The sequence below is a fragment of the Hyaena hyaena genome, unplaced genomic scaffold (assembly GCF_003009895.1).
Source record: "Hyaena hyaena isolate Hyena2069 unplaced genomic scaffold, ASM300989v1 scaffold_38, whole genome shotgun sequence".
NCBI lineage: Eukaryota > Metazoa > Chordata > Mammalia > Carnivora > Hyaenidae > Hyaena > Hyaena hyaena.
In genome coordinates, this window is record NW_024080670.1 from 2,021,909 (window position 1) to 2,163,263 (window position 141,355).

The following is a 141,355-nucleotide window of genomic DNA, read 5'->3' on the forward strand; positions in this document are numbered from 1 at the left end:
AACAAATAAACATTTTTAAAAAAGCAACACTGTAACAGAAATGAAAAATGCCTTTGAGGGGCTCGTCACTAAGCTGGATGTGGCTGGGGGGAAAGATACAGGAAGCTTAAATATGTGTTGACAGAAAGTTACCCAGCTGAAGTGCAAACAGAAAAAAAGAATAAAAAAAACAACAAGGTGGCCAAGAATTGTGGGATAATTAAAAGGTGTAACAGATGTGCAGTTGCAGTATCGGAAGGAGACGAAAGAGCGATGGGGGCAGAAGAGATATTTGAAGTGATAATGACTGAGAGCTTTCAAAAATTAATGACAGGCACCAAGCCACAGATCCAGGAAGCCCAGAGGACATTGAGCAAGATAAGCAATAACAATTTTTTTTAAAAAAGCATCCCCAAGGGGGCGCCTGGGGGGCTCAGTCAGTTAAGTGTCTGACTTTGGCTCAGGTCATGATCTCGCGGTTTGTGGGTTCGAGCCCTGTGTCGGGCTCTGTGCTGACAGCCAGCTCAGAGCCTGGAGCCTGTTTCAGATTCTGTGTCTCCCTCTCTCTCTCTCCCTCCTTGGCTCATGCTGTCTCTCTCTCTCAGAAAAATAAAAATAAAATAAAAAGTAAATAAATAAAAAAATAAAAAGCATCCCCCCAAAATGCACACGCAAAAAGAGATAAATAACAAAATCCCAATACACAGAAAGCACCACACTCCAACATAACATACTCAGACTGCAGAAAACCAGAGAAAACAGAAACATGTGGCATTAAAATAGCAATAGATTGGGGTGCCTGGGTGACTCAGTTGGTTAAGCGTCCAACTCTTGATTTTGGCACAGGTCTTGATCTCACGGTTCATGGGATTGAGCCCCGTATCCGGCTCTGAATTGATTGCATGGAGCCTGTTTGGGATTCTCTCTCTCCCTTGCTCTCTCTGCCACTCCCCCACAAGCTTGTGCACATGTGTGCATTCTCTCTCTCTCTCAAAATAAATAAATACTTTAAAAAAATAGCAATAGATCTATAAGTTAACATTTACCATATGTACTCGTGGGGTGGTCAGATAATCAGTGGCAGCAGTGAGGCTGATGCGAGATTCAAAAGGAGTTAGGGGATGAGGATTTCCCATGCATCTCAGCATCCGTGTTATTTCTGAAATGGTTGCACAGCACGGGCATGCTTCTGATTCAGACAAAAAAAGCAGTTGTTAATAACCACAGTTATTTGAATGGCTTACCTTGTCATCTTAGATGCTCTTTATTATTTCTTTAAAACCTTTTAAAAAATTATTTTTGGTTTTATTTAATTTTGAGACAGAGACAGAGCATGAGTGGGGGAGGGGAAGAGAGAGAGGGAGATGCAGAATCTGAAACAAGCTCCAGGCTCTGAGCTGTCAGCACAGAGCCTGATGCGGGGCTTGAAGTCATGAATTGTGAGGTCATGACCTGAGCCGAAGTCAGACGCTTCACCAACTCAGCCACCCAGGCACCCCTTTAATTTCTTTTTCACTGTTTATTCATTTCTGAGAGAGAGACAGAGAGAGAGAGAGAACAGAAGTAGGGGTAGGGCAGAGAGAGAGGGAGACACAGAATCTGAAGCAGGCTCCAGGCTCTGAGCTGTCAGCAAAGAGCCCAACGTGGGGCTCGAACCCACGAACCGTGGGATCATGACCGGAGCCGAAGTCGGATGCTTAACCAATTGAGCCACTCAGGCGCCTCTTAGATGGTCTTTATTAAAACTGATTCAGAAGATTCAGACAGAAGGTGGAGGAGGAACTTAGCGTCCAAGGTGAATTGCTGAGTGACCAGAGCTAGGGAAAAATAAGCCCCTCCCCTGATGGCAATCTCCCTGAGGGGCAGAGCTGCTTGACCTTACTCTCCCAAGGTGGAGCCCATCGCCTAGAATCTGTGCTCCCGCAGCACTGTTGTGTGTCAGTGTTAAGTGCACAGTGACCCCTGGCCACGGTCAGATGATCTGCCTGCTCGAGCCTTGCCTGGCATCTGAGTTTGGAACTCAGTAATGAACCTCGTGGTCCGATATTGCTGGAGGCGTGTATTCAAAGGCCAGTCCAGAGTTAGAACATTCCTCATCAGGACTGTGACCAGTGACGGCATGCCCAGATGTAAACGAGTAGTATGCTAATAGCACGAGGCAGCCTGTTGCGGGTCTACAATGGATTAAATTATGATTTAAATTATAGATCAGTTGTTCTCATAATATACATGCAAAAACCCTGGACAAAAATATTAGCAACTCAATCCAACTGATATATAAGAAACATTGATAATATAATGTGACCCAGCGAGGTTTATTCTAGGAATGCAAGGCTGGTTGAATATTTAACAATCGATCGATGTAATTCGCTGTATTAATATTAAAAAGGAGATAAATCATGTGATGACTTCTTTATTTTTTAATTTTTTTTTCATGTAATGATTTCTTTAGATGCAGGAAAAGCATTTGAAAAATTTAGTACCCAGTCATGATAAAACTTTTGGCTAACAAGAAACAGAAGGGAACTTCCTTATCTGATAAAAAGTGTGTATAACAAATGAACAACAAACACAATTAATGGTGAGTTATTAAAAGTGTTCCCTCTGAGATTACAGATGAGACCAGCCAGGATTCCCACTGTCACCACTACTTTTGGTGAACTATGTATTGGAGGCCTCGGACAGGGCAGTAAAGCAATCAGTGTTTTAAAAATGGTGTAAAGATTGGAAAGGGAAAAAATTAACACCATTGTTATTCATGAATGACATGATTTGGAACAAAGAAAATCCAAATGAATCTACAAGCTATTAGAATTAATAAGGAATTGGGGCGCCTGGGTGGCTTAGTCGGTTAAGCGTCCGGCTTTCGCTTAGGTCATGATCTCGCGGTTCGTGGGTTCGAGCCCCGCGTCGGGCTCTGTGCTGACTGCCAGCTCAGAACCTGGAGCCTGTTTCAGAGTCTGTGTCTCCCTCTCTCTCTGACCCACCCTTGTTCACACTGTCTATCTCTCTCTCTCCTAGAAATAAATAAAAATTAAAAAAAAAAAAAAAGAATTAATAAGGAATTTAGATAAAGTCATTGGAATCCAGGTCAATACATTAAAAAAAATTTTTTTTAAATGTTTTATCTATTTTTGAGAGAGAGAGAGTGAGTGTGTACAAACAGGAGAGGAGCAGAGAGAGAGGGAGACAGAACTGAAGAAACAGGCCCCAGGTTCTGAGCTGTCAGCATAGAACCCGACGTGGGGCTTGAATGCGTGAACCCAAAGATCATGACCTGAGCCGAAGTTGGATGCTCAACCAACTGAGCCACCCAGTTGAGTCAATAAATTTAAAAATTACATTTTCAAAACCAGTGACAAAGAAATGAAAAACAAGTTTTAAAAAGTATCATTTTCTTATTTACTTATTTATTTTTGAGAGAGAGAGTGCATGAACAGGGGAGGGACAGAGAGAGGGAGAGAGAGAGAATCACAAGCAGTGGCAGAGTCCAGTGTCGGACTTAAACTCATGAACCACGACTTGAGCTGAAACCAAGAGTCAGACACTTAACTGACTGAGCCACCCAGCACCCCAAAAAGTACCATTTTCAATAACAGCAAAACATCAAAAAACCCAGGAGTAAATGGAAGGAAAGGTGTGCAAGGTCTCTCCACTGAAAACTCCTAGAATTGCAGAGAAAAATCAAAGACCTAAAGAAAAGAAGGGATATACCATGTTCATGAAGTAGAAGACGGAATATTGTTGGGTTGTTGATTCTTCCTGGACTGAAGCAGAGATTCAATGGAGTCCTAGTCAAAATCCTGGCAACTAGAAACACATTTTTTTTTTAGGGGGGGAGGGCACAGGGGATTGATAAATGGCTTCTAAAATTTACATGGAAACAGACAGTGCTAAGAATAGTTAAGGCAATCTTGAAGAACAACAGAGTTGAAGGACTCACAATAAAGGCACAGTAACTAAGATAGTATTATATTGGCTCAAAGATAGGCAAGCACACTGAAAAAACAGGAAGGCAGCTATAACATATTTGAGTGCATGGTGTGTTTAAAAAATTGTAATTACCAATGTTTAAATACATTTAATATAAGGGCACTGGGTGGTTCATTTGGTTAAGTGTCCAACTTCGGCTCAGGTCATGATCTTCCGGTCCATGGGTTTGAGCCCCACATCAGGCTCTGTGCTGACAGCTCAGAGCCTGGAGCCTACTTTGGATTCTGTGTCTCCCTCTCTCTCTGACCCTCCCCTGCTCATGCTGTCTCTCTCTTTCTAAAATAAACATTAACAAATTTAAAAAATAAATACATTTAATATATTGTATTGGAATTTGAATAAAGAACAGTTTGATTGGTCCCAGTCCAACGCAGTTTGGAAACCACTGGTGTGATCTAATTCCCATGGAAGGGAAACTGAGGGATGTGACCTGTTCTGGTCAAGAGGAAGTCAGCTGTCCAAGTAGGGAGTGAAAGCCAGGCCGTCTGGACTCACTATGTGACTCCTTGCTCCCCTTGACTGAAGAAAAGGCAGGTTTGGGGAAGAACTTAAAAAGATTTTTTTTTTTTAAATGTTTATATATTTGTGAGAAAGAGAGCGAGCGGCAGAGGGGCAGAGAGAGAGGGGGAGACAGAAGATGCCAAGCAGGCTCTGCTCTGACAGCAGAGAGCCCAAGGTGGGGCTCGAACCCACCAACCATGAGATCATGACCTGAGCCAAAGTCAGACGCTTAACCGACTGAGCCCCCCAGGCGCCCCTGCTGCCATCCTTCTCTTAAACACAGCCGAGAGCACCCGACTCCAACCCGGTGAACTGAAGGGACTCAGCAGACTGGCTATTGTGAGTACAGCTGGGACAGTTTGGGGGCCAGGTCCCTGCTTCCTCAGGGGTCCAGATTAGACAGTCTGATGCGAGAGGGGGAGACACAATTGATCAAACTCCTTCTCAGTGTGCTTGAAATAGGGTTGCCTTAAACATGATGTTGCAGGCCAAACCTGGGCAGCCTTGATCCACCCACGACGTGCTGGCCAGTCATCTCCCACACATCTGGGGCACAAAGCGATGTGTGTGTGTTGGGAAGGGGGGGGGGTCCTGGCTTCTCCCAGGGTTGCCCCACCTGACCTTGAAGGCTCTTCTTTCCAATGGCCTAGCCGTCATGGCTTCAGGGGACCCATGAGCTGGATCTGGGGTCACAGAATCCTGGGGAGACCAGGAGAGCCCAGAAGAAGTTAGAGGGTCAGTAGTGAGGCTGACACTTTTTTCAGATCACACTGTCAGCCCCTGGCAGTCGCCATGCGACAGGAAAAGCCACTGGAGCAGTCAGAAGCCCTAGACTCTATTACTATGAGCCACCATGTTTTGAGTGTTCATTATGAAGCAGATGTCAAGTGCGTTGAATTCTAACTCAGCCCGTGACGGGATAGATAGTTCCTATCCCCACACTGCAGTCGAGGGAGCTGGGGCACGAAGGGTTAAATACTTTGCCTTAGGTCACAGCAGTGAGGGCAGCGCTCAAACCCAAGCTTGAGTGTCCATGCATTTGTACCCTACACTCTGCTGCCCCGGGTGGGCTGAGCCCACTAGGTTCCTCTAGACCCGAGTTAGGTGTCCTGGGCACACAGGTCACTTCTGTTCGCCAATGTGGTGACAGGGGGTGGTGGGACTGAGGCCTGAGCGCTGGGTCTTCCATCTACATTTCCGCAGCGCGACTCTGACTCTGGTAAGAACCCCTTTAAACCTGTTCCCTCGTCTCTAAAACGAGCCCCTCAGGGTGGTGGGGCCTTCGAAGGAGAGTGAGAGGTGGATGATGGTCCTTACCTGTGGCAACTATGTTCTATACAGTCTCTGAGAACCTGAATCCGGGAATGGGGCCCCCCAGCCCCCTGGGGGAAACACAGGGTTAGGTCCCCTTCAGGACTCTGGCCACAATGTCATCAGTTTCATGTGTGTTTCCGTTTAAAGACACCTTATTTGGGGGCACCTGGTTGGCTCAGTTGGTTAAGCGTCTGACTCTTGATCGGGGCTCAGGCCATGATCTCACAGTCCGTGAGTTCGAGGCCCGCGTCGGGCTCTGCGCTGACAGTGTGAAACCTGCTTGGGATTCTCTCTCTCCCTCTCTCTCTGTTTCTCCCCAGCTTGTGCTCTCTCTCTCTCTCTCTCTCTCTCTCTCTCTCATAAAATAAATAAACTTAATACAAAATTAAAGACACCTTATTTGGGGTGCCTGGCTGGCTCTGTCAGAGGAGCACGTGACTCTTGATCTTGGGATCATGAATTCAAGCCCCACGTTGGGGTGGAGAGATTAAATTCAATAAATACAAAAAAATAAAGATACCTCATGTAATGGATATTGTCAATCCATAAACACCGAACTCGTGGCCGACAGGACAGTAACTCATGCCTGAGCAGAGCTTCAGGGACACACGCATTTTCTCCGCAAGGCATGTCACCACCTTCTTCCGGGGCCATTTTAAGTAGCAAAATCACCCACCGAAAGCACACACGTTGCGAAACTGCGGCACTGACCACACGGTGAGACGGACACTGGCTTCCAGCCCCGGAGCTGTGACCAGCAGGCAGTGTGCTGCCTTCGTTTCCCTCAGCGAGAAACCTGCGCGTCGCCCAACTCTGGGTTTTTGTGCTGAGAAGGTCTGCGGAAGTGCAGTGGGTATTCATTTGAAGATTACAGGCAGACTTTAGTGAGCAGGTGAATCCCTAAATGCGGAATCAAAGACGACAGTTGGCTGTCACGCGCTTACGGGGCCTGGCCCAAGGTTGGCCCTCAGCGCTAACTGTTCCGGACGTTCCCCCACCATCTCCGCCCCTGGCTCGGTGGTCCTGGAGTTTCTGGGGGCTCTAGAACACAGACCCAGCGTAGGGCTTGGCCCAGAACCTGCCCCTACCCTTGTCTGACCAAGGACAGGTCACTGAGGTGACCACTCAGGTCACGCTGAGCCCTTCTGGCTACCCTCCAAGATGCGGAGACCCTCATTCACCTCCTCTGGGAAGGGACCAGAACTGCCTTGCTAGATGCTGCTAGAAGTCCCCGGGACAAAGGCCAGCAAGGATCCTCACGGTAACACGGGTTCATCGGCGAGGGGTGTCTTTACTCCCCCTTCGGCCCCACAGCAGGCACGGACCCAGGGCCGCCACCCCCTTCGGAACTGAGTGTCAAGCCATTTTCTGGCCGTTAATCTTTAAGAGTGTGTTAGGACCATTTGCATTAGCCGGTCTAAAACAACCCCAGCTGGGCCCCCCGTGGACCGGAAGCGGGGCTCGGAAAACCGTGGTGTCCGAATGCTTTCGTGGACCGGGTCCTGCATCATGCCGTCCGCGCCCCAGCCAGCCCTACTGTGGGCGCCGCGGGGCACCATGGACGGTCACCCCTTGGGTCGCTCCCTTCCAGAACAGCCCAGTCTGGTCCTTGAACCTGGGGCCGGCGGGCAGAGGCCACGGTCGCGCGTGGGAGGGGCGGGAGCCGGGGGCAGGGTTCCGGAGTCAGACTGGGCACCCGCCCCACCCCCGCCTCCCCAAACACCCCCTTCAGTGATGACCATGCAGCTTTTCTTAATGGAACACAATCGCTGAACTTGGTACATTTCAAGCACTTTGGCCTTCCAGGACACCAGACAGCTGATGAAAACCATCCTCCGCGGGCGCCATGTTAATGTGAGGCCAAATTTCATATGCTTGCAAACTTTCCCCCCGCCTCCTGTTGTACTGCACCCCGCCTCCCCCCCGCCTCAATAAAAGGTTGCATCAGAGAGAGAGAGAGAGAGATTTCCATAATTTATAGTACGGGCATTTCACTGGGGACAAGCGCTAATCTGTACTTACCGATACATTTAAGAAAATGCATCCTCCCACAAGCCTGCACCATTTAGGACTCTTGGCACGAACCGCAATGCTCAGTCTTCAATTAAGGGACACCTTAGGGTTCATTATCACACAATCGCTCCCTGTGAACCATGCCAAATGCTGTTTTGGCACAGAGCTTAGAAGATGAATTAGAAGGAAGTCTTCTCTGTAATGCCCTCTCCCCAATTCCCATTCCATCACCAGCGTCGCTCCCCTCCTCCTGGCCGCCCCTCCTTCTTTCCAAGTGGCTTTTACTATTCAATTTCTCAACGTCAAACTGGATTCTCTAGAGGTGTAGTGAAAGATGCCACATCTTTTTGTCTTCCGGCTCTCAACAGGCCCCCGAATGGCTGCTGCCGGGCTGCTGTCCACACCCCTCTTCGGCCTCAAGGAGCCACAGATGCTTTTTTTCCCCCTCCTCTTAGAGCCTGGGGTGGAGAGAAGAAAAGGGGCCCAACCTGGGAACACACGCACCCCCACCATAAAGAGGGTTTGACACGGGACGCTCGCGGCACCGGCCGTCTACACGAGGCGATGACACGCGGACAGCTAGCGGCGGAGCCTGGGCGTTTTCAGATACTAATTTCGGGAGGCTGTGTTCTGAGCCCATTGCTTTAACCGAGCGGAACAGAAAGTGGGGGGGTGGGGGTGGCGAAAGAGGAGTACAAGGCTCTTCCTTCTTTCCTCAGTTTCCTCTAGAGCAGGGACCGCTTGGTCGCGCCCGGTCCTGAATCCGCAGGACCCTCTGTGATTTGAACCTGTGGGTAAGGACGCCCCCTCCTTGTTTCCCCAGTGGGAACAGAAAGAGAGCGAGCACATGTGCTGGGGCTTTCCAGGCATCCCAGCGGGCCGGGATCCCTCAGAGGGCAGCAGGGCTCGGGGGTGGGGGGATGGGGGCCCACGGTGACAGGCCAGGCCAGACGGAGCGCCGGGGACGAGGAGGGCACGGCCGGGCAGCCTAGGAAAGCGTGGAAGGGCGCGGCAGCCGAGCGCGCCAGGGAGGGGGTGCGGGGAAGCGGGCGGAGGGCGGCGGTGTGCTGACTCGGTTCCGGGAAGTGTGCTGATCAGGCTGCAGGGCTGCGGGCAATCTCCCTTCAATGAATCTTCCAGCCCCACTTAGCTTGACAGCGCCTCGGCGTGGGCAAACCCACTCTTGACTCCTGGGGTCACACCCACGTGCAGAGCTGCTGCGCGGGACAGGTGATCGGGGCCCTCCAGTCAGACCGTCAAGTTACACGAACGAGCTTAAGGAAGCCTAGGCCGGGCACCAGCTATGAACTGCTAAGAATCTTCGCTGCGTTTTATGGCAGGGGGCGGGGGGCGGGGGGCGGGACGAGCGAAAGGAAAGCAAAACAGATTGAAAATACTTTGCCCACAAGACGCCTTGTGGAAATTTTATTATATAGAGTGTAAAATGAATTGTCAGTCAAATAAAAAGAACACTTTTTTTTTTAAACAACATGCATAACATTTCATAACATTTTCCAATTGCCTTTTTTAATAGTTAGACATTTCAAGCATTATAAGGAAAATAAGGAGGAAAAAACCGGAAACTGTAACGTCAGTATATTTCAAACGGAATGTCCCTCGGATCAATGAAAAAATGCAAGGAAAAATAGCTTCGATTCCGTTTTTCTTTCCTTTAAAAATACATGTTATCTGTACAAGATACACTACAGTAAACATCGGAGATCATAGTATCCCTTTTATTAAATCAAAATTATTTAGTTCATATTGTGGTTAATACTAGATTTATTCATTCATCTAGTTAATTTGACAAATATTAAGAAAATATCTCAAAGAAAAAAGGAAGAAAATGCCTTGGAATTAAAAAATAGTTACTACATTTTTATGCGGTTTAATGTTCCACAGTGTTTGTTAAAAGTTATAGCGGATTTCTTTTTTAATATTAAAAATAACAGTATTTATATTTCAGAGAGAAGAGACAAAGGTTTTTTGTTTTTAAAACAAGCCTGGAGGCCTTAGATACACAGTTGTACTCAGCTCCAACGGGTAACGGAGATACGAACAAAAAACGTATGCTAGACACACGGACACAGTTTTATATTACCCCTTTAGCACTCTAGAAATTATACAAACCCTATAAAATGCCCCCTCCCAATCCCTGTTGGACAGCAATACAATTCTCTGTCTCGATTCGGAATTCACATAATTAATTACAATACATAATAGTTCAGTTTTTTTAAAAAATGCAATAAAACCAGACAGCCAAGATAGAAGAAATTAGAAGACATTTAATGAATTTACACATTTAAGAATATTTAAATACTGTTTAAAAATTTTTAAAAGGATTTGTTACATACCACCTAAGACTTCCAAGCCACTTTCTGTCGCAACAGAAACACAAAAACCAAAAAAAACAACTGTGAATAAAAAGACGCGCGACCCAATGAAACGAAACGAAACGAAAACACACCGTGTTGAAATGCCACTGCTCTGAGGCGCGTCCTGGTGCCAGATCGGCAGGAGCTGCTCCAGAACGGCTCCCAGAGCTCACACGTTTGAAATACAAACAAAAATAGTGAAACAGAAATTATCAGCAAATTTTAGTAATGAATTTTCCCGATTTTTAGAAAAGTCCGGTTAATCTAAATATAGTGTTTCACAGAACAAAATGAAGGTTCTTCATCAAAAGGTTTGCAAATCTATAAACCTCTGTTACAAATGGGGATTCGCTTGTGATGATCTCGGGGAGGAAGGCGCGCAGGCGGCTGCCCTACTGCTCCTGTGGAAGGAAGGGGGGAGAAGTCAGCCTGGGGCGTCCTCGTCGCCGTCGGCACGGAGGTGACAGGTCACCCTCCACCCTCTGGCTCCTCAACAGGCGCGGACACACACACACACCCACGTGTGCAAGTGCACGAGCCAACGGCCCCGAGCACAGGACCCGGCCCGGACAACCCCCTCCCGAACAGGGGGCCCCGAGGCTCTCCAAGCGGGGACACTGGGGTGCAGGGCAGGGGAGTGAGCACGAGATAGCCCTCCTGAGCCACCCGGCAGCCCCGAACCCCGTCTCCATGGGGTGCCGGGCACAGAGGGCCCATTTTGGCAGGGAGATGACCAAGGGCTTTGGGTCCGGGGCCTGTGGTGACTGACAGTCACCTGAAAACCGCTGTGTGGGAGGATCTGGCCACTCCCCCCCTGGTAACAAGGAATCTGCTGCGGCTTCTGACTGGACAGAGAACCGAGCGGGTTTCCCGGGTTTCCATGCGGGACGAAGGCGGGACGCCCTCCTGCCGCCTGCCCCCACCGCTGACCAATGGCAAGGGTGTGACCCCCACAGTCCCGACTGCAAGGTCGAGCCTGCCCAGAGTCCCACACGGGCCCTCTCCCTGAGAGCTGGGGACACCGAGTGGCCCTCGGCTCTGCAGTCTCAGGGCCCAGATGTGAGGAGAGATTAGACAACTTCCTTCCAGGGGCCGCCCACCCATCCCTCTCCCCCTCGGCCCAAACTCGATCTCTCTGGGGCGAGGAGGGGCGCAGGATGCACACAGAGGCTGGGGTGGGGGGGTGAGGGCTGGGGCCGTGCTGGCTGCTCGGCGGCGCACCTGGCTGTGGGCCTGAGCCTGCCCTAGCGTCTGCCCATAGAAAGCGACCTGCTGTCTGTAGTACTCGGCCCAGGCCAGCGTGTAGTCCGGCGGGGAGCTGGCTGCAGGAGCGGCACCGGCGGCGTGACCTGATCAATAGGAGAGAACGGGGGTTATTGGGGGCGGGCCCGGGCCGCGGGAGGCGGAAGACACCGCCAGCATGGGGGGGTCCCTTCCCCCAGGCCCAGGGCGGCTCAGGGCAGGCGGGCGCTGCCCCTGCTGCAGGAAGCGCTATGAGCCTCGAGCTCCTGTGCCCGTTCCGCCCCCACCAGCTCCTCATGCCGGGCTTCTCCCGTTCTCTCCGTCTGCCTGCCCCATCGGCTGCCAGAGACAGACACAGAGACAGAGGAAGAGAGAGGGAGGAAGAGAAAAAGTGGTGTAACACCTGACTCAAGGGGGTGGGGGGCTCCTGTGTGGAGGGTCCATCCCACTAGGGCTGGAAACACAGGCCCATGGATGTCTGGGAGTCTGGGTTCAGGAGGTCATCTGGCCTTTCAGCAGGTGCCTGAGGTGACGATGACCTCCCCGACCCGCATCGACATCCCCAGGAGGCCTATCCACCCAGTGAGGGTCCCACACGCCAGGGCGAGGAGCTCTTTGGCAGCCTGTGACCCGGGCTGCTCTGAGCTGCAGGCAACATCCTTCGAAGTCAAGGCCCATGAGCCGTTTCCTCCAACACCACGTGGCTTGGCAGTTCCGGAATAAACAGAGGATCTCGTACTCGTCTTGAACGAGTTGTGTGGGGGCTTTTTTGGTTGCTGTTACTAGATCTCTTGCTTCTCTTGTTAAAAAGACCGGTTTCGTTTCTGGCACAGCTAAGAACACGAGACTCCGCGAGGCGGGCAACCAGCATCCCAACACCCCACCGTGAGGCTCCCGGCCCTCGGTTTTATCCTCTCTCTTCCCCGCCCTGAACGGACCAAAATGAGCCGGTCAGGGAAGAGGACGCCGGCCAAGCAGTCCTCATGGGGCCGGCCCAGGGCGGTCCTCAGGCCCTGTGGCGTCCAGAAGAGGGGGGGGGGGGGGGGGAGTCCCCTGACAGACGCACAGGGACACGGGGAGGCAAAGGCAGGACTGAGACTGCGTCACACAGGGAGAGCGCTGGAGAGAACAGGGGACGCGGGGCCACGGGCAACGAGGCCTACAGGCGAAGGCCGACTCACTCACTCTGTTTTTTGTAATAGTCTTCCCAGGCCTTGCTGTAGTCGGGCTGGCTGCTCTGTGCCTGGCTCTGCTGGCCTGTGCGGAGAACACAGAGGCGATCAGGCACCTGCACCGGCTCTGGGCCCCGCTCCGCGCTCGCTCCGGGCCCCACGGCCCAGAAGGCAGCAGCAGGCTGGCTGTGGGGAGACGCATGGGCACACGGGGGGGGCCAGCACCCAGGCGGCCGGGCAGAGGGGTGTGATGAAGATCCCCGAGAGGAGGGGATGACTGCTCAGAACGGCCTCGACCCTACGGATGGAGAGCTGAGCCGCGGGGAGCCCCAGGGCCATGGCAAAGGTGCCCACGGCTGCCTGAATCGGCCTCCACACAGGCCGGAAGATCCAAGCGGTGCCACCCACACCCTTCGCGCGGCCCTTCTGTTCGAGAACTGGTGGCTTCACTCTGCACGAGCAGGGAGTGCAGGGCAGATGGCCCAGAGGCGGCCCACAGTGAGGGCAGGAAGACGAGGGCCACACAGCAGAGGGGCCGAGGGCCAGGCCATGCACCTCATCCCCATCTGGCCTCCGGCCTTTCCGGGGCAGGAACGGAGCAGGAAAGGAGGCGCGTGGGGCTGTGACCAGCCCTGGGCATAAAGGGAGGACCAGCCTCGAACAGGGCTGGTTTCTGTGTCCCCTAAGATGCCTGCAGCGTCCTGTTTTCTGTCACATCTGCAGTTGGCGGCCCACAGGCAGCACGCACTAGTGCCCACGTTCACGGCGGAGGAAAGATGTGGGGGGGGGGGCTCGGGAAATGAGGTGGGGGCACGGAGGGTAGAAGACCATCCCCCTCCTCCCAGGAGGGCAGGGAGGGAGCCAGGACGCCGCTAGGATCAGAGCACGGTGGCTTCGGACAAGCTGGGAGAGCGGCACGTGGGCGCAAGGGCTCGGCCGTGAGACACAGAGGCCTCGGGGTGTTTCCTCCCAACCAGACTTGACTGACTGCGACCAGCTGTCCCCGCCCCCACAGAGCCCAGCCTGAGGGGTCTTCTCCAACTTAAGCCCTCCTGGCCCGCCAGGGGCTCAGCGGCACCATGGCCCCAGGGTCAGCCCCCGGCTGGCGGGACGCCATGGCCCGTCGCTTCCCAAGTCTAAGCCTTTCTCAGAGTCTCTAGCGCCAACAATGGGGCAAGTGTGCACCGACCCGGGTCGCCTTCCAACCAGCACGGAAGGAAAGCGAAGGGGGACGGGTTCTGGGACAAAGTGAGCACCGTGACACATGGCTGGACAGACACCAGGCGGCGGCACGTGTTCGTGGTGCGAATCTCTAGCCGGTGCGTTCGAGACGCTTCAACAAGTATCGAGGAAGAAGAGTAACAACAAACACACGTGTGTCATTTTGGAGCTCGCGGGGACTTTGGAAATCAAATCTAAACCCTCCACGTCACGGACAGAGAAGGGGACCGGCGGCGCCAAAGGCCGCTCTGCGTCGGCTTCCACGTTCAACTCCACTGGGTGACCGTCCAACTAGAACCTGGGGCGGGTGTCCCCGGACCGGGTGGCATAGAGGCCCCTGCTCGGGGTGGGGGTGGGGAGCCCCAAATGCCGGCTCGATCCCTCAGTCCCTCGGGAGCAGCGCGGCCAGGACCACGTGCACACTCGCTACAGAGCGCTTTCCAAACACAGGTGGGCGGCCACTTCTGAGGGCCCGAAACTCTGAGGCTAAAGTTTCTGCTTCGCTCTTGTTTCCAAGGGCTGTGCCAGCAACAAAACCCGAGTGTGACTCATGAGGCTCGTGTGGGGACTGGGGGACAGGGTGCGGGCGTCTGATTCCAAGAGGGCACCTTCCCTGTCGATCAGCTGTCAGGAGAGGCGTCACCCAGCAGAGCTAATTCTCTGAAGAGCCCAGGAAGTAGAAAGAATGGCCTTTCTAAGAGCGTGCTGGAGACAAGAGGGGGTGACAGTCGCCATGAGCCCAGGGCCGGGGAGTGGGGGGCGCCTGGCAAGCGGGCACAGCCAGGGGGAGAAGGGAGGGCGGGGCCAGGCACAACAACCCCTCCCCCCAGGGCCCCCCTGCTCCAGGTCTGGGAGCAAAGCCGCTGGCCCCGAGAAGAACGGAGCAGACGGGAGAGAAAGAACTGAGAGGAGGGCAGGAGGCAGCCAGCGGCCCGGCTGGAGAGCCACTAAGGTGCACACACCCCGTCCCCACAGGGCCTGCCGGTGGCTCCCAGCAGACACACCAGCCCCTCGGCCTCGGCGCACGGTCCCACCTCCTCCCGCCCGAGTCACTTACTTGGGACCTGCTGGGCGGGCTGCTGCCACGCCGGGTAGGTGCTGCCCCATCCCTGGGTCAGAAAGGCCGGAGGACCACTGGGAAGACAGAGAGTCGTTCGCTCCAGAGCCTGACACGTCCCCTCCTCCTCCTCACTGTGGACCCCCCCTCCCGCCACGCCGACCTCGCCCGTGCCCTTCGCTGGACCCCCGCCCCCACTGCCCCCTATCCCGACAGAGTGAGAAGTCACCCACCTCACAGGGGTGCTGGGGGGGTTTCCGTTCACCTTAGCAGCGATGCTGGGGAAGCAGCCCGAGCTCCGCGGAGGAAAAGCGCTGCAAGACAGTGAGGAACAAATGAACACAGCGCCCAAGGGCCCGGCGGGGAGGGCCCCTCGAGGAGGTGACCTCAAGGTCCTCTGCCTCCGGGAGGGCTCTCACCCCAGGCCAGGCTGTGAGCAGGCTAGACAGAGAGGGCCCGGCAGGCAAGGGCAAAAGCATGGGTCGTGGCCACCCCCACAGCATCAGGCTGCTGGCCGCATTCCCTGGACGTGGCTGAAGAGGGGGCCTCTTGGGGCGGAGTGAACTCTCCCTGCAGAGACCACGCAAGGGACTCACTGTTGCGGAGGCGCCGTGGGCGGCTGGCTGAACGGGCTATGTCCGAAGGCTCCGGGTGCTCCGAGGCCGGTCCCCTGTCGTGGGCACAGAGGGGGCTCTCACTGCCTGCAGGCCGCGCCTCTGCCCGCTGCCCAGGCCCAGCCCGAGGCAAACTGCCGCTTGCGGGGGGACGGAGCCGGAGAGGGGGGAAGGGGGGGTGCCCTAGGACGCTCACTAGCCTCGCTTCCCCACAGTGGGCTTGGCGCGCACAAGTGGCCTCTGCCCCCTCGAGTGACCGATACCACCACGCAGCCAATACCGGCACCACCGCAACTGCCCTACGTGTCACCCTGGGGATCGGGACCAACCTGCTTGACTCTCCCGTCAATTTAGGCTGGCCCACGGCTCTCTCTGCCATTCTACGTCCCCTTTGAGGTGAGCAGTGGCCAATCTGTCCTCCATCAACACTCCCTTTCTTTATCTGCTTTGAGGCGCCTGAAACTAAAGCCAGAGTCAATGAACGCTGCCTGCAGGGCCGGCCGCCAGGGCCAGGCCCGCGGGAGTCAGGGCCGCGCCAGGGGGAGGCCGCCACCCCGGCTGCTCATCTAGGCCTGCGGGGAGCACGGCTCTGGGCCTGAGCTGCTGAGCTTAGGGAGACCTGCCAGAGGGCTTCCTTCATCGCCTGGCACCCCCCCCACCCCCACCCTCCCCAGGCCCCGACCTTCCCCCTTGGCGAAGCGGAAGGGGTCTCCCTCACGTGCTGTGAGGGCCGAAAAGCACAGGAAGTACGAGCACGTGGGGGAGGACAGGTACCTGGGACATCCAAAAGGGAACCCAGCTATCGTTACGCCAGGTGGGGGGAGGACCTTGTACGTACGCCAACTTTCTCATCTATGAGATGCCTGGCCACCTCGATCTGCTGAGGGACGCCCCTGATGGTGAATATTCGCAGGTTGGGGTCAGTGTTGGGAGGGGGGTTCCGCTGGAGCTCCACGTGCGCCCCCGACTGCTGGTTTATGCTTTTGATGTTCTCACCCCCTGCAGGTAGGCGGACACAAGACACAAGGGTAAGCGGCAGTTGAGGCAGAGCCAGACGTTCTAGAGTGTTCAGCCGTGAAGAGGAGCCCTCAGTTTACTCTGAACCGGTTCTGACGGACATCGGGGCTCTCACGTCCGCAGAATCAGACTCATGCGTGAAGCTGGTCCTTCCCTCCCAGCCAGGCTGAGGCCAGGCACCACGGGGTGCCCCGCACAAAAGCCCAGGGTCCCTGGATCCACATGAAGGAGCTCGGCCCACACAGGCCCAGGGAGGGCACCCCATCCAACTCGTACAATGGGGGCCCCCTCAGCCCTGGCGTGGGCCACCTCATGGCAGCTCTCTCTCCCTCCACAGGGCAAACAGCCGGCCCCTGGCTCCAACAATGCCCGGAGCCCACTCGGGCCTCCAATGTCCCACCCTGTCACTTCTCAGGTCCCTGCCTCCTCCACTGAGGGTGGGGGGGGTCGGGGGGGAGAGCAGGTCTAGACAGAGGCAGCCAAGGACGGGGGTCACAGAGGCCTGGGTGGAGTGGGGTAATGAAAATTTAGTTGGACTCTTTGAAAAACCCGTGAGAGTTCCAGTCTCTTAATGAGATTTGCGTAACAAAGGGCCCAGCAGTGTCACAATGGTTTGATTCTTCTTTAGAAATTTCACAGAACTTACAGATCAGTTCTGCTCCATTGGGGGGGGCGGCAGGCAGAGTAAGAGGAAAACTTGGGAGCAGAGTTTTACGAATATTAGAGAAAGACGGTCTCTGGGATGTCTGGTGCAGGAGAGCAGAGAGCCCCAGACGATCAAAAGCAAAGACTGAAGGCCAGTCTCCGAGTCCCTCTGCCCAGCCCGGAGTCAAAACCAACCTCCGATGACATCTGTCGTTTGCGGCCCAGCCCACTGCTGGAGCACCTACCAGGCACGCAGACAGGAAGGGGCTCCCAAGAGCAAGCCCAGCCCTCGACGGGGTCCCGCCAGCCCCCCTGAAGGTAGGCGCCACAGGAAGGACACCAGGAGGCTGATGGCCTTGGGAGAGAGAGCCTGGTGCAAATCGCTGTGCTGTGGGTCAGTTTAGTTGAGGGCGGCTTTCAATTTAAAAGCAAACGAAAAAGCACTCAGCCGACCAAAGGGTTGTGCGCACAAAGCTGTGCCTCTCCCCCTTGAGCAAACAGCAGGGGCCAATGCGGTCCCAGAAAGCCTGCGGCAGCCTCCCCAGCCCCAGGTGGGAGCAAGGCCCCCCCCGGCCCTGGATCTCCCACCATCCACTCGGGGGCCGTGACTTCATTTTCTTTGCACCAGGAAACATGAGGAGTTTTGCCAGCCCTGGGCACGGCGTTTCTGGGGTGCCACGGAGAGCAAAAAGGATGGGCCTTCCTACCGCACGCCCGGCGCCCGAAGGCACCCTCATGTCCCCACCCTGGGCGCCGTGGGGGTCTGGAGGCGAGAGCGCCACACAGCCCAGGCTGGCCGCCTCCGCCGGGTGCCGGAGCAGCCGCCCCGCAGGCCCCGACCGCCGAGGCCGAGCAGCACGCCAGTGCGGCAAAGAGGCGCCACGAAACCGCAGGGGCCGGAAGGAGTTAATTTAAGTTCATCTTCCTTCAAAATGAGGTCACCAGCCTGGCACATGGTGGCTGTCTACAGACGCATTCAGCAGCCTGTCCATTCTTCCACCTGATGGGGGGCAGAAGCGACCCACCAGCGGCCCCCCAGCTGGACGTGAAATCGTAAAGCAATTAATCAAACCTGCTAAAAGGCCAGGCTGACAAGAGCGGGGCGGCCTGTATTTATCATGGAAATCCAGCAGGGGCCCCAGGGGGCGCAGCGTCTGTCCCGGGGCTGCAGCCGGGGGGAGCCCGCCTGGCTGCCTGTGGCCCCCTGTCCCGTCTTCCTCCCTCACCCTCACCATGCGCCTCCCACCCGACCCTGTGTGTGTGTGCGTGTGGGTGCACACGCATGGCGGGGAGAAGAGTCCTGCTCACTGAGCTCTGCGTTACCAAGCTTGTCGGAGCCCTGGACAGGAGATGGGTCACCACTTTGTGCTGTTACTCTCCTGTGTGAGTCACTCAGGGGGACTGTCGAGGACACGCTAAGAGGGGCTTAGCCAGCACCCCGGCTCCCGGACTACGGGGCGCGGTCATAGTAACATCGGTGAGGCCCAGCCTGGCCAGGGGAGACGTGTGGTCAAACTGCGCTGATAAAATGCTTCTCAAAAGGCACAGAAACCTGGATCTGATTCTCCACCGACAGACACCGACCGGCTTTCATGTCGCAGCAGCCGGGCTGAACGGCTGGGTGGTGGGTCTGACTGAGCGCAGCACCTGGGCGGTGGGCACCAACCACTAACTGCTCACCTGCACGCACCCCCCGCCCCGCCCTGGCCAGGAAATGAAAAGGATCCCACGTCGTTCCCACCGCCTCCAGAAGGCAGACAATCCACGCGACGCCAGGAGGTACACCTTTGGAAGGAACACACGAGTGCGTGCACACCGTTCGCGGGCAGGGCCAGAGGCAGGCTCTAGCAGGGGACTGAGAACGTCAGGAGGGCACGTGAGCTCAGGCGACCCCTGTGCACTCAGGGGTGTGTGGTGGCCACAGAAACCGGAGAAATTCTGGGGAGAAGGCTGCATCCACCTCCTCCACAGGCTGGCAGACGCAGTGCTGCGGGCGGGAGGCTCCCTGCGGGCCTGCGGACGACACCCTCCCCGAGGCACCTTCAGCGCCGCAGAGAAGGAACTGCCTGCTCTTCCCCTGCTTGTGGTGACGCAGGGGCCGCATCGGCCGCTAACAAGGGCTTCTTGCTAACGTTCTCGACAAAGCCTGGAAACAACGGGCCCGTCCATTTTTATTTCCTTCCATGGGGCATCTGGGACACACGGGAGATATGCTGACAACATAAAAGCCACCTTCACGTGTGTCAACAGAGACCAGATGCCCACATCCACTAAGGACCAGAAGGGAGACCCCTGGCGGGCAGCGATCTTCGCATGAGGAATTCTCTCAACCTTGGAGGCATATTAATCGCTGATCAGCCGATCGACCAACACTCAAGAGGCCCCTCACCGGGTGCAGGGCACCTTTTCCACGACCGAGCTGCCTCACCAGGCAGTGGGCCTTCGTCGTGGTCGGGAACAAACGACCCGCTCTACCCGTGTTTGTGGTCGGGTTCCCACAGACCTGGTATGCTGGCTCAGGTGCAGTGCATAGACCCGGGCGTGTGCTCTGGGGGCACCGTGTGGGACCTGCCCGCCGTCGGACACCCCGGCGCCCTTACCTTTGCCGATGACGAGGCCGCACTTATCTGCCGGCACGGTGTATGTTATCTCCTGGACGCCGCCGGGGGTTCCCACGCTCCAGTCGCCCCGGCCCCGGCCTCGTCCCCTGGCCACCGCGAGGCCACCGAAGCCATCTCTTTCCTGGGAGGGAAGAAAAGCTCGAGTGACAATTCTGCCACTGCCAGCGGGACCACGTTTCGTCTCCAAGGAGGAGGTGAAGTGACAGGATATAATCAATGCCACACATGAGGACTTGAGAACCTTTTCCACATTTCAGAGTCTGCAGTGCTCTTTTAAACCCAGAATTAACACAAGTCACAGGCATGTTCAGGGGGACGTGTGCGGGCCACCACGGGCGGTTACATAAATAGCCCTGATGTACCCAACTAAACCAGGCAGTCCGACATCAAGTCCTATGACGGGGGCCCAGCGCCCCACCGCGAGGCAGTCCTTAGGACTGGGCCCTAATGTCCAGGTGTCAGGGGCCGGTTTTCTCCTCCACCTGAGGCCGCCCTGGCCTGTGGCGGACACCTGCTGGGCCTACCGGAAAGCTGCCATTAGATGCTGACGAGCTGTGGGCATTTCAAGTGGGCACCTGAGGGACAAGTATGCCTCCGCCCTTCCCCACCCCGGCACTGCTGTAGGCTCAGGCCACCTCACACCCCAACCGCCAGAAAGGATGAAAGGCTCTTGAAAGAGAGCCTGGTTGTGCCATTCCCCCCAGAATGAAGGAACAAACCACGCGGTTGGGCCCGTGGGTTGGGGGTGGAGCGGCCTCTCATTCTCACACGGCGCCACCAGCAGAGAGCACAACCCTCGGCCAGCACCTAACATCTAGCAGGAGGAGGCTCCTTTCCCTAAGGGGCAGCCGATCTCATTGGAGGTCTTTGTCCCGAGTCACTCTGGAGCTGCGGCATTTAAAATCTTCTTTCTCTGTTTGCTTTTTTAATGTTGGTTTATTTTTGAAAGAGAGAGAGACACAGAATCCGTAGCAGGCTCCAGGCTCTGAGCTGTCAGCACGGAGCCCGACATGGGGCTTGAACTCATGAACCATGAAATTATAACCTGAGCCGAAGTTGGATACTCAACCTACTGAGCCCCCCAAGCGCTCCTTATCTTCTTTATCTGTTGAGGGCAGACCGGGTCTGGCTGAGAGCCCCTTCACGGAAGGGTACGCGGGACAGACTCAGCACAGGACAACTGTCTGGCACGAGCTGCCTCTGCTGATGAAAAGTAAGCATTTACCCAGGATCTAAATAAACCAGCAGCAAGTGGAAATGATTGGAGAGTCTTTTTCCCTGCACTTGGCTTTTATAAGACACAAACGGTGAGTAAACAAAGCAATTTTAGGGACGGGCGTTAAAAAGCATGCACACTTGCCCACACACACGTGCACACACATGCACACACAGAGCCAACCTCCCGGCCTGTATCAGGTTCTCGGGGGTGAGGCTGTCCCCCACCGCTCACGCCTCCGCAGCTCTGGGTCTGAGACCCCTCTCTGCCAGAAAGGATGCTGGGCTCCCGCAGGGATTCTCTCCTGGGCCTGTCTCATCCCAAGGTGTGCCTGTAACTCCACAGGAAGCCCACGCCCCTCTGGGACGTGCTAACTCGGGAAGTCTGGAGAGGGGGCTATGAACCTGTAAGTCTGGCACGGACGCTTGCTGACTGGGGGGACCCTGGGGGCGGCATGCGCCGCTGACAGCAGAGCTGGGGCTGCGGTTTCCAAGCCACGTGTCTCTCTTCGGCTCCAGGTAATTTCAAGCTCTCCCTCAGTTGGGCATGCGGCGGCGGCAGCGGCAGCGGCGGTGTGTGTGTGCGTGTGTGTGTGACAATGATCTGGCGCGGCCGCAGCGAGTGGAGACGCTAACAGCGGCACACAGCTTGCTCACGTCCTGACAGCAGTGGGACGGAATCAGGGCAGGAAGGCGGCCCAAAGGCTCTGCGGGACCCCGAAGTGTGTTCTGGAGAAGCTAAGACTAGAGTCCATCTAATAGTCCTGCGCAAAGTATATCCTGCGGCTTGAAAGCCGGTGACCCGCGCTGTACTTCTCCAGGCGGTTTCCACGGGCAGGACTTACCGTATAAACAAAAGCTAGATCCCGGGACAGGAAAGGCAGGAGTGTGAGAAGTGAGCAACAGAACAACGGGAAGCCAGGAAAGGGCAGACGCAGAGGGGCCGCCGGCGGTGCCCCCAGAGGCAGGCAACCGACGGGAGCCCCGGGTTCCAGAAGGGTGACCGAGAGGGCGTGACTGCTCTGTGGTGCTGTCCCCAGGTCCTGTGTGGCACTTCGGCTTTTGCGGAGGCCATATCTGAACTCTAGAGAAGCGGACCCACCTGGGCTGTAAGAATAAGCTCGTTGATGACATGCGCCGCATGCTGACACCGATCTGGGGGCCCCATGACTTGTGCGGCTCGCTCCGGACTAATACCATCATCTGCCAACAAAGCAAGAGACGAGGTTAGGAAAAGCCCCACTTTAGCTCGGAAACAAAGGTCAATCTGACTTGCAATCCATATTCCTACTGGAGGCACAGAGAAGCACATACGACTATCTCTCTTTATACGGCTCGTGCCAACACTCACTGCCCACGCAGCTATAGCCGTTTTATTATTTTTTAATGGTTTTATTTTTGAGAGAGAGAGAGAGAGAGGACGTGGGGCAGAGAGGGAGGGAGATGGACAATCTGAAGCAGGCTCTGTGCTGTCAGTGCAGAGCCCAATATGGGGCTCAAACCCACAAATTGTGAGATCATGACCTGAGCTAAAGTCAGACACTCAACTGACTGAGCCACCCAGGCACCCCGAGTTATAGCCATTTTAAAAAGATACCATTACAGGGGCGCCTGGATGGCTCAGTTGGGTTAAGTGTCCGACTTTGGTTCAGGTCATGATCTCGCAGTTTGTGGGTTTGAGCCCTGCATCGGGCTCTGTGCTGACAGCTCGGAGCCTGGAACCTGCTTTGGATTCTGTGTCTCCCTCTCTCTCTGCCCCTAATCCACTTGCGTGCTCCTCCTCTCTCTCTCTCTCTCTCAAAAATAAACATTACAAAAATTAAAATAAAAAAAAAGATACCTTTATAGAAACAAAAAGCAATAATGTGAAAGACAGCAGAGCTGAGCTATGGCGATGTTTCCAGAAATAAGTGTACTGCAATGTTTTCCCACCTTTAGGAAAATTAAGACAACGTAAACAATTTTGCTCATGAAGGCAAATCTACAACATTTAGGGAACTGTCCTTTATTCTAAGACGTTAGTCCTTTTTCAAATGGTTTTATCTTTAAATAACCAAGTCAAAATAATGGATTTCTTTTTTGAAGTCTTTACTTGACAAAATGAAAAGCTGGAAACGCCATGAGGGCCCCGAGGAGAAAGCTGGATGGTAATCGGATAACAGAATGGGGGAGGAGGGCGGGAGAAGAAAAAACATGAGTGCTAAGTACAGAGTCCTTGTCTTGTTAAGTGCTCTTATAATTCTTCACAGCGCTAGGGATTTTTGAGAGTCAGCAGAACCAACCTGGCTTGAACTGAATCCTCACCCCGGCATCATTCTGAATCTTCTTGATCATTTCCCCGTTTCTTCCTATTACAATCCCGACAGCAAACCTTGGCACAGACACCTGAGAGCACAGGGAAGCAACCTGATCAGAGCTGTCTGCAAATCAGTTGTTTCTTAAAGGATACAGAAAAGAAAAGAAAAGAAAAGAAAAGAAAAGAAAAGAAAAGAAAAGAAAAGAAAAGAAGAAAAGGGAAAAGAAAAGAAAGAAGAAAGTTNAGAAAAGAAAAGAAAAGAAAAGAAAAGAAAAGAAAAGAAAAGAAAAGAAAAGAAAAGAAAAGAAAAGAAAAGAAAAGAAAAGAAGAAAAGGGAAAAGAAAAGAGAAAAGAAAAGAGAAAAGAAAAGGGAAAAGAAAAGAGAAAAGAAAAGAAAAGGGAAAAAGAAAAGAAAAGAAAAGAAAAGAAAAGAAAAGAAAAGAAAAGAAAAGAAAAGAAAAGAAAAAAGAAAAGAAAACAACTTGATTCTGATTGCAGCGTCTTCCTAGAAATGATATAATTCAGCATGTTTCTCCCTCTTAGGAAAAATATCGTGGTTGATGGTGGCATTCCTGCCTGTTAAGTACATTCGATCGGAATAATTACAAACATGAAGTAAAGCAAGATAAACTTTATAAATAAAAGGTTAAAAATGGCAAGCTTATCTTCCCAATTCTATGAAATAAGCATAAATGCACCACGCACATGGATTACACTGAAGGTCCGTTAAAATGCTCCCCACCCCACCTCATTCTTTTATTGGGAGAAATATACAGAACAGTCTTTATATCATTTTAACTGCTCGTTAAGTATACAGCTCAGCAGCATTACACACACTCGCGACGTTAGGTAGCCATCACCAGCCTCTATATCCCCCCAAACCTTTTTATCACCTCCCACCCAGGACTCCATATTCTATTGAGTGGAGACTCCTTCCGGCGCCCCCGATCCCCTCTCCTCCACCTTCTGTCTCTATGAACTACTCCAGGCACCTCGAGTACGTGGAATCACACGGGATTTGTCCTTCTCTATCTGCCTTATCTTACTAAGCACGTTTGTAAGGTGTGCCTGCGGTGGTGCCGCGAATCTCAAGATTTCATTCAAAAGGAAAGCTTTTCATCCATCCCTCCTTGTCAGGGAGCCGGGCTTCCAAGTCGGATGCATCACAATGCAGGGCACTGAAGAAACCTGGACTCGGGTCCCCACCTGGGAACCAGGAGGAATGACCCCGTTCCCTACAAAGCAGGCCAGCTGGCTCCGCTCCCCATGGCCACCACCTAGGTCCTTCCTCACACCCACCCTGGCGGCAGAGATGAGATGGGAGTGCAGCCTGCAATCTGAAAGCTCGGCTCGCGTGCCTGGGAACTGAGCTGGGAACTCACCGGCAGGCTGGGCCTACCTCTATGCTGCCTCCTCCCACGCGGGCATTGAAGTCGCCGCGGATGCCTCGGAAGTCGGCTTGCTCTTTTTCTCGAATGATCTCCAACACCATTTCTCTTGCTTGCTGTGTGAACACAGAGGAAAGGCATTATGCAAAACAAAATGCTAAGACATGAAATTTCAAGACCAGACCCTGTTCAGCTGGGCATAAAGATCCAAAGGCGCTTAGCAGTGGGCCAGCTCGCTCCCTGCGTTACAGCGTGGGACAGGGAGGGCTGCTGGTGAGGGTCACACAGGCCCAGTTGTGGGCGATGCAAGGACTACACCCACACGGACTGGGGCCCAGCCTCTTTCAAGCCACAGTCAGATCAGCACATCTGTGCTGGGGCAGAGCCTGGTTGCACGGCCCTGTGGCATCTCTGGGCAAACTGTTTCTTCTAGAGAGCTCTGTGGGCAGGTTCCACAGAAAAGACATTACATCTTCTACACTGCTTCCACTGCAGAGCGGCAGCGAGACAAAGGGAAAAGGCCAGCCCAGGGAGCCTGGAAACACCTTCCTGTAGCCAGAGGTCAAATCCCCCAATTACCGACCAGCAAGACTGCCTCGCGGGCCCGGCGACCTTGGCAGCACCCTCGGCATCCTCTCCCCGCAAAAGCACTGAAGCCCGGCCGGCCGGCCTGCACCTGCCCCACAGGAATCTGCACTGAGCACGAGCCGTACGTAACAACCCAAGGTCATGTGAGAACCCACATGGCACCCGGGTTCTGGAAAAACCAAACCAAACCAAAAAGTCCCAAGATAACAATTAAAATCTTGACATTTGGAGAAATCAGGAGTGTGGGCAGACTGACAGAGGATGTTAGGGGCCTGTTATTATTTTCTTAGGCGTGGTTTTATGGATGTTAGTTCTTAGGACAGACACGCTGCAGGATCTAGGGACAGACAATCGTGACGCCTGCCCCAAACTTACAACCGGTGAGGTAGACGTAAGCAACTAAATCACACATACACACACACACACACTCTCTCTCTCTCTCTCTCTCTCACACCAGTGCGGCAAACTGACAGCCAGGATGAAGCTACACAGGTGCTCATGGTTCTCTCTTTTCAGCGTGTGTATACACTTGAAGTTTTGCATAATAAAAAGTTGGAGAGAGAGAACAAATGAACAATAATTTATACTTAATATAGCAAGCAGCTTTTCCAAATAAAAAATGTGGAATACACAGTTTAAAAAAAAACAAACACTAAAAACCCATTGTAATAATTTTCCAGCAAATTCCTGAAGTATTAACAAAATAAGCTCTTTGGTATTCTTTTCATAAAAGAGCCAAAAAGTTCCAACAGAGAAGGCAAGCAGGGAGCCCACCTGCGAGCACCTGAAGAGTCTAGAAGCCTGGGGAAGAAGTCCCCTGGGGGCCGGGGTCCACCAGAAGGGCATAGACGGCTGGGTCACTGACTGGAGCCTAAGGATAGAGGCCATTTTAATCACTGGCCCTCAATCCTGTTTTAAAACCATTTTTTTACAGGGTCTCAGTCAGGTAAGCAACCGACTTCAGCTCAGGTCATGATCTGTGGTATCGGGGTTCAAGCCCCACATCAGTCTCGCTGCTGTCAGCGCAGAGCCCGCTTCAGATCCTGTCTCCCTCGGTCTCTGCCCCTCCCCTGCTGGCGCACGCACTCACGCGCTCTCAAAAATAAACAAAAAAAACCTGGGAGAAATAAATAGGTGAAGGGGATTAAGAGTTATAAAATAAATAACTCCTGGAGTTGAGAAGTAGAACAGAGGAGTAAAGTTGATTATACTTTAATATAGTAACTGCACTGTGACGGACGCTATGATGAACCACTTCGTGTTGTCTATGATTTCACAATGTATCAAGTCACTATGCTGTACCCCTGAAACTGACATGGTATCGTATGCCAACTACAACACACACGCACACAGACAATGCTGGGGGAGCGAAGGATTGGGGGAAGGATCTCGCTGGAGACTGGTAGGTAACAGGAGACTGGTAGGTAACATCCACTGGATCGAAGCCCCAGGACTCCCACAGAGATAGCACGGTTGCTGACAGACCAGCTCACAAAGCGCGTCAGCCTGGAGCTCCTCCAAGTGCAGCAAAGGCCAGGCAGCGGGCAGAAAGGGAACATTCGGATTTCGCGGGAACGGACACATCCCCGTGCCCGCAGCCCACTCGCATCCCTGCCGACAGCAAGAGGTGGAGGATGGAGCCACCCACATGGTTTCCAGCTAAGCCCCAGGCTGCTTTCAGAAGTGGGCTGTCCTCTGTGGCTGGGGCGCTCAGGGCACAGGTCCCCTGCTCGGGGACACACACATGCCTTGGTGGGGGGGCGGGGGGATGCTCACCTCCCACCTGAGCTGGAGGCCTTCCAAAAACGGGCATAGAGAGAACAATCGAGTAAGAGCCAAATGGAGCCCACACCCGAGGTGACTGCAGGCCACCACATAGGAAACTGCATCCAATCCGTGTGACGAAACCATCTCTGTTTATGGGTAAGTGTCCCTTTAGGTGCCCTGTCCGTGACCACAGCCACCATCCTCATGGGGCCTCAGGTTCTCCAAATACAGCCAGCGTCAATGAGGAACTCGATTTTTATTTAATTTGAGTTCATTTAAAGGCCCCCTGTTGCCAGGGGCAGCATAGCCCTTAATCCCTTCCAGCATCACAGCTAGCTGGGGACGACCGCTTACCGTAAATAAGGAACATCAGTTCTAGAACTTCCTGAACGACACAGAAGCGCTACACGTTCCTACAGCCTGACACCCCCACACCCAGGGTCGGCCCCGACGCACAGTGTGTCCCACCTGTACTTTGAATGGGTCTCCGGTGATGCGCAGGGGCTTATCTGCTCCCGTAGGCAACGGGCCATCCTGGATCATGACCATTTTCACACCGGTCCGCTCCTGTGGGGACGGCACGCAGTACGGGCCTCAGCGCCGCGAGCGGGAACGCAGCGCGGCCCAGGAGGCTGGTGGGGCCACATCCCGCCCGCCCCATGCACTGTGCCCTGAGAATGCGGGAACACAGGCCATGCCAGAGAGCCTCGAGGCGGGGACAGAAAGCCACTTCCCCAACCCCTCTCCTCTTCTGGTCCCCAGAATACCCCAGTCTAACCAACTATCGTTAGGAAGTGCGGAGCGCGGACACCATCGTGTGAGGGCCCGTGTGCCACTCAGCTGAGAAGCAGGTGCGACCGTCTCCCCCGTTCACTGCGGGGCGGGCTCGGACAGCGAGCCACCCCAGCCTCTGGAGTGGAGGGTTGGGGAGCAAGAGGTGGCTTCTGGCCTCTAGGGCTCTAAAGCCCATGCACGAGAGCGCCTGCCAGTCTGAGGACTGGGCCAAGCGAGGGCACCCCGGTGGACCCTGACCCCTGACCCACAACTTCGAAAGCCCAGAAGTTGAAATAAAAGTTTGCTCATAATTCATTTGGCAGCAAAACCAACCTGAAGTCCCGAAAACCTATTTCTGGACCATTCCCTCACTGAGTGTGACTGTCCTCACGCTTAGCTATAGAAACGGGGATCAGATTATGGGGTGCGGCCCCGGAATTTGCCAGGCGTGTTCAATTCTGAAACGCGCTTGGCTCCCCAGGTCTCCCTCCGATGGAGGATTCTGGAACAGAAGCAGCTAATGTCCACGGAGCACCTGCTCAGTCGCTGGCTGTGTGCTGGGGTCAGGTACGAATATGCAACCACGAGGGTTATTGCAGCTGCTTCACAGCAGTGAGGCGGGCACGTCCCTGCCTTTACAGACAAGGACTCTGAGCCCTCGAAACACAGGGAAACATATTCAAGATCACACGGCTGACGAGGGTGCGTGCGGCTGGCCATGAGCCCCAGCTCTGGATACAGTACTTGCATCTGAGGTGTGGCCACGGGTTGGTAAAATCCTAGCAGCATCACTGCCCCCAAAGTCGCGACAAGTTCACAGGTGCTGCGGGGCTCGGCATCACAGCGGGCCTCGGGCTGGCCACGGTATGTGTTCAGGACGCATGTGTCCAGCAGAGGGTCTGTGGGACCCCCGAGTGGAAGTCCACCCTGAGCCGCGTGTGTACAGCCAGCCCCGCGGTGGGGGGAGGGGAGGCCTGAGTTATCACCGGACCCCCTACCCCCCAGCTCTGGGAAGGCCTCACCTACCTGCAGCTGCTTTATTGTTTCCCCTCCTTTGCCGATGACCAGGCCCACTTTAGACGCAGGGATGAGAATCTCCTGGATCGTGCTATTGCCATCTACGTCATTATGAAAGCCGGGTCCGTTCCGACAGCGATCTACAATCTGCCCCAGGAGCCGTTTGGCTTGTCTTTGGGAGGGAAAGGAATCACAAGAGAAGGAGCATTAAGTGAGTGTGCGAGGCATCCATGAAAGGGAAACGGCACCAGGGGGCTGGGGTTGGGGGGGAGCCACGAAGGAGTCAAGGCAGCCCTCCGTCCAGCTCCAGCTCCTGCCCCCACAGCCCGGGGGGTGTCTGCCATCCGCCTCGCTACCGGGCTGGAACGTAAGAGCGACACGCGCCGCACGCCAGCGCCCCGCCACAGCCCCCTTCCGGCCTGCACTCCGCTTGTGATGCTGCCGGGTCTTCCCTTCCCACACGGTCTCGTCTCCAGCAGAAAGGTCAGCTGCTGCCTTGGCCCCCCTGCACCCCTCTCTCGGTCCCCTGTCCAGCACGGCGCTTCCCCCAGAGGAGACCCTCAGTACGACGCTGGTTAAGTACGGGCAGGAGAGAGCGCGAGACGGGAAGGAAGAAAGCAAGGGTTAGCAGTCACCGTCGGAATTCCCAGACTCCAAAGGTCCTCTCCCTGACCAGCCGGCTCTACAACTTTTGAGCAAAGGCCGTGAATCGCCAGTTGGGTCTCGAGGGGCGGGAAAGGGAGGAGGCTGGACGCTGGTGTGGCCGCACAGTCACCGACGCCTGCTCTGAGCTTTCCCAGCCGGATTCTCGGGACCCCGCTTTCCCCACGCGACACTGTCGGGTGCTGGTTTGGAGGCGGGGGCGGGAAGCCGCGGCGTTGAAACAGCACCCCCGACCCACCGAGGCCACCCGTGGGGCCATTGCCTTCTCTGCACCAGAATCTCCCCTGGCTGGCTTTTTTGGGTTTTGTTTCTGTTTTTCACTTATGTACTCTCTAAACCACCATGTACAACTCATTTTTTTGGTTCCGCCAATGGGGAAGAATTGAGCTACTACACAGGCTGGCTGTACTGTCTCCTCGCCTCCTGAAGCTACGGTCCGTGACCCCGAACGCCTGGGGACAAGAGGAAGAGGAACAGTTAGAGGAGCAGAGGGAAGAAGAGCGATGTAGGAAACAGATGCTGCCTTTGGTAGTCCTGAGCCCCCGTGGGCAGTATCGGCCTGCGGGTCTTCTCAGCTCAGCAGCTTTTTAGTATTTTGCTTGAGTGCTAAATTAACCTGCACTGGAAGAAAACTGCCGCGACTCCAGCAAAACCATCCCGCGTGCCCTAGAATGCACACCTGCCGGCAATCCTTCTTCTGGGTCACTGCTTGCAATGTTGCGGCAGAACAAGAGAATTTAAAACTCATCTGGACTCCCAGAGAAATGGAAACAATGAAACAGCCCTGCCTATTGAGCCAGACGTAATCTCGGCACCCCTGTCCCCAAACGCAGTTCAGCAGATTGAAAGAGGAAAGCGAGCAGGCCTGAAGTTAGTACGTCCCCGTCCCCTAGGAGGCTGTTGGGTTTACGGGGCCTGCATCTGCGGCAAGGCTCTGAGCGCGGGCGGCCCAGGGTCGGAAAGCAACGCTCATCACTGGGTGGGTTGCAAGGGCCCCAAAAGTCAAGACGCCCTCTGACCGGTCCATACGGCCCGCAGAGGGGAGCGATGGACACAGAGAGTCAATCCGTTTGGTTCACAAGTTTCAGAAGGGCAGGGCGGTGGGCCCAGGCAGAAGGCCTGGTACCGGGATTTTCCCAAAGCGCCAGGCTCACGAATGCAGACCTGCTCAGGTAAAGGAGGGAGGGGGCGCTGGGGAAGGAGGAGGTTGCCTAGAGTGTTCGGGCTCTTAAGGAAACCTGGTGTGTAGGACGATGTCAGGGCCACCGCCAGAGATTCTATAGAATTTGACCGAAGGGTGGTACCATGCGTGTGCCACAGAAAACTCCCCTGGCGTGGCAGCCTCCCAGGCCCTTTTCCACAGAAGCGTCTGCCGTCGAGGCCAGGCCACGGCACACCTCCACAGTGTCTGGTCAGTTTTGCCCTTCCGTGTCTCCCCATGTGGGGAAGGAAGAAGAAGAGTAAAAGGAAAAAGTAAATAAAATAAACTTACTCAATACTTTCTGGGGTTCCGGTAAGTACACAGGGCCTCTCTGGAATCCCAGAACTCTCTATAAGAAGAACCGAGAAGAGGAGGTGTGTTGGTGGGCGCCGGGCGGCCGTGCGCCTCTGCCCCCGGGTGCAGGCTGCCTCCCTGGGCTGGCTCCGAGGCCGGCCCCACAGAAGCCCGGGCCCCAGAAAAAGACGATGTGCTTCCACTCGTGGACAGGGCGGGAAGCTGGTGCCGCCACCCTGGGTTCTCAGAGCAGAAACAGGTTCTGCCGGGGTGGGGGTGGGGGGGTGGACAGGACACGCGGCAGGGGTGTCTGAGGGGGTCCTAACGACCAGCCTCGCCTCATTTAGGACCCATGTGTGTGCTGAGGAGGGCCTGAGCCGCGTGGCCCGCTTTTCCTCAGTTTCTCCGCTTGCACAGCAGTTTCTGGTTGCCTGTGGGCAAGCGGCCCGGCGGTGGGCTGAGGAAATTAACAGGCTGCCCCCCACCACCCCGCCCTGATGAGCACCGTTACTGCATGGCCACCCAAGACACCAGTGGCAGCTCCGTGGAACTCGGTCTGGGCCATCTGACAAGAGAGGAGCTTGCTTTCCAACACCACACAGTGCTTTACTTTGATCCGAAAAACATGGCCTCTCCAAATTCTCACTCAAAAAAAAAAAAAAAAAAAGACAACTAACGGCAGTTACTGCCTTCAGGACACTGTAGTGTGTGTCTTGTAAGCGGATGACACCTTCTCTAGTGCAATGTCCTCCCCCAAACCCGCTCCTCCACTACAGAAAGAGAGCAAATGCAAACTTGTTAGAACTATTAATAAAAATGCTTCTTCTGCAATCTGTCTCTCTCCATGTCGCATGGCCGAAACGGACCCAGCTGGGGAGGGTCCTGGGCCGTGTGGAACACGTGCTCGTTTAGCCAGAACCCCAGCTGGCCTCCTTCCACAGAGCAGAGCCGGCCAGCAGCCCCTCGAGTGACGGCACGGCCGCAGCACTCTCCCGGGCCCCACTGCCTGGCATCGCGCCCTGGGGCAGAAAACAAACACCTAGAGCAGCAGGCGTCTGGCCGGGGCCACGGGGAGCCACGGAACCGCCGAGGGCCTCGTGTCTGGGCCGGCTTCTGCCCCGGTTGTTCTGGTTCTCATCTGGGAGTCCGGCTCCAAAAATGCAAGGAAAACAGCACTCGATATACTTACCCACGCCCCGCGAACTTCTAAGTTAACGAGCAAAGGTAATGAAATCTGGAAAACTTGGCAAAACACCGATTTCTACCAAACTGAGATCTATGAAGAGAGGAGCCTTACCTGAAGCAATCTGAATTTTGCAACCAGATTCTGCTTGAATCCGTGAAATCTGCTCACCTCCCCTGCCGATAACTGAAACAAATTGAACAGGGTCAGATCGTGGCCCCCCCAATTCCATCTACAGCCATGCACGAAGGGCTTAATTAACTCCACAAACATTTACACTTGGCTCGCAGCACTATCAATCAGGGTGGCCTTGGTGAGCCCACGAGAAAAAAATCATACATGAAACAAAGCAGACAGACACAGGGTACCCCAGCCCAACTGTGGAGAGGAGGGGGTAGGGCGGGAAGGAGGACAGGGGAGGGGGCCCCCGCGGATCTCTCTCTCAGCCTGGAGCGAGACCCATGGCACATCAGGGCTCTGGGGGACACAGTGTGCAAAGCATTCCACCACAGTGACAGTCACACTGCAAGACTAAGCAGGGGCAAGTAGATACTGTGGATACTTACTAAATCCAACCATTTTATCAGGCACTTTGAATTCTTCTGTTATTACTGCCCTAAAAACAAAGAACATTTTGGAAAAACATATAAAGAAATCCACAGCCATTTTAGGTTTCCCCCCAAATTTCCCATGGTGGCAGTGCTGGACGATAGAGGCTTCAGATGCGCATCGTGCCCATGGGGCTACCAAGGCCATAGCCCTCGAGAAACAGCGTCATCCGATGGACCTCTGGTCAATCCCTTCTCAAAAGGACTCAACCTTCTGCTCTCCCTGTGTCAGAGGAAGAAGCCTCTGCCTTTTCATGAAACCATCAACTCTACTAACAGCGGCCTGTCTTCTCAGTCCTGCCTAACACCTAAACGTTGTCTAGGGCTTACGGAGTGAGTCTGGATTTCCTTTCCTGGTCTCCTTTGCAGATACAGATATTCCATTCTCTCTTCAACATTCCCTGTTTCCCAATTTTTCTCTTGTTTCTGGCCTCTGTCTAATCTAGCTGTTGTTTAGAGTGCGATGCTCCAAATGGAACTAATCTAGCTGTTGTTTAGGGTGCGATGCTCCAAATGGAACCAGTAGCCAACAGAGGCCTAATCAGTGCTGACCAGGACGGAATAATTAGGCACTTGTGTTAAATGCTCTCCCGTCCATTACGGGTTGGGTTGGGTTGGGTGTGTGTGTGTGTGTGTGTGTGTGTGTGTGTGTGACAACTACTGGTTCTTTCGAGTAAATCTGCGAAGTTGCCAGTGAGTGTATTGTGGACAATATCCAATTTGCCCGACGCCCCAGAAAGCAATTAAATCTAAACATTTACCTTAGGAGGAAGCTAAATGCAAGTACTTGAAAAAGAATGAAGGGTGATGAGCATTTGTAAGCCTCTCTCACACAGCTGGAATTGTGCCTATCACGGAAAGGATCGAATCTAGCGCACGTTTTTAGGGAGCGCGTGGCACACAGAAGAAACAGTGGAAGTCGCACTTGCCACTGTGCTGGCGGGACGAGTGCACACAGCCTTCCCCGTGCAGAGCCACCTGCTCCGCTCACATGTGTGCAGGGAACCTCCCTAGCGCCCGGGGGACGGGAGCTCACCCCAAGAGCAGGCAATTCCGGCCGCCCGAATCAGGAGCACTGCGGACAAAGACTCCAAGCCTCGCTGGCCCAACACAGCCCGGAGGGGGCGCGGGGTTCCCATGGGAGGGGCTTCCTGGCCGTGGTGGAGGGTGACAGTGACCCTGTGCCTGCAACCACGAGACACGGCTCACGTGCGTGGCACCGGGGGTCTCAGCGAGGGGTCCTGGGGAGCTTACTGAAGGGGGCAACGCCTCCTAATACAAACCTTCACAGAACTCAGGCAGCTCCTCCGCCCTCAGGGACAGTGGGGGCGGACTCTCTTTGAGGAGGAAACGTATGAAGAGGAGCTGCTCTGGGCTCCCCGGTGACAGAGCTCCATCTAACTGTGAGGCTGAAGCTGGTCTGATCACAAAGTATGCACATCTTGGGAAGCAAAATTCTGACTAATTACGGCTTTACAGGAAAGCTACGTTTGATACTAACAACAACATTGTTTAGATAATTTTAGTTCATTAAAAACCAGAGCAAACCAGGAACGCGGCAAAGACAAAACCCAGGTTCAATCTTTTGGCCAACGGGTGCCTAAGGATTTCTAGAAATTGCCCAACATTTGTGCAGTACACAAGGGGCCAGAATTGTATCGTTGCTGGCGGGGCTGAAGGATGCTATGTTGTAGTGACGGATGCACCAGACAGAATGTCATCCACGAGGAGAGAAACTGTCGGCAGGCTTTCCTGTATGTTTCATTCTTTTTGAAGGATGAGGTTGGAACTGCAGACACTGCATCTTAGAGACTGGTCTGTTTGAAACTGAAAGGTCTCTGTATCTCTCTAAATCCTCAGTTTGTTAGGGAAGAAGGCTATGGAGGTAAACTGAGGCAGGGAGTCACGATGACATTTCTCCCAAGGTTCTGTGGCAAGTCCCTGCCACGAGGGCATGGGGTGGGCCCTGGGCTTCTGGCCTCCCAGGGCCACAACTCCTTGTGAATCACAAGCTTTATCTCGTGAAAGCCCAGGGGCTCATGATTCTTCGGGACACATTTGCTCAAATGAAGACATTAAGGATTCTTAAAACACGGGGAAAGCCATCAAATCGGAATGGAAAATTTCATAGCCTCTCCTTTTAAATTAGATGCATGTGGACAGATAAAAAGCAGCCCCCACATTCTAGAGGTCCACTAAGTTTACATACAATCATGGCTGATTTTTAATACCCCCTGTTCATTTATCCCTTGAGATTACCCTGTCTGCGAAAGGACTATAAAAAACAAAACAAAACCAAAAAAACCTTGAGTCTTAAAGAAATCCAGCCCCTGGTTTTTCACACTCTCAACCTCTGACTTGCTAACACTCCAGTACAGATGGTGGATCAATAAACAATTAGAAATGATCAATAAATAATAAAACATAACCCACTGCTTACCTTTGATGTACCAAGGCCCCTAACTGGTTACCTACTGTGGCAAAGAGAAAGAGAAAAGAAAAATCAAAGCATTAGCACGGATAAACTAACTCCATCCTTACACGAGTTCTTACCATGTCAGGGAGGGGGGGAGAGAAAAGAAAGGCAGAGAGAAAGCAAACAGTAATTTAGGCTCAGTGGCTGCAATGAATGCGTTACATGATATGAAACAGGAGGGGACGCCTCGATCAACGCAGTGTCTAACCCAGTGTCCAGCTGAAAGCCGGATAAGAAATTGATCTGTGTGTCCACCCCGCTGAGAGGCCTGGGAGAAACTCTCGCTTGCCTAAATCCCTCTCCCTTCCCACCTCCCTCCTGCTCTGGATCCAAACTCAATGTACAGATAGCAAGGGTTCCCTCTTTTTCAAACAAATGAGAAGATTTAGCCTCCGAGCCCGGGAGCATTGTTAAGGACAGCCCCACGGCAGCTGTGGGCCCTAAGAAGGTGCACATATGTTCCTGCCGGCCACGGGGCATCCCCCCCCTGATTCTGCCTGCCCTCCCAGGAACAGACATATCTCAGGGAGAGGATCTGGCACTTTCCCTCCTTGGGCCTCCTCACCAACCCACCAGTCCGTCCATCGTGGACCGCTAAGAACGAGCGCGGCCTTTCAAGCCCACTTCAGACAGCAGCGCCCAACAGCCTCTGATTACGAAAACCCACTCTGCAATCACATCCCCACAAAACCGCCTTAGCTACACTTTTTGTTCCAGTTTCCCCTCTTCTAGCAATTGATGAGCATCTCCCTCGCCAGCCAGCAGCAAAAAGGAATTTGTGGGGTTTCTCTTTTGGAGAATGCAGCCTGGGAAACTCAGTCAGCAGACACTGAAAGAGCATAAATCCTAAACATATTCCAAGGAACTGAATGGATCTTATGACGTGCTGCCGGGAGTATTCAAAACTCGGTCTTGGGGGGCGGGGGGGTGGACAGATAGCAGAGAAGTGGGGAAGGTCAATCACATCAACTTTAGAACAAAGAGTGAAATGGGCTGACAGCTGAAGTCTAGGGCTCCCAACTGCTCTTTCTGCCTGAACTTAACCCTGTCCTTCTGACTGGACAGGAGCTGGTCGTAATGGAGACAGAGGACAAGAAACCAGGTAATGGCATTTTTTTTTTTATGTTTGTTTATGTGAGAGTGCAAACAGGGGAGGGGCAGAGAGAGGGGGGAACAGAGGATACGAAGCAGGCTCTGCACTGACAGTGGTGAGCCCGATGTGGGGCTCGAACTCCCGAACCGTGAGATCATGACCTGAGCCTAGGTCAGACACTCAACTGACTGAGCCCCCAGGACCCCCCCCGGTCATATTTTAGAAGAAGAAAAAGCATTCTTGCAAAAAGTAAATGAGTCAATACCATATCTCCTCTGGATCAATAGCAAGATAATGGTTTGCAGCCAAAATATTGACATTATATACTATTAATCTGCTTATCTCAGGGATAAGAGAATTGTTTTTCATTGAATCTTAACCTTTTTGTGTTTCCAGTTTGAAGATGATGAATGCTCTCACATGGGGCTGGGCTGTGCTCACGATTCCCAGCCAACGTGAAGACTGGGGCGATTCCAACTTTGGGCAAGGAACCCCCATCACACACTCAGCCCCAGGGTGTCGCCAGAGAGGAGCGTCCACTACTGGAAGGCAGTGGGTCTGAGCAAAACAGGCTGAAGGAGAATGCCCACAAAAGAGCACCCTTGAGTTTTGCTACCTGTCCCCTGTCCATACACAAGGGTCCCACCAAGCCTCTCTGCTTACTGCCAGAATGCCTCTCAGGGGTGAAGAATACATTGAAGACAGAGAGACTAAAGACTAAGATGCTTGAAATGCCAAGAACACAGAGAGGTGTCTGGTCCCCAATCAGGGCAACACAGCCGGACCTTGGCTCCTGGCCTGCTGTGCTATTTGCTAAGAGATGTTCAAAGGGCTGATGATCTTCAGAGATTTTGGCCCGAAAAGCCACAGAAACAGGGTAAAGGGCAACGCTACCTTAGAGAACTTTATGAGGTTCACAAGAACATTCAGGAGGCGGTTTGGTCAAAAGCCATTTAAAATGTTGTGCTCGTCACAAATAAAGGAAATTCCTTTTTGTCAGTAAGGTTATGCTTCACAGGTGTCGCATGTGCACACACACACACAAGTCAAGTGCCTTGCTGACCAAGGGGAGGCGCTCGCAAAGATCAAAACAGAAGCACGCACACCATCATCCCAGAGAGCTAACTACCGAGACACACACCGAAGAATGAAATCAGGAGCACCCCGGGGGCTGAGCCAGTTGAGCTTCCGACTTCCGCTCAGGTCATGATCTCCAGGTTCGTGAGTTCAAACCCTGCATCGGGCTCTGGGCTGACGGCTCGGAGTCTGGAGCCTGCTTCGGATTCTGTGTCTCCCTCCCTCTCTGCTCCTCCCCCACTCACATTCTGTCTCTCTCAAAAGTAAACATTGAAAAAATTTTTTAAAGAAAAAAGAATGAAATCAAATTCCAATTTGGACTCAACTCTTGAGTTGGACCCTTACTTAGGAAGGGCACACAACCCCCTTTCTCCACGCAAATGCCGCAGCCCCAGGGTAAAACACGCTATTTAAAGTTTCACTTCCTGTGGAAACATTCCCACTTGAAGCCTCAAAATGAACCTCAGCAGTCAGATCAGGGACTCCGGGCACTCGCACAATGGACTGATAACATCTGACTCCACGAACAGGGGGCCTCCCCTTGGTCTTCATGATGAAAGGGGGGCGTCAAGTGAAGGAGGCTGGTGGGAATGCCTATCAAGTTCAATTCAATAGTAACTACAGTCATTTTACTGTAAAAAAGGCAAAATGCTGCATACTATCAGTCCTATTTCCTGTTAATGGTGCATGCTGGCCAACAATGCCTCGTCTCCCCTCCCAAGTTCAGCTGAGTTCCATTCCAGCACATGGGCGCACACGCGCGCGCACACACACACACACACGTGGCTCTCATCTATCCTGGCACACCGCATAATGGGAAGCCACCCGGGCTAGGGGAAAATGAGCTTCCCCACAGAAAAGATTCATGCCACAATATAAGAAATTCTTTCTAAAGAGTAATAATACACTGTCAATTTCAATAACGATCTTTGAAAAAGAATAAAATAAAATAAGGCACCGGACACATTTTCCCCCTCGCTACTGAGGAGGAAAATTTCTTCCTTTTTCTTCCACTAAAGAAATGCTACAAAACATCACTGGGGACACACTCGACCTTACAACATGCGTCCATTTTAACAGCTGACCCCCATTTCCGAGAAGCAACGGCACCCTCGTCTTCCGTGCGGGCACAGAGCAGGTGGGGGACGGGTCAGCCAGGACAGAGAACATCAGCCTTTTTACATAACTGAGCAAACAGATAAATAAGCCAACCCCTCCTCTGTGGAGCTAGGAAAGGACCCTGCGCCCGCCCCTGGGTCCCCGGGGCCCCTGTGGCTCTGCCAGTGATGCCTGCGGGCACTGCAGGGGTTTCTCCCATTTTCAAAGCATTTTAAAAATGCTTTTCTCCCAAGGACAGCACAGAGGCTTCCTGTGTTCTAAGGAGGCAAACCCCCCCCCCCCCCCCGCGGCAAAACACAGATGATCTGAGTTCAGCTGACCGGGCTGCCCAAGAACAAAGGAAAGGAAAGAAAACAAATGGTTAACTGATAGAGATCACAGTGGACCCAAGCTCCTCTCAATAAAGGCGCCCTCACTTGCAGGCTAAGGTGCTTTGGGGAGCCAGCTCTTGCATGTGCCTCACCTGCTGAGCCCANGCGGGCACTGCAGGGGTTTCTCCCATTTTCAAAGCATTTTAAAAATGCTTTTCTCCCAAGGACAGCACAGAGGCTTCCTGTGTTCTAAGGAGGCACCCCCCCCCCCCCCCCCCCCCCCCCCGCCACAAAACACAGATGGGCTGAGTTCAGCTGACCGTCCCTAGGCAAGTAATCCCTCAGGACTTTTTGCAAATCGTCATTTGTAAAAGGTGAGAGTGGACCCAAGCTCCTCTCAATAAAGGCGCCCTCACTTGCAGGCTAAGGTGCTTTGGGGAGCCAGCTCTTGCATGTGCCTCACCTGCTGAGCCCACACAGGCCTGCAAGAGCCCAGGACAAGGTCGGTGCTCCCAAAGCTGTGCTCCGGTCGGGCACTGGGCCAGCCCCGGGGTAACTTGGTGCAGCAGACCACCCTGGCCCTTGAGAAACAAAGTCTGAGGAGAGCAGGGGGAAGCTCCAGGTGAGGAGTGACCTGACCTCGTCTCCAAGCCTGGGGGTGCTGGGAATCCCACCTGCACCCCTCCGCAGTCCGAGCCCCTGCCCACTGCCTGACCTGCAGGAATGGCATTAAGAGGAGAAACAAGTCTGCGATATGTGTTTATAGCACTAAGCCAGTGGCCATGAAGTCAATTTGGGGGTCATGACAAGCTTTATTAAAAAACTAAGCCTGGGGCGCCTGGGTGGCTCAGTCAGTTGAGCATCCGACTTCGGCTCAGGTCACGATCTCATGGCTCATAGGTTCAAGCCCCGTGTTGGGCTCTGTGCTGACAGCTGGCTCAGAGCCTGGAGACTGTTTCAGATTCTGTATCTCCCTCTCTCTGTGACCTTCCCCTGCTCCCGCTGTCTGTCTCTCTCAGAAATAAACAAAACATTTAAAAAAATTAAAAAAAAAAAAACTAAGCTAAAAAGCAGTGTATATACAGTAAGAGTATTCCATAAAGCCTTTTATTTCAGCTACATGTGTTTTAATGTGCGTGTACCAACTGGTTCTGATGGAAATATTGTGAGTGGTGTTTTAAAAGTTTGAAAATAACTTGTTATCATCCTTAGGATAATCTCACGAGGTGGGTAGATCTCCATGTCACAGGTGAGGAAACAGAGGCTCAGCGAGGTTAAGCAACCTGCCCAAAGCCACACAGTTAACAAATGGCAGAAATGGGACTCAATCCCTACCTACTCTACCACTTTGGAGCCCCCATTTTCAAGCACACGCCATCACGGCACATGAGACAGAGATCCAGGTTCAAGTCCTCCCTGTGGCACTTCTCGGGCATCTGCCCTGGGTCTAACCACTTCTCCAGACCTCAGTTTCCTTATCTACATGAAAGGGAATTCAGGCCTCAGGACTCCTTTCTTATTCTATCCGGGGGCCCCACCTCCATCTCTAAACTCTGGCAATCGTTCAACTATTCTCCATTCCAAAAATGTTATATAAATGGGATCACACAGTATGTAACCTTTTGGGATTGGCTTCCTTCACTCGGCTGAATTACCTTCAGGTTCATCCATGCTGTTGAGTGTACGTATGAGCAGTTTATTCCTCTTACTGCTGAGGAACGTTCTGCGGTACCGATGTGCCATTTTGTTAATCATTCACCTGCTGAAGGACATCTGAGCTGTTTCCAGCTTGGAGCTGTTACAAATAAAGCTATGACAGGGCCACCTGGGTGGCTCAGTCGGTTCAGCATCTGACTTCAGCTCAGGTCATGATCTCACAGTCTGTGAGTTCGAGCCCCACGTCAGGCTCTGTGCCCACAGCTTGGAGCCTGGAGCCTGTTTTAGATTCTGTGTCTCCCTCTCTCTGCCCCTCCCCTACTCATCCTCTGTCTCTCTCTCTCTCTGTCTCAAAAATAAACTATAAAAGAATTTAAAAAAAAAAAAAAAAAAAAGGAACTTCCTTGGGTGGTTCTCACACCCAGTCAGGGTAGAGAGCCAGTCAGCGGCACACGGTTCTTAGGAGGTTGTTGAAAAGCTGTAAATCCCCTTATAATTTGAGCTTATATGTGAGCTTCGGCTGTATCTCTGCTGCAGCATGGATGCTACAGGTTTAGCTCATTCATTTCTGCAGACAATGCTGTCCTACTGTGCGCGTATCTAGCTAGCTGAGCAATCTGTCCGACCGGTCAGATCGTACTTTGCCGGGGGGGGGGGGGACCTCACTTCCTTTTTCCAACTCACACATACATGTTATTATGTACCCATATATATGACTAGCACTCACTTCTCAATTCTAATCCTAAAATGGGCGGATGAATGGAGGGGAGGGGAGACTCCATGAGTCTCTGCTGTAAGTTGTGACCTGAAGAGAATCACAATCAGATTCTTCCCTGTCAGTTTTCTCACCAGGATTCTGATGCATTGCTGCCAGTGGATCCCTGCCCAGAAGTCCGGAGTCCTGCCTCCTGAGGCACCCGAGGTGATGTGCCACCGTAGACCAAGGGGAAATGTGAGCGGGGACATGGAAAGGAGGAGGGCATGGTGTTTCTTCTAGCGCAGACACAGTTCTCAGAGAGGTCCGCTTCAGTGCACGGGGTGTACACCGCGGGGGAGCTGGAAAGGGCTCCCTGAAAGCCTCCCCCCACCAGCCCACCTGACCCCGGGAAGTCTCCACCCTCTCTGCCTGAAGACCACTGCTGGACACTCTTGACCCCCACCCCGCCCCAGGCCTCGGGCACTAAGGGGGAATGCTGGCCTTGGGGAGAATACCAGCATGTCTGAGATTCTGTTTCTCTCTTTCCAAAATAGACACCCCGGTCCCTGGGGGCCCCAGGCAGAGGCAGTGCGGGCCACGGGCAGTGGTCCCCACGTCCAGGCAGCCCGGCAGCAGGAACCTGGGGCTTCCCCGCGCCCCAGCACTGACTGGCACCCCTAACTGTCTTCCTCCTCGCAAAGCCTGCATTTAAACAAATCTTCCCTCCTCTTTCTTGTTTCTTCCTCCTCTTTGTCCTGGGCCACGCACGCGGACACAAAACTCAGCCACCAGGGCCATAGAGATACTCTGTCGCCATCTTCCTGGAAGCGGTTTGTGTGAGAGCGCACTCAGGAATTCTGCATTCACACCGAGAATGCCAGCTTAACATGAGGAAGTACAGCACTGGGGGCGCCTGGGGGGCTCAGCCAGTTAAGCATCTGACTCTCCATTTCGGCTCAGGTCACCGTGGTTCACGAGTTCGAGCCCCATGTCAGTGCAGAGCCTGCTTGGGATTCTCTCCCTCCCTCTCTCTGCCCCTTGCCCACTCTCACACACACTCTCTCTAAATAAATCTTTAAAGAGAAAAAGAAAAAGAAAGTCCAGTACTATCAGGGCGATGGCACATAAACCTCAAAGACACTGAGGTCCTGGGGGCCAGCTGCACAGTCATGCTCCTGGACACCTGGATGGCCTGTGGCTGCTTATAAGCTCTGATGACAGAGCTGAGTAGGTGGGACAGAGCCCATGTGGCCTGAAAGTCTAAAACAATTTACTGGATGGTCCTTCTTTAAAATTTTTAAATGTCTTTATTTATTTCTGAGAGACAGAGAGAGACAGCGTTGAGCAGGGGAGGGTCAGAGAGAGAGGGAGATACAGAATCCGAAGCAGGCTCCAGGCTCTGAGCTGTCAACAGACCCCGATGCAGGGCTTGAACCCACGAACCGTGAGATCAAGACCTGAGCCAAAGTCGGGTGCTCAACCGACTGAGCCACCCAGGTGCCCCAGGATGGTCATTTTTTAAAAAATAATGTTTATTTTGAAAGAAAGAGAGCACACATGTGTAAGAGGGGCACAGAGAGAGAGAGAGAGAGAGGGAGGGAGAAGAGAATCCCAAGCAGGCTCTGTGCTCCATCTCACAAACCGTGAGATCATGACCAGAGCCGAAATCAAGAGTCAGATGCTTAACCGACTGAGCCACACAGGCGCCCCTCTCCGTGTGGTCCTTTAAGAAAAGTCATGCCAACCACCGATTCTGATTAAATTCGCACTTCTCCAACCTTTTAGCTAACAGTACTCTCTTCGATCTGGAGCTTGCTTTCCATAAAATTTTCTCAACGCTAATCATAGCCCCTGAGAAGGTAGAGCTGAAGCATCACGTGTTTTGCGCTCCTCCTGCACAAGGGAGGTGAGGGGGGCGCCCGAGGGCAGGTCACAGCCTGCAGAGCTGCGGTGTCTGCAGAAAAGGAGATGTGTGTCCTAGGAAGGGGACAAAGGAACAGCTTCAGGAGTTCAGAGCAGTGTCGTCTGGTGTGTGGAAAGGGGGCAGGTGGGGAGAGGGGAGGGAGGAGGGGAACAGGAGGCAAGAGAAGATAAAGAGGCGAGGCGCTGAAGGGAGGCAGAAGAGGAGGGCGAGGAGCCCTAAGTCCTAGGTAGGGGAGGTTAGGCGCTGGGAGGGGGGCTGGGCAGGGGAGCAGGCGGGGGGAGTGGGCAGGGGGAGTGGGGAAGGGCAGGCTGGGAAGGGCAGGACCCGCTGGTTACCGGAAGCTGCCCCAGGCCTGAGGACTGGAGCCGGTCGGACTGGCTCCAGCAAGCGGCCTCCGCGGGAGCAGGGAGGGCGCACCGAGGGCAAAGCTGCCGCAAGGGGGCCAGGAGGAAGAGGCCGCCCCCCGGGGACCAGGAGCTGTGGGTGCTGAGTGAGGATGCGGAGGGCAGCCCGGCCCCGGCCCCCTGCCGCGCTCCGCAGGCACCGCCCTGAACACCAGGCAGCCGGTCCCTTCCCACCACAGGAGCAGGTCTTGTGCCGTATTTTACTCTCCTATCCATACACCTGTTTGCAAATCTCCAAGTCCTGCCGAAACCCTATGCTGAGCTCCTCGGGCTCACTTCCGACTTGAAGCACTTTTAAACAGATCCAAGTAACACCTCCAAAGGCTCAGGGGACTGAGCTTTAACCCCCAAAGGTGAAAGAACCCGGCTTCCCCAGGAAAGTCAGAAAGGTCATGTTGCCAAAGACCTGATCTGGTGAACTTCCGTCCAAAAAATCAAGACAAACCAAACAAATGAAAACCTGCAAGCCCTTTGGACATCTTTGCTGCCCAAGGGGGGATGCAGAATTCCTCCTTGTTGTCTGTTTTCCTAAACTCTCATCTCACAAACAGCACAACTGTGACCCCGTGAAAGCTATCTGGGCACCATGAACCTCACTTTCCTTGCTGGGTCCCGTTCATTTACATATTTATTTATCCAAGAGAAGAGAACCACCCAGTGACCTTCTCTCTCTTTCTCTCTCTCTCTCTCACACACACACCAGTCAGAAGACAACCTCTGTGTGCCTCAAACTCCAAGAGCTCGCTCTCAACGCGACAGCAAATGCCACAGGTGGAGACGGAGTTGGAGGAAAAAACAATCTGTATAATTCTGCTGTTTGGAAGGTGCTCAGCAGAAGAGGATTAACTCTCAAAACTTCCTGCCCAACGTAAAAAGCCTCAGGGAAGTTTCTCGTTCTTCGCACATTCTGTTATGTAAGATGGACAGCTGGGCCCACACAGGAAGGTTCTTCCTCGGTTCTTCCCTACTGTTACTAGGCCTCATACTTGGAAGAAGAGAAACCGTGTTCGTTTTCGGATTCCAAGGACTCAGTCTCACACAGGCAGACATGGAAAAGCATACAGTCCTCCAAACAGGTGAAAATACGCAACACGTGTAATCAGCTGGACTTCCGAGCGCGATTCTGGACTTCCTGGCACCTCCCTAGCTACACCTGCCTGCTCTTTATCAACAAACTCAGAGGCTCTTGTGAATTTCTTTTTTTTGTTTTAACAGTTTTGTGCTTTTTTTCTTAATGTTTATTTTTGAGAGAGTGAGAGACAGTGTGAGCAGGGGAGGAGCAGAAAGAGAGGAAGACACAGAATCTGAAGCTGGCCCTAGGCTCTGAGCTGTCAGCACAGAGCCCGATGCGGGGCTTGAACCCACAAGCCGTGAGATCATGACCTGAGCCGAAGCTGGACGCTTAACCTACTGAGCCCCCTAGGCACCCCTTACAAATTTCTTTAAATGGGCGTCCAGAGGATTCATGGAAGAAAAAAGTCTGCCAGGGGACAGTGGTTTCATCTGCAAATATCTAGGTGCTCTTTATGCAAAGGACACGGGGACCGCCTGTCCTGTGTGCAGAGAGTTTACGCTTCCCCGCCACATGGGGGGTGCAGGCAAGGCGGAGAGTGTTGAAAGGTATTGATCGTGATTTCTGGAAACAGTGGGCCAGGGAGATGGTCCATTACTGGGGCGTGTGCTCAGAGCCAGACGGCTTAGTTTCATTTTTATATTGATGTCCTGTAAGGAGAACGGAAGCAGGACTGCCCTGGAAGGTAAAACGGTTACTCTGCATCACAGCTTTTCACAAAGGCAAAAATGCAGATAATGCAGTCAGTCACATGTGGGCTAAAAACTGCTAACACCAGTCAAACAAAAGGATCACAGGGGACCATTCTGGAGCAGCCATTTAAAATGGCCACTGGGTGCCTGGGTGGCTCAGTCGGTTGAGCGTCTGACTTCGGCTCAGGTCGTCCGACTTCGGCTCAGGTCGTCCGACTTCGGCTCAGGTCGTGATCTCATGGTTCGGGGGGTCAAGCCCCACATGGGGCTCTGTGCTGACAGCCAGCTCAGAGCCTGAAGCCTGCTTTGGATTCTGTGTGTCCAGCTGTCTCTGCCCCCACTCCGCCCACACACACTTGCTCGCTTGCTTGTTCTCTCTCTCCGAAAAAAACGTTAAGAAAATATTGTACTATTTTGTCACCTGGTTCCAATGGCCCTGGGGTGGACCTCGCGCGTATGTGTGTACTCATTAACAGTTTCCTGGGGCTTCTGGGTGGCTCAGTCCGTCAAGCATCTGGCTCTTCATCTCAGGTCGTGATCTCATGGTTTGTGGGTTCAAGCCCCGCACTGGGCTCTGGCAGTGCGGGGGGTTGCATGGGATTCTTGCTCTCTCCCTCTTTCTCTGCCTCTCCCCAACTCACTCTTTCTCTCTCAAAATAAATAAACCTAAAACAACAAAAACACGGGGTGCTTGGGTGGCTCAGTCGGTTGAGTGTCCGACTTCAGCTCAAGTCATGATCTCACAGTTTGTGAGATTGAGCCCCACACTGGGCTCTGTGCTGAGGTGCAGAGCCTGCTTGGGATTCTCTCTCTCTCTCTCTCTCTCTCTCTGTTCCTCCCCGACTTGGGTTTTCCCTCTCAAATAAACTTAAGAAACAAAAAAACCCACAAAACACAAAAAACAATGTAGGCAGAAAAGAACGTTTACACCAAAATGAGCACAGCCCCCTTAGAATGCTCACAGTGTGAAGCAGTCCAGTTATTCCAACGAGGCAACCACACTTAAAAACAATGGCAATCTCCTCCGTTTAGAACCTTTCAAGACACTGGAGAAATCAGTCTCACCAAATGACTTTCTCTACATACACCAAAACACACGCTTTTGTTTTGTTTTGTTTTGTGGAAAAGGAAATTACGCCATATATCCTGCCGTACACCTTGATTTTTTCCCATTTAATGATGTATCACAGAAATACGTGCACACACGTGGCTGACAGGAGGACGGAGAAGGCACTGGCTGGCCTACTGCGTGCATCTTCGTGTACAGCCTGGTGAGCTTCAGGCACCCTCTTACAGTCATACTTTGCAGGACACCAAATGTGAGCAAGGAAGTCCAAGTTCTCTGTACAAGCACATCGGACAGATATGCTTTGCTAGGGTGCTGGTGTCAGGCACGTGGATTCCAAGCGGTCTCAAACTCTTTCGGGGCTGAAGTAGGGTACAGAAACCACCGCCAAACAACACATGCATGAATGAAAGGCGGGCGCTTCTAGAGAGAGCCTGCCGTAAAATGGGAACAGTGAAAAAGTCAGCCGACTGAAGCAAGGTCACTCCCCCCGCCCCCCACTTCTCTCTCTTTAAGGTCAGGGTGTAGCCACAGGCTTCCTTAGAGCCATGCATCAAATCTTAGCTTCTCTCTGGAGAAGAGTGGGAACTGCAAGTCCCACATGCGTGTCTGAAGAATGGAGGGTTAAATCAAACAAAATTCTCGAATCGGTCAAATCACTTCCAAACTGATGCACAAAGGCCACGTCTTCACCTCCGAGCCCAGCTGAAAACGTTCCCGTATTATCAAGGCAAATAAGAACTCAAATGCTGGAGAACTGCAGGGAAGCATCGACCCCAATCGGTCCCCTCAACCATGCGTCTTCGGAGGGACGCCGGGGGCAGCTGGCATGCAAACGGCTGACACGCGGCTCCGGCTTCACCGGCAGGTTCACTACCATCTGAAAGGCAGAGACGTTCCCGCAACTTACCTCCGTCATCCAAGGGCCGTGTCTGTACTCCGTATCCATACACTGAGGGGTCCACTAGAGGTGTGGAATTATTCAAGTGAGGAATTGAATCAATTTTAGCAGCAATCTACAGAGAGAATCAGATTTAAAGACTCAGTAACAAATCCGGGCTCCTTCTGAGGGAGACAGCCGAGAGCTCTCTAACCCGCTTCTCCCCTGCCCTACGTTAAAGGCAGTGTCCCCGAGAGGACACTTTTCACTGCCAATTGAGTCTTCTTTCAGCCTCAGTAACAATGTGTCTTTAGAAATAAAATACTTTGCAACACGTGTCTTCTACAAATCAGTATTTCTAAGCCAACGCTTGAAAGACAGGTACAGTGCATTCTAAGAAAAAAGGCAGGCCATCAACACGAAGAACTTCGTTCAAAAGGTTTTGGCACATGACGCGCCTGGGTGGCTCTGTCGGATGAGCGTCTGACTTCGGCTCAGGTCATGATCTCACAGCTCGTGAGTTCAAGCCCTGCGTTGGGCTGACAGCTCAGTGCCTGGAGCCTGCTTTGGATTCTATGTCTCCTTCTCTCTTCTCTCCCCCTCCCCCGCTCACACTCTGTCTCTCAAAAATGAATAAACGTTAAAAATTTTTTTAAAAAAATAAAGGTTTCAGCACAGGATTCCCTTAAGAAACCAATTCCCAGTACTACTTCAAAGGCTGCATTTGCTTAAACGTGACCGCTCGTTAGGAAAACATCCATCCCGTAACTTTGATGCCTATTAAGTGATGATGTCATCTCTGCAGACACACAAACAACAGCGAGCGGCTCCCCAATGGGGGTGTCCGAGCAGCGGGGGGGAGGGCTGTCTGTCCAGGCTACCGCAGAAGGATTCCTGCGCCGGAGAAAGCAAGAGACCTCTCAGAGTGACTTCAATTTTCAATATTATTGGCTTAAAAAAAAAAAAAATCATCCAGCTACTGAAGTGTTTCTCCCCAGAAACAAATGCTGTGAGGAACATTTTTATCTACTTTGTTCACAGGAGAAAGTTAAATGGAATCTTTCTGATGAATCAGCTCTTTATCACTTAATCGAAGGAACATTTACAGCAACTGCTCTTGATCTCAGTCCCTAAGTCAAGCCTAAGAAGTCGGGGTGGACTAAGGGGCAGACAGAAGGGCTGTCCCCCAGAGTGGGGCCTTCAGGGTAGTTCTGGGCTCGTCCAAATGCACCCAGAAGTCTGAAAGCTTCGGGGACCAACATGAATGCCTTAAAACAAATTAAAAAACCCCAAGATGACCATGACACTGCAAACCCAAGGCAGGACTCAAGCGTCAGGGACCCAGGGGTCAGGTGTCTCCCTCCGGCCACTAGTCGTGTGGGCAAGCCCCTCCCCCCTCTGCAGCAGCTGCTCTGGACGCACCAGCACTGGCCGCACAGTTTGGGCTAAGCTAACAACATACTCTTGGGGCACCTGGGGGGCTCAGTCGGTTAAGCGTCCGACTTTAGCTCAGGTCATGATCTCACGGTTCGTGGGTTCGAGCCCTGCATCAGGCTCTGTGCTGACAGCTCAGAGCCTGGAGCCTGCTTCAGATTCTGTGTCTCCTCTCTCTCTGCCCCTCCCCTGCTCATGTTGTCTCTCTCTCTCTCTCTCAGAAATAAATAAAACATTAAAAAAAAGATTTTAACATACTCTCAACACAAAGGAGCTCTGGATACTAGAAAGCCCTTCACAGACAGCATGACTGAAAATGAGGCAACTCGTCCAACAAATGCCGAGTGCCTACTGTGTGCCGGGCTCTCTTCCACGCCCCGGGCTCCTGTGGTGAACGAGAATAACCAGGCCACTGCTCTCTGCGTCAGCAGTTGGTGGAGAGTGACAGGTCGTCATGCTGGGCAAGAGGCGATCATTTCAGCTGGTGACAGGCATTATACTAATAAGAGAAGATAACGAATTATGCTAATAAGAGAAGGTAAGTGGGTAGGAGAGCTACTTGACACCTGGTGATCAGGGAAGGCCACTCTGATGTCTTTAGATCATGGGAGCTAATGCCTAGCAAATGAGGAAGAGCATTCCAGACAGAGGAAACAGCCCGTACAAAGGCCCTGAGGCAGAAGCCAGCCTGGTAGGTATGAACACAGAAGAGAGAGGTCAATGTCACTAGAGAAGAAAGAACTAGATGACACAAGCAAGGGCTGGTTGGCCAGGGCTCCAGGCCATGGTAAGGGGCCTGGACTTTATAGGAAGGGTGACAGGAAGCAGCTGCAAGGCTTAGTAGGGAAGTGACATGGGTACTGATTTACTTTTCCAAAAGATCGCCTTGACAAGGAAAATAGATTCTAAGGAGACAGGAGTAGGAAGATCATTTAGGAGCTATTCTAGGTCAGGGGTCAGCAAAGTATGGCTGGTGAACCTCCGGCTTTTGTAAAGAACGTTCTACTGGAACACAGCCACATGCATTTGTCGAACTGCACGGAGACCATATGGGGTCCAGGGCCCACATATATCACCTACTGTTTGCGCCTTTACAGGGAAAGTCTGCCGACGCCTGTCGAGGTAGAGATGATGGTACCCTCAATGGGGGCTTGTTTAAAAATATTATTATAAGTAACCTACAGTAACAAGACTGCTGCCAGAAACCCAACCTCCTATATCCAAGGGGCCATTTGCTATAAAACAAAATACGGTACAAACCCTGCCCAGTAGCATTCTACCGCTGACTTGCAATCTCACTTTCCCTATTTGTTTTGGATAAGCTCGGGGAGGTTGGCTACTTAAAATCCAAAAGTATACTTTTAACGACGCAGCTGGCCAAACAGGTGGATTAAGAGGTGAGAATATGGCAGTGGCCCCTGCCCCCGGAGACCCTCGCATCGGCCGTAATAGACTAAGTGGTAACTGACCGACGTGGGGGTCTTCAGGATTACTGGCCCAGAGAGGGCCCAGACTGCTCCCAATTTAGTCAATCACGACGACCCCAAAACATAAAGAAAGGGGGACAAGGGATCACGATTATCAAGAGTCCCCCAACAGAGTGCATGTCAAATCACCCCCAAACACAGACCCCCAAGACATAAACTGGCACATTCCCTGCTCCCTTCTGATGACACCTCTTAGCTTCCGGATCTTTTCACTTCCTTCCAAAGTAGCTAGAATGTGTTCCTGAGTCTTGGGCCCTCCTTATAATCTCTACAGTTAGGTTTCACATGTTGCTGGAATGTCATTTTTTCCCCCAAAGCCGATATGCTAAAAATGTTACAATAGTTTCCTGTTCCTAGATTTGATTAAAGGCTGAGGCTCTCAGATTTGTTCTTAAGTCATGTTTACCTCAGTTATCTATAATTTGGGAAATTTCCACTAAGAGAAAAGCAGTGCAGAATACCAGTTAAGAGGTGTAGCCCTGAAGTCAATGGGCTGCACTTGAACTCTGGTTAAACAAATGTTAAATACGAGTTTGACAATACAAGATACAATTATATCACTGACAATACATTGTATGTACGACAACATTCTGTATAGAGACAGTGTACTCTTTTCTTCATACAAATGTACCCTTGTTTCAAGAAATGCTTTTATGAGGGGCGCCTGGGTGGCTTAGTTGGTTAAGCGTCTGACTTTCACTTAGGTCATGATCTCACGGTTCGTGGGTTCGAGCCCCGCGTCGGGCTCTGTGCTGACTGCCAGCTCGGAGCCTGGAGCCTGTTTCAGTCTGTGACTCCCTCTCTCTCTGACCCTCCCCTGCTCATGCTGTCTCTCTCTCTCTCTCCTAGAAATAAATAAAAAAAAAAACATAAAAAAAAAAAAAAAAAAAGAAATGCTTTTATGAGTCCACTAAAGGAGTTAAAATTTTGTGAGTGTTTACTATGTGCTGGGTACTCTGCAAAGGGCATTTTAAATACGCTCTCACTTGTTCCTCACCGTGATTCTCTAGGAGGCTGGTATTATTTCCATTTTAAAACAAGGAAAAGTGAGGCTCAGAGAGGTTTAATGCTCTGCCCAAAGTCACACATGTCACAAGCGGAGGCACCGTACTTAAACCCGGCCCACCCAGCTCTAGTCTGTGCTATTAACCACAGCACTGGGCACCTCCCTTCTTCTGCCTAAAACTTTCTTAAATGCATCTCTCTTCCCAAAGACCTAAGACCCAGTGATTTCCAGGGCACAGAGCTCAAGCAAGTCCTCACATCGTAACTGATCGTTCTGGCGGGAGGTGAGGTACGGTGTAGGCCAGGAAACCCCAGAGCACTGAAGCCAGGATAATCCAACAAAACCAAGGCCAGCGCAGAGCTTATCAGAGAGCATGACCTTGAGCGGAGTTTGCTACTGATTTTTTACCACTTGATCCCCTTTCCCACTCTTTTGGAGGGAGGCAAGGAGGAAAATCAGTTCTCTTGCTACACGTGCTGTTTTAGGCGCCGTAATATGATGAGATACTAACTAATGTCATACTCACTTCACCCCGACTCCGAATAGTTAGCAGAAATGGGAAGGGGAGCACTGCACTAGGAGTCAGTCGGTCAAGAGCCCTGGTTTTCCAACCAGCTCTTCCAGGGTTAGGTGAGACCTTCAGTGGCCTTGCTCCTTGGGGCACTTGCCTGTGAAGTGCAGAGACAGACTAAACCAGTGTTTTCCAGGGGGAAGTACGCAGGCATTTTCGGGAGATGCAAGGATAAATGTTTTTAAACTTCTGTATACACGTATTTCTTAGTTACCTTCCACGCGTGGCAAAGTTTTTCACTTATGATAGGGATTAGACTTCCTTTCAAAAATATTTTAAATGAACCTGAATTTTAATAAGATCAAAAAATACTAAGTAAGTACACATTGAGGGTCAGATCGTGAAGGCGGATATGCACATCATTCAATTTAGGAAACAGCGATGAATTATTCCCTGGGGCACAACTCTGCTACTAAAATGCTCTGACAAGGTTCATAATCCGAGTAGTTCGCCTCGTAAATCCAAACAGGAAGCTGTAACTATCTCCGCAGCCTCACGCGTATTAAAACACTATGCCGGGGGCACTATGCTGGGGGGCTCAGTCGGTGAAGCGCCCGGCTTCGGCTCAGGTCATGATCTCACGGTTCGTGGGTCCGAGCCCCGCGTCGGGCTCTGTGCTGACAGCTCGGAGACTGGGGCCTGTTTCAGATTCTGTGTCTCCTTCTCACTCTGACCCTCCCCTGCTCACGCTGTCTCTCTCTCTCAGAAATAAATAAAAACATTTTTTAAAAATTAAAAATAAATAAATAAGACACTACGCCAACCAGGAACAGGCAGAGCCACCTGAATGCCGGGGCAGCCACACCCTGCATCCGTGGTAGGGCCGCCGTTGGTGGTCGCGGGCCCCGTGAGCGCAGGCTGAGGGCTCCCCCCACCTGCCAGGGAGCAGGAACCCAGCTTGCCCCCCGGGGGCCTCTGCTGCATCCCCATCCCGAGTGGCCCCCGCCGAGGCACCGAGAATACAGGGGCTGGACCTTACGTGCCCGCTCCGCACGGCAGGAAGAAACAGGAGGTCACCCACGCAGTGGAGCCCAACGGCCGGGACCACGTCCCGGATGGAGGGCCTGGGGTCAGGGTGCGCAGGAACCAGTCCCGCGCCCCAAGAGGCCCCCAGGGGAGCAGCGGCGTATCAGGCTTACTGCCCCCCCCGACGGAGTGCCTGCCTGGTGCCCTCATCTCGTCCCCACGGGGACCTTACACGGTCGCTACTCTTCTCATTGCCGTGGGGCCGGGAGCGTCCCCCTGGAACTGGAGCCACAGGGAGAGGGACGGACAATGTAAAGCACCCGGAACAACATCAGGCACGAAGTATGAGATAAGAAGTGTTTATTTTGATATTTTATTCAATAATAATAATAATAATAATACAGAAAAGGGCACAGATCATAAGTTTACAGATCGTTGAATGTCCACTTACTAAAATGCCTGTGCGACTCGGGTCAAGACCAACAAACAGAACATTACGGGTACCATTACCCCTTCAGTCACTACCTACCCCCAACTCCCAAGGGGGGCCTCCTAACTTCTAATACTAGCTATTAAAAAAAATTACTACAACCACCAATGACCTCCATTTTCCAGATGACGAAACTAAGGCTTAAAGAAGTTCCTTTAACTAACTGCCTGTCCTCTCACCCAGCCAGCACATGGCAGAGCCAGAGCCTGAATCCAAGTCTCTTAACAGGCACTTCAGTGCACGACAGCACTCCCACACCCACGGGGACACAGCCCGACTCCGGACGCCTGACCACAGACGGTACCGAACCCCCCAGGGCTTGTTTCTTCCCATATGTATACTCCTCGATAATAAAGTTTAACTTCCACGTTACGTACAGTAAGAGATGAACAATAATTAAAAATAAGAGAATTGTCTAACAACACACTGTGAAACAAGGTTATGTGAATGTGGTGTAGCTTGCACTGTGCCCACTCTTCTTGCGGTGACGGGAGGTGAAGGGCAGAGGTAAGAGACAGAGGCGTCACGCAGGAGCATTAGGCTACTACTGACCTGACCACACGTCAAGAAGATCTTTTGCTTCTGGACTGTGATGAACCAGGAGTAAATGAAACCCCATAAAGCAAAACCACAGATGAGGGGAGGGGGCTACTGAACTCTCCCCTGGGATTTCGTGACCATCCCACGAGAAAACACACATGAAGTCCTTGCCTGGCATCTAGCACAACAGGGGCTCGATGAATGCTGGCTATTGTCGTGAGAGACGGGGCCCTGGCCGATCCCGCCCTATTTATTGGCATGAACCAAAACGAGGAATTCTACAGGCCAAATAAGACTCAGCTCTTCATGGTAGCTTCTCTGACAACTCCATGGCACCCACATTTGGGCAGAAATAAGTACTCCCTTCTCTATGTTTGCAACGCATGTTATAAACGACCTTTGCAAAACGTAATTCACTGACACCGTTATTGGTTATACTGTGTCCCCGCCACAGGGAGCTCTTTGAACAGGAGCTTTGTCTCAATCCTCTTAGTACCGCTAGGCCCAAGGATTTTTTTAACTGAGAACTCTAAGGCCCAGCTGTAAGAGAATTCACGAACCTCCTGAAATGACATGGCGGTGGTGAGGTTCAAAGTTGTCAAGAATCTTAAAAAGGTCCATGTTCCCGAAAGTTAAAGCACAACTTCCCTAACGCACAGCAAAGTGCTTGACACGCGGAAGGTACCCCTCAAAGGTCTGCTAAATGTAAAGCGGGTCTGGAGAAGCCCGTCGGGAGGCAAAATGCTAAGATGCTCTAAGGCGAAATAACGCACCCGCTGGGACCTCCAGCAGAGGCCCTAAAGAGGGCACGTCCATTCCCCACCTACCCTACGTCCCAGCGAATTCCACCTGCGTCCTTTGATGCTCTGTTCAGATTCTGACATGTGTCAGAGATGGAAGATTAGGCAGCCACCTCTGTGAAGGAATGGAATTTCCTTAGAATGCGGAAAACATGGTCCAAGAATGACTGCGGGTATGAACCCTTTGTGTGCCTTTGAGAAAACTGCTTTATTTCCTTTTGGCTCATTATGTTCAAATATACGCTAGATGAGGATTAGAACCCAACTACTTCCCTTGCGGGCTGTAAGGACTAAGCCCGCAAGAAGAGGAAGCCAGCCCCAGCCTGTCTTATCTTTGTGCCGGCCCACCACCCAGGCACCAGGCCCATGGAGTCAGAGATCCTCAAAATACGGCAGGCAATTCAAATCCCGTCGCTACTTCTATTAACACTACTCAGTCTTGCAAGTGATTTGTTACCATCCGGTGTGAGGATAAAAGTATAGTTTCTGTCTCCAAAAGAAGTTCTGACTATTCTTTCCCAAGTATCTTTACAAAAGAACACCAGAGGCAACACGTTCTCAAGAGAGGGGATTCTTAACAGAATAAAAGGGGTGCACCGAAAAGGCTGGGGGGAGGGGGAGTCTGAACAGATGCCCAAGATAACATAACGCAAAGCAAAGAACCAGAACGGTACGGTCAATTTTTTTTTTTCCAGCTCCAACTAGATGTCAGCTCTGAAGGTTTGCAGGCTTGAAGGAACTACTGGCATTATCTAGCTTAACGTTTCCGGAAATGCAATTGGAGAATATGACTTGGTTTTATGAAAAGGGAGTATGAAATGACATAACCTCAGGGTACTTACAATGCACACCTCAAACTCTCGTAGGACTTAACACACACAAGCATGTTAAAGGTTCCGAAAAGTCCTGCATTTAAAGAAGTCAATTCACCATTACTTAGCCCCGTATTCCCCAAACGTATCTGTCCATGACCGCACTCCCACGGAAGATCTATGAACAGCCTGTTGATCGAGTGTTGGGAACGGCTGGCCCAGCCTCAGGTCATACAGCCACCTGTAGGAGACCCAGGTCTCCTAAATCTCCACAAACACTTCTTTCCATTAAAAATTTCAAATAAAGGGGCACCTGGTGGTTCAGTCGGTTAAGCGTCCGACTTTGGCGCAGGTCAGGATCCCGCGGGTTTGTGGGTTTGAGCCCCACGACGAGCCCTGGGCTGACAGTTAGCTCAGAGCCTGGAGCCTGTTTCAGAGTCTGTGCCTGCCTCTCTCTCTCTGCACCTCCCCTGCTCACGCTGCCTCTCTCTCAAAAATATATCAAAAAAAAAAAAAATCTTTCCTTTAAAAAAAAAAAAAAATAAGAAATTTCAAATAAAAACCAGAAATGGACTCACAATTTGGAAAAGGCTGAGGGGGGAAACTTTCTGACTAGGCATCCCAGTGGCAACCCAGACAGCCAACGCCCTGTGTAAAGAGGTGGCTGCTCCTAGGCTCCCGCTGAGTACCGCCATTCTAGAATGTGGGAGCCGTGTGGCCAGACTTCTTCTAGAAATCTCAAGTTTTACGGGACGTCATTCTAGTTTCTAAGCATTGGCATCGTGTGGGTCCCACAAAGCATGCCCGCAGCGTCCCCCCCTCCCCCCCATGAGCCTTCTCCAGCCCGTGGGCCACCAGCTTGAGGGCTCTGGTCTAGGCAAATCTGTACTTACAGAATAAATGGGACGTCAGAAGAAACCACAGTCGGATGATACATTTGGGCTACCAGATTTTAAAAGAAAGATAAAGAAGTCTCTACTGAAAAGGAGAAAAACCTTAGAAATGTCCAGGAGTACGTATTGCGCCTTTACTATTTACCTTCCAATACCAAATAAGAATTTTGGGGCTTCGGGGAAAGTGGTGACCTGAATGAGCTGTCACATCACCAAAACCCTTGAACAAGGACTCGCTCTTTACCGGGTACTCTATGGGGTCCTACCAAAGACAGAACAGCCCAGTGATTTCCCGCAGACACTGGTTTCTTCAAGCGTCTGATGGGGCAAAAATGCATGTACATTCAGGAGTGGGTCCCTCGTGAAATGAAGACCTGAGTTACTCAGCCTGGGTGTGTGTGAGGCAGTCTCAGCGGAGCACAGCTTAAGTCGATGGGAGCACTCCACACACTGGCCATGAGTCAGAAACATCATACACTAAGGAAGCGAAGGCAGTCTCTTTGTGGGAGTGACCAAGAGCCAACGAACAAAGGCTTTTTCGTTTAATGGTGGACGTATACCGTCGTAAAGGCAATTTAGTGCGTGCACACAGCACGCAAGCCAAACCATCCACTGCTCAGGCTCAAAGTGGGCGACGGCAGCACGGGCTGGCATTTTCCGGAGGACCAAGGAAATTCTGAGGCCCCAAACTGATGAACACTTCCAAAAAAAAAAGTATGGTAAAGAACAGCTTCCAGGCCTACCAGACTGTCAAAAGGCCACTTACGTACCGGCTCTGCAGTGGCCCGGTCACAATCATGAGGGTGCAGGACCATCGTGACGCTCAACTCCGACAGGCACCAGTCACACTGTACTTATGCGAACAGAACATCCCCACAGTGTGCCACACAGAGGCACTGACCACGTCTAGGTCGACCCAGGAGCTTCAAGTCCCGAAAGGCATCAGCAGTGAGGCAAGAGAACTTCTATTTAGGGGCTGACTGACAGGCAGGGGGCTCAACCCGGGGAAGGCGCTGGGAATCCGCAGTACACCACGGCGCCACGTAGTCCCATTAACACGCAAATGTGCGCACTAGATGATGGACGCTACTCAACCCCTGGCAGTGGGCTTTGGGGGGTAATTTTTGTTTTTAGAAGAACAAACCCGACAGAAGTGATCTGTACGTACGCGTCCATCATGTCCACGAGGACGTCTGGTAGCCCAGGCAGTCAGGGCAGAAACGCAGCGTGGCTGGAGAAGGGGATGGCCGAGGCCAGTCTGACTTGGAGTCCACCTCTCACCCTTACTAGGACCCTCCTGCTCGCTCTAAACGAGGTTAACACTTTCTTTGTGCTGACCTGCCACTGAGTTGGGAGGACTGAGCACGCTTTCTCAATACCCAGCAGTGTTAGATCTTCATCCCTAGGGCCGAATCAGACCACACTTGGATGTTCGGATGCTTCCCTTCAGAGCGGCCATACAACTCGCTCATGCCAAACACTCTTAACTCTCTGCTGGGAAAAAAATTTAAATTTTACACAACCTCGGGGACCCCGTTTCGATCATCAGAGGGAACTAAGTAACAAGTGGTTACTTGTTACTGGTCCCCTTTGTTGGTAAGGGTCCGAAGGATGCGCAGGGGGCTTCGAGATGCCAGGCAGGAGGCCGAGTGGATTAGGTACTGGGCTCCACACACCAGACTTAATAGAAACGGCAGGTTCGAATCCCAGCAGGGTCAGTTTGGACTTTACTGTGATCTTCTGGATAAAGCGAGCACATGACAGCTTACTGCTCCCTGACAAACTAGTGAGGGCTTTAGAGGCCACCGCTGGGGTTGATGAGGACACGTGGGGGCGGGGGGGGTGTGTGTGGAGGGAGGGAAGCTGTGCGACCATTTAAATAAAGAAATACACTTTTATTTCCAGTTACTGGAGAGGAAAAAGGCACATCTCTGCAATACGCTGTGTATACAATGAAGCTGAACCATCACCGTCTGGATGCCCAAATAATTTGAGCCCCTTTGAGGTAAGCTTGTCTATAAAGCATACAACAGTTGCAATTTCTAACATTCCATTCTTGCTCAGTGCGAATCTATAAATAAACCTAAAATTACCCACCAACCTGTTTCTTTTTCTTTAGATTTTTAAAGGCCATCAAATCCTTGGAGATAGTATCGACCTCCAGCTGTTAATATTCGGAAGTAACACACTTACAGCACTGTCTCCCGTGGGCTTATTACTATTCCAGTCAATGGTGCATTTCAGAGCTGGGAACATTTCCAGTGAAGTTTTCTTTGCTAGTAGTAAACACCACTGCTTCAACAATCCACATTAGGTCAGCATTTAACAGAGGGTCTCCCTCTCTCTTGAGCAGGCTGTCCAAGAATACGAGTTCAACCACTGGCCCAAGAGAAGCAGCAAGTCTTCTCAATGGTTCAAAATTCATTTTATGTTCAACTACAGGCCTTCTGCAAACTGAGGATCTGAGCTCTTTAGGGCAGTGACTATAATTCTTCCTGGACACAGAAGGCCAACAGGTGCTTGTCACATATCAGCACAAAGCGAAAGCCATTACTTATTAGTAGCCAGTGAGAAACAAAGTTCAGGACCCTGTACTGTAGAGGAGAGCAGTGGAACACGCCGCCGGCAAGCAGAGTGGTGGAAGGGGAGCTGGATGGCCAGTTCATCCATTACAGCCACTGGTTGGCTCTGAAGTCTAAGTAAGATGGATACTCACTACCGGACTGGTTGACGCCTAGGCAGTAAGTGACAAGTCATCAGATAAAATTTGAGGTGGAACCACAGGTTTGGAAAGTTCTGGGATCCAACAGAATGTCTATAGGAGCATCAGTATTAAAATGAAAAGTCAGTATCTGGGAAACAGGTAGGGTTCCCTCCCCTGGAATACTGGAAAGAGATGTAAAGACCACATCTTCAAGCGACCAAGTGCAGAGACCTTCTTCTAACACAATGAGTCCTGTGGCTTTCTGTTAGGAATCAAGCAGTAATTAGTTATAGCCCAACTTTTAAAACTGTCAGTTAGTATGCCTACAATTAAATAGGAAGAGATGCTGCATCTACGACACTCAGCAGAAAAGGTTTAAGTGTCAGAGCTGACTTGTACGATTTACACACAATACAAGGACATTTTGTTTGCTCTAAGCACCCTGCCAGAGGCCAGAAGATTCCTGGCAGGTCCCATATTCATTCTCCTGGGAAGCTGGCAACCTCTTAAAACCCAGTTTATTTAACTCTGACAAAATGCAGGACATTGTCAGATGGTAAAGTTTCACCGTTGAGATGAGTCCGTATCACATTCTCCCCGAGGGAGGAAAAACTATTGCCCGTATGGGATTTCTACGTTTTGTGGAGCCCCCGCACCTAGTTAACATCTTCCTCTCCCCCCTGTCCAAGAGCAACTTCAAGAGTAAAATACCCTCGAACTCCTTCCACTCCCCCCTTGGAATACAGGAAGTCCGAAGACGATGTTTTCCAAGTTTTAAGAAGCTACAGGGCCCGAGACGGCCGCTCTCTGTCTATACCCGGGTCCTCACCGTCAGCTCCCCAGCCCCCTTCCCCTCGCGAACCCCAGAAGCCCACGCTGGATGCCCTGTAGGTCCAGCCCGGGCGCGGGGGCGCGATGGGGCCAAGTGACCCCGGCAAACCGTCTCCCAGCAGCTGCACCTAGGAGAGCCGCCCGACAGGCTGGGCCTGGGCGTCGCGGCGGCGCTTCATCCCTCGGCTTCCCCGGCTGCAGGAGCCCCAAGAAAAGGCCGAGCGCGGCCGAGACGTCAGCCCGGGCCGCCTCCCGCCCCCCAGGCCCGACCCCCTCCTCCCAATCGGGCCCGGCCCGGCCCCGCCTCGGGCTCCCGTGCTCCCGCGCTCCCGCCAGCCCGCCCCGCCCGTACCTGCCGGACCCGGTGCAGGGCGTCCACGAAGCCCTCGGCTTTCATCCCCACCGGAGCGCTCTGCCCCTGCACCAGCTCCGCCATTACCGCCCCCGCCGCCGCCGCCGCCGCTCAGCTCCCCTGTCCGGCCTCCAGCTCCGCTCGGGGACCCGTAGCCGGAAAGGGAAAGTCGCCCCACTTCCGGCGGAAGGGAAGCCGGGACGCTCGAAGCAAGGGGAGCCGTGTCTATGCGAGGGGCGGGGCCAGGGCACGTGACGCCGGCCCGGCCGGAAGTGGGGGCGGGGCCGCGGGCGCGAGGGCGTGTCCAGCGCAGGCGGCCGCTGACTGGCTTCGAGGAACAGGTAGCTGTTCCCAGACGAGCTTTGGGCCCGGCCCGTCGGTGGTGTCGCGACAGGCCCTTGAGGCTCGGATGTGGCCCGAGGTGTCCAGCTGTCGGCTGTTTGGAAACCCAGGGAGGAATGACGTGGTTTTCCCAAGACAGCACCCGAGCAGCCCTGGTTCCCTAAAAGCCTGACCCTGGCAGTCTCTCCCAGGAATGGCCATTGGTTTGGAATATTGTGACTTGAGCTCTTTGAAATGGCACCACGAGGACCCAGAGGGAGGCTGGAAGGCAGAGGGGGCAGCACCACAAATGTCCGTTCCCCAACATTTGCAAAGAGCACCCGGCCTGAGTTCAGATTGCAGGAGGACCTTACCTGATGACCCCGCTCAGGAAGGACGCTCTTGCTGGAAAGCCAGCGTGGTGTGCTCTTCCACACTCCTTCACCAACTCTGGGACCCTGGGGAAAGAAGAGATAGAACAGGACCATCACTGATTCCATGCCTGCTGACTCAGCAGGAGGGCTTCTCGGAATGCTTAAGTAGCTTTCTCTTAACGGTACTAGCTATAGATACTTCAAAGCAAGAAAGAATCTTCTTCGCGCTGGGACACACGGAGCCTTTGAGGTGGATCTTACAAAGGAGCAAACAAACCTCCCAGAAAAGAAACAAGGCTTAGAGGCTTTGACACATCGTGTTAGTGGCATGTCCAAGTAGGGGCCTTTTGGTTAACAAGATTAACATCTTTTGATGAACGGGATTCCCCTTAGGATTAATATTTTCCAAGTCCTGTGGTGCCAAAGGAGTTGGATTTTACAGGAGAATCATGTCAAGCATTTTATGTCCCTCTTGAAGTTACGAAGCACCAGAAAGGAAATCCAGAAGTAAAATACAGTGTGAGTTTCCTTTGATGATCCTTTCTGTCCATGTGCTAAGAGAGCTTTGGGTTTTAGGAAGAATTATGAAGAGTAACTGGCCAATCAAAGAGCAGTTCTTCATTTGTTACTGACTTCGCTACCAGACTGTGAGTTCCTTTAGGGCAGAGACTGAGTCTTATTTTCCCCTCTATCCCTAGAATTTGGCACACAGTAGTTTTCTACAAAGAAAACGTACTTTGAGTTGAATGATGCCAAATTGGCATCCTTTCTAGATTATGGCAAAATAAAAGAACGTGGCAAAACTGGAATGTGGAAGATTATCACTTTCAGACAAAATGTTTCAACCCGTGTAGGAAAGCACACAGTTGGCCGTGTTGCTGTTGCCGGTGAAGGGCTATCGCAAGGCAGGACCGACACATGCTAACACACCTATTTGTGGCCCATCCTGGGTTGCTGAGCGTTTTAATGTTGCTATATCTGTGAACCTCAAGGATATGGTGGCATCAACCTTCAAGACTGGGGATGGTTCTACTGACCCAATATCATAACGCTTGTGTTTTGAATATTTTTAAAAATCTGAGGCGAGGATGTTAATCCAAATTCCAGCTGGCTCTCCCTATGAGTGTAAGTAGTGAAAACAGGGTTTTTGGCCCAAACTTAAGGCATGTTCCAAAGACTACATACTGTCTAAGTAGGAAGAAAAGGCTCTGATTCTTCCTCTTTTACTGATTCAGTAACTTTGGGCAACTGACTTATTTCTGAGGGCAAAGAAGAGGAAGACGACCCAGACCCGATCAAGTCCACTGTTGTGGCATGTCCTAGCCACACTGGGTTTCATCATCTTAACATTTAACATAACTGATTTTATTTTATTTGAATTTAATTGTTTAATATTTATTTGAGAGCAAGAGAGAGAAGAGTGTGACAGGAGAGGAGCAGAAAGAGAGAGGGAGACACAGAGTCTGAAACAGGCTCAGGGTCTGAGCTGTCAGCACAGAGCCCAACGTGGGGCTCAAACCCACCAACCATGAGATCATGACCTGAGCCGAAGTCAGACCCTTACCTGACTGAGCCACCCAGGTGTCCCCATCACAACGGATTTTAAATCACTGTGTAATTATCTGTTTATTATTTGTATCTTCTACTATAATAAAATGAACAGTTTAGCTAGTTACAGAACTCTGGATTGTAAATAAGTTTTCTTTAAAATATTGGAGGCATCACTCTCTGTCTCGAGCATCCAGTATTTTAAAACTGCTTTATTGATAAAAATTTGATATACAATAAACTGCACATATGTAAGGTGCACACTTTGGTATTGTTTCACATATATATATACACAACTGTGAAGCCATCACTGCTATCAAGGTCATGAACGTATACACCACCAGCGAAAGTTTCCTCAAGCCACTTTGTGATTCCCCCATCCTACCTTTCGGCACTTCTTCAGCCTCCACTCCACTGGCCTCCCCATATGCAAACAACCACCAATCGGTTTTCTGTCACTCTAGATTAGTTTGTGTTTTCTAGAATTTTATATAAGTGAAGGCAGACAGCATGTACTCTCCTGCCTGAGGTCTTTCACACAGCATAATTATTTTGAGACTCATTCATATTGTGCTGTGTATCAAAAGTTCATTCCTCGTCATTGTCTAATAGTATTCTATGGAATGTATATACCACAGTTTACTAACTTGTTAGTGAATATTTGGACAGTTTCTGATTTGGGGGATATTATAGTTAAATTTGACCATCAGTCTTTATAGGGACATACACTATTATTTCTCTTGGGCAAATATCCAGGAGTAAAATAGCTGGATCAGGGGCACCTGGGTTGCTGAGTAGGTTAAATGTCTGACTCTTGATTTTAGCTCATTGTTTGTGAGATCAAGTCCCAAGTCAGCCTCTGCACGGAGAGCGCAGTGCTGTCTCTCTCAAAATAAATACATAAACATGAAAAAACTTTCAATAGCTGGGTCATATAGTAAGTGAACATTTTCAGTGAGTTATTGCTTAATGGGTACAGAGTTTTTATTTGGGAAGGTGAGAAAGTTCTAGAGATGGATGGTGGGGATGGTTGTACACCCACGTGAACATTCCTGATGTCACAGAATCATACACTTAATGGTTAGAATAGTAAATGTTTATGTTGTATATATTTTGCCAAAATAAAAAAAATTTGATCACCTAGGAAATAAAATTTTGAGGAATCCAGAAAAGATGGGGTATCTGTTAGACTGAGGCATGGCCTTAAAGGAATGGGGTTGGCAATGGAGCAGGCTGGTAGGTCAGGAATGCTCTCTCGCTCTCTCTCCCTCTCTCGCCTTGGTAACTGTCTTGTGTCTTTTTTGGCTTCATCCTTTCTGGTGGCCAACCTGCTACTTCTGCTTCTCAGGCTGGATGATGGAATGTTGAAGCAGACAGCACTGGGGTTCAACAACATCATTTCCAGCCACCTGAAGAGAAACTCACTCACATATCTTGGCTCCAGGTTTAGAATTCCAGGGCACCATTCTGATTGGCTCAGAAAGGCCAAGTGCCCACCCCTAAACCAATCAACTGTGGCCAGGAGTGGGGTTCACCATCACCCCTGAAATTGGAATGGAAGTTGGAATGGAATGGAATGTTTGTTGGGCAGACAAAAGTCGGTGACGATGATAATTACACGAAGAAAGAATTGGCTTCATAATTGTTTGTCATCTTCCTTTTGAGGAGCTGAAATTACTGAAATTACTCTTATCTCTTACCTTCCTGTCCTTTCCATCATCTTTGTGAGACACCATAGGTTAGCCTCAGGTTAGCACTCGTTTTATAGGTGGACCAAGTAAGGCACAGCGAAGCCAAATGACATATCCAGATCCTGAATAGAAATCACTGTATGTCTGTATTCCTAACACCAAGTATCTTGTCTGTAAGTGACACTGAAGTACAATGGATGGATAAATCCCAATGTATCGAATCCTTGAGTATTATCACTTACTTGGGCCGAGTTCCCCCAGATGCTCTGCCTGAATTGAAGTGGTATCATTGGTTCTATCCAATGTGGACAATAAGACATTTTCTCTAGCTCATTATTAAGCCCTCACCCTTGATGGATAGATTGGCTGGATATAGAATTTTAGATTGGGATAATAATTTACGAGGCAAGGCGTTCTTTTATTATCGTCAAGGAAGCATCATTGCTGTTGAGAAGCCTGATGCTATTCTGATATATCATCCTTTTGACATTTTCTCCCTTCTCTCTGGAAATCTTTCCCCCTCAGTGTTCTAAAATTCTATGGTGATGGGCTTGGAATGAGTCTTTTTCCATCCTTTATGCTGGCCCTTTTTAGTTGCCCTTTTGATGTGAAGATTTATGTCCTTCGGTTCTGAGAAATTGTCTTGAATTATTTAATTGAGGATTTTCCCCAGAGCTTTCCCTATTCATCTTACTAGAGTTTCTATTATCTGGATATTGGATCTCCCATAGTGGCCCTCCAATTGTCCTCTATTTTCTACTTTCTGTCTTTCTTTTTGCTCTTCTTTCTGGCCTATTCTCTCAATTTCATCTTTCAGTCTTTCTGTAGGGTTTTTCATTTGTGCTGTCGTGTTTTTAACTCACAAGAGCTCTTCTTTACTCTCCTAACAATTCTTTCTTTGAAAAATCACATCCGCTTCCCCACAAATATATGGCCAACTAATCTTCAACAAAGCAGAGAAGAGCATTTAACGGAGTAAAGACAGTCTTTTTAGCAAATGGTGCTGGGAGAACTGGACAGCAACATGCAGAAGAATGAAACTGGACACTTTCTTACACCAGACACAAAAATAAATTCAAAATGGATGAAAGATCTAAATGTGAAACAGGAAACCATCAAAATCCTACAGGAGAAAACAGGCAGCACTCTTTGACCTTGGCTGCAGCAAGGTCTTACTTGACACCTCTGAGGCAAGGGGGAAAAAAAGCAAAAATGAACTATTGGGACCTCATCAAGATAAAAAGCTTCTACACAGCCAAGGAAAAAACAAAAATAAAAAAAACAACTGACAGAATGGAAGAAGATATTTGCAAATAACATCTCAGATAAAGGGTTAGTGTCCAAAACCTATAAAGAACTTACCAAACTCAGGGGCACCTGGGTGACTCAATCAGTTAAGCTTTCGACCGGCTCAGGTCATGATCTCAGGGTTTGTGAGTTCGAGCCCCACGTTGGACTCTGTGCTGACAGCTTGGAGCCTGGAGCCTGCTTCAGATTCTGTATCTCTCTCTCTATGCCTCTCCCCCATTCATACTCTGTCTCTCTCTGAAAAATAAATAAACATTAAAAATTTTAAAAAAAGAACTTATCAAACTCAACACCCAAAAAACAAATAATCCAGTGAAGAAATGGCAGAAGACATGAAGAGACATTTTTCCAAAGACAACATCCAGATGGCAAACAGACACAAGAAAAGATGCTCAACATTGCTCATCATCAGGGAAATACAAATCAAAACCACACAGAGATACCACATCACGCCGGTCAGAGTGGCCAAAATTAACAACTCAGGAAACAACAGATGTTGGTGAGGTTGCAGAGAAAGGAGAACTCTCTTGCACTGCTGGTGGGAATGCAAACTGGTACAGCCCCCCTGGAAAACAGTATGGAGGTTCCTCAAAAAAATTACAAATAGAATGACCTTATGACCCAGCAACTGCACCACAGGAATTTATCCAAAGGAAATGAAAATGCTGATTCGAAGGGGCACATGCACCCCAATGTTTACAGCAGCACTGTCAACAGTAGCCAAATTATGGAAACAGCTCAACTGTCCATCAACTAATAAATGGATAAAGAAGATGTGGTGTGTGTGTGCACATATACATATATATGTATATGTACACATACATATATACACACGTATATATGTACACACACACACACACACACACACACACACACAATGGGATACTACTCAGCTTTGAAATCTTGCCATTTGCCACAATGTGGTTGGAACTGGAGAGGGGTATTATGCTAAGTGAAATAAGTCAGCCAGAGAAAGCAGATATCATACGATTTCACTCATATGAGGAATCTGAGAAACTCAACAGAGGAACACAAACTAGATGTGGGGGTTGGAGGATGGGTTAAATGGGTGCTGGGCACGAAGAAGGGCACTTTTGGGGAGGAGCACTGTCATACGTAGGAGATGAAATCACTGAGTTCTACTCCTGAAGCCAAGATTATGCTGTATGTTAACTAACTGGAACATTAAACAAACAAACAATAACACTCCTTTCCTATTTTGGGGATGGAATACCTTTCCTTATCTCTCTGGGGATTATAGTACTTCTTTTGAGGTTATAGTACTTTTTAAGAAGTTTATTCTTTCTGCATCCGGTATCTTCCTTGTAGATCACTGTTCCCATTTATTTTATGTATCTATGAATGCATGTAAGTGGCTGTTATGGTCCCTATCCTTCCTGTAATAGCTTTTTCTCAGATGCTTGGGAATCCACGGTGGTCTTGGCTCATGCCTTTGGGTAGGTGAGGATGGTTGACTCTGAACTTCACTGTAGGAAGGTCCGCTGCGGTGGTTTTGGGCATCCCCCAATGTCAGCTTCTCTAAGCTGGTCCTCTTGGCCAAACTAGATTCCCTACAGATAATTATCCCAGGCTCCTTCCTGGAAACCAGAGCACCTATTTTAGTGAAAGTTATATCTTCATTCACCTGATTATTTGACTAATACTTGTCTCCCTCACATGACCGTGAACTTTGGAGATGGCGACCCTGGGTCCATATTGTTTGCTATGTTTCTCCAGCAACGAGCACATGAGATGTGTTCAACAAACAATTATTTCTATAAATTAATGAATGGACTCCATTGGCAATGTCCCACCATATTCTTTTAATCCCTGCTTTATTATTTTGTATGATGAAATAATACAGGCATACAAAAATGTATATAGACTAACATAAAGGACAGCCATTTATTTACCCCATACCAACATAAGAAATCAGCACTGCCGTTACTCGCGAAAAGCCCTGTGCAAGGCGCCTGGGCAGCTCAGTCAGTTAAGCATTCGACTTCAGCTCAGGTCATGATCTTGCAGTTCATGAGTTCAAGCCCCATGTCAGGTTCTGTGCTGACAGCTCAGAGCCTGGAGCCTGTTTTGGATTCTGTGTCTCCCTCTCTTTCTGCCCCTCCCCTGCTTGCACTCTGTCTCTCAAAACTAAATAAACATTAAAAAATATTTGAAAAACCCTGTGTAAACCTCTATGATCCTATTTGATTCCTTCCTTCCTTCTCCAGTGGTAACTGTCTCCCTGAATTTGGGGATCCGCATGTTAATGGATGTTGTATTCTTGTGTGTATGTATAGTGAATGCTTTTAAACATATAAATGGTATCAAGCTCTATGATCCTTCTGTAATGTGAGTCCTTTTTTTTTTTGGCCTCACATGTATTTTTGAGCTTTATCCAAGTTCTCATACATAGCTGGTATCTCAGTTATTTTCGCTCCATTCCATTGTATGAATAAATAGATATTCTGTATTCTTTCTCCTGTGGATAACCGTATCGTATCCTTTTCTCTGTTACAATGTTGCAACAAGTCTTCTCCAATTTGTCTCTCTGCATATGTATTTGAGAGCTTCTGTAGGCTATATATCCAAAGGGGAAGTTGCTGAGGGGGCTGGGCGAGTGGAGAAAATGCCCCTAAACTTTGCTCGATAAAGCCAAGATATCCCCATTGTGGACACACATCCCATCAGCGAAAGATGAGCTCTTGTTACTTCTCATTCTTGCTGACGCTCCGTATTATCACAATTTGTATGTTTTGCAAGCTAATGAGTTAAAATTTTTTAAATGAATATTTCAAATGTAATATTTATACCATGATAAAATATACATGAGAATTTACTTTAATTATAGCCCCTTGTGAGTGTACAGTTTAATGAGGTTAAGTACCACATTCACACTGCTGTACAACCACACCACCCTCACTCATCTCTACAACATCTTCGTGTTTCTAAACTGAAACTCTGTGCCCATCAAACACTAAATCCTCATTTTCACATCTCCCGGGGCCTGGCAACCACAACTTTACTATCTGGCCCTATGAATTTGACTATCCTAGGGGTGCCTGGGTGGCTCCATCAGTTAGGTGTCTGACCCTCGATTTCAGCCCAGGTCGTGATCTCACAGACCATGAGTTCAAGCCCCGCGTCAGGCTCCACACCAGAAGTGTATGATTCTCTCTTTTCCTCTCTCTCTGCCCCTTCAGCACTCTCTCTCTCTCCCCCCACCTCTCAGAATAAATAAATAAACTTAAAAAAATTTTTTGACTACTCTAGGGGCGCCTGGGTGGCTCCGTCAGTTAAGCCGACATTGGCTCAGGTCATGATCTTGCGGTTCACGAGTTTGAGCCCCACGTCAGGCTCTGTGGTGACAACTCAGAGCCTGGAACCTGCCTCAGATTCTGTGTCCCTCTCTCTCTGCCCCTCCCCCATTCATACTTTGACTCTCTCTCTCTTTCTCAAAATAAATAAAACATTAAAACATTTTTTAATAAAAAAAAGAATTTGACTATTCTCGGTACTTCATGTAAGTGAGATCATATAACATTTGTCCATTTGTGATGGGCTTATTTTACTTACCATAATGTCTTCCAGTTTCATCCGTGTTATAGAAGGTGTCAAAAGTTCCTTCCTTTTTAGGGCTGAATGACAGTGCATGGCATGTATACAGTACACTTAATGCATTCATCTGTGTACAAATATCTGTTTGTACAAATGTCTGTTTGAGTCCTTGCTTCCAAAAAAACTGAATTTTAGTTTACGTTCTTTTCATGGGATGAGCACATACTAGCTCTCTAGGACAATACGTCCCTTTGGGGCTTACCTCTCTCCCCCTCAGCACTTAGCATACAGTGAGTGCCTAGAAAAATAATGGTTGGCTAATTGATAGAAAGAAAAGGTTGTATTTCACCCTTAGCCGGTCATGGTTATGATGTCCGATGTACAGGCCACCCCGTAATTATTCTTGAGGAGGTCCTGAGCCAGAGTCTCACCAAATGTCATATCTCAGGAATTGCTCTGTGGGCCACACTCTCCAAGCCAGGGCCAACTCTTCGGAGATTGGTTCTTACTCCAGCAAAATAGTTGCCAGTTGTGATAAGAGGAACCTTACTCATCAAAAGAAGAGAGTCAAGGCATAGCACACCCAAATACAGACCTCTGACCTTCGCTGCTCAAGTTTTACAGATGCTCAACTAACAGCCAGGGGAGACAGGATCCGACCTGTTTGATTGGGGGGTGGGGGATGGATGTCCAAGAAGTATGTGCAGAGGTCCTCTCTTGCCTCCCTCCTCTCCCGTTCACTGAGTGCTTGCCCATTCTGAACACCTGATAAACATCTGAACACCTGATCCACATCGCCTCATTTAATGCTTGTAACACTCCTAGGAGGTGAGCGCTGGCCTTTCCATTCCCCAGATAAGGACACCAAGCCTCAGACAAGTCAAGACACCGGCCACAACCACTTAGCTTTCTGCCCTAATAAGATTATATTAGTTTTCTAGTCTCGTGCAACAAATGACCGCAAACTTAGCAACTTAATGTATTATCTCACGGTGCCCCAGGGTCGGAAGTTGTGTCACAGCACAGCTTGGCTCTTTTCCTGGGGCCCCACGAGGCTGAAATCAAGGTATTCCTGTGGCCGAAGTCTTATGGGAGGCTTGGTGTCCAAGCTCGTGGGGTTTTCGAATTAATTTCTTTGCATTTGTAGAATCACGGAGGCTGGGTGTTCACGACTATAAAAACATAATCTGACACCTCATCTGCTCTTTTTTTCTTTCATAGTTAATTGTCACATTGGTTTCCATCTAACATCCAGTGCTCATCCCAATGAGTGCCCTCCTCCATGCCCACCACCCCCCTGCCCCTTTCCCCCACCCCCATCAGCCCTCAGTTTGTTCTCAGCATTCAAGAGTCTCTCATGGTTTGTCTCCCTCCCTCTCCCCAGCTATTTTTTCCCCTTCCCCTCCCCCATGGTCCTCCGTTAAGTTTCTCCTGTTCCACCTATAAAAACATACGGTATCTCGCCTTCTCTGCCTGACTTATTTCACTCAGCATAACACCCTCAAGGTCCATCCACGTTGCTACACATGGCTGGATTTCATTCTTTCTCATTGCCATGTAGTATTCCATCGTATAGATAAACCACATCTTCTTGATCCATTCATCAGTTTTCATCTGCTTTTGAAGGCTCAATTGATTGGGTCAGGCACACCCAGGATAACTTCCCTTTTGATTAACATAAAGTCAACCGATTAGTGACCTGATCACAAGAATGATATTCCGTCATATTCCTACATCTCCCCTGCTCTCAAGGCAAGGGGAGGGTACAGCATTTCTACATCAGGGGAGAGTTTTGCACGCCACCTTCAAATTCTGCCTCCCTCAGAAATCAATGAAAGTGTCTCTTCCAGGTAAGAAACTAGTGGGTGTGGGGGACTAAGGAGGTCAATCAACCATTCGGCTTCATCTGGGAAGGAAGGGTTTCCAGGATGTGGGACTTTGGGTACAAAAACCAGGAAGGTTGAGGGAAAATTGGAGTGAGCTGGTCCCTCAGGATGTAGGAAGAACAGACCCAGGAAGCCTCACCCTCCTTAGACTCCAGTCTTGCTACCTGGAACATCCCTGATTGTTGCTTAGGACTTTCAGGAGGGGAGAAGAATTGACAGGGGAAGAAAGCAAAGTAAGAAGATGGGGAGGGGGGCCTGGGTGGCTCGGTCGGTTGAGCCTCTGACTCTTGATTTCAGCTCAGATCATGATCCCAGCACGGAGCCTACTTGAGATTTTCGCTTTCTCTCTTCCTGTCTCCCCTGCTTGTGCTCTCTCTCTCTCTCTAAAATAAAAAAAATAAAAGGGAGGGGAGCCAGTGGCCAGGAAATCAAAAAAGGAATATAGCCTTGATTGTGTCCCTGTACAACTCTGGGGGCAGAGGGGCGCCTGGGTGGCTCAGTCAGTCAAGTGTCCAACTTCAGCTCAGGTCATGATCTCCCAGTCTGTGGGTTCGAACCCATGTTGGGCTCTGTGCTGACAGCTCAGAGCCTGGGGCCTGCTTCAGATTCTGTGTCTCCATCTCTCTCTGCCCCTCTCCCACTCATGCTCTGTTTCTCCCTGTCTCAATAATAAACAAAATTTTAAAAAAGCATTTTTCCCTAAATATAAGAGCAAAACTTGCTTTTATAGGTCCAGTGTCTCAAGAATGCCTCATGTAGAAAATCAAGTTCCCCACGCTCCTACTTCCAGAAATCTCTACCAAAACAGTTTTGTAAAATGATAATAATGATGATGACGTCATTATAAAAAAAAATATATGTTAAGAGATCACAATACCATTCACTATCCAGAGAGGAGGAAGTCACTTCGTGATGGGCACAGAAACAACGAGAGAGATTAAGAAAAAATGTGATGGAGAAGGTGGCGTTTCAGATGGGCCACATGGACATTTGGAGATGTGGCAGAAGGACATTCCTGGTAAAGGGAACAGCATGAGCCAAGGTATAAAGTCAAGAGGATGTGGGATCTGTGTGGACAATAGTTTGAGCTCTTGAGGCAGGGGCTCAGAAGGCGCCACTGGGACCTGGTTTCTCTGCCACTGGGCTCGGCTTCCCTATCTCGAATCCATTCTCAGATTCGGCACAGATAGGGCGTCTAGGCTCCTGTCCAGCCAAAAGGAGTGTCTGGTTTTCTCTCAGCATTCCTAGAAAATGATTCATCGACTTGACTGGGTCCCATACTCACGCCGGAAATAATCTTGTGACCATGGCAATAAGATTTACTAATTAGTGTAGATCCTGATTACATGTCCATGAAACACACCATTATGAAAACAGAAAGCAGGAGCACTCCTCACCACTTTCAGCTTGGCCCTGCCCGACTGGAGTCAATATTTGCTCAAATAAACTCTCAAAAAAAAAAAAGAAAGAAAAGAAAAGAAAGAGAGAAAGAAAATCAAGCCACAGACTGAAAGTATTTGCAAACCATACATCTGACAAAGGACTATGTATTTACGATATATAAAAATTTCCACAACTGAATTTTTTTAAAAAGGGAGGGGCACCTGGGTGGCTCAGTCAGATGAGTGGCCGACTTTGACTCAGGTCATGATCTCATGTTCCTGGGTTCGAGCCCCCCATCCGGCTCTGTTCTGACAGCTCAGAGCCTGGAGCCTGCTTCCGATTCTGGGTCTCCCTCTCTCTCTGCCCCTCCCCCTGCTCACATTCTGTCTGTCCCTCTCTCTCTCTCTCAAAAATAAATAAATATTAAAAAAAATTTTTTACGGTTTTTTTGGACACATCACAAAGGAAGATAAGTGAATGGTCAACGAGAACAAGAAAATGTGCTCAACATTATTAGCCAATAAACAAATGCAAATTAGAACGACTACCCACCCACCTGAATGGTTAAAACTAAAAAGACTGATAAGACCAAATGTTGACAAGATTATGGAGAAGCTGGAATTTTCGGATTGTTCTCAGGAATGAAAAATGGTACAACCACTTAGAAAAAAGGAGTGGCAGCTTCTTTCCTTTTTTCTTTTCAAATTTTTAAAAGTTTATTTATTTTTGAGAGCAGAGACAGAGCACTAGCTGGGGAAGGGCAGAGAGAGAGAGGGAGACATAGAATCGGAAGCAGGTCCAGGCTCTGAGCTGTCAGCACAGAGCCCAATGTGGGGGCTCAAACCCACGAACCGTAAGATCATGGCCTGAGCTGAAGTTGGACACTTAACCGACCGAGCCCCTGCCCCAACTCATTCAGTCAGGATCATTCATTTTCTGCTCCTGTGGTTGGCTCAGCTCTGGTCCTGGAGGCCAGGGTGAGAAACGAGCACTTCACTTAGAACGAGTATCTCACTTAGAACAAGGCTTCCTTCGAACAGGAAAAATGTGAAGCTTCCAAAGAAAATTCCATCCTGTGTGGCACCAGGGAGTTACCTGGCTACAGTTTCACCAAAATGTCCCTCCTGGGTGAGGGTGTTTTATCTCTAAGAAAAAATCAGGGGCTGGAATTGTCCCTGAGGTCAAAAAATATGAAAGGTCAGGTTGTGGGCGTATCAGCTAAAGCCCAAGTGCCTGGGGCAGGGTGTGATTCCGGGCTAAATCACTGGTGGCTTTTAAGATACCTGGGCGTGTAGTCCATGCTCATGTGACACCCGTGCCTTTCTGTTTCTTTGGGCTGATTATCTCAGCTTCCAAAGACTTGTGGCTCCAGAAAAGACACTTTGACAACAGGCCTGGGCCTCAAAGCCGTCAGGAAATAAAAAGCAGGGCAGCTCAGTCGGTTGAGCGTCTGACTCTTGATTCGGCTCAGGTCAGAATCCCAGGGTCCTGGGTTTGAGTCGTACGTCTCCCTAAGCACGGAGCTTGCTTAAGTTTCTCTCTCCCCCCTCTGCCATCTCCCCCACTCACACATGCTCTCTCTGTAAAGTAAAATTTTATTTATTAAAAAAAATGTTTACTGTTTTATATATTTCTGAGAGAGAGAGACAGCGTGAGCAGGGGAGGGTCAGAGAGAGAGGGAGACAGAATCTGCAGCAGCTCCAGGCTCTGAGCTGTCAGCACAGAGCCTGACACAGGGATTGAACCCACGCACCGTGAGATCATGACCTGAGCCGAAGTCGGATGTTTAACCTACTGAGCCACCCAGGCACCCCTAAGGTAAAATTTTACAAGAGAAGAAGAAACAAACAGCTCACAGAGAGAGCCACCGTTGACAGTCTGGCCCAGCTGAGTGGAGAAAGGATTGTTTTCATGATTTAGAACCTCAGGCTGGATTCCGAAGGACAATTGTGGTTTGTTGGCAAAGATAAAATAGATAAGCCCACTGAGAGAGCAAAGGTGAGCTCATTCAGAGTCAAGTGCCTGGTGGACTAACGAGTAGTTTGGGGGTCGCTTACTTTCCAGAACTTTTGCCCAGCTTCCAGACAGGATCCCCTCCTTCCTTGCTGACAGTGAATCCAAAGAGGTGCTACTGAGTTAAGGAGGGCAAGTGGTACAATGATTCACCCAGTCTTTCCCCTTTTCTTAAAAACAAATCAAATGTGTAGCCACTCAGTTTATTTCAAAAGATAAGTAGGGGTGCCCAGGTGGCTCGGTCGGTTGGGCATCTGACTTTGGCTCGGGTCACGTCTCAAGGTTCATGGGTTCGAGCCCCGCGTTGGGCTGTGTGCTGACAGCTCGGAGCCTGGAGCCTGCTTCAGATTCTGTCTCCCTCTCTCTGCCCTTCCCCCAATTGTGCACTGTCTGTCTCTGTCTCTCAAAAATGAATACATGTAGGGGCGCCTTGGGTGGCTCAGTCGGTTAAGCATCTGACTTCAGCTCAGGGCATGATCTCACGGTTTGTGGGTTCGAGCCCCGTGTCGGGCTCTGTGCTGATAGCCAGCTCAGAGCCTGGAGCCTGTCTTCAGATTCTGTAACTCCCTCTCTCTCTGACCCTCCCCTGCTCACGCTGTCTCTATCTCTCTCTCAAAAATAAATAAAACATTAAAAAAAATAAATACATGTAAAAAAATTTTTAATCAATTTTTAAGAAGATATTATGTTTCAGTGCCTATTATACTGGGTGGAAAATGTTTTATAGGTCAGATAAAGGAAGGACGGCAATTAACATTTGCCTATTATTTGCCCCTCATCACAAGTAATAATGGGGGAGGGGCACCTGGGTGGCTTAGTTGGTTAAGTGTCTGACTCTTGACTTCAGCTCAGGTCATGATCTCACGGTCCGTGGGTTCGAGCCCGTGTCAGGCTTCATGCTGATCATGTGGACCCTGCTTGGGATTCTTTCCCTCCTCTCTCTGCCCCCCACCCCTCAAAATAAATAAACTTTACAAAACAAAAAAAAACAATGGTGAATGTGGTGATGATAGGCTGTCGACTAATATTAACTATTCTTATTTTATAGATGAGGCGCCTGAGCTCAGGGAGGAAAAGGGATTTGCCCAAGAATTAGTATGTTGCAGAGTTGGATTTCAAGGCCATGTCTGTTGGGCGTCAGAGCTTCAGCCTTCACCTTCAACATTATGCCATCTCCTTCTGATTCAGACTCCCTTACCCACCAAGAATATCAGGAAGGCAGGGGTGTTGGGGAGGAGGGAGGAAGAAGAAGAAAGGGAGGCAGGGCGGAGCTAAGAGGTGCTGGGATCCCGGAGGGTTGGACCCCAGAGGGGCCTCAGGGGGGCTGGGAAGCTTGGCCAGGTGCTCTGACTAGGCTGTGTCGGGATTGCCCAGTGGCCTGGAGCACAGACTTTGGAGTCCAACCGGGCCCCCATCTCAGCTCTGCGACGAAGTAACCAAGCCACCTGGAGGAAGTCCCTAAGTCTGACTGAGCTCAGTGTCCTCCTCTGGAAAACGGGGATGTCAAGGGGGCTACTGTATGGGGTGCGTGTAGGATGTGTCCTGAGCACTAGCAAACGGCAGGAAGATTCTCAGAACCGCCTGTTACTGGGGGCGCCTGGGGGACTCAGTCGGTTAAGCGTCCGACTCTTGACTTTAGCTCAGGTTATGATCTCCCAGTTCATGATTTCGAGCCCTGCATCAGGCTCTGGGCTGACAGTGCGGAGCCTGCTTGGGATTCTGTCTGCCTCTCCCCTGCTTGCTCTCTCTCTCTCTCTCTCTCTCTCTCTCTCAAAATTATAAAAACAAACAACAAAATAGTAACCACTACAGATGGTTTCCTATCTACCGGACACGCGTCTGCGCACATGTTCCGCTCACTATCTCACCGAATCCCTTTAGGAGGAGGGATCGTTATCCACATTTTACAGTTGAGGAGAGGCCTAGAGAGGCTAGGACTTACACCGTGAGAGGTGGCCAAGTCCCCCCAGAAATGGGCCCTGAGACAAGGATCCGGGTGCAAGTGGCGTGGGGAGGGCCCCGAGAATCAGGGCTGGAGGGGAGTCCGTAGGGAATCGCCCAGCAGCTGGGTTGGGTGATTTGAAAAATGGCCACAAACAGGTGAAGTCTATGCCCCCGTCCCTTGAATCTAGATGGGCTTGTGACTCGGGCAGCCAGTCTATGAAGCAGAAGCGACACCGTGTGACTTCCGAGGTGAGGTTATAAAAGGCAATGGCACTTCCTGCCCCGTCCACTGAGATACTTGCTTTCGGAGCCCTGAGTGGCCGAGTAAGGAGTTTCACTGCCCCCGAGGCCGCCATGCAGGGAGGAAGCCTGAGAAAGCCACTTTTTCTAAGGGGATCCTCTGAGCAACTATGGGGGGCACCCCTCAGAATTGCCCCACCTCCTGCCCATTGTTGGTTTCGGGTTTACCTCTCCTGCGGGCCAAGCATGCTGCCCCGGGCAGAGAGGAAGGAAGCCCACTGACCCGCCTGGGAGCCGTGGATTCCCCATGGAGGCGGCTGCATGGGTCAGGGTTGGCCAGACAGCGGCAGCCCGGTGGCGGAGTCGGGATTCGAACCCTCAACTCTCTGCCTCCACGGAGCGCCGTTCTGTTCTCAGACTCCTCTGGGGGCAACAAGAGGCCCCGACACAGGCTGCAGTTGCTTTGTGCCGTCTGCCCGTTGCACGTGTGGGGCCGCACATTAGTGCACAGGGACCCGCCTGTCCACCGACGCATCCTGGAGCTTTTCCCTTCCCGTCCCTGACAATCTGCGACTGTTCCAATCCCTGCCCAGGGTCAGGAAGGCAGGAGGCACACAGAGTGACCTTGCAAGCTGTGCTTTGCACGTCCGCCCCCACGTCTGTCTCCCTAACCAACCAGAGTCTCCGGGAGGGCTAGGAGTGGGGGCTGCGGCCCCTGGGGACCCTCCTGGTGCCTGGCCGGGAGCTCTGTGAGGACGGGGGTGGGGGGGAGCCTTCCTGTCTTGCTCACACTGTAGCCTGGTACACAGTCGGCGCTCAGCAGTTGTTTTCATCAGAGAAGAATGGGTGCTCCGTTACGTTTCCTGTGGGAGTAACTAAATGTATGCATACATTTGGCTTCTGCACTACAGCCGGGTCCACACGATGTCCCCTTTCCCTCTGGAGGCCTTGGCCTTTGACGCCTGCAAAAAGGCCAGGGTGTAAGTCTATTTGCTGGTTTCTCTCGGGCAGCTGTGGCTTTATCTCTGAGAGGCCACCTCCCCAGAGCCACTTGTTTCCATGCGAATAATTTCCTTATAAATTCCACTTTATAATTTCTTGGAAATTGTATTTAAAAAATTTTTATTTTAGAAAGAGAGAGAGAGAGAGAGCACACAAATGGGGGAGAGGGATAGAAGGAGGGAGAGGAAGGGAGACAGAGAGAGAATGAGAATGGGAGAGAGAATCTCATGCAGGCTCCACACTCAGCATGGAGCCTCATGCAGGGCTCGATCCCACGACCCTGGGATCATGACCTGAGCTGAAATCAAGAGTCAGATGTTCAACCAATGGAGCCGCCCAGGCACCCCTAGATTTTTGAAAGTATTAGCTTTGATCTGTACATGGAATCTGCCGCTAACTTTTGTGTATGTGTGTTTATTTTTATTTATTTTATTTTTTACAAATAGTTTATTGTCAAGTTGGTTTCCATATAACACCCAGTGCTCATCCCCACAAGTGCCCTCCTCCATGCCCATCTCCCCCTCCCCTCCCACACCCATCAGTCTTCAGTTCGTTCTCAGCATCCAAGAGTCTCTCATGGTTTGCCTCTCTCCCTCTCCCCCACTATTTTCTTCCTTCTTCTCCCCCATGGTCCTCCGTTAAGTTCCTCTTAATCCTCCTATATGTGCAAACATATGGTATTTGTCCTCTGCCTGACTTATTTCGCTCAGCATAACACCCTAAGGTCCATCCATGTTGCTACACGTGGCCAGATTTCATTGTTTCTCATTGCCATGGAGTATTCCATCGTATAGATAAACCACATCTTCTTGATCCATTCGTCCGTTGATGGACACTTAGGCTCTTTCCATGTGATGCCGCTAACTTTTGAAATTCCTCCTGGGTGTATCCCCTTCTCCATTCCTAATGGTATATATTTGCTGTTATTCTCTTTTCTTTCTGATATTGATTTTTATTATTTAAAAATAATTTTTTAAGTTTATTTATTTTGAGAGAGAGAGATAGATCACAAGTGGGGGAGGAACAGAGAAAGAGGGAGAGAGAGAGAATCCCAAGCTGGCTCCACGCTGTCAGCACAGAGCCCGATGTGGGACTTGAACCCACGAACCGTGAGATCACGCCCTGAGCCAAAATCAGGAGTTGGACGCTCAGCCGACTGAGCCACCAAGGCGCCCCTCTTTTTAGATTGTTTTTTTTTTTTAATTTTTTTTATATATATATTTTTTATTTATTTCTAGGAGAGAGAGAGACAGCGTGAGCAGGGGAGGGTCAGAGAGAGAGGGAGTCACAGACTGAAACAGGCTCCAGGCTCTGAGCTGGCAGTCAGCACAGAGCCCGACGCGGGGCTCGAACCCACGAACCGCGAGATCATGACCTAAGCGAACGTCGGACGCTTAACCGACTAAGCCACCCAGGTGACCCTAGATTGGTTTTTAGAAGCCGACTTTTTAGTGTACAAAATTTTAAAACATATATAACATCAAATTGATTTTTTAACCATTTTAAGTGTCCAGTTCCGTGACATTAAGTATGTTCACATTGCTGGCCAATCATTCCCACCGTCCGTCTCCAGAACTTTTTTCATCTTGCACAACTGGACGTCTGTCCCCGCTGGGCCACGGCTCCCCATTCTGTCCTTCCCCTCAGCCTCCGGTACTTGCCATTCTCCTTACCGTTGGCATTAAGTGAACAACTCTAGGTACCACACACACGTGGAATCACACACTATTTGCCCTTTTGGGTCTCGCTTCTTCCACTTAGCATCGTGTCTTCGAGGTTTATCCGTGCTGTAGCAGGCATCAGGATTTTTCTTCTTGGGGCGCCTGGGGGGCTCCGTCGGTGAAGCATCCACCTTCAGCTCAGGTCATGATCTCACGGTTTGTGGGTTCGAGCCCCGCATCGAGCTCTGTGCTGACAACTCAGAGCCTGGAGTCTGTTTCAGAGTCTGTGTCTCCCTCTCTCTCTGACCCTCCCCTGCTCACACTGTCTCTCTCTCAAAATAAACATAAAAAACATAATTTTCCTTCTTAAGATTGAATAATATTCCCTTGGAGGGATACACCACATTTTGCTTATGCCCTCCCCCATCCCTGGCCCCCAAAGTTTGTTTCCACCTCTTGGCTACTGTGAATAATGCTATGAACATGAACATATAGAAGCTGATTTTTGAAGCCTTTTGGCGGGGGAGGGACAAGGTCTCCCCTACTGGTTCCTTGCTGGGGAAAATCGGGATTAGGGGAACCACGCGTTGGCAAAGACCTTATTATCTCTTCTACAGGTGAGATGAAACTCAGAGAGGGCTAACAAGATGTCTGAAGTCACACAGCCGGGGAGCGGAGGAGTCGGCGTTCAAAGCCAGAATGGCCGCACGAAGCATGGCTTCCAGGACCTCTGCCATGCTCGTCCACCCTTTCCTGAGGCCGGTGAGCCCGGCCAGCACTTGCGGGGTGACGGGCCTTCAGCGGCCCCAAGCAATCCTGAGGACAGCTGCTCCTCGGCGCCGGGCGAGAACGGGCCGCGGGAGTCTGAAACCCATTTGGTTCATTACCGATGAAAAGCAGATGTGATTTTAAGTGTCGCGCTTCAGCTGCGGGTGCCGGATGGAGCCCAAGCCCTCGTGAGCAGTCACACCGAATAAAACATATTATTTAGGAGTGATTGGAAGGCAGACAAGCTGAAAACATTGCTGCCGTTATGAGCAGCAAAATCGCTTTCCCCGGCTCATACGTGGATTCACATTTAGGGCAATTTCCCTCGTGGGAGCGCAGCTCCGGGAGCGGGCTGGGGCTGGTGGGCAAGCGATTTCCCAGCCGAGTGACTTCCAGCCCCAGCACAGAGCACGGGGCTTGGCGGGGCTTGGCTCCCTGGCTCTGCCCGCGGGGATGTTAGCCCAGTCCCTCGGTGCTGGAGGGTCATTTCCCCAGTTTCCGTTGGGACGAGAAGGGGGGGCAAAACCTTGACCCCACGTGTTGGTTGAGCCCAGGAGTGGCCACGCAGGATCGTGCAGCTCAGAGAGGTCAAGGGGCGGATCCAAATCACACAGCTTCTCCAAGGCGCTCCTGAATGTCAGGAAGGCGGGGCTGGCCAGCAGGTGCAGTCCCCTGTGGCGCTGGGTGGAGCAGAGGGAGGAGGTAGTGGAGCACTGCCCGGGTTATGGTACGTGGCTTAGAGGGCTCCCAGGCCCTCTCAAGGCAAACGCTAGGAGGCCTCCATAGGCCCCGGGAACTCTGACCCAGCCGCAGACACAGGGACATACGGTGTCTGGCCTGGATTTAGGAGCACCCGGGATGTACCAGGCCCTCGGAGCTCACGCTCTGGCTGGAGGCGGCTGTGCGTCGAGGATCAGCCGTTCACCGAGGCTTATTAAGCATAAGCAGCGAGCTGAGCACTTTGGGAGAGAGTCATCCATCTATTTCCTGAGAGCCTGAGCAGGGAGAGCTTGTATTCCTAAGAGCAGACGCACCGTTTTAACGCACAACCCCACGACGGGAGCTCACCCTGCTTACATCACAGGCCACGTGAGATGGGATGTCAGGTGGGGGGGCTCTGCCCAGGCGGGCCCAGGAGGCATGGGGAGTCCCTTCCTGCTGCAGCCCCGTGGCTTGAACTCAGGCACGCGGTGCCCGCGGAGGAGCTGGGGGTTCCTGGGAGAAAGGAAACCGGTTCGGTGGAAGCAGCCAGTATTCTCCACGGGGAGGAACCATCAATATTTGGATTTGGCCTTGAGGAGACCGAAGTGCAGAGGGGTCTGGGAGCCTGGCCGGGAGGCGGAGGTGCTGTGATCCGGCTGTACGCGCTCTGACTCCAGAGAGGATGGCCTTAACCACCAGCCCACGCTGCCTTTCCGGAAGCGGGTGCTGAACTAACAGCGTGGCCCTTGTGTGTACGTGTGTGTGTTGAGAGTGAGGACGGCCCCCACGCTTCTTGGGGTTTCGCCCCCTGACTGCCTGTGACCAGCTGTGTGACTTTGGGCAGGTCATGTAAACCCTCTGTACCTAAGTTCCTGGAGGAAGACCCTGGCCTTTCCTAGGTCCTTCCCTGCTCTCTCCCGCGGGGCTGCCGGGGCGGAGGAGGGAGGCAGGACCACACAACAATCAAGCCGCCCACATGCTCACACGGGGAATGTGGGTGGAGCAGGGAGGAAGAGAGGAGACTGAGAAGCTGGTCCTGGCCGCCATCTTGTCCTTCTGTCCACGGTGATGCTCATTTGGTGATGACGGTCCCCGGGTGCCTCTGCTCTCCCAGAGGGGTGAGGGGTGCCCCACAGTGGACACAGTGTCACTCAGCTCCCTCATTGTTAAAAAAAAGCTTATTTATTTTGAGAGAGAGAGAGAGAGAGAGAGAGCGAGAGCATGCCTGTAGGGGAAGGGGAGAGGGCGAGAGAATCCCAAGCAGGCTCTGTGCTGACAGCTGGGGCCTGATCCCACGAACCAGGAGATCGTGACCAAGAGTCATGACATTTTCAGCCAAAAACAAGAGTCGGACCCTTAACCGACCGAGCCACCTGGGCACCCCTCAGCTCCCTCATTTAAACTGCATTCCATATACAAGGTGCTCCGTGAGGGGCAGCAGGGGAGGAGCGGAGGCATCGGGAAGGACAGACCCTATTGTGGGCCCCAGAACCCACTGGCCAGGCCCCTGGGGTGTGTGGGGGAGAGGAGGGGAGAGAGGGGGGAGGAGGGGAGAGAGGGAAGAGGGAAGGGAGGGGAGGGGGAGGAGAGGGGAGGAGGAGAGGGAAAGGGAGAGGAAGGGAGAGGAAGGGAGAGGAAGGGAGAGGAAGGGAGAGGAAGGGAGAGGAAGGGAGAGGAAGGGAACGTCTTGTGTCTTGGCCGCTTCGGGCTTTGCCTGTAACCAGGGTGAGCGTGTGACAAAGCCCATCTCATCCCACCCCTTCCTGCCCTCCCCCCCAGTCCCTACTGTGTCCCGGATCTGCAAGATCTGCCCTGCCACTCCAGCCCCACCCCCTCGGGCGCCGAGCAGCCACCCGGCTGTAGGACACGACACGCACGCCTCAGCACCACCGTTTCCCGCGTCCACACGGAGTTGTTTGCTGCGACCCCTGTAACAGGGCACCACACACTGAGCGGCTTAAACCACAGAAGTTCCTTGTCCCACTCGGTTCTGGAGTCTGTGGTCAGGTCCCTGCTGAAGGCCCGGAGGCCCTGTTCAGTGGCCCCTCCCCCCCGCCAGCTGCGGGGGCTCCTAAAAGCATCGTCCCAGTCTCCGCCTTCAGGTGTGCTTGGCCTTCTCCACCGCCCCCCCCCCATGCATCTCAGTCCAGCCATATTGGAGTAAAGTCCCCTCCTACCCCAGGGTGACCTTGTTTTAACTAATTACGCCCAAGGGATCCTATTTCCAAATAAGGTGATGTTCGGAGTTCCCGGGGGCCAGCACTTTAACTCACGAATAACACAGATTGGACTCCGAACATCAGCCCTTGTTCATGCCTGTTCCCTCAGCCTGGAACTCCCTTCCCCAAGTTGTCCGGGAAGCAAGCGAGCGTCCCCTGGCTTCCAGAAGTCAGCTCAAGCACGGCCCCTTGGCCCAGGCCTCACAGTAGCCGGGCTAACGGTGACCCTGCGTCCACCGCGCCCCTGTCCGCGCGCAGCCGCCGGCCAGCACGCCAAACGCTCGACGCCCATCTCTCTGCCCCCTTGTCTCCCCGACTTCACCAGACTGTCATCTCCTCAAGGGCACGGGTTGTGCCCTTTGCATCACTTGCAGGCTCCCAGCGGCTCAGGGTGGGGCGCACCTGCTGGGGGGCTTGGGGGGCGGGGGAGGCGCGTAGCTGGAGACCAAGGGCCAGGCCCAGCCTCCCACAGGAGCAAACCGCCCTCCTTAAACACTCCCCATGCAGATACGCGATGTACATCTGGTTTTGAAATAACAATAATGATAAATAAAAAGAACGAGGGGATGCAAATGGGAGGGAAAGGGGGCTCCGCCTGGCCCCTCCCCCCCAAACACGGGGGGTGGGGAGTAGGGAGGGGGGAAGCACATGGGAAAATTGAAATTAGTTGTGACAGCTGAAATTCTCTGCTCTCCAGACGACATTTGACAGGGTACTTAAAAAAATAATAAGAAAAGGGAAAGTGGTTTGGGTCGCCCGCGGAAGGCGGGGGATGGGGGATTTCAAGTGACACAAGACGCATAATTCAGGCTTCTTAGATTGCAAAAGCTCTTCTTACCTAAGGGGCCTGCTGCCTTTATTTTTATCCAAATGGCTCAATTACCGCAAAGCCCCACAGAGAAAATTACGGATGTTTGCCTCTATTTTTCTCCTCTTGTCTCGACAACTGTAGATATTTTGTTTTCCTTCTTTCTCTTGCTCTCTCCTCTCTCTCTCTTTTTGGTGGGGGGGGGGCAGTGCAGAGAGACGGGGGTGTTCAGATGGGCGAAGGGGCTGGAGGCTTTTAAATTGCTCCTCAAGGCCCGCATCTCACACGCACCCCCACCCCCGATCTCAGGCCACACCGCGACTGGGTTTTCCTGTGTGTCCCCTTGGACGTTTGTCTGTGCCCCTCCCGTCCCCTCCCCTGCCCAGCCCGGCCTCCTGCCCCCTGCTCCAGTGGCAGCGGCTTCTTGGGGCCCCTCCTTTGCCCAGCGGGCACCCCTCCTTGAGGCTCTTTCATCTCAGCCATTTCCAAACCCTGCAATAGACACAGGGAGGCGCAGAGGTGCCCATTTTCCAACCTTCTTATTGGGTCCTCGTTTGTCATTTTCGGAATTGGCGCTCCGGGGAGCTGCCGCGCTCACACCTGCCCGCTCGGCGGGGCGAGGGAGCAGAGCCTCAGAACCTGCAGAAGGCTCCAGAATGGTCTCTGAGGACTCTGGGGCAGCAAACATCAGGTCCCAGGACCTGACGGGTGGGGACAAACGGGTGTGTTGATGTAGTTGACCTCTCTGCTCGCCTGTGCGGTTGAGCTTCCTTCTCCATCCCTTTTCCTGACCTTCTTCTGCACCCCCACCCCCACCCCTGCCTCCACCAGGCCACAGCCTCTCCTCCTACCCACCTCCCAGCCCGCCTCCGCTTCCCCCCACCAGGCCAGGCTCCTCCCCCACCTAGAACCCTTCTGGTGCACTGACCTTGTAAGGAAACCAGATCTCTTCCCCTGGCTCACAAGGCCCAGCGGATCCAGCCACAGGCCTCCTCCAAGTTCATCACCGATTCCCTCCTCCTACTTCCCGCCCCTCCGGCCCTGAGCCTTTGCAGCTGGGGAGCCTTCCACCTGGCTTGACCGTTGCCTCTCTCTCTTCACCCACCCAACTCACAGCCCTTTGTCAAGGAGCCTTGCCGGTCACCGCCCCTCACCCAGCAGGCCAGGCCCCCTTCAACCCTCTCCTGGCCCCCGCACGCGGGGCTGACATGTAAACTATCACAGCCACGTCCGACGGATCAGAACGGTCAGAACGGATGCTGGGGCAGACCCCAGCCGCACGCTGCAGGCCCTCCAGGCCGGGCGGGCTTAACCCTTCAATTGGTGGGTGTGACCGGGCCTGTGTAGTGGGTCCCACCACGTGAGGGAGATGTATTCCAATAGTTTAACTGCTGATGGCGCCATGACAGTCAGCTTGCCAGCCTCGTCCAACACAGGGCTCCACCCACTGGGAATTCAAGTTTGATGTCCCTCCCCTCCCCCTGTGCGAGCCTCCTGTGTGCTTCCTGCTCGTATCCGAGGTGGCACATGAAGTAGGTGATGGGTAAATAGCTGTTGGCGAATTGCAGGGCCCTTGGGACCAGGCCCTTTCCGGGGACCAGCGAATTCTGTCCCCACCAGACCCTCCTATGCCTGCGTGTAGCTTAGTGGAGAGTCGGTGGCCAGCAGGGTGAGCAGAACCCCTGTGGAACATGACCTTGGAGGCCTTGGGCTTCAGGGTTGAACTTGGAAGTCTTCAGGGTCAAAGGGCTCTCTCCCTCTGGGTGACCTTGGGCAATTTATTGACTCCCTCGGAGCCTCAGGGCTGAACCGCCCTCACCTGGAGGGGAAATGCTAATGTATGTAAATTACTTCACTCCTTCCACCTGCCTGTAACATTGATGATTGGTTTGGCTAGTTTCTTTATTTTTTAAATTTATTTACTTATTTTGAGAGAGGAAGAGAGAGAGAGACAGAGACAGAGAGACAATGAGAATCCCAAGCAGGCTCTGTGCTGACAGCATGGAGCCTGACGCCGGACTTGAACTCATGAACTGAGAGATCACGACCCGAGCCAAAGTCAAGAATCGGACATTTAAATGACTCAGCCACCCAGGCGCCCCTGGTTTGCTACTTTTTCTTATCCCCCTGCCTTCCATAGTCAAGAGGGACCCCAGGTTGACCCCGGATTGCCCCTCCAAACCACGGTCCACTTCTCTGTTCACCTGGCACGTATTTACTGAGTGTCTATTATTTTCTGGCTGTGACGCTACCTCAGTGAGCAAATGAGGCGAAAAGCCTGCCGTGGCAGCTTCGGGCCCAGGTGGGGTGCTGGGCCGACAGCGCCACACGGAATCTCAGCTGCGGAAACTGATCATCTTCATCTTACGGCTGGAGACGGGGAGGCTCAGAGAGTTGGAGCAACTGCCCCGAGATCACCCAGTGGCAGAACCAGGATCTGAAGCTTGGGCCCTTCTGAAGCCAGACCTTGAACTTCCCTCCGCTAACTGGATGGAGCCACTCCTTTGCATCCTTTCCTCAGCAGCCTCCACACTCCTTGCCCCACCCAAGGATCTCACACCTTCTCCTCTAACTGCTCTCCTGTCCCCGGAGCCCCTCCACCCTGGCTGGGTGCCTCCCCGCAGCCACACTGGCCCTTCAGTTCTTCAGTTCCCCAGACAGGTCTAGCGCTCTCTTACCACCTAGCCTTCGCACGTGCTGCTCCATCCGCCCAGAACACCCTTCCCTTCCTCTTGGTAATATTTCCTCTCCTCCAGGTCTCAGCCAGACTCAGTCTTCTAAGGGATGCTCTCCTGCCTCCCCGAGGCTATGAAGCAATTCCCTTTCCCAGGTGGGGCCTGCCCTGTCCCAAAGCTGTGATACTAACAGCCTAATTCCCCGAGGGTCTGGGAGTTCCCGAGGCAGAGTTACATCCTGAGAGCCCAGCACCCAACAGCTCAACACATATATTTGCCAAATGAACAAATTAATGAAAAATCACAGAGATCTCACCCCCCTGCCCCGCCCCAGCCTCTTCTCACCCCAGCTGCAAAAGTGAGTCGTAGCCACATAAACCTAGTGGCTCTTTTCCACGATAAACGTCATGGTTAGCTAAAGCACTGACTTTCTAGAACCTTGCCCTTTTTGGGGAACCCAACTCAAAATAGGACTCACCCTAGAAGAAGTGTTTGAGGAATTTTTTTTGCCCCTTAAGAAGAAGGATGCAGGGGCACCTGGGTGGCTCAGTCGGTTGAGCGTCCGACTTCAGCTCAGGTCATGATCTCGCGGTTCGTGGGTTCGAGCCCCGCGTCGGGCTCTGTGCTGACAGCCAGCTCAGAGCCTGGAGCCTGTTTCAGATTCTGTGTCTCCCTCTCTCTGACACTCCCCTGCTCATGCTGTCAGTCTCTCTCTCAGAAAAAGAAAAAAAAAAAGTTGGATTCATTATAAAGATATAGCCAGTATAAATGGGTATAAATCTCATAGCAGATATTCAAAATACATGAAGAAAAAATTAGCAGAACTAAAAAGAGAAGTAGAAAAATGCACAAATGTAGTTGGAAATTTCAACACCCTTTCTTCACTAACTGAAGAAAAATCAANCTCTCAAAAATAAATAAAACATTTAAAAATAAATAAATAAAAATTTAAAAAGGATGCAAACGACACTCCTCCCCCCCCCCCCCCCCCGGGAAGATCAATGAACTCCTGAAGTGCCAGGGACCACAGGCATTGGGGAGAGCGCCCTCCCTGATGCTTGGGCCCCATGGGGGTTACTGTGCAGCCTGATCTAACACCAGCGTTGGACGTAAGGCCACGGCCGGGTCAAGTGTGCCTCGGCCAGACTTCCTGGAAGGTCTGCGTCAGGCCACAGGCTTCCCTGCCACGCGTGCCCTGCTGGCGTCAGCCGGTGCCCCGCAGAGCAGAGGGAGAGGGACAGGCCCAGGCCCTGTGGGCCCCGCCCCCAGCCCAACCACCTCCAGGAAAGGCCGAGAAACCCACAGATGTGGTGTGAGGGAGCTGAGAAGGCGACGGGGCCCCTGTTGCTTGAGAAAAGGTTGACCCCAGAGGCAGAAGGGGAGGCCAAGAGGGAGAGACACACCTTCCGCAGCCTCAGCACAGGCTTCGCGGACAGCCTCTCCAGGGCGTGCGTCCCGGGGTTGGAAGTGGCTGCCCGCAGGCAGGGAGGCCCCAGCAGACACCACTGGGCGGTCATCTCGGAGCCCGGGTGCGGACTCGGGGGAAGGGAGGTACCAATGCGCGGGGCCCCAGGTACGGCGCTCGCCGGTTCTCCTGCAGAGCCCCGAGATCTGGGCCCCGCCAGTCCGTGGGTCTCAGCCCGCGGGTCCCCGGGCCCCCATGATGGAGTCGGGGGGCGGGGATATGCTGTCCGAAGGTGGGAACGAGGCAGGCAGGACCAGACCCCAGCTCCAAGCTGTCCACTCTCCCGTGCTAGGTACTAACACCTGCTCCTTCCCCTTGCTTCTAGAACCAACTCCATCCTTCTTCCTTAGAAGCACTTCCTGGCTTACCTGAGGAGGTAGGGCCTACGCGGTGCTCCTGGGGACGTCTCAGCCTGGAGGGCATCGGCCGCATTCACTGTGGCTGTAGGCCCACAGGGAAGGTGGGAAGCCCCCGGGGGAGGAGGTTCTAAACCGCAGGCTCCTGCTTCCACTGATTGGTTGCTGTGTGTCTTGAGCAGCCGGCCTCCTGGATGAGCCTCAGTTCTTCCACCTGCAAAGTGGGTGATTCTACAGATTCAATGAGACATGACGTGTGGCGCTTTTGTCACAGAAGAAGTGCTGGGCATGGGTTCTGGTGATGGCTGGCGGCCAATGTGCTTATCATGATTTTCTCTCTCTTTTTTTAATGTTAATTTTTATTTCTGAGAGAGAGAGAGAGAGACAGACCGTGAGCGGGGGGAGGGGCAGAGAGAGAGAAAGACACAGAATCCAAAGCAGGCTCAGGGCTCTGAGCTGTCAGCACAGAGTCCAATGCAGGGCTCAAACCCATGAACCGTGAGATCATGACCTGAGCCGACCTCAGATGCTTAACCGGCTGAGCCACCCAGGTGTCCCTCTTCCTCCTTAAAAAATTTTTTTTTAATGTTTACTCATTTTTGAGAGAGAGTGCGAGCGGGGGATGGGGAGCAGAGAGAGAGGAAGACACAATCTGAAGCGGGCTCCAGGCTCCGAGCTGTCAGCACAGGTTCAAACTCACGATCGGTGAGGTCATGACCTGAGCCGAAGTCTGACACTTAACCTTAACCGACTGAGCCACCCTGGTGCCCTGCGATTGTTTTCTCCTGATCTGGGAGGCTCTGCCTCGGCCAGCCACTGCCCGATTAAGAGCCAGTATTGCTTTCATGAAAACTGGCTTAGGGGCGCCTGGGGGGGCTCAGTTGGTTTAGTGTCTGACTTCGGCTCAGGTCATGCTCTCACGGTTCGTGGGTTCGAGCCCCGCGTCAGGCTCTGTGCTGACAGCTCAGAGGCTGGATCTGTTTCAGATTCTGTATCTCCCTCTCTCTCTGACCCTCCCCTCCTCACGCTGCCCCCCCCTCTCAGAAATAAATAAAACATTAAAAAACCAAAACTGGCTGAGGGTGAGGTTACTTCCGCTTTGCGGCCGTAAGCACAGATCAAGTCCGAGGGCCAGGGTGCCGAGACCCAGAGAGGGGACACTTGGGAACATTCTAGGTAAACCCAGGGAGCCGCTGAGAAGCCTGACCCCAGGCCCAGGCCCCCCAGCGACCCAAGCCGAGGACCACACCCTCCCTGGAGCCTGGGGCAGGGAGGGCAGAGGGCGGGGCTCAATCAACATCAACGTTTTTGAAGAACAAACAAATCATAAAAACCCGAGCATGTCCCTGAGCATGTCCCTCCGGGCTGACGAGTCCCCACCTGCGGGAGCGGTTTCAGGCGTGTGTGCCGCAGAACCCTTCGACTGAAACTTGACACAGAAAATCTAAGCGTATAACCGGCTGCACTTTTGTCTGAGACCCGGGTGGGGGCCTGGCCGCAGGGCCTGAGCTGGGGCCGCCTCCTTCGGGTTTATCCAGTTGCCTGGCAGCCTCCGAGGAAGCCCTAGAATTCCAGTGAGAGCTCGTCTTGAACCGCCGGCCTCAAGCTCAAGTCCAGATGCCTGAACGGAGTGCATAAGGCCCGTCAGGGCACAGCCGGCTGACGGCCTCACTCCCCTCCCTCCGAGCCCGCCTTACAGCACTGCATTCTCCCACCCCAACCGACTCATGCCTTTGGCCAGTCCCACACACCATTTCCTTACCTTCCAGTGCTTTCCTGCTCATTTCCACCTGGCCGACGCCTGTGCATCCTTCAAAATTCAGTCGAGGGGTGCCTGGGTGGCTTAGTTGGTTAAGCGTCCGACTTTCGCTTAGGTCATGATCTCGCGGTTCGTGGGTTCGAGCCCCACGCTGGGCTCTGTGCTGACAGCTCGGGGCCTGGAGCCTGTTTCAGATTCTGTGTCTCCCTCTCTCTCTGACCCTCCCCTGCTCACTCTGTCTCTCTCTCTCTCTCTCTCTCCTAGAAATAAATAAAAATATTAAAAAAAACAAAAACAAAAAATTCAGTCGCGCATCACCTCCTCCAGGAAGCCTTCCCAAGCCCCTGTGGGTGATGGCATTGGCCTTCCTGTCCTGGGCATACCTCGCTGAGGGCATCTATCCCCTGCCCTGTAGGATCGGGGTTGTCCCAAGAGGCTGCCCCATGTGGGAGCTCAGAGCGTGGGCCTCGACCTCTGAGACTAGGGTTTAAATCCCGGCTCGAAGCTCTGCCGCTGCGGTTCTGGGGCAAGCTCTCTAGCCTGTCTGAACTTAGTTTCCTCATCTATAAGGTGTGAGTAATAACAATGCCCACTTCCCACGGCCAGTGCGAGGATCAGACAAGAGCGTGTGCGCAAAGGACTTGACCTGGTGGCCAGCACGTGCCGGTCACGGCAGCTGTCCCTTCTCCCAGGTGACCTGAAGTCGCACTCGGGAACAACAGAGTGCATGTGCCCTCCAGGAGCCGGACAGCCCAGGCCCTGGAGAAGTCTAGATGCAGGGTGATGAAATCATGCAACAGTAGTTAAGCGCGGGCAGAAGGGAGTGAGTCCATAGGGCTGGGTCCAAAACAGACGCTCCATAAATGCTCATGGAGATGAAAAGAAATGAGCTCAATAGAAGGAAAGACCCCCGGGCCACAGAGATCTAGGGAGGCTTTGAGGCAAGCCAGATCCTGAGGGGAAGCAGGGAGCACCCCAGTTTTATAAAGAGGGGGCCTTCTTATTCTATCCCTGCTACAAACTACCTGCGATAAAATCATCTCATGGTTTTTCCTCTCTCTGCCTTTCTGCATCATCTGGATGTTTTTCGTAATGAGCAAGTTTACTTTGAAAACGAGAAAAAGAAGCAATGAAGTTATTTTCATTTGCGCACCCACCCCTTACATCACACGCACGAAGAACCGTGAAAATCAAGTTGAAAAAGGAAAGAAAGAGACGAGCCGTCAGAAGCAACGATGAGGGAGACGGTAATTATACCAGGAACCTGGGAAGAGCCAGTTATTTTGACCAACGGTTCACTTTGACTTTGAGCTGCCAGAGCCAAAGCCAAGGGGGAAACTTGGCTGCGAGGTAGAAGATGGGGTAATAAAAATAACTCGCACCTTGCAGCGCGCACAGGCAGGGTTAGGGAAGTGGGGAATGATAGCAGCGGCTGCAGTGGCTCATTGGAACCTGTCCCTGCCTCCCTGAGGAGCCACCACCGCTGTCTTCACAGTTGAGAGACCCACGGAGCGGAGGTTTGACCCTCGCATCCGAGGTCCGGGAGTGGGATTCAAACCCGGGGCTGCCCAGACCTCAGAGCTCACGTGTGCCCGCCATGCCCATGGCTCCCCAGCCTCGGGGGAAGGGACAGGAGGAAGCTGCATTGACCAGCAGCCAGAGCTGTCCTCAAGTGCAGGCACAGGGGGGTGAGGACTCATCCTCCTCGGGACCCTGGGCCTGACAGCGGTGACCTGAGGCTGGGGCCTCCCTAATAGAGTCCTGATACAGTGCACTGCTGTGACAGTTGAGCCCAAAGATAGCAGGGTGCACCGGAGCCTGTGTGACAGAAGGGACAGGCCACCAGCAAACCTGTAATCCTCTGATTTCTGCGGCGCTGTGGTGCTTAACCCCTGCCTCGCCAGGCTGGGCAGCAGCCACGCCAGCGAGGACAGCGGGCGAGGGGTCTCAAGGAGCCAGAGCGAGGAACACTGGCTCCTCCTTCTTTCCATCCAGGGGAGGATCGGTCGCTTCTGCCCCCCAGTCAGTGCTTTCCTCGCCCATTCAGCAGAGGGTGAGCTCCCCGCTTCTGCCCTGTCCCCCACTGCCCAAGTTATTTCCATCTGGAAGTCAGGCAGGGCCTCTGAAGCAGAGAAATCTAGCGGGAACACTTTGATGCTCTCCGATGCCCTCATCCCTTCCGTGGCTCCCTATTGCCCATCTGGATAAAGGCAAGCCCCTAACCGGGGCCTCCAGGGTCTTTCGGACCCAGCTCTTGCCATTGCTCTAGCCTTTCCCTCTGGGCTCTTTTCTGATCCTCCAATTCAGTCCTGCCTCAGGGCCTTTGTATGTACTGGTTCCTGCTAACTGCGATCCTGCCCTGCCTCTGACCAAACCCTGTGCTGGCTTGGTTCTTGATTCCTGAGACTGGGTCAGGGGGCCCCAGCCTTTAGGTTGTGAGCTCCTGAGTGCAGGGCCTGTGCCTCTGGCTCCAACGTCCATACGGGCACTTCAGGGAATTCTTCCAGTACCCGACGAGGGCAGGCACTGCATCGTCTCGTTTTCTCGATGAGAAGGTGATGCTCAGAGAGGCTGCAGCCACGGGGCACGCCGCCAGTCGGCAGCTGAGGTGGGATTTGAGCCCAGGTCTGTCTGAGGATCCTGGAACGCCACGCCAGGTGGCATTTGGAAGCTGGAAGGGACTGTGGGAGCCACGGTCCGACTGCTCGAGTGATATACAGGCAGTGATACATGAGGCTTGGGATGGGCCCTGAACCCCTCAGGGTCCCATAGCGAGTTGGCAGAGCTGGGAGAGAATTCTACCCTGGGCTTGCTTCCTCTCCCCACCCAGGGATGCCCCCCACCCAGGGAGGGCTCCCAGTTGCAGAGGCAGACGCCTGGGCTAGGCACCCTTCCCCAGGAGCTGGGCTCCGTGGGGGGCAGAGGGGCTTCTCCTGGAAGTGTGGCCTGAGGGCTGGGCTGCAGGCCCCCCCCCGCCCCTCCCCCAGGCCTGCTGACAGCTGCTTAGCACAATTAGCCAACAAGTGGCTGTTTTGTGGAGTTAGTGCTGATGTGTTTTAAGTGGCTTTCTGAGTGGGAAACGTTCTGTAGGAGACAAAGGCGAGCGAGTGCATTAGGCTTTATTGGTCTGTTTTGCACACATCTGACATCATTCTTTGAAGCAAGTTCTGTTCAGCCCTGGGAGAAGGATAAAGACACAAGTGGGAGAGACAGCGGATAGGCAGACACGCTTGCTCGCACGCGCTCCATCCAGCCTTCCGAGTGGAGGCATAATGGGCCGGAGACACTGGAGCAAACGGTCCGACAGATGGGGCCTGCCCTGTTCCGAAGGGGAGGCTCCGGCTGCAAAGAAAGTCTTCAGGTGAAAGAGAATAACTGAATTAGCCAACCATTGTGCGCTGAGAGGGTAATGCGTCCGCCTCTGCCTAATGGCCGCCCGGTCGCCAGAGAATGAAACCTCTTCTGAGCACGCAGACCATCCAAGGACAAAAGTCACCAAGGGAGATGGCAGAGGGAGCAGGGAGGAGGGAGCCCCCCAACCTGGGCCAAGGCTTGGACAAAGGGCCTGTCTCCTAGCCACCCTCATGCCCGGGGCTTTTGCTCCAGGTTTGGTAAAAAGTAGTGAGCAAGGAAGTAGCTACCTGTGGAGGGGAGTAGCTATCTGTGGAGGGGAGTAGTTATCTGTGGAGGGGAGTAGCTATCTGTGGAAGGGAGTAGCTATCCGTGGAGGGGAATAGCTACCTGTGGAGGGGAGTAGCTATCTGTGGAGAGGACTAGCTACTCATGGATGGGAGTAGCTACCTGTGAAGGGGAGTAGCTACCTGTGGATGGGAGTAGCTATCTGTGGATGGGAGTAGCTATCTGTGGAAGGGAGTAGCTATCCGTGGAGGGGAATAGCTACCTGTGGAGGGGAGTAGCTATCTGTGGAGAAGACTAGCTACTCATGGATGGGAGTAGCTACCTGTGGAGGGGAGTAGCTATCTGTGGAGAGGAGTAGCTACTCATGGATGGGAGTAGCTACCTGTGGAAGGGAGTAGCCATCTGTGGAGGGGAATAGCTACCTGTGGAGGGGAGTAACTACCTGTGGAGGGGAGTAGCTATCTGTGGAGAGGAGTAGCTTACTCATGGATGGCAGTAGCTCTCTGTGGAGGGGAGTAGCTACCTGTGGAGGGGAGTAGCTTCCTATAGAGGGGAGTGGCTACATGTGGAAGGGCTGCTGGGAGTGCACCCCGGGTGGGGCAGGGGCCCTGGGGGCAGGGGAGAGTCTGGCAGACAGGCGCCAGTAACACAAGGGTTGACAGTGGACATGGTCTGGAGGTAAAGCAGCTTTCCTTGGCCTTAATTCAACGCAGCCACTTTTATGAGTCCTTTTTTCTCCTCAGGTCTGTTTCTGCTTCCTTAACAGATTTGATTGAATCCTCATTGTCTATCCACCCGTCCGTCCATCCATCCATCCATCCACCCACCCACCCAGATGGACAGTCATTCATTTAGTAAGTTTTCTTTTTTGAAGAAAGGTTAACATTTTTTTAATTTTGCTGTACATGCAGCTTCGAGTCCCTGCAGGGGTCCACAGTCTCCTTCCATCCGTGTGCTCACAGTGAGCTCTTTCCTTGGAAACTTCCATTTATCTGTCTTGGCATGTTGACATGTCATCTACTTTCAAAGCCTGTTTTGCATACCAGCTCCTGCGTGGTGCCTTTTCAGAGTTTTAGCCGCCTCTCCATAATTTATGTATCATTGAATAAGTATGTTTTGAGCCCTGATTATGGACCGTGGGTTCTGCGAGGGGCTGGGAATTTCGAGGCGAGCAGGAAGCAGGGGACAGACAATCAGGTAAAAATCCCAGGGATAATCGTGAATACAGTCACGGAGTGTGCCAGGGAAGAGGCCTTTTGGGGCGACTACTAGGGTCGGGGCGGGAAGAGGGGGGACAGGGACACTGAGCCTTGAAGGAAGCTGAGCCTCGGGGAGCAGAGAGGGATGGAAAGGAGGCGTGTGGGTGCAGAAGAGCAGTGAGAACGCTTCGGGGGCCAGAACCCCGAGGGGGGAAGGTGCCCAGCTAGAGCCACCGAGCCTATGTGACGCTGGACACAAGGGTGACGCCGGAAGGGGCCCCGGTTCTGCATGTAAACGCTGGTAAACACTGGGAGTGGCCGAGGCGGGGATGCAGGGAGATGCCGGGGACAGTCCTTGCCCAGGAGGGACTGGGTATGTCGGGATCCCAGTCTGGGCTGGGACCCCAGTGACGGAGGAGAAAGAGGTTCTTTTCACCCAAAGCAGGAATTTCATTCAACTCATCAAAGCCTCCTTGCTGCTCCTGGTCTTCCCTCCACCTCCCACCCCTGTTCTGGGCCGGCTCCTCTGTTCACCCCTGCGGGCCCTGGGCAGGGGCTGGGGGGACAGCAGAGGCGGAGAATGAGCAGGAAGAAGGGCAGCCTAGGTGCGGCGGGCAGGGTCACCCGCCCGGGAAGAAAGATGGCGCCTCCCGCCATCCACCACATGGGGACCGCTTCCCACACAGGATGCTTTTCTCCCCCTCGAGTAAGAGACATGCCTTTGCCCCCGGCCTTTCTCATGACGACAGTAGCGCACACTAGTTTTGAGAGAAGGTCAAGAATCAGAGAATTCGATAGGCCTAGAAGCTTGGTGCCTCTTGGCTTCTCCCTTCCTCCCACCTCTGCGTCCAGCCTGCAGCTGTTCTTGGCGTCTCCACCTTCCGAATGGATCCTGACCCTGACATTGGCCATCACCTCCACCCTACCCCAGCCCAAGCTCCTACCGCGGATCTTCTGGACCGGGCAGTAGCCTCCTAATGGTCTCCAGACTGGGCCTCGTCCGCCACTCAGCAGCCAGTAGAGGCCACGCCATTGAGGGGGCCGGGGGCCAGGACACATCTCTGCCCCACAGCTTCTAGACACCTTTCCTCTCGCTCAGAGCAAAAGACAGTCTTCCTCGGCCCACAAGACGCTGCATGATCTGCCTTCTTCCTTCTTCTTCCTCCTTCTCGCTTCTCTTTTCTCCTCTACCCACCCTCCCACCAGCAGCCCCCTTGCTGCTCCTTGAACCCATGACCCCACTCTTGCCTCAGGGCCTTTGCATCTGCTGCTTTGAACGCCCTTCTCCCCATATCTGAGGGGCTAGCGCAGGTCACTGCCCAAATGTCACCAGTTCAGAAAGGCTCCCCTCGGGACGCTGGTTAAATAGTCCCTTCTTACGGGCTTGGGGGGAGCGGGGAGGGGGAGTTAGTGTTTAATGGGCACAGAGTTTCAGTTCAGCAAGATGAAAGAGCTCTGGAGATGGATGGTTGTGGCGGTGGCACAGAACGTGAATGTACTTAATGCCATTGAATCGCACACTTAGAAATGCTAAGATGGCAAATGTTACGTGTATTCACCACAATTAAAAAATAAAGAAACTTCCACCATGTATGCAGGTAGGACAGATGGAGCTCCTCTGGGTAGGACTCACTGATAATCCAAACTCCAACCTATGCACAGGTATCCTCACTCTTTCGGACTGTGACGTGGAAGCAGGTGAATGGTTTAAATGCTATTTCCAGGGGCGCCTGGGTAGCTCAGTCGGTTAAGTGTCCGACTTCGGCTCAGGTCATGATCTCAGGGTTTGTGGGTTCGAGCCCCGCATAGGGCTCTGTGCTGACAGCTCAGAGCCTGGAACCTGCTTCGGATTCTGAGTCTCCCTCTCTCTCCGTCCCTCCCCTGCTCACATTGTCTCTCTCTCTCTCTCTCTTTCTCTCAGAAATAAATAAAACATTAAAAAAAAATTTTTAAACGCTATTTCCAATGACTAAGTAATGCAGCGGTTATCGGAGGGGAGGGCGATCTCAGCATTCACCACCATGGAGATAATTAGGATAAAGGAAGCCCCCAGCCAATAGTCCCTTCCTACCACTGTCTACCTCTTCGCTCTGCTTCATGTTTCTTTCTAACCCTCCTTGACTCTTTACATATATAGATGTTTCCAGGTCTATGATATGCTCCCCTGCCCACTGTGTGTGGGTTCCATGGCATCCGTCTCACCTGGTGGAGTGGAAGTTCACAGAATGACAGCGGTTAGACCAAACACTGACCTTATACTCCCTTCTTTTCCTTCTTCTCTGTCCTAGCAATTGGAGCAGGGAAAGAGGTGGCTTCTCCAGCTTCATCCATCCGTCTGTCCATCCATCCATCCATCCATCCATCCATCCATCCATCCATCCATCCAGAGCATATTCATTAACACCTACTCTGCACCAGCTGCTCTCTTAAGACCAGGGCCAGATCTTATTTCTATTTAAAAACATTTTTTAGGGGCGCCTGGATGGCTTAGACGGTTAAGTGTCCGACTTTCGCTTGGGTCATGATCTCGCGGTTCGTGGGTTCGAGCCCCGCGTCGGGCTCTGTGCTGACTGCCAGCTCAGAGCCTGGAGCCTGTTTCAGAGTCTGTGTCTCCCTCTCTCTCTGACCCTCCCCTGCTCACGCTGTCTCTCTCTCTCTCTCTCCTAGAAATAAATAAAAAATATATAAAAAAAATAAAATAATAAAATAAAAACATTTTTTAATGTTTATTTATTTTTGAGAGAGAGAGAGAGAGACAGAGCACAAGAATGGGGGGAGGAGGGGCAGAGAGAGAGGGAGACACAGAATCTGAAGCAGGTTCCAGGCCCTGAGCCGTCAGCACAGATCCCAATGCGGGGTTTGAACCCACAAACTACGAGATCATGACCTGAGCCAAAGTGGGATGCTCAACTGACTGAGCCCCCCAGGCACCCCCCAGATCTCATTTCTCTCTGTCAGTTCTGGTTCTCTCCCAGGGCTAGCCAATACTTGGCATGCAACTCACAGGTGCCACAGTGTGGAGAGTGCCTTGTGCCCCAGCAGGCAAACTCTTTCCCACGGGGTCCCTTCCACCTTGGCTGTGGAGACGATCCCAACCATGAAGGGCCCCAATTCCTGCCATCCTGTGTGACTGAGGTAAGGAAGTACGGGTGGGAGGGAATGGACGTTTGCAGAGCTTGCAGAGCTTATAGGTAAGTGATCACAGGTTTCCATGTTCTAAGGGTAATTTGTCCACCGCAATGAGGTATGATTTTATTTTCCTTCTCCCTGGCCCTGGTGGCACAGGGGAGATTTAGAATAACAATAAAAAGGTTCAGCTTCATCTGAGGGCACCAGCTCTAACCCACACTGAAGGAGCAAGATATTAAGGAGATGGAGGCTCTTGGAGGACCCTGTCTGGCCACCTCCTGGTGAAAACCCAATCTAGGGAGCCCAAAGTTGCCCTATGTGTTGGATATTGATTGCCCGTTGCAGCCATACTAAAATGGTCTAAAGACTGGGGAATGGGCTGGGTTTTGGGTTCCTTTTCCTCTTAACATCTCAGGGAGATGAATACATAATTTTAGTAAAACAACAGTGAGACCCAGTAATTCTACTATGAGAAATAATAGACGAAGGTCATGTATAAGAATATTCAGAGGAGGGGCGCCTGGGTGGCTCAGTAGGTTAAGCGTCTGACTTCAGCTCAGGTCACAATCTTGCAATCCATTTCAACCACCATGTCGGGCTCTGTGCTGACAGCTCAGAGCCTGGAGCCTGTTTTGGATTCTGTGTCTGCCTCTCTCTGGCCCTGTCCCACTCATGCTCTGTCTCTCTCTCTCCCAAATATAAATATAAAAAAAATTTTTTAAAAATATTCAGAGAAGTGTTATTCCTGTGTTTCTAGTAATTTTTGATTATATTCTGGACATTATAACGACACAATAGAGAGGCTCTGGATTCCATTATCTTCTTACAAGGTCTATTGAACCCTTTTGGAGTAGGCAGTTTCATTACTGGCCGATCACCTTGGACTTACCCTGCTTGGGTTTGTATCTTGTTAGAGAAGATCTCTGGGTAGGCCTAGGTGTTTTTCAAACTGCTCTCACTTGGCAGGACATAAACTCCAAATTTTGCTCCCCCTGCGAATCTTGTCAGGGCTTGGTTTTAGGAATGATTAGGGCACGAAGGCTCACTCTAGGGCATGGTCCTTATTCCTTTATTTTATTTTTTAATTTTAATTTTTTTTAATGGGGCTACTAACAATAGCAACCTCATACACTTAAAATTTTTTTAACATTTATTTATTGTTGAGCATCAGAGCATGAGCAGGAAAGGGGCAGAGAGAGAGGAAAACACAGAATCTGAAGCAGGCTCCAGGCTCTGAGCTCTCAGCAGAGAGCCCAATGCAGGGCTCGAACCTGTGAACTGTGAGATCATGACCTGGGCCAAAGTCAGATGCTTAACCAACTGAGCCACTCAGGTGTCCCCTTATTGCTTTATTTTTAAGTTTACTTATGGATTTTTGAGAGAGAGAGAGAGAGAGAGAGGCAGAGGGAGAGAGGGAAAGAGAGAATCTCAAGTCAGTTATCCCCTGTCAGCACAGAGCCTGATGCAGGGCTCAAACTCATGCACTGTGAGATTATGACCTTAGCTGAAATCAAGAGTTGGATTCTTAACCTTCTGAGCCACCCAGTAAGGTGCCTCCTTATTGCTTTAATTTTAAGTTTATTTATTGATTTTGAGAGAGAGAGGGACAGAGAGGGATAGAAAGAGGCAGGGAGAGAGAGGGAAAGAGAGAATCCCAAGTCGGTTACGCACTGTCTGTACAGAGCCCGATACGGGCTCAAACCCACACACCATGAGATCATGACCTGAGCTGAAACCAAGAGTCGGACTCTTAACCAACTGAGCCCCCCACGTGCCCCATGGTCCTTATTCCTAAGGGCAGACTCTTCTGTTATCAAAGCTGGACGCCCCTGATGTTAATGAGGTCTCTCCTCTTGGGCTGGACTGGAACTCCAACATCCCTCAGCACCTCTTGACATCCAGCGTCTCTGCTCCACTCTCCACCTCATAGCAGCTGACCTCTGGGGAGACTCAGGTAGTGTCCTGGGCCTGTGCCGCCCAGATTTGGACAAACTTAGAAACCTACCCCTGTGCAGCATCCCCTCCCCCAGCCCTGAAGATTCCGGCTGCGTTCAGCAGTTCCAAATCCTGACCTTCGTCTCCCCAGCTCATGGGATACCTCTGTTCAGCTGGGACCCGAGCTCTCTCATCTGTAGTTGGGAAACTGGCCCTAGGCAGAGAGCTAGGTGACTGTGGGCTCACCTCGTATGTTTCCCTTCTTGCTCATGCTGCCTGAAAACAGCCATGTCATTCATTTTGTCAGTTTCATGGACGTTATAGGAGGGCTAGTTGTGTGCCCACTTCTCCATCATGGTCAGTAATGGGTGTTTACTGGCAACTTCTTCCTTCCTTCCTTCCTTCCTTCCTTCCTTCCTTCCTTCCTTCCTTCCTTCCTTCCTTCCTACCTTCCTTTAAATTAAAAAAAAATTTTTTTTTAACATTCATTTATTTTTGAAAGACAGAATGTAAGCAGAGAAGGGGCAGAGAGAGATGGAGACACAGAATCGGAAGCAGGCTCCAGGCTCCGAGCTGTCAGCACAGAACCGGACGCGGGGCTCAAACCCACGAACCGCGAGATCATGACCTGAGCTGAAGTCGGTCGCTTAACCGACTGAGCCACCCAGGCGCCCCTTGTTTGTTTCTTAAATACAATTTTTTTATTTTGGAAGAGTTTCCGAGCTACATCAAAATGGCAAGGATAATGCCAAGAGCTTCTCGATGCTCTTCACCCAGTTTCCCTGGTAGTTGACATCTTATATGTAACCAGGGCACATTTGTCAAACAAAGAACTTACTATTGGCACACAGACTTTACTGCAATGTCTCCAGTTTTTTCCGTTACTGTCCTTTCACTGTTCTAGAATCCAACCAAGAATCCCATAGGCTGGCAGCTCTGGTTGGAGAGCCCGAAACAGGAAACAACCTGAATATCCGTCAACGCGGCAATAAATGGTGATGCATTCACACACTGAAACACTATGCGGCGGTGGAAAGAGACAGATTGTGGACATCGGCTACAACATGGATAAATCCACAGACACAATGTGGACTCAGAGGAGCCTGAAGCAAAGACACTGTGTGCTTCCATTTCAGGGGGTTCTAACCGATGATGAAAGAGGACAGAACAGTAGGCACCACTTTGGCAACAGACCTAGAGTGACCCCCCCCCCCCCTGTACACGCCCTGAATCCTACCCCCTGGTGTTTGCTCCTGCTGTAATCCCTCCGCTTGACTGTGGGTGGGGCCAGTGAGCTGCTTTTAGGTCACTGAGCATGACAAAGGTGAAGGAGTTTTACTGGTGCAACCATGTAAAGCCATGAGATCTTAGAAGACAGCCCTGAGCTTCCTAAAGGAACGCAGCCCACTGATGCCATGGCTGCGGCCTTGGGAGGCCCTGAGCAGAAGACCCAGGAAGCCACACCCAGACTCCTGATTCAGACACTGTAGGATCCTATATGCATGTTGTTTTGGCCGCTAAGTTTGTGGTCATTTGTTATGCAGCAGGAGCTGACTGATACACTGCTGGAGGGAGAGTGCCTGGGAGGGTGGAGGAGGGGGCTTCCGGGATCCTGGAAACGTTCTAGATCTGGACCTGGGTGGGGGTTACGTAGTATATTACATGGTAAAGTTTCATCAAGCTTTACACTTAAGATTTGTGCAGTTTAGGGGCACCTGGGTGGCTCAGTCGTTTAAGCGTCTGACTTTGGCTCAGGTCATGATCCCACCACTTGTGAGTTTGAACTCCACGTCGGGCTCTGTGCTGACAGCTCAGAGCCTGGAGCCTGCTTCAGATTCTGTGTCTCCCTCTCTCTCTGCTCCTCCCCTGCTCATGCTGTCTCTCTCTCTCTCTCAAAAATAAAACAAGTGTTCAAAAAATTAACATTGTGCAGTTTACTGTATGTAACATAACTAAATTTTTAAAAAGCAGGGCACGGTAGATCACCAGCTCTGATTTTCTATCGCAGTCCCATGAGGACTGAAGAAACTTTGGTCTCAGGGACTTCCAGCTCTTGGTAACCTTCCTAACTTAAAGCTGCTGTTCCTTCTGGGGAGCGAGGGGATCTGAGCACAGGGTAGCTCAGTGCCTCTGGCTTGTGCTCCAGGTGGGATGTTACAGCTGAGCCAGAAGAGTGTCCTAAAGGTCTGGTTTCTGCCACTCACCACTCAGAGGCAGGGCGCTCTACCCTGGTGGCCTGGTGTGTCCACTGTGGTCTGGCTAGAAGGCTCTGGGAGAGCCAAACTTGGCCTTTCGAGGTGCCAGTGACACCCCAAATACTCCTTTGCTCACAGGAGAAGACAGAAGAGCTGAGCAGGGACAGTGCCCCATGGGGACCCCAGGAACCACCTTGAACTTGCTCTGGGACCTTGAGGAATACCTCCCGGCCTCAGTTTCCCTATCTGAAACCACGGCTGCTGGACTCCATGATCCCAGCTCTGGCAGGCTTGTGCCTGAGACATTTCGGTGGAGCCGTGGACGAGAGCAGGGACGTCCCGAGCCCGGGTGTGCCACACAGACCTCAACTCGGTGGCTGTCACCGGGGGGGGGGCTTCCGGGGGAGGGGATCCTTCTCTGCTGTCCTAACTGGCCCACATGGGGCTGTTTTTCACGCACCATTGATCCAGCTGAACCAGGGAGATGCATTAGGTCTCCTCCGAGGTCAGGGGTTGGGCAGCCCCCGCTGGTAGATGGCCTGCAGGCAGGGCTTTAAAGCTCCGCTCTGGGTTTTGGCTCCTTGGGGCCAGGGCTTGGGAGTGAGGCTGGGAGCCGCCCGCTGAAGCCTGATCCGGCTCCGGGGGCTGGCGGGCGGGGCAGAGGGCTGCGGCCCAGGGAGGGACAAAGAGATCGATGGGAAACTGTCACGACCTCGTGACCTCAGGGATGGCTTCAAACCGCGATCTTAACATGGGCTGGGAAATCTGGGGATAAATCTGCCTCCCCAGGGGACAGGGGAAGGCGAGGGGGAGGGGAATGCCAGGGCCAGATGCCCAGCGTCCCGGCCAGTCTGGGTTTGTCTGCCCTCCTTCATCGTCACACGGCACCTCGGACTTTACAGTTTGTGGGGAACTCTCCATGCACCGTCCTTGCTGGAGCAGCCTCTGAGGCGCAGGGCTCACCTGACAGTGGGGAAAACGGCTAGACTCAGCCCAGGTGGCCCAGCTTGCTGGTGGCAGCGCTTTAGAGAGGCTGCCAATGGGTCCATCCGGCTGGTGGGCAAAATCCAAGGGTGTCTGAACGGGTTGTGGGGCGGGGCCCAGAGGGGCAAGGTGGCCTCAAGCCTTGAGGAGCCACAGGAAGGTTTTGGCTACCCCGGGGTGGGGGGGTGGGGGGGCGGGGCGTGACATGATGCAGTTTGCAGTCCGGAAATCTCAGGCTGTCATGGTCACCGTGAGGACGCTTGTGTGGGGCCAGAAGGGGAGATGGTGGCGAATGCGGTGGGCATGACCGGGCTTGAGTTTCCTTCCCAGCCTCCCAGCACTGCTCCCCGGCCCCCCACCATCTCTCCAGGCCTTCACCCCACAGCCCCTGGAGTTTGACAGACCTGGGTTCGAATCCCATCTCTGCCCCTGATTTGCTGCCTCTCTGAGCCTCCAATCCCTCACCCTCGCGTCTCTGAGTGTTTGGTCGGCAGCACCTGGGGTCAAGCAGTGACGATGGCCACCATGGTCATTCCCCTCCCCTCCGGGAGGCCCCAGCCACCCCCCTCCTCGGGGGCCCTATAGCACTGACGGCATACCAGCCAGGTCTCTGGTGCCCAAACACGACACGGGCCACAGGGCCACCTGCCCCTCTGCTGTCCCTACTGGACCCCGTGCAGCCCTCCTGACCCCAGGGCTGACACTCACCCAGAGGTGGCCTGGGCCCCAGCCTGGGCTCTGCTATGACCGTCCCGACGTCCAGAGGCTTCCCTTTGTTCTGTCTGTATGATGACTGGTATTTCTCAAGAGCAACAGTTACACCTGGTGGCCCAGAAGCGGATTTAGGATGTTAAGTGTTACAAACAGCATCGACCCCCTTGTGATAAACAATATTGTCCTTAAAAAAACTTTTTTTTAATGTTTAATTTTGAGAGAAAGAGAAAGACAGAGCGTGAGCAGGGGAGGGTCAGAGTGAGAAGGAGACACAGAATCTGAAACAGGCCCCAGTCTCCGAGCTGTCAGCACAGAGCCCGACGCGGGGCTCGAACCCACGAACCGTGAGATCATGACCTGAGCCGAAGTCGGGCGCTTGACCGACTGAGCCACCCGGGTGCCCCCAACAATATTGTCCTTTTGATTCTCTTCCATCCCTTCCCATTGTGGCAGGAAGCCTTGGGTTGGCGTTGATTTATCTTCAGCGCATGTACACAGTGTCTTGTGGGCATTAAAAGTGATCCCTGAGGAGACACCGCACGGACTCCACAGCTGCCATTATCGGTGCCAACCAGGGCTTAGCAGGGGTGGAGGAGACCCGGCCGGGAGGCGCCACCCCACGCACCCAGGAAGAGTCTGCGCAGGGCACACCAACCCTTCGGGCATTTCCTCTTGCTGATTCACATTCCCTCCAGTCTGCCCAGTGGTGGCTAAAGGCATAGATCTTTCCAGAAGCTCCTTTTCATTTGGAAAACTGCCCTCCTTGCTGGTTTGTTCCCGAGGAGCGGGGAGCGGGCCCGGGAGGTCCGGTTACAGGTGACCTGGCCTTACCTGCCTCCTTTGTCCCACAGGACGGGGGACCACACAAAGGGCCATGTCACTGACCACTACGACTGAGTGACCAGATTGCAGGGGTGGCGAGGAGGGACAGGGATGTGTGTGTAGTCTTCTGTCTTCCTCTGAGGCCGGGCTTTGACCAGCTGCTCCCCCAGGGCACCCTTTTGCCCCGGCCTCTCTCTGCATCTGCAGCCCCGGGACTCAGGGCCGCCACTGCTGCGTGGCTCCGCATGTCAGCCTGGACTGGCCGCTTCCCAGCGATCTGGCCTGGGCCACAGATAAAGCGGCCTTTCAGAGCTTCCCCTCGGGCCGCTGCAGGGGTCCTCGGAGGGTCCAGGAGGGGCTCCGGGGTCCTCCATGCTGCCTGACAAAGCTGGCTTGTCGGAAGGACTCAGACGGAGCAGGGACCCCACTCCCTGGTGAGACCCTGCCCCTCAGGCGCTGTCCAGGGTACGTGGGGACGGCTGCTCCCGGGAGCAGGGCCATCGACCTCACTGAGCCCCAGGCACACGACGGTGGAGTTGGGGGTCCCGAAGGGCCTGGGTCCTGAGCGCTGGGCTCCTGGGTTTGTGAATATGCCTTGGCTTCTCTTCACCTGACTCCTCCTGCCCACAACACACCCGTTACTTCAAGTGCTCTTAAAATAAAGCCAAGGCCCACGAGGCCTTGGGTGACCTGGCTGTGCCCACCCCACCCCCCAGGCCCTCCGTGTCTCTCCCTTTCTCTCCTGTGCCCACTCAACCCTTTTGGTTTCTCAGACCTCAGGTCTTAACCATGCTGTTCCCTCTGCCTGGAATGCTGTTCCCTGCACTTCTCACAAGACTGCCACTGCTCACCACCCTCGGAGGCCTCCCTGACCCCCCACCTAAGTGACCCCGCACCTTGGGCCTGTTGACTCACCGCATGTTCTCTAGTACTTGGGGGAGCCGTGTTTCCCTCACCTCTGTGGCCCCGCACGGGGACTCAAGGATGCAGACGGTGGGGGATGGTGGAATGAATAAGCGTCTCTTTCCCTAGGGCAAGTCGCCCAGCAAGTGAAAGGAGGTGGCAGGTAATCTCTCCTCCACAACTGTCAAGAGTCTCCCTTGGGCCATTCCTACCCTAAGCGGGGGGGGGGGGGGGGGTTGCACCCCTACCTCGCTCGTATCACCCCTCCCCCATGCCAAAGGGCTGGGGGCTGCCTCCATCGGGGCCACGGCCCCGGACATCTGTCTTCATGAGCAGGCCTGAGGGTCAGAGCGAGGCCCAGGGGGAGACAAGCAGGGAAGGGAACGGGACCTGCACACGCGTAACATGGCATAAATAAATGATCGCACCCGGGATAAACAGCCGGGCTGTGGGAGGTGGGGTGGGGGGCAGGGCGCACACAGGGATTTCTCGAACCTCGGGCAGGAGTCGGGTCAGCCGGGGTCCCAGATGGAAAGGCCTCCTGTTTCCCAGCCGCTTCATTACCGTATTAACTGAGTGGCCGGCTGGGTCCCTGTTAGCCCCAGTGGGGGTGGCCGGTGTCATGATTAGTCACAACTGGTGCCCTCCACTCCCAGGGTCAGGGTGCGGGGGAGGGGCGGGGAGCGGGAGCCAGTTGTGGTAACCACGCAGGAGGAACGACGGTTCTCATCTGTTGCGGGGTTACCAGGTGCCTGGCCTGTTTTAAGCTCTTTCTGTGCATAATTTGTTCCTCAGGGCAGCCTCATAAGATAAGTGCTCTGTTGGGCCCATTTTATGGATGAGGAAATGGAGACTCAGAGAGATGACGCCATCTGCCTCAAATCCGGGTCTGAGTTCCTGCAACCAGTGTTCCCTGGTGTTACTGGTGCGGGGGACCCTCAAAGGCCCTGGGAGCTCGAGCCTGCATAATCCGGGTTAAACACACAGCCCCCCACCCAGCCCAGATCCCAGAGGCTGGACGGGTAGCGAGGAGCCTTGGTGGAGCCCAGGCATCAAGTCTCCCCTTCCGTGGATGCAGTTCGCCTCCTCTCCAGGCCAGTGGTTTCCAAATTTCAGCGGGCAGCAGAATTGCCCAGGTAGCTTGTTAACGGGGGGTTTCTGGACCCATAATTCAGAGGCCCGACTCAGGAATCTGCCTGTTTTGTTTTGTTTTTTCCTCGAGACACAGCCACTCCCTGTAGCAAATATTGTTCTGCCCTTTCTTTTTCTTTTTTAGTTTTGAGAGAGAGAGAGGGAGAGAGACAGAGTGCGAGCAGGGGAGGGGCAGAGAGAGGGAGACACAGAATCTGAAGCAGGCTCCAGGCACTGAGCCACTGGCACAGAGCCTGATGCGGGGCTCGAACTCATGAACTGTGAGATCATGACCTGAGGTGAAGTCAGAAGCTTAACTGAGCCACCCAGGGGCCCCAGCTCTGCCCTTTCAAGAGCCGCAGAGGAAATCAGCGCAGAGCCCTTTCACACTGCTATCCCTGAGCTATTCCAGAACTCCCACAGGTAGGCTGGAGTCCCGTCTGAAGTTCTATGGCCTGGCCCTACTGAGCTCTCCAGGCCACCACCACCAGGGACCCCAGGGGCTTTGTGAGGGACTTTTGCGGCCACGCAAGCTGTAAAGAAGACACTTGGGAAGAAAAGGAACCTAGGAGGGGCACCGGGGGCCTCAGTCGGTTAAGCGTCTGACTTCTGCTCAGGTCATGATCTCACGGTTCGTGGGTTCGAGCCCCGCGTCGGGCTCTGTGCTGACTGCCAGCTCAGAGCCTGGAGCCTATTTCAGAGTCGGTATGTCCCTCTCTCTCTGACCCTCCCCTGCACACGCTGTGTGTCTCTCTCTCTCCTAGAAATAAATAAAAATAAAAATAAAATGAATATTTGAAAAAAAAAGAAAAAGAAAAAGAAAGGGAAACTAGGAGTTGTTAGGATCCTGGCCGTTTGGTTTTACACTTGGGGAAACTAAAGCCCAACCCTGAGGGTCGGTACTTACTGCCAGATCCCTGGAAGTGCACCTGAAGGTACTAACATACAGGCCTTTGTGTTAGCCAGGCTGATGTGCCCAGGGCCTGGCACGGGGCCTCGCACATAGTAGCTACTCAGTTAATATTTTTGAAACATGCACTGAACATCCTCCACAGCAGTGAGCAGGATAGAGGCAGCCCTTGCTGCCTCAGGGCCCACAGCCTGTCGCCTCCGTGACTTGCGAGCCAGGATAAGGAAGGCCGGGGTGGGGGGTCCCACTTCACCAGGGGACACAGCTGATTCTCTTCCTCTTCATCCCACTATGCAAACGCCTCCGTGTTACCAGTCCAAGTTCAGAAAGGTGATGAAATGCATAAAGCTGGCTGCGTGTGAGACATTAAGGAAGGGTAGGGACTGTGGCCACCATCAGTGGCATTTGGAATCTAGTCTCTTTTCCAGAAGCATCGAGCCAGTCAATGAAAAACCCCACATACCCTAATGGCCAATGAAGTTTGCCAGGGCCAGCATTCATTGTACTAGATGAGGGGTCTGGAGACCGGAATGTAGCTCTGGCTACCCTCTGAGTGCGTGACCTTGGACAAATCACTGATTCAGTCTCCCCGTCTACACTCTGGAGGAGGGTCACCTCTAAGGTTCTGTGCCAGGAAGTGGCGGGGGAAACCAGGATGGCCCCCCGGTGTGCAGCGAGGCGGCTGTGGCTTTAAAAGTGCCCCGCGGCAGCAGAGAGTGGCGGGCCACCTGCGGAGCCCTCCACAGCTGGGAAGATTAGTCTCTTCCACAAGACAACACCCATTACCATGTTCCAATAGCCATCACTTCCGCTAGGAGAGCTACAGATGAGATATCGATTGTGTTGACCCCAGGCGAGCCCTTTCCCCAGCCTGAGAGGCGTGAAGATCAGTTCTGTGCCTGGGCCGCGGCCGCCTGGCCCTGAACCTCCTCCCTCCAGTTCCCCTGGGGCCCTGGGGTGAGGCTGACTGCGGCCCCACCAGGTGGGCCAGCGCCCGGGCTCCGAGCCTTTCTTCCATGTGCTCTCTGCATTCGAGAAGGGAGAAGGGCGGCTGGGGAGAGGGGTGTCTCCCGGAGCAAAGGGAAGGGACCGGCTGCCTAGAGCCCTCCGGCCAGGGAATGGGGAGAAGTGGGAAGCGAGGCTGCCATCGGGGAGGGCGATCTGATGCCACATTTGGGCCATCGGTGCAGGCTCTGGGGCAGGACGTGACAAGATCCCAACCTCACCTTTGTCACTTGAGACTTCGGCCTCCCGGTTCCAGGTCTGCTCTTCCTCCCTCAATTCGGGCAGCGGAGCATTTGAAACGGAAATGGGGGGCAACCCTCAGACCGGCGCCCCAGGGCCAGGCCACTCCGGGTGGCCGCCCCACCGCTCGGCAGCCCCCGCCCCAGCCGCGGCCCGAGGCTGCGCACATTGCGCATGCGTGAGCCCGGTGTTTCCGTAGACCTCAGCTGAGATCAAGAGCGCGGAGGCAGGTGCAGCCGCCTTCATTCCCTCCTGGTCCCGTTCACTCCTTCAGGGAACCCCGCAGGGTAGGACCCGGCCGCGGCCCAGAGCTCTCAACAGACCGCCAGGCGGCCCCTGAGGGTCCCTGCCCCCAGCACTGTGATGGGGCGGCCTAGGGGCTTCGAGCTTTGCCGACTTTCTTATTTGCCCAGGCTGCCTCCATAAACTTTTAAAAAGAAGCAAGATGTTCATCTTTTTTTCCCCCACCCTTATGATTTCTAACGGTCTCATGGTGGCACCAGGGAGCCTTCTGGGCACCGGGAATGTCCCATATCTTCATCTGAGTGGCGGTGACACCAATGATTACACCTCGCCAAGCTGTCCACCCAAGATGCGCTTTTCCGTGTGCGTGTGTGCGTGTGTATATACATTCGTGTACACATATACTGTACCTTGACTGACACCAGCCCCATCTGCCTTTGAACAGAAATGTTTTGCTTCTTGTAGGGCCAGGGAGGCCCGGAAGGTGGGTCCGGCTGGCTGGCCAGCTGGCGGCATGCATCCCTCCTTGTCTTCCCAGCCCCAGAAGGTGAAAGGGGTCTGGAGTCCTTGATCAGTCTGCCCTGCTGAGGCTCAGGACCCCAGCACCAGACACGAGAAGCCCTCCATCTCCCAGCCAGGAGCTGGAGGAGGGACACGGGTGGATTTAGAAATAGTAGTAAGATAGTACTGACATGTGATGGGGGAATTGACTCATCCAACACAATTTCATTGAGAACTTCTTAGCTGTCAAGGCCTGTGCCGGGTGCCGGAGCAATGGGCACAAGGCATGCGGTTACTGTTCTCGGGGTGTCTGCAGTCTGCGAGGTAGATGGAGCCCATGCCGGAAATGTCCAGGGCTGAGCATTAGGGAAGGCTGGAGGATGAGCTTCTCAACCTTCTTAACCAAGAAAGTGGCACTTGTCAGGGCCCACCATCAGCTCAGAGGCTGGTGAGTGATATGCAAAAAGTCTGATTGTCTCAGCCCAAACCTACATGAAGGGGGTGCCTCTTCCCTTGTAAGCATGCTACATGGGCTGACATGGTCAGAAGCCTGGAGCCTTGAGACTTATGGTTGTTGCATAATAAATACAGTGTCCCTGTTGGCATGAGCACTCGGTTGGAACAGCTCCTGAGTGCCTCCCCCTGCACCTCTAGATCAGGGATGGGCTCTGAACTGGGGGGAGAGGGGAGGGTGTGTTTCCAAAGCTCCTTGGATGTGGCTTCTGAGCTAATGAAGCCTGGGTAGATGTTCATCACTCAACATATACTTCCTGAGTACCTGTTATGGGCCAGACATGGTTTCAGGATCTGGGACACAGTTGTCTGGGTCTGACACAGAGATGGGGTCTCTGTCCCCATGGAGCTCCCTGTCCTGGTGGGAGAGACACCCAACAATGTCCAGCATCCAACAAAAATTATTAGACACACAAAGCAAATCAATGCATAACATGTCAGGTGGTGATATGTGAGATGGAGCAGAGAAAGGCAGGGTAAAGAGTATGTAGCAAGGGCCAGGCTGGGGCTCTATAACAAGTGAGACTTTGGGCATCTGGAGGGCTCAGTCGGTTGAGCGTCCAACTTCAGCTCAGGTGATGATCTTGCTCATGGGTTCAAGCCCTGTGTCAGGCTCTGTGTTGTCGGCTCAGAGCTGGAGCCTGCCTTAGATTCTATGTCTCCCTCTCTCTCTGCTCTTCCTCTGCTCTTGCTCTCTCTCTCTCAAAATAAATAAACGTTAAAAAAAGTTATTAAAAAAAAGAGAATACATTAGCAAGTGAGCCTTGGGGCCATCTTGAGCAGGCGGCTCCAGGCAGAGATTGGCCTCTTTAGGGAACAGTAAGTAAGACAGTAGGCTGGGCAGAGTGAGGAGGCGAGTGAAGGGAGGTGAGGAAAGAAGGCAGTAGGGAGCCACGAAGGGACTCAGAGGCCATAGTAAATGTATTGATGATCTGTTTCTGCATAACAAGCACCCCAAACTTCATGCAACACAACAAAACTGTCTTCATTCTCATGAGCCCAGAGGTGGTCGGTCTGGGTGATTCTTCTGCTGATCTTATGTGGGATCAATCAGGCAGCTGCCATCATCTTACGGCTCGACGGCATCTTACGGCATCTTACGGCAATTTACGGAGCTGGAGTTCTCGCGTGATCTCAGTTCTGTGTCTGGTAGTTGGTGCTGGCTGCGGGAAGGACTTTGGCTTTTACTCCAAGCAAGATAGGAGACATGGTGGGAATGGGAAGGATGGGAAAGCATGTGACATATGTTAACGGAGAGGAGAAACTGCCAAAAATGTTCCACATTGGATAAAAACCCACAGGTTCAAGTCCAATGAACCCCAATAGAATAAGCACAAGAAAACCATAGCAAGGCACTTCATAATCAGATTGCTGGAAATCAGCAATAAAGAGAAAATCAGCAATAAAAATATAGTCTTAAAGGCAGGCAGAGAAAGGGTGCCCGGGTGGCTCAGTCAGTTGAGCCATTGACTCTGAATTGACTCTGAATTGGCTCAGGTCGTGATCTTATGGTTCATTAGTTCAAGCCCTGAGCGGGGCTATGCGCTGACAGTGGGAAGCCTGCTTGGGATTCTGTTTCCTTCTCTCTTTGCCCCTCCCCCCTTGCTCTCCTCTCTCTCTCTCTTTCATAAGTAAATAAATAAATAAATAAATGTTTTCTAAAAACTTAAAAAAAGCAGGCAGAAAAAGGAGACATATATGCAGGGACAAAAATGGTAAGTTTTTTTTTTATGTTTATTTATTTTTGAGAGCGAGAGAGACAGAGCATGAGCAGGGGAGGGGCAGAGAGAGAGACACACACACACTGAATCAGAAGCAGTCTCCAGGATCTGAACTGTCAACAGCTTTATTTTATTTCTATAAAATAAATAATTATATAAAATTTATATAAAAATGAATATTATATAAAATTGTTTATATGATCTATAAATCTATAAATGAGTAACTTAGGGTTTTTTCCCCAATATAATGGAATATTATGTAGCTGTTGTAGCTGTTGTTCCAAAAGAGATTTAATGATGTAGGGAACCATTCATGATATAATGTTAACATTTTAACATTATTTATTTATTTTGAGAGAAAAAGCATGAGCAGAGGAGGAGCAGAGAGAGAGGGGGGACCCCGAGAGAGAATCCAAAGCCGGCTCTGCACTGTCAGTGTAGAGCCCGATGCAGGGCTTGAACTCACAAACCGTTAAGATCATGACCTGAGCCAAAACCAAGAGTCAGACGCTTAACCGGCAGATCCATATAATGTTAATGTTTTAAAGCAGAGCACAACACCTGCTTTTTAAATACTTCAGCCTAGGGGCATCTGGGTGGCTCAGTGGGTTAAGCGACCTACTTCCACTCAGGTCATGATCTCATGGTCTGTGGATTTGAGCCCCCCATCGGCTCTGTGCTGACAGCTCAGAGCCTGGAGCCTGCTTTGGATTCTGTGTCTCCCTCTCTCTCTGCCCCTCCCCTGCTCGTGCTCTGTCTCTCTCTCAAAAATAAAGACAACATTAAAAAATGTTTTAAAATATTTTAGCTTAAGGAACTCTGCAAAAATATTTATAAGCATAGAAAAATATGACTGTAAAGAAATAAACTAAATAGAAGCAGTGTTTGTAACTGGGTGGTAAGCTGATGAGTGATAATTCTTTCCATGAAATTTCAATAAATTTTAGTAAGACACAGCCGACCATGATGATTAAGGACATGACCTCAAGAGGTTTTGCAGACCAGCCAGGACGGGGTTTGGTCCTTGGCTGTCACTTGCCAGCCGAATGGCCTTTAGCAAATCAATTTCTCTGCACCTGTTGACTCTTCTGTAAAATAGAGGTGAAAGTGTCTACCTCACAGTGTTGTTTTGAAGATCCAGTGAGATAATGTCAATAAAGCATAGAGCAAAGTGTTTGGCAACACTAGTATTGAGTAATTCATTCTTATAATCAGAGAAAAAGAAGTTTTAAAGACAAAACTTGTTTTGAAAGAAGCCCTCATTGGCAAAGGCAGTCGGGTGGAGGTCAGAACCGGGGCCGAGTGGTCAGCATTCTACTTTGGTTGCAAGTTTCAGGCACTCCCTCCTTAGAGGCTTAAGCCCTAAATGATCATCGGTTAGGAGAACTTCAGGCTGTCTTAGAGAATCCGGATTAAGAAACGCCACTGCCACCATGGTGCACAGCCGGATGGGACCTCGGATTCTAAACCTGAAACCCACTCCTCCCGTCTCCCTCCGCTTTTCCGAGAACAGGGCATCCCACCCAGGCCGAGGGCATCCGTCCTCACTTCCGGCTATTTGTGCCCGCCCGGTTCCCGGAAGAAGATTCTGATTGGGCCAGCTTGGGTCAGGTGTCCAGCTCTGGCCCAATGGGTATGGCCGAGGGGGCGGAGCCATTACACAGACATGGCGGCTTTGGGCCTTGTTTCGCCAAGGGGCGACAGCAGGCAACTTGTAGGCCAGGTGGCCTCCCCCAAGAGCGAACACTAAATTTTGTGTCTGTCCTTTTCTATTCTCTGTTCAGGCTTTTCTTCTCACTCGGGGTTCCTCCTCCATAATTTGGGCCACCGAAGGCCACCGTGCTATGGTCGGGGAGCCTCCTGCGGGCAGTCATGGCCGCCGTTCTGGTCTGTTCCCTGTGGGCTGTGGGCGCGACAGCTCCCCAGGTGTCACCCAAACTCTCCTTGGTTCCCTGTGACATGGCACGGGGCCACAGTCGGTGACAAAATGCCAGGCTGACACAGGGGCCCACATCTGGATTCCCTGGTTTATTTTTTTTTTTTTGCTGGAGAGATGGTCCGATCCTTTCAGATTAACAGGGTCGCCGGTCAAAGGTGGCTTTGGCGGCCCTTAAATCAGCACAAAGGTTGGTCTAAGAAGAGCACGACTGACTACACACACACATCCTCTCTCTGCAGAAATAAAGAAACAAAAGACTAATGTATCTTTTTTTAATTGTCATTTTACATCTCCACAGTGCAGGCACGCCCCCCTTCCCTTCCATGCCCACTTCCACAGGCTGCAGGGGAGCCGGGAACAAAGCTGGGGGCTGGCACCCCCACCAGGCTGCCAGCCGGGGAGAACAAGTCACAATTACAAATTATCACAACAATTAGCGCCTGTACTTGGGAGATGGGCAAACGAGGAGGCCCAGCTCCTCATTGTCAACCGGTCTATTTGGCAGTGACCTTGCTCTGGAGGCGATGATATTCCCTCAGCCTGTAAACCAGATTCAAAACAAAGAAAAATGTAAATTAACAATAACAACATGCACTCGGTTCAATTAATTCAGGCCCAACCCGGGCGGGGGGCAGCTGCTTGTTAAGATGTGTGTGAAGTTGTCTTTTTTCTCCCACTCCTGCCCTGGCCCCTCCTGCCCTCCAATCAGATAATGTAATTAATTTATCTTTGGAGGAAAACATTGCTTGGCATTGTTGAAGACAAAGCATTTAACTGGCAATGGAAGAGATGAAGAGGCCATTATGAAAACCCGATGTGTTTGGAGCCACTGAAAAGGATTTATAGTCATAAAATACAGAGGGCGAGGGAGGCGGGGCGGCGGAGGTGATTGCGGGAGCTGAGAGCGCCCGGGAAGGTCAGGCTGGATTCAACGTCTCCCTCCATCTCGGCACCAGGGACAAGAGCCTGGCTTTGGGAGAAAATGGTGGCTCTGTGCCCAGCCCGAGAGAAGGAAGTCGGTGGCTAGGAACCCGGGGCTGGACCGACACACCTTCTGGACTCAGCTCGGTGACGTCCTAGCTGTGTGACTGCGGGCAGGTTACTTAACCACTCTGGGCCTGTTTCTGGAGTTGCGACTTTGTGTAAGAATTAACTGAGACTAGTTAGGAGGGTGCCTGGGAGTGGCTTAGTGTATGGTGACCGTTGGTAATAAATGACCCTGTTTGCCCTTGTGCACATGCCTCCTCCCCCGACACCCCCGGGGCGGAGCACATGGTACCAGTTGCTGTGCTCGTCCCACAGGCCAGGGTCTGGGCTGAGGACTTGATTTCTGAGGACTCCTACAAAACGCCACGCCTGTGAGGTGGTGGCCATGGTCAATGAGGCCACATGCTTCCTGGTGGTTCTGGAAGGGGTCTGAGACCATACCGCAAAGCCAGGATTTGAACCCAGGCCTGAGTGTCTTCAGATGACACATGCCACGGGGATCCATGTGGCCCCGGGTAGTTTCCAGTTATACCTGAAGCTTGGGTCTGCAGACGTGTAGGCACCGGGTGCCTTCTGGTCTGGTGACTTTCTGAGGGTCCTTTCCAAACCTCTCTGTCATTTCCCTTCTAACCCACCCAGGCAAGGGGCTCCCAGTGGAGTCCTTCTTTCAGCTGGAGAGGGTGGGGGTGATGTCAGAGGCAACGGGCAGCCCCCAGAAACATGGAACCCAGGTACCCAGGACCCTCTGTGGCTCTTGGCTGTGCCCAAAGCAGGCACTTGAAGATGCAGTAGCAGAGGGACAGGAAGGTGGGGCTTGTCTAGGGCAGGGCAGCTGAGGTCCCATTAACGCCTGATGCCCACACCTGGGGGGGGGGGTGTCTGAGGACCCATCCGGGCCCAGAGCTGCTCACCTGAGGGAGTTGATATTGATGAAGCCGGTGGCATCAATTGGCTCATAGTCGCCCTGCACGTTCATGCTGCAAAGAGAGAATAGAAGCCTGTCCGCACGGCCCCAGACTTTGCTTCCCATGTCAGAGGATCTCTGGGCCCAGGTGCGGCTTGGGCTCCCAGATACCTAAGTATTTCTGCCGTGCTGGCCCAAACCTGGGCTTCTCACTGCATCTCTGTCCAATTCCAGAGCCCTACTGTGGGCCAGGGGCTGTGGCTGGGGCTGGTGAGCGGGGCACCTCATCCCTGCTCCATGGATGGGCAGGGAGGGTCCCCGCTCAGCCAGCCCCAGCCTGGTGCAATCCTCCCATGAACCAGAGAACTGGCCCAGCCAGCTCTGCCTTCAGGGCTGTGGTGGCAGGACACTGCGAGGAGCCTCCCACGACAGCTCATGGCATCCCGTGGCCCGAAGGCCCGGGTGTGGACGTGGGTCAGCCTCGGATTTGTGGCGGCGCCTCTCAAGCTCTTGGTGCAGGAAGGCTGCCAGCAAGACCTTGTCTAATCCATCCACAAACCTGACGCCTGCCCCAGGCCAGCTGGCCGCGAAAAGCACCTGGTCAAGCACTGCTGTTCCCAGTGTCCGCCCCCCCCCCCCCCACCAGTGCCATCTTCCAGGTTCGACAGGCTTCAGCTCTGGGGCTGTTTTCCCTTTGCTAGCCTCCCAAACCCTTCCCAACCACAGTCCTGCAGGCTGGGGGGAGGTACGTTCTAGCTGTCACCCCTTCCCCGCCACAGAGCTTGGGGCAAATACTCCTGTTCTTTGAACTCCAGGCTTTTACTGGCCAAACGGGGCTCTCGGTGTTATTACTCGGCTCTGCGCGAAATGATGTAGCTGGCCCCTGGCAAGCACTCGCTGCTACTGTATCATTCATTCCCTCCTTCATTTATTCAGGTATGTTTTGGGCCCCTAGGACCCACAGGTGCCAAGGAAAGAACAGGGCCCACGGTGTGTGGGGTGGGGAGGGGTCGGGGTGGCAGACGTAAGCAATCAATCGCCCATCTGCCTTCCTTAATCACGACTTCGAGAAGCTCTTCGGGGACAAGTTCAGGCGCTGTGGACTCACATCTGTCCCCACGGAGCCACCACAAGCCTCTGGTGGGGAGAGGTCCCTCCTCTGTTTCTCACGCGTCCTGCTCTGAATCAGCCCCTTGTCTTCCTGTCTCCAGAGCTCTGGCCTCAGGACAAAGCAGTCTCAAGGTTCTCAATGACAAGGGGACGGCCTGTCCCCTCAGGAGCCCTCTCTGGGAGAGGTGAGCTTGCGAAGGATGGGGGCAGAGGAGAATCTGCCAGTTTTTTGTTTTTTTTTCCCCCGCCCTAAGGCTGCGCCTCTGGCTGGCTCTTTGTGGGCCGTGGACCTTTCACAACAGGAACTGGGGTCTCTGGGCTCCACTGCCCAGCAACTTGTCTAGGACCCGGGCCCGACCTTCACTGTGCCCTTGCCCTGACCTTCATGGGGCTGTGAAGTTGCCCATGAACTCCCACCCCTCCCTCCCTCCCTCCTCACCTCCGCTGGCCCCTCCAGGTCTCAGGTGGCCGAAGCCACCTGGAGCTGAACAGCAAGTTCCCTGGAAGGGGGAAGATGAGAGACTTCCGGGGGTGGGGGGAGGGGAAGGGGAAGGGGGGAGGCTCCCTCTTGGCACCCCCCCTTCCCCAACTGGGTGGAGAAAAAGCTGGACCAAACTCAAGCATCAGCCTCCATAGATCCCTGTTACAGACCTTGCTCTGGATGATAAATGTAGCTCCCCCCCCGCCCCCGACACACACACAAAGTGTGAAATACACTCCCATCCACCCCTTTCAGAAGGACCCCTGTGCGCACCCACGGAGAAGCCAGGGCTCAGGGCCCCTCCACGCGCGGCTGCCTTTTCAACACCGTCTTGATACACGTGTCAAAACAAACTTTCCCTGCTCCCATCCCCCGGTCCCCGCTCCCCTCCCCCGTGGGCCCGTCCAGCCCGCCCCAGCAGCCCCTGCAGAGGGAGGCCCACGTCCAGGGACCGACTCTTCCCGCAAGGCTGCCGAGGAGTCCGAGAGGTGTTTCTCAGGAGCTGGAAAACCTCTTTTTAAAATTGTGGTTTGGGGTGGGGTGGGGGGGGCGGTGGCGGTGGCAAAAGAGTTTACAATGATTTTTTTTTTTTTTTACCTCCCCTGACGGTCTCCAGAAAACCTCTGTGCTTTTATTTTTGTTCATTCGAGTGGCTCTGACCTGCTCTATAATTACGTTACTTTCTACCTACTGCGCCTCTGCATTTCTAGCCCTGCTGCCTCTCACAGCTCCCTCGCTGGTCCCTGTGACGCTGTCATTCAAGGGCTTTCAAGTCAGCGATGTAGAAATCAAAAAGAAAGGGGAAATGGTCGGAGACACAGTGAGAATAAATGTGCCTGCTTTTCTCTCTTTTTTTCCCTTCCCCTTTTTACTTTCTTCATTTAATCTCCCTGAGTGAGGCTGTAAGGCTTAATGAAGGGTTGGGCAGATTATTAGAGGCTGTTGATTCGGAGGGGGAGGGAAGAAAGAGCCAGAGAGAGAAAGAGAGAAGATAATTTGACATTTACCCCGACTGATCTAAACTGATTCGGTTATATTTATGGCTTATAAAGTGTTTAGAAGGATGGAAGGGGGGAGACGCTCCACACGGCGAGGAGAAGGGAAAGAGAAAAATAATATTGACTGCCAAACAGAACGCGCGCGCTAATTCCCAACAGGCCTCCGCAGGGGCCGATCTGGGCCTGGGATTTGAGTTGGGGGGGGGGGCTGTCTGTCCCCACCTCTGGTTTGGCCAGGTGACCTCCAAAGGGGATGCCTTGATCCTTGGTGAAGGCCATGGTCTCATGCACAAGTGCAGGTGCAGCTCAAAGGCCAAGGCTGTCTTTTTGACCTGGGCTACACAGCCCGTCCTGGGTCCTTGTCAGCACCCTCGGCTTGGCCTCAAGATCCCTCAAGGCCCCTCAAGGCTCCCTTCCTGTCTCAGTCCGATCCCAGCCAGCAGCCGGCTTCCTCCTGGCTTCGGAAAACATCGAGTTGTCCACCACTCTCCACTGTCTTCAACCCAATTTCTCCTCTACCCTAGACTCGTGTGTCCAAGGGTCGACCGGGTACTCTCCCGCTCAGTCTCAAAGAGGACTCACCCTCAAGGTGTCTGAATCCACATGCACGATCTTTCCTCAAGAATTCTCTCAACTCAGGAAATGCCACCAAAGTGCGCCCAGCTGTTCATGTCAGGTGATTCCATACCTCTCCATTTCCCTGCACATCCAAGCCCTTTCAATTCTACCTCTCTCTCTTTTTAAAAGTTTATTTATTTATTCTGAGAGGAAAGATAGTGCATGTGGCAGAAGAGAGAGAGAGAGAGAGAGAGAGAGAGAGAGAGAGAGAGAATCCCAAGCAGGCTCTGCACTATCACCACAGAGCCTGACACAGAGCTCAGTCTCATGAACCTCGAGATCACGACCTGAGCTGAAGTCAAGAGTCAGATGCTCAACCAACTGAGCCACCCAGGTGCCCCTCGATTCTACCTCTTCACCATCTGTCACATCCTTCTGCTTTCCTCTGGCTCCAGGACCATCAGCCTGGCCCCAGCCACCAGCAAGTCCCATGGGGTGCTGTTCCGTTCCCCCTTGCTCACTTCCAACTCACCCAAATCCGTTCTCTGGGGCAGCCAGAAGGAACCTTGGAAAACCAAGATCTGATGGGTCCTTCCCTTTAAGATCCTGGTCCGGGAGCCCCATGCTCTAATCCTTTGCTCCTGGGGTTCTGGTAGTGCCTGGAATGTTCTAGGCTCTTCTGAGGCCCAGAACCTCCCTGGAAACTCCCCTGCTCCCTCTCCATCTGGTTAGCTCCTGTCTTTTGGAGGCCAGCTCCAAGGTGACTTCCTCAGGGAAGTTTCTCCACACCTGTCACTCTATCCAGAGTACCTTGCACCTCTGCACAGCCTGACGCCCCCTTTTCCGCATTCTTCTTTCAAGTGATCCCTGGACAGGTGCCTTTCTCCCCATCTAGCTTGTAAGGACCCTGAGAGCAGAGGTAGCGTCCATTCTCTTTGGGACTGTCTCCTCCATGTCCTGTACGTGCTCATCTTTGTTGAGGAAGCTGCTCAGAAGGGACCCTGGCCGTGGGGGGTCTCTTCCCCAGCTGGGGCAAGCGTGGAGGCACCTACCTCACCAGCTCCTCATTGTAGAGGGACAGCGGGGACTCCCGGCTGAGGATGTACACTTGGCCCTTGAAGACAGACACCTGCACTTTCCCTTCCACGCGCTCCTGGGACTTGGCGATGCAGTGGCGGACAAACTCACACTCAGGGCTGTGCCAGAAGCCTGCAGGGAGGAACGGGGGAGGGTGCTGGGGGGGCCACCGCGCTGGAGAGCCGCATGGCTCGGCCCGTCATGGCGGCCCTTGGCGTGTGGGCCTGCCCTGTTGGCTGCTGAGTCTCGGCAGGGCACACACTTGTGGCGTAAGCCCATGTGCCTGGCCTGTGGCTTTGCGGGTCTCTTGTGGGGACGGAGGTGCCCTTGCAATGATCAGGAGGGGCGGGGCTAACCCTCTGCCTCATGCCAGACATGCGGGGAGCGCGACGGGCCAGGCACTGGGGACACAGCGGTGAAGGGACGCTGCTGCTGGCCCCCTGGGAGCTCAGTGTTCTGAGGACAGCGGACAGCGGCTGGGCGGGAGGCCCCCAGTAAGACTCATGTGTGTGTGTGACCCCAGGCTGAGCACCGGAAGGGCCCAGCAGGGGCAGCCGGGTGGTGCTTGGGGTTCAGAAAGGCCACGCGTGTGTGGCCTTCACCTCTCTGACTAGGTTTCCCCATCTCTTGGGTTGGGATGACACAGCATCCCCTCCCAGGACTAGGGGGCTCATTGTGTGTGACGTCCACACACTGGCGTCCTGGCCAAGAACCAAGATGCCCCCCTCCCCCATTCCCTGGATGTCAGTAACCTGTCTACAAACTGCTAATATTTTCATACGCAAATATTTTTATGAATGAAGCATAGGCATTGCCAAGTTCACCTCTTTGAATTGGCATCAACAGCCCTATGAGAAAAACTCTCAGCCTCTCTCTTCTCTGGGTGAGCAAGTAAGGCTCAGGGGAGTTGAGGTTTCTCAGGGTCACACACCAGCTATGGTGAGGGGCCTGCGTCTGTCCTTAGTCCCCAAGTTATAACAGCTTCGTTTCATGATAACCTTGGAATTTTCCCATCCGAGGATGGACGTCCATCAGCACACGAGGTGCCTAAGAGATGTGCTACCTCCCCCTCTTCCACACTCTGGCACCCAGAGCCCTAAGGCCAGGAAAGGCGATGTGCTCTGGTGTGCTCTGTCCCCAGGCTGTCCCGGGGCGTCCCCAGGCATCCCCAGGGTGGTATCTCAGCACCAACAGGCTCAGACCTGCAGACAGCCATCTCCTCGCAGTCTTTGTGGAGGGTGGGGGCCCCACAGCCAGGGCTGGGGGAGGGACAGCTCAGGGGTAGGGTTTCTCTGAAACGGAGCTGGGAAGGTGAGCCCACCTGGGCAGCTGTGGGGCCAGATGGTGCGAGATCTCCTGCCCTGATAAAGGGCCAGGTCAGCCCCGGGTCTGCGGCTATTGTTGGAGGCCAGGCCTCCAGGGGGGCACCTGGGAGGCTGTCCGTGGGAAAGGGGAGCAGGCCTTCTCCGGGATGGGGTCCGGTGGCTCGCAGCAGTGGGGGAGGGCCAGGCAGGGAGGGAAAGAGACTGGGTCCTCGCTCTCCAGCCACCTGTCATTTGGGTCTACCTCCGCTGCACAATGACAAGCAACCCAACTTCCCTGTCCCTCGGTTTCCCTGTTTGCACAACGAGATGTTACTAACCATTCTCCAGGGGTTGTGTGGCCTCAGTGACAGGATGCGGGCCGAGCCCTAAGCATTTTAAATTCGAGATTCGAATATCCTCCGCCAGTCCTCACTGCACACGGGGAGAGAGACCCCCGCAGAGGAAGGGGCCGTCCCAGGCCACAGTGAGATCCTGAAGAGTGCTCCCGATGCTAGCCCCGAGAGAGGGGACACTGGTGGCCCCCGCCCCCTGCCCTGCCATGCCCCAGTGGCTTGGCCATCTTTCTAAGTCAGGATAATTAGATCTCTAAGCTTGCGGGCGGGAAGACAGGGAGATGGAGCCAGAGATAGGGGCCGGGGGGACCCACGTGGGAGCACCTGCCTGGGCTTTATCTCGGGATTTCCCACCTCTACCACACCGGGGTCTTGCTCTCAGATTTCTTGTCCCAGCAGACCCGGCCTAGGGCGAGGGACAGCGAGCTTGCTGTGTTGCAGGGGCGTCTCGGGGCTGGGCCGGGCCAGGCGCTGAGCTAATTGGGACGACGGCCCTCTGTTCTGAGTTGTGGATTAGACCCATTTTTCCGGTGAAGTAACTGAGGTGAGGGGAGAGGAGGTGAGCTTCTGTGCCCTGAAGGAGATGGGTCCTGAAGCTGAGGTCATGCCAGGATGACCCTGTGGGTTGGGACCAGGGTCTGTGCCTGGGGGGCAGGGGGGGGTTCTGTACAAGCCCGTAGGGAGATTTGGGGAAGGGGTGAGGCGCGGGAGATGAACAGCGGTCAGCCACCGGGGCATCTGAGAGTGGGGCGGGCTTCCTCGTGCCTCAGTCTCCCTACCTGTGCTCGGAGGAAGCCAAGTGTCACAGTGGAGTGACTCAGTGACTGAGGTATTAGGATTAGGAACTGTGAAGAGACCTGGACTGGTGCCCTATGTTTTACAGGAGGGGAAACTGAGGCTCAGGGTAGGCAGACCTGCTCAAGGTTATATAACTGGGCAGAGCAAGACCCCAGGTCCCTGCGTCTGTATTTGGAAACCATCCCAGGCATTTGTAGTTTTCAACATGCTTTGCAGTGGCCCCTCCCCTCTGCCAGCACTGTTCTAGATGCTTCACAAACGTTCACGCACTTAGTCCTCACCATGAGACAGGTACATCTATTATCCCTGCTCTTCGGATGAGGAAACTGAGGCACGGGGAGGTTGAGTAGCCTGCTTAAACCTGGGGCACCTGGGACTGCGAGTATTTATAATCCTTTGAAACCTCTTAATCGCTGTAACTCAGGGATTTGGACGGCTCAGTGGATAACACAACATGGGTTCAACCCTGGGGGTCAGGTGGAGAGGCGCTGAGCCCGCGGCCTAGGGCCAAATTGTGCCCCAGACACCAAGGAACCCCCCCCCCACGCATGCTCCGTGCACCCACCCAATTTCCCTTTTCTAAGGGCCCCAGCCCACTTTCCCTGTCCCCCCTACCCCCTGCCTCCCAGGATCTACTGGAGTGGCTGAGCCCTTGGCCTCTGAAGCTGGCCTGTCCTGGGCTCAAATCCACCACTCATCAGCCGCGAAACCTCATTCAAGTGTCTTCACCTCTATGCAGCCAAGATGGGGTAATCCCCGTGAGTGCCCAGCTCCGGGCCCCTCAGCAAGAGGTGATGCCCTTCTAGGATGAGAAGGGTGGTGGCTGGTGGCTTGCCCCTACTCGGCCTCCCCAGAGCCCCGGGTCTCAGAGCCGGCAGCCCCGGGCAGGTGCGTTCCCCCACGGGCCTGCCATGCTTAATGAGTCTCCTACTTTGTAACCAGAATCCACCTTTCAGTCCAAACCCTGCTGAGCAAGAGAGCCCGCAGGAGACAATGGTATTTAAACACCTGTCTGTACCTGGGAAGGAGGGGGACCCGGCTTCAAAGCTGCCGGATACAATGGGAGGGCAAAATCACCCAGCCAATAACCACCGAGTCCCCCTGAAACCCCAAGGTGAGTTGCAGCGATTAGGAGCTTTCAGAGGAAATGGAACCTCCGAGTGGAGGGGGCGGGGATGAGCGAGAGAGAGCAGCAGAGGCTCATCCAGGGTAGGGATTATTAATATTCACTTTCCCGGGGCCCCCTGACGTCCAGGGCCCCATGGATGTCGGCAGCACCCTGTCCCCTGCCACAGCTCGGAGGGGCTATTTGATGTGATTTCTCACATTAAGGAGACAGTAAATGTCACAGAGCAGGGTCAGCGAACATTTTCTGGAAAGGGCGCTGAAGAGAGTAACTATTTCAGGCTCACAGGTCATGTGGAGTTTCTCCTGACAACTACCCGACTTGCCACTGTCGCTCAGCATGGCCACTGATAACATGTCAGCCAATGTGCACGGCTGTGCCCAGAAAACTATTACGGACACTGACATTCGGATGACCTATCATTTCCACGTGACGTCAAACAGTATTATTAACTTTCTCCCCAACCATCTAAAAAATCTGAAAAACTAGGCTTCCTTCCTGGGCAAGACAAGCACGGGTGACGGGCTGGACCTGGGGACCGCTCTTCCACAAGGTGAGGGGTGGGTTTAGAGCCAGGGGGCCTGGATTCCATCTCTGAGACAACGGGTAAGGCACAGAAACCCGGGTCTCACCTGTAAAATGGGGTGAGACCCACCCATACTCCGTGCTACCATCATTCCGTGCATGTGCTAGTTACAGCTGGCTCCTGCGACGCCCAGACCTGGCGCTGAGTTCTCGGTCAAGGCAGGCTGCCCTTCGCTTGAGGCGGTTCCAGGTTCTGCCTGGAGACAGCCCGACCTGGGCCAGACCCAGCTAGGCCACCTCCGGCTGTGTTATTTTGTACAGGGCCCGTTTGCTCTGAGCCTCAGTTTCCCCGTCTGTGCGAAGAGCTGGCTGGCAGTCTCCTAGGAATGCTGAGAGGGACTCCCGGGGACGGCTGTGTCCCCACACAGTGCCTGGCACCTGGCGTGTGCTGGGCATGGCCACCCAGGGAGGACATGTGATGCTTCCCCGGCCCTGCTGACATCATGCGAATCATAGGTGGCAGAGAGGCCGGACACCTTGGTGGGGGGGGGGGCTGATACATTCCCCTCAACACTCAGTGGGCAAGGCAGCTGGAGCCCCCTTCCCTCGCTTGACCCCCTTCCACCTGTATCCTTTGGGCTCTTGCAAGGGCGGCAGTGGGTGGCATGGGACCAGAGGAGAGTGCTGTCGGCTTGGGGAGGGGAGGGCAGAAGGCTCCACGCACCCGTGTACACCAGCTCGGCGAATTTCAAGCCCAGGCTCTGTTTGATTTTGCGCACTTCGCGATCCATGGTGAAGGCCTCAATGTCTAAATGAGCGTGGTAAAGGATCGTCCCCGCTGGGGTCTCGTAGATACCTAGCCATTTTTCCAGGCAGGGGGAAAAAGAGAAAAAAAAAGAGAGAGAGAGAGAGAGAAACGCATGAAACCCAAACTGTCAGCAAATGACAAAAAAAATAATAATGACTCGTCTGACAGGAGACAAGCCGGTCGGACCCATTCACTCCCAGCTTGCCGCAAAATGCTCCCGTCATTATGCTCATGCTGGGGCCACGACAGTCCACTCTGCGGCTTGTGGAGAAAATGTCTGGATGCCCCCCTTTGAAGAGGCCTTCAGACGCTGGAAAATGACAGGGTTTCGGAGCCGCTCCCCCCTCCCTCCCAACGCGTGCCCACCGGCCCGCGGCTGAAAACCTGTAATTAAACCAACCACGGTGAAGCCCAGGGCCCCAAATACCCCTTCCTCCCTCCCACGGGGGAGCCAGGGGAGGGGACAGCTGCACGCACACACGCACACGTGTGTACATGTGTGCGCACGCGACCCTCAGCCAGCGGCTCCCTCGCGAGCCTGGACCCCTGTGGTGGTAGCACTGGCCCAGGTGGGGAAACCGAGGCTGGGAGGAGAAAGGTCCCCGACTGTGGCTCAGCGGGCGGTGGGGCCCAGACCCAGGTGGTGGTGGGAAGACCATCTTGCTCAAGCCCCCTCCCTACCCCGTCAGGCCCAGCCGCTCCATATTCTCAACAACCTGCTTGGACCGGATGGTCTCTGCGGGGACACCGAGGCACCGGACCCCGTGCTGAGCACGGTCAGGGAGAAAGGTCTGATTCGCAGTCCCGCATGAGACGTGAGGGACACCGAGGCACGACTGCGCACGCGCACACACTCAGACCCTCTCTTGAGCCAGCAGCGCGGCCTCTCGGATGAAGTTCAGGGCAGCGCGTTGAGCCGACCACGGACAAACCCGCCCTGAGTCTGCTGTTCCCACGCGGGTGCAGTAAGTGTTCCCATCCCTTCCTCTCTGCCCACCGCGGAACATTCCTGTGTTCACGGGGCACGTTTTGAGTCAGCCTGAAAACGTACCACTGTCTTTCCACGCGGGCTCTGCCCTAAAACACAGAAAGGATCTGCACCCCCGTGTTCACGGCCACGTCGTTCACAACGGCCAGAAAGGCAGAAGCAACGCGAGCCCTTCCACGTTTAGCCGAGCGGCCAAACAAAACGTGGCAAGTGCGCTCCGTAGAATATTATTCGGCCTGGAAGGGGGGGAGGTGCCGATGTAGGATGCAGTGGGGACACCCTGGGAGGCCAGCGCGCCAAGCGAAATAAGCCACAGGCTCAGGAGGACAAATACCACAAGGTTCTGCTCACACGAGGCCCCTAGAGTCCTCAAGTTCATAGGACGCAGAAGGGTGGGCGCCAGGGGCCAGGGCAGCAGGGGAGGGGGTCAGGAGTTGTTTACAGGGTGAGGACTCTCCTTTTCCGGGAAGGAGAAAAGGATGCTAGGGGTAGACCGTGGGGAGACTGCATGACAATGTGAATGTCCTTACCGCCACCAGACTGTAGGCTCGATAACGGTGAAAGTGGTACCTGTGATGCGTATTTTACCTCAATTAAAAAAAAAATGTTTTAAAAAGCCTCCCCTTCCCCCAATTCAGAAAGGAGGTGGTTTTCAACCCTGGAACCTGAAGGGGACAAGGACGCAGCTGAGCGTGCTGTCACCAGCCAGAAACGCCCTCCTCTGAGAACCTCCTCTGAGAACCTGCTCGAACCTTGTTCGATCTTTCCATCTGAGAGTCGCAGAAATTCCCTGGGCAAGGACCAGCCCTTTCGGATCACCAGTGCCATTGTCCTGACTTTGAGCTGCAAAACCATTGGTCAAATGGTCTTTTGCACAAGTCCAGCCTATAGAATACATAGCCCAGGCCCTGTGGGGGTGAGCAGAGGCCCCTCGGGAAACACTGGGATCCACCAAGAAGTCCTTAAAATGCCAGCTTGGGCCAACACCACTTTTACAGAGAGCAGGCTAAAGCCCGGGGAGGGAGTGAGGGTGGGGGAATAGCCTCCCCAGCAGGAAAACAGCAACAGCCCAAGTTCACGCACCAGCCCCAAGCCCTGGAGTCCCGGGGATTGTTCAGACCCTCACTCGGCCTCACGGTCACTCTGGCAAACACGGTTCACATGGGCTCCATCATCCATGGCCACAAACCAGAAAGGGTAGAAGGGCGGGTGGAGGTGGGGGCGGATGGATGGCTGAGAAAAGCCAAGAGCATGAGAACGGGAAGCTGCAGAAAACCTACGAGAACTTAGCACAGAAGTTGAGGCAGGAAGGTACCACACACCAGTGGCTCCCAATGGCCCCCAGGGCCACGGAAAAAGACCTGCCTGATTAAGCCATCTGTTTACAAAGACACATGTGGAACACTTAGAAATGCCTGTCTCCAGGGGCGCCTGTGTGGCTCAGTCCGTTAAGTGTCCAACTTAAAAAAAAATTTTTTTAATGTTTATTTTTGATAGAGGAAGAAAGACAGAGTGCAAGCAGGGGAGGGGCAGAGAAAGAGGGAGACAGAGGCTCCAGGCTCCCAGCTGTCAGCACAGAGCCTGATGCGGGGCTCGAGCCCACGAACCGTGAGATCATGACCCGAGCCAAAGTTGTATGCTTAACCAACTGAGCCACCCAGGCGCCCTAGTGTCCAACTCTTAATTTCGGCTTGGGTCATGATCTCATGGTTGTGGGATCAACAACCCCATCCCTCACTGGGCCCCTCACTGAGCATGGAGCCTGCCTGGGAGTCTCTCTCTACCCTTCCCCCACTCACACACTCTCCACCCCCCCCGAAGAAATAAATAAACAACAATAACAAAGTCTGCCTCCAGAATGGTGGAGATGGCTACAATATTAAAGGGGCAAGTTTTCAACTACCCTAGAAACTTTATCATTGGGAATACGGTAATTTTCCAAGAGCTACCTAAAGTGAGATACTGACCAAGGCTTTTACTGGTCTTTCATCCCGGTGCGTGCTCAGATCTTGGTATCTACTGAATTGCAAACAGGCCTTCTAATTATTGGTTTTGCTGCCTCTTGGAAAAACCCAGAAGCTTTCAAAGACCACCTATACGTTGGCACAGCCAGTCTCGACAGTGCTGACCTGGGCGGGCCAATAGCTCAAACTCTCTTCCTTTCCAGCTTCCGGGGGCGGGGGGGGTGCGGCGGGGAACGTGATTCCTCCTTGGTTTCTGTCCGGCTGGGCCAGGCATGGGACCAGAAGTGCCGTGGAAATGATACCTTCACGGAGTTCCCAGCTCAGCTTTGCTGGGTGACCTTGGCCAGCCTCAGTTGTCCCTCTGGGCCCCCCGGCAAACTGCTCTTCATTCTAACTTCTACGGAGACCTACCCGGAAGGTAAGTATCCAGCCAGCATGAGCTATGACCTGGCCCAGGGCCATCTGCTGCTGGCCCATGATAGCTGTTTTCCAGGAAGGGAGCTGGGCATGTCTGGTGGCCAGGACTGCCCGACCCCTGTGCCCGACAGCCGCAGGAAGCACGGCCCTGGCGCACCCCTGCACAATTAATACTCCTGCTCTTTCTTGGAGGTGTTAAAGTTAATTGTGACATATCAAAAAGCTGTTTTCAGGTGTGTGTGTGTGTGTGTGTGTGTGTGTGTATGTGTGTGTGTGTGTGTGTGAGAGAGAGAGAGAGAGAGAGAGAGAGCATTTGAAAGATCTTCCCTCTCCTCTCCACAGGGGTAGGGGGTACAGATGATTTCTGTGTATTCCTTCTGGGAAAAAAAATGACTTAAAAAAAAAAAACAGTGACAGAAACCTGATGCTAAAAGACTATGGATTTGGGGCTTTTGACAGTCGGCATACAAACCACTGCGCAGAAAGAAGGAGGAAATGACAGGTGAGTCTCGCTGTCACGGGAGAAGAGACAACAGACATCTTCGCAGTGACACGCACAGCGGCTCCAAGTGTCTATTTTCATCTCCCCGTGTTTACAGGAAAAAGACAGAGGTGTCAGCGGCTCTCTGCCGAGCAGCCTCAATCACACCATAATTACTGCCAAGGCGGGGTGGTGGGGAAAAGGGCAAGGATCTAGGGGAGGTTGGAGGGGGGAGAGTGGACCAAGGAGGAAGAGGGGTTGCTGCGGCCTCTCCTTCTCTGTTCCTGAGGCTGCCAGGTTCACCGGACCGCATGGTTTGGTAGAACAGAGTGAGACCCACCGGGCAGCTGGGGTCTGGTGGGGGAGGTGAGGGATCAGGGCACCTGGACCAGAGGCTCTGGTCCTTTGGGAAAGCAGTGTTCAGAGGGAGAGATTTGGAAAGGCCCAGGGAAGGGAGGTTGGCTGGAGCCCAAGGGCTCCCCTCTTAGGTACCAGGGCCAAGGATGGAGGCGGTTGCCATGGTGATGGGGAGGCACATCACGGTGGGTCTCCAGCCATCCTCTATGGTCCTGGTGCCCTGCAGACCCCAGCCTGGTGGGCAGGGTGGACCTCTGAGGGTACAGACATCTTTGTTGCATAGCTTTCTCTCTCTCTCTCTCTTTCTCCTCTCCATCTGGAACATTCCATCTGAGCGGAGCCTCTGGGAGGCCTGGACAGGTGGGCAGGCAGGTGGGTAAGTGGGCGGGCAGCCCTTGTTTCTTCTTAGCCAGAAAGTGGCGGAGGCAGGAGGAAGTGAGATAGGAGGGGAGAGTGGGAGAGAGATGACACGGCGGAGGAGAGACGGCCAGCCAGGAGAGGGAAGAGGAGAAGCAGGCAATGAGGAGGGGAGGGAGGGAGTCAGCAGGCAGAAGAGGCAGCAGCAGGCAGAGGTGAGCCAGGGAGGGAGGTGGCTGGCGAAGGAGGGAGAAGGTGAGCGGGACAGGCCCTGGCGCTTCCCCGCTTCCCCCTGCCTGCCCTGCCCCCCTTCTCCTCCCCACTGATTTCATTTACTTCACTTAATTAGCCCCCCTCCAGAGTTAAAAAGATAATGTGATAATGACAACGTGAACAGCCACAACGTGAACAGCCACAATACAGCAAAAGCTACTCCATCTGCATCTTCCGCAGCTCCCTGCCCTCTGACCCCATGACCACCCCAGGCTCCAGGCACAAGCACTGCCTAACTCCCTACCCCCCCCCCAAAAAAGGAAACCAAGCCCTTAAACGAATTTCAATTATGAGCTTTGTAAAATCAATACAAACGATGTTTCCCCCTTGTACACGGAGCTAAGGACGATGGTGTCTTCCTGCTCTGCCCTCAGTATCACTGACAATTAACAGCTTCACCCATTACTGCGGACTTAATGAAAACCTTGCCGTGTGGACATTCCCAGGACCCTCGTGGACTCCCCCTGCTCGTTCAGCCTCTCGACGAATTACTCAGTGGAGATGTAAGAACAGCACACCGCCCGAAAAATCAGGAAGCAGCTTTCTTCTCTCACCTCTCCGATCCAAATAAGAAAACAGGCAAATTACAACTTCCAGGGGGGTAAGATCACCCAGGCCGGCCCCACCTTTGACAAGCTGGGGCCACAGAGAGGGAAAGCCCCTTGCTAAGGTCCCACAGCATGTTCTTGGGAGTCAGAAGGCGGACTGTCTATCCCAAAGACTGTACAGCTCTCAGGCTCCATTCTCTGCCTTTAGGGACAGCTCCCCACAGACACAGAGGACCTGGGTACAGTGAGTGCAGGCTGTGTTCCGGGAACCTTGTCCTCCTCGGTGGGGGGTTAGAAGCCAAGGGAGTCGGAACTGAGTGCTAATCTCAAGGCTCTGAATTTCAGGGGTGATGACTCCCCCCCGCCCCACCCCCCCGCTGCTGGGTAAAGGGTAGTGACCCACCACTCAGAGCTCTCTCTGTATTTGATCCACTCAGAGCTCTCTCTGTATTTGATCCACATAACAACCCGCTTCACACATAAAGAAGCCGAGGCTCAGAAGGCTAAGTTGCTTTCCCAGTGGTGATGGAGCCAAGATGGCGACTCAAGCTTTCTACCAAAGGCCAGCCCTCCACTGTGCCTCCCCCAGCTTGCAGGGGCTCAGCCCCCATCAGACCTAACAGGCCACCTGGGGTGCTCCCTCATTTCTTTACTAATCCCCCAGAATGTTCCTACTTCCACATCTACCAGCTGAAGCCCATTCTCCTGCCACCTTCTCCGGATCCGTCCACGCCTTTATTACTACCTCCTTCAAGTTTCCTGGACTCTCCCTACCTGGCGGGACGCCATCTCGCGGAGTGACCTCAGCCCAGTTCGGGGAGAAGGCGGTTCGTTCTCACCGCAAGTGCCAGTCCCGACTGGCTGGTGTCACTCTCTGGAGCACTGAGACACATCCGCAATCAATTAGCGGTGGCGCGGGAAGGCCGTGGCAGTGTGTGCCACAGGGGACGCCTCCCACGGGCTGCCTTTGACCTTTCAGCATGCCCCAGGGGCCGCTGCCATTTGTGGGGCAGCAGATTCCGCCATCAAACACAGCCGGAACCTGGACTCTCCCCCCCGCCGCCGCCCAGAGTTTTGGCTCTTAGCCTCGACTCCGTGCCTCTCTGGGTCTGGGCATCAGCCCTGGCCTTGGCCCCCCCCTTCTGTACAATGAAGGTGCTGCTCTGTGGCTCTCCAAGCTCCCCCTGGGTCTGCCTTGCGCGCTTTACGTTGTGCTGTGGCTCCCAAAGGCAGACGGAGACAAAGGGGCATTTAATTAGACGTTAATACAGGTAAGAGACAAAGAGAAGTGAGGATGAACGGGAGCAGCTAATTAGAAATACTGCTCTGACAAGGCCTTCCCTGAGCCTTTCAATTAGGTTGCTTCTCGAAGAAAAAAAAATCACGGCAAAGAGGAAAAGCAGCCACTTGACTTCCCTCTGCCCCACACCTTTGGAGACAAATCCACACAGGTCACAGGGGAAAAGATCCAACCTCCACCCCCGTGCCTACTACCTCACACGTGGGGAAACTGGGGGGCAGAGTTGACAAGTCAGGGGTCACCGGGCAAGGCAGGGCCAGCTTGAGTGCGAGCTCACACCCAGCCTCCTGGACCAGCACGCTGTCCTGACGGCTGAAAACTGCGAACCTTCGTAAACATGCCCTACGGGACATCCCTTGGCCCCGTCGCATCGGGTTGTGTTATCTTTTTAAATGGACCCTAAGCAGGGGCGCCTGGGTGACTCCGTCGGTTAAGCGTCCGACTCTTGGCTTCGGCTCAGGTCATGATCTCAGGCTTGGTGGGTTCAAGCCCCGCGTCGCGCTCTGTGCTGGCGGTGTGGGGCCTGCTTGAGATTCTCTCTTCCCCCCACCCCCCGGCTCTGTCTGCCCCTCCCCCACTCACACCCATGTGCTTTCTCTGTCTCTGTCTCTCTCTCAAAATAAGTAAATAAACTTAAAAAGATAACATAAGATAAAATGAACCTAAGCAAAGTGCGCTGAACATGTGTCGAAATGGGGGACCCCCAAGCTCACCACCAGTCTTTAAAAAAAATCAGGGGCTCAATTTGGGGGTTCTAACTGCTGCAAGATTGCCCCCCTCCTTCTTAAAGGTCCCTGAGGAGGCAGCATTGCTTTACATCACACGTTGGCAGATGTGAAGGGGTTTGAGATCCCCTTGTATGGGGAAACTGAGTCCCTGGGCGGGGGAGGGGCGGGTGTGGCCTGGGGACCGATGTGGTCTCATGACCCTGTGAGTGATGGCCGGAAGAATCACAGGGCTCCGCTTACCAAAGAGAAGATGCAGGCACCTGCTTGGTTGGGACCAACCCGTCTTCACTCCTGGTCCAGCCAAAGGTGGCTATGGGCCTGGCATCCTCGCTAAGCGTCAGCGGCTCCAAACCCAGGCGCAGCCCACCCCCCCTCTCCCCGCCATGACCGGCGCAGCCCACAGCGCCCACCCCTGGCAGAATTCCTGCCCTACTGGGCTGGCGGCCTCCTCAAAGAAGCCTTAATGACTGTGAAATCGGCCCTGCTTGGTCTGCCTCCGAACCTGGCCCAGCACCCCCTCCCCCAACCCCCACTGCAGGGCACAGGAAAGCTTGACTTCCAGGCCTGTCCCCAGCCTGCCCTCTCCTCTGAGCCCCTCCTGGACCCCCAGCTTCCTCCCCACTCTTGGGATAGTGCTTCTCATAACGCCCTTGGGACTCAGTGACAAATGGCCCGCTGTCCCCGCTTCACGGGGATAGAAACGGAGTCTGGTGGGAGAAGGAACTTGCCCGAAGTCACCCGTGTGGTACGGCGGTAGTGACACCCTGATGGGACGGGGATCTGGGGGGCTTCTGGGGTCTCTGGGAGCTGGGACGTGCCCCCGAGGGTGGAGGGCAGACTCACCTCGGGACTTCATCCCGATGAAGCGGTTCTCCACGATGTCGATGCGGCCCACGCCGTGCTTGCCCCTGTGGGGAGAATGGGTTTTTTAAAACGGGGTGCGGCCGCCGCCAGCGTTGGAGTCAAGATGCTGCCCACTCAGCAGGGCTCTCGGCTGCAGGGTGCCAGAGCCACAAGCGGGGTGTTGGGCACCATCCCAAGATCCAGGACATAAAGGGCATCTGAGCCAGGTCCCCTGCTTCCACCGTCCATTGTACAGGTGGGGAAACCGAGACCCAGAGAGGGAAAGGGTTGCCTGGGTCACGCGGTCGAGTGTGCAGCTTCCGTGACCTCTGTCCTGAGCCCTCGGGTGGCACCAGCCCTACTCACTGCTCATCCTTCCTTCTGTCCTGCTCTCGGATCTGCTGGAGGCCCCAGAAGCTCAACCAGGACACCCCAGGCCTCCAGGCTGCGCCAAAGGCTGCCCACGGGCCCCAGGCCTGTCCTCCTCGGCCCCGAAGCCCCAGGTTGTGACCGTCAGCCACTGGGGCCTGGGCCAGTGCTCGCCCAGAGGGTGGGTTCCCAGGAGGCCGGGCACTCACGCGACTTCGTTCAGGTACATGAAGAGCTCCAGGGACGTGCGGTGGGTGATGCCGTCCTTGACGTTGGTCACCTTCACGGGGACCCCTAGGGCGGGAGGAGAGGGCAGTGCGCCCGCGGGCCGGAGCTCGAGGAGCCTGCGCCTGTCACCCCGCCCTCTCCCTCCACCCGCAACGCCTTAAATGGATGTGACAGATATGGACTCCAAATGACTCCTTGAAAAGCCCTGTGCAGGTTGGGGCCTGCTGGAGAGAGCGAAGGGGCGAGAACGCCCCCCGCAATGAAAGGGAAAATGCAATAAAAACGCGCCCCCCACCCTTCCCATTCTCTCCGTCCCTTTTGCATTTAGGGGCTGTGAAATTGGAACCAGCCCTGAACTAATTGAATTTCACGCTCCACCATTGTCTTACACCCGGGCACCTTCTGTCCCACCAGCTACCCAGGCCGCCTGGCCGAGGTGCGGAGGCGCTCGGGCCCGTGCGCGTGCACATGCGCGCGCGCGCACAAGCTCACAGCCGTCTGGCGTCGGGGGGGTGGGAGACCCCGGCCCCGCACCCAGGCCGCCTGGCCGAGGTGCGGAGGCGCTCGGGCCCGTGCGCGTGCACATGCGAGCGCACGCACACACAGGCTCACAGCCCCCTGCCGCGTCTGTCCGGTGGGCCCCCCGGGGCCCCGCACCCCAGACCACCACAAGCCATCCGCTTGCTGGGGCCTAGGGGTGCCCGCTCCAGCAGGCGTCCGTGCATTCAGAGCAGCCCGGTTTGGGGTGGCAGGAGGGAGGTGGCCGCTGCTCGGGGAGGGGAGGGCAGGGCTGAGTCAAGGCGGCGAGGGGGGGGCAGTGGGTGGGTTCGGGGTTGACTTTGAATAGCAAGGGGGCACTTTCTGGAGCGGTGTGAAATGAGCAATGAATGTATCAGGGAGCTAACAAGAAAGCTGTAACAGTGACAAAGAAAAGCCGTTCAAAGTTGGCGGATAATCCCCCGCCCATCTGCCCAACTCATTACCATGTGGCCAGCGACCGGGTGCCAATCAGCCTCAATAGCGGCTTTAGAGTCTTTATTAGCCAGCCGCCGCTTGGAGGGGCTTCCCTCAAGGCGCTGTCACCTCGCCATTCTTCACCCCCATTTCCAGGGGTTTTATAACTTGGTTGTAAATTGCTATTAAATGTAAGTCTGCCCAATAATGAACCTTAAGCCCCTCTCGCCACTGCCCGCCTCTCCCCTCTCCCTTTCTCTCCCTCCCGGCCCTATTATGGGCTTCGCAGGGGCCTTGACGGGGCCTGCCCCAGAGAGGAGCGGATGCTGCCGGAGAAAGCCTCTTAGCCTTTAAAATAGTTAATAATTAGATTAAAACTTCAAATAAATTAACTAGAGAGTGAATGGGAGTAGTCGGGGACGGCTCCTCCCGTCTGTTGTTGTTTTTTTTTTTTTTCCCTCCAGACGGTTCCCAAATCATTAAAATGGACCACGTTTCTTCTCCAGCTTAGCCCTTGGGGCTGCCCTATTTCTGGAGGAAAGGCTGCCAGGGCCTTGTGGCCGGGACCCCCCCCCCCCCCGCACCTTGCCCGCCTCCCACCCTCTCCTGGGCTCCCTGGGGTGGGAGGGAGGCTGCTGGAGGTGCTGCCTGGGGCTGTCCCGCCACCTTGTCGGAGATGATCCTCGGGGATGTCCTACAAGGGCTCCAGCTACCTTCAGGGCCATCAGACCACGGGCCCTTTGGTTCCCAAGTGGCATGAAATTCAAGTATTTGAACGGATGCCGGGGAGCAACGAAGATGCCCACCGGCTTGACCAGGCTCTCGGGAAAGGTCAGGAAGCGGCGATGACCCAAGTACGAACAGCCTCTATTTCCCACCATCTCGCTCTGCGCACCGTGCTCAGCACCTATGAGCATCATTCCCGTGGCCTATTCTCTAGGAAAGTGAGCCCGAGGCCCAGAGGGGTGAACTTGGTTGTCAAGGTCACACCAGCAGGAGCGAGGCAAGGATCTGAACCTCACCTCCCCTTCCCCAGCCTAGATCTCCGCGGTGCCCGGGGAGGGGGCCGTGTCCCTCTCCCTCTGCTCTGTTCTAGCCCAGGGAGCGACCTTGTGGATGGACTGTCTGGCCTCCTTGTCCAGGCTCAGGAGGCCCTCATGCCCCCTCGTTGGATCCTCCAGCTCCTGCCTAGCACCACCTCCAGGAAGCCTCCCTGATTTCTACAACTGCCTGGGCAGGTCCTCTCCTGGGGCGCCCTGAGCCCTCACTCTGAGCCTGGTCATGCCCTTCTCATTACCAGGCTCACCTTGCCTTCCTGTCTGTCCTCACTGCCAAGAGGTGTGTCTGGGGCCGGGCTTGAGCCTGCGCACTCAGGCCAGCAAACATGTCTCGATAGCAGCAAAGGCAAGGACACCCAACCACGGCCAGAGGGAGCGAGAGTGGTGGCAGCTTTGAGTCTGGGGTAGGGGTGCGCACAGCATCGAGCATAGGACTGGCTAAGGCTTTAGCGGTGGGGTCAGAGGGCCCCCGAGGCCATTTACTGAGCCCCTCCTTGGGGCCGGAGCCTTGTACCAGACACATCCCTTTCAGACCTCACTCTCCACCATGAACATGCCAGACGGCGGGTGCTTTCAACACCAGTTGCAAAGCTGGCAAACAACTGCTTGGGGACTGGAATGCTCTCACTTCAGAGCTGGCACCCGTGGGCCCAGGTGATGGGCCGCTGAGGGTGCTTTTCTCTCGAGCCTGGAGCCTTCCATGGACCATGCCATCTAGGGAAGTGGGGGCTGGGAACCCTGACTTCCCAGAAGACAGGAGATGATGGAGGGAGCTCATGCCCAGGCTCCTGGGCCCCAAGCGCCCACCCCCTCGAGTCCCAGCAGGCAGACACCTACCTTTCTTGAACTCGATCTCCAGGATGTCAGGGCTGTTGGGGGCTTTGGCGGGGTCCTGGGTCTTTGTGTAGAGGCCCGGAGGCGCTTGGTTCTGATAAAAGACAGAAAGAGGCTGGAGGTTGGGGTGTCCAGAGCCAAGCCGTGCCCTGCCAGTCCCTGCACCCCACCTCCTGCAGAGACCTGCACCCCTTCTCCAGAACTAGGGGGCTGCGGCCCTTGTCACTGACTGGCACGGGCCCGTGGGCCTCCCAGCCCCGCCCCCCCAGCCCGGAGCCAGCCCCCCGCTTGCCAGGGGCCCGGGAAACAAAGGGCTCAAGAAATCAGACAATTTTTCCCCTCAACTTGATCTCATCTTTTTCTTCGACGCCCCCACAGCTGGAGGTAGAATAGAATAGAATAGCAGCAGAAGAACAAGTCAGGCAAGAAAAGTGTGACTTTGGAGGAGCGGGCGGGTGGCAGCGGGCTTCCCGGGAGTGGGCGCACGCTCTCTCGCAGGCGCCGGGAATTGGGGTTTATTCTGCACTGACCGCAAAGCTAATGACTACGCGTGACCTCAGCAGGTGCTCCGGCGAGCCGAGCCGTCCCCGGGGTCCCCGAGGTTAATACTCACAGGGAGAAAAGAGAAGAGCAAAGCAAAAACCCATTTGAAAACGCATCAACCTTTATGTATATTTTTCCTTGGGTGCGTTGGAAAATGGGCCTCTCGTCTTGATGCAGCAGTCGAGGGGCTGTTGACTGCCTGGGGCTCCTGAGGCCTGGCTACCCCCCCCCCCCATTCCAGCCAAGGCTCCTTGCCACTGAGGGGAGGGGGACCTGCCTCTCAGCCTGACTGCTCTAGTCTCTCCTGGGCGCACCCCGCACCCAGCAGTTTCCGCCTGGGACACCCCGGGACACGCAGGTCCTTAAATCATTGCTTTCAGAATCCTGCAGATATTTACATGTCTCTTCCCATCTGCAGTTTCTTTCAGGTTCCCAGCAGCCCCATTTGGTGAGAAGGTCAAGTGCTATCACCCTATCTACAGATGAAGAGCTAGAGGCTGAGGAGGAATGAGGGGGGCGGGACCCTGGCTGAGACTGTGTTCTGTGCAAGCCCGAACCTGGCACAAGACGGGGAACCCTGAGGCCTTCCACAAATACGTGCCGGGTCCTCGAGTGGTGGGAAATAAATACCCTCAGAGCCAGGGGTCAAGATCTCCAGCCGGGGGTGAGGGGCTTGGGCGAGTTGCTTTGCTGCCTTGGGCCTGTTTCCCTCACCTGCAAAATGGGGAAATGATACCTGCCCTTGACCATCTTCCACCACAAATATATAGGATGGTTTTTATAATTTCTACTGGGCATGAAAATTACCCAAGAAAACGGCAGGGAGGTCAGGTGCAAATTGTGACCTGTCCCGCAGGGGGGTATGACGGCTGGAACCTCCCCCCCCCCCGCCCCCCGGTGGTGTCTGCCTCTGGGAAGAGTCTGTCCAGGGGAGGTGGCCAGCGGACGTGCCTTGGACCCCTTACCTGTGGTCACTTTGCTTCTTGGCTGTATGCCCAAGTGACCAGCCTTCCTGGCTCAACGACCCCCTTGGCACCCCTCAGTCCTGGGCAAGGGGGATGGTTGGGCTTCTAGCTCTACTTCTGAGCTCACCCAGCAGCCTGTGGTGGACCCCTCACCTCCAGATTGCTGGACAACCTAGGACCCGCTCCCTCCCCTCATCTGTTTCCATCAGTTAGGGTGGGAGTAAGGATCCAGAACTGACTTCCAAGACAGACTCAAGGAAGAAGAGGGTCCAGAAGGACCCTCAGCCTGATGCCTCCATGGACCAGATGGAAAACCTAGGCCACAGAAGTGGCTTGACCAAATCACATTGCCTGTCCCCACCCGTGTAGACTCCCTGTTCAGTGCTCTTTCCATTACTCCCTGCTCCTCCCCAGCTGCTTTAGAAACCTAAGGGCTGAGAGGGGCGCCTGGGTGGCTTAGTCGGTTAAGCGTCCGACTTTCGCTTAGGTCATGATCTCGCGGTTCGTGGGTTCGAGCCCCGCGTCGGGCTCTGTGCTGACTGCCAGCTCAGAGCCTGGAGCCTGTTTCAGTCTGTGACTCCCTCTCTCTCTGACCCTCCCCTGCTCACACTGTCTCTCTCTCTCTCCTAGAAATAAATAAAAATATTAAAAAAAAAAAAAAAGAAACCTAAAGGCTGAGAAACAGCACAAGGGATTTGGCCAGAGATGGCCACCATCATTCACTGTGGGGACAGGCTTCGTGTGGTTTCAGAGAAATGCCCAGCTCCCTGGGTCATGCCGGGCCCTGCTGACTGCCGCGTCCCTGGGCACAGACAGGCCCGATGACCAACCGTCCTGGGCCAAAAGGCAAAGTGAAGCAGGGCTTGGACCTCCAGGGGTCCAACGTGACTCTGCAGCCCCTTCCCCAAAGCCCAGGATGGGCCCAAAGCAGGGTGACAGCGCTGAGAGTCCCCAGTCCCCTACCCACGCTGCTTCCTGCCACCTCTACCTTCGCTGCCTGACCTCCCGCCGCACTTTTCCCGTGACGCTCAGGACAGAGGACGAGATGGCCTCTCCTTGAGTGGAGGTGGGCAGAGCCACAGGGCCAGCGACCGACTGGCACTCGGAGGCAGCTGTCGCTGTGGTTTCCGACACCCTGACAGCGCCGATTAAATAAAATAACTAAATAGAAATAAAGTGACATTTGCTTTGCATCCCGAGGTGCCTGGGCGCTTGCCTTCTTTTTACTCTCCCTCCTAAAAGCCCAGTTCAAATGACAAATAGTTTGTTGCCGAGTATCAATACCATCTATTTATCCATCCCAGCGGGAGGGCTCACTTCCAATGTCATCTGGGGGTGGGGGTGTGCTGGGGGGAGAGGGAAGAGAGTGAAGAAAAAAAAAAAAAGAGAGCGAGTGGGGGGTGGGAAGAGGAAGAAAGAAAGCATGAAACAGGGCCGAGAAGGAGAAATTGGAAGCAAATGGCCCATGAACTAAACCATGATGTAGAGGCATGATCGATGCTGAAAATGGTTTATTCATCCATCAGATATGGCGGGCCGGCGACTGAATGAACTCTTTCACTATGTGCCGTATGAAGTTAAAGCAAGTAAATTTCTATCTTTCTTCGCATTAGCTGCCTCATTGCCCTTCAATCAGCCCTCACGGAGGCAGAAAATGGCTCCACCATCTGCCTTCAGACCCTCCCTTCGGCAGGTCTCGGGGCTTTTTTTGGAGAGGGGGAGGGGGCCCCTGTTCCCTTAGGCTCTGTCTCCCCATCTCCTCCCAAGGGGGCCAGGCCTGCTTGCAGGGGGGTGGGGCACGGTGGGCCTGGAGGGAAGCACCCGGCCGCTAGCGACTGCTTCCTTATCCTCGGGATCTAGAGCCCAATAACTACCGTGCGCGGGGCATCTGAAGATGCGAGAGAGGGTCCTGGGGTTTAGCCTGGAGGAGCCCCCCCCCCCCCCCCGAACCGAGCTGGAGAGCCGGACCCTGGGTTCCTCAGCCTCACCTGACTTCTCAGCGGGAATGATGTTTCCTCTCACCCAGCCCAGCCTTCCCTGCCTGGTGAGAGGGGACCTGAGAGCGTCTTGGCCCCCTTTCCCACCCCCCCAAAGAATCTTTGTGTAAGGAGGGAGGGCCGGGGGCCTGGCTCTAGGATTGAGGTGTCATCCTGTGCTAGGGACAGGCCAAGAGCTGCGGAATGGGGGTACTGCGGCTTCCTCCCAGGTGCACGAGGAACCAAAGGCTCAGAGAGGCCCTGTAACTTGCCCAAGATGGCACAGCGATTAAGCAGCAGGGTCAGGATTCAGAGCCTTTGTTTCTTCGCGCTGGGCCTGATGCATCGCCTTCCCAACTTGATCGGGTCCAGACGTTTTAAAAGGACACCCTTTAGCCCTTACTCCTCCATCCGCCGCACTCGTTAGACAGGAAGCCGGAAGGGAAGGAGCTGCCCAGGGTCACACAGCTGTCTGCACCCCCAGCGCTGCCCAGGGGCGCTTTCCCTCTGCCCTTGGCTCTGCTCTCCCCCACGCACCCCTTGGGAGGTAAGAATGCCACGGGATGTTTGGGGGTGGGGGGTGACAGCCTGCCTCTGCACAGCTCTGCCAGGCTCAGCACCCCCTGCCCGCCCCCCTTGGCGCTGACTGACTGGCTAATTAGGGGTAGCTGGCCTGAGTGTCGTGGGGTCAGCAGAGCATGAACTGGAAAAACCTGTGGCCAGCAGGCAGCAGCCCGTGGGGCCATCAGCCCCCAGGGGGCAAGGGTGCGGGCTCTCTTGAGTGACACGCGTGGGCAGAGCCCCGGGTGGGTGGGGGCGGGCAATGGGGGAACCACAGAGGCAGAGGGCCAGCTCCCGAGATGGGGTGCCCCGGGAAGGGGGAGGGGAGTCACTTCATCGGGCCTTGGTTTCTCCATTTCCTCTCCCATCAGGTGAGGACGCTTGTAGCCCGGAGTCAAGCCAAGGAAGCCGAGAAAACGCTTAACCCGGGCCTGGCGCCCCAGAAACGGTCACTGGTTGTTGTTATAATGTCACCCACCCTTGTGGAGAGACCCAGGCCCTCGGGGGGAGGCCCCCCGCCCAGGACTCCCAGCAGCACCGCCGCCGCATCCTCCCCTCCAGCTGGCCCTCTTGGATCCCCCAGACCCAGCTGCCCAAGCACCCCCACCCCACGCGAGCACACTTCTTCCCTAAGTCAGCCCCGCCGCCCCCACCCCCACCCCCAAATCAGCCGCCCCCGGTGCGGGGCTGAGCCAGGGAATGGAGACACATTCCCTCAGGGACAAAGAGATTTTTCTCTTCCCAGGATAGATTTCGGCCGGCGCCCCCCCCCAGCCCCCATCTCCCACGGTGGCAGGGGGAGACACAAAGGGAAACCCCCCAGGGAGAGAAATCCTAAACTTCAAACAGGGCTGAGGCCCAGCCTGGGCCAGCCTGGGAGGCTCAGGACCGGGGATCAGGGCGGCCTGCCTGGGGGCGGGTGTGCAAGCACAAAACCCAGACAAATGGGTCCTGAGGCTCTAATCTGTACCAGCCCCCACCCCGCGCAGCAGTAGCGCCGGCCTGAGAGCTGGTGGGCACAGGCTGGGCCCTCCGACAAGTGTCTCATCTGCCTAATTGCTTCTTTATTG

General features: G+C 53.3%; 2 protein-coding genes across 3 annotated transcripts in view; both read right to left on the reverse strand.

Moving 5' to 3' along the window:
- Positions 1 to 9,194: 9,194 nt before the first annotated feature.
- FUBP3 (far upstream element binding protein 3) lies at positions 9,195 to 60,255 on the reverse strand. 2 transcript variants are annotated; one of them, XM_039229636.1, is made up of 19 exons: positions 60,112 to 60,255; positions 47,256 to 47,361; positions 35,199 to 35,232; positions 32,717 to 32,766; positions 32,265 to 32,336; positions 30,965 to 31,022; positions 28,819 to 28,981; positions 27,487 to 27,585; positions 24,675 to 24,779; positions 23,262 to 23,364; positions 22,082 to 22,182; positions 19,744 to 19,885; positions 16,320 to 16,480; positions 15,464 to 15,537; positions 15,101 to 15,181; positions 14,868 to 14,944; positions 12,603 to 12,674; positions 11,445 to 11,524; positions 9,195 to 10,576 (listed from the first exon to the last, which is right to left on the reverse strand). In XM_039229636.1, the coding sequence occupies exons 1-19, from the start codon at positions 60,193 to 60,195 to the stop codon at positions 10,568 to 10,570; spliced, it is 1,671 nt and encodes a 556-aa protein (XP_039085567.1). In that variant the 5' UTR covers positions 60,196 to 60,255; the 3' UTR covers positions 9,195 to 10,567. The 2 variants fall into 2 exon arrangements, with proteins under 2 accessions (XP_039085567.1, XP_039085566.1); XM_039229635.1 differs by having other exon boundaries at positions 11,397 to 11,524.
- A 53,515-nt stretch (positions 60,256 to 113,770) lies between these two features.
- The window catches only part of ASS1 (argininosuccinate synthase 1), a 52,279-nt gene continuing 24,694 nt past the window's right edge, over positions 113,771 to 141,355 (reverse strand). Inside the window, exons 10-16 of the mRNA XM_039229554.1 lie at positions 136,244 to 136,334; positions 133,376 to 133,460; positions 132,798 to 132,862; positions 124,458 to 124,589; positions 119,603 to 119,759; positions 115,411 to 115,476; positions 113,771 to 114,052 (exon numbers count right to left, since the gene is read on the reverse strand). Coding sequence (XP_039085485.1) covers positions 114,007 to 114,052; positions 115,411 to 115,476; positions 119,603 to 119,759; positions 124,458 to 124,589; positions 132,798 to 132,862; positions 133,376 to 133,460; positions 136,244 to 136,334 — 642 coding nt within the window. The 3' untranslated portion in view covers positions 113,771 to 114,006. The remainder of the gene's footprint in view (positions 114,053 to 115,410; positions 115,477 to 119,602; positions 119,760 to 124,457; positions 124,590 to 132,797; positions 132,863 to 133,375; positions 133,461 to 136,243; positions 136,335 to 141,355) is intronic.

Coding starts and splice junctions, on each gene's coding strand:
- FUBP3 (XM_039229635.1), bottom strand. CDS start 60,195: ATGGCGGAGCTGGTGCAGGGGCAGAGCGCTCCGGTGGGGATGAAAGCC. Junction 47,362..60,111: donor CCCTGCACCGGGTCCGGCAG/GTACGGGCGGGG, acceptor TTCTCTCTGTAG/ATTGCTGCTAAAATTGATTC. Junction 11,525..12,602: donor AGACTATTACAAAAAACAGA/GTGAGTGAGTCG, acceptor CCTATTGATCAG/GTCACGCCGCCGGTGCCGCT.